The sequence below is a fragment of the Chamaea fasciata genome, unplaced genomic scaffold, assembly GCF_029207755.1.
Source record: "Chamaea fasciata isolate MVZ Bird 193981 ecotype frontalis unplaced genomic scaffold, bChaFas1.0.hap1 SCAF_11, whole genome shotgun sequence".
In the NCBI taxonomy this organism is placed as follows: Eukaryota; Metazoa; Chordata; class Aves; order Passeriformes; family Sylviidae; genus Chamaea; species Chamaea fasciata.
The window spans coordinates 15,456,676-15,598,514 of record NW_027094096.1 but is presented as its reverse complement, the minus strand read 5'-3'; the positions used below and the strand labels follow the sequence as shown (position 1 = coordinate 15,598,514).

The following is a 141,839-nucleotide window of genomic DNA, read 5'->3' as shown; positions in this document are numbered from 1 at the left end:
TGAGTTTCATGCTAGATGCATAATAAAAAATTCGGCATGAGTGTATTTTGTTAGGAGAAATGAATGAACGAGATGTTTGGGGATATTGCAATGAATTTTGTTTTGTAGAATCAAGTGTTTGCAGCACTTGAAACCCAAAAGGGTCCACCTTGCCTCTGACACCATATAGCTTTGTCAGTTCTCTTAGTTCTCTCTACACTGAGGTTTTGCATGTGGTTTAAACATCCTCTCCCAAAAGGCACCTGCCCTGATTTTGAAGTGCAGTGGAAGACAGTGTCACTGTGTGAGGGACAGTGCCATTGTGTGGGAAACTGTTCCAGTGTTTAACTGCTGGTGTTACTTGAAGTCTTTCCCTTCTTTCCATTGTCAGTAGTAGCATCCAACAATTGAATGAAAGATCCTGTATGTACCTGGAACTGGAAACATCCTCACAGGTGGCTGGTGATCTCATGTCACTCTTCTCTTTGAGTGAACAGAAAAAAGATGGTTCTCAATCCAAATGCATCACAAGTGTTGGACAAGACCAGGGAAAAGCTGGTTCCCTGTTCTGTAGTTTCATGTCTCTATCAGAAATGTACAGCTATCAGCTCTCTTTGATGAAAAAATAGCTTCAAATCCTTAAATTTTTTGTGTGAACTGAAAACAGATGAACATACAAACCAAGTTCCTGTATCCTTTGCAGTTACTTTGTCATTTCTTATTCCAAGCATATGTATAAATTTAAATTTGATGGGAGTTCCTGCTGAGGGCAATCACAGCTGAACACTGAGTCAAGGATACAAATGAAGTCCAGATTTTTAAAATGTTATTTCAGAAGTCCTGTACAATTAATGCACTAAAAGCCTAACTGGGTTTTTTTGTGTTTTTTGTTTTGGTTTTTTTTTTTTTTTTTTTTTTTTTAGTCAGGACATTTTAAACTCACAATATTTGGGGAAAATTTTAAGTCAGGGAACAGTCAGGATTTGGCTGTGTGCAGTATTCTGAATGCATCTTGGCGCAGACTTGATTTTCTCATTGGGTCTTTTTTTATTGTTTTGTGCTGCTACTGGAATGCCAAACAACGGTGTTGTAGCACTGTTGATATGCAGATCGGACTCTGGCCCTGCAGACAGTTAGGGAAGGGCAATAATGCCACCTTATGTCCTGATTTGTCACTGCCGAGCCAAGTACTTGGTTCAAGTCAAACATGTTCTGAGCAAGGAATGCTGTGTGCTGAGTCCCCCCTGCTTTCTGGAGTTATTTCCACTAGGCCAGAAAGAATCTGAGATGGATCTGAAACGACTGGTCTTTTGGTAGAGAATTGACTCCTTCTTCAGATGAGTTTGGGAGAAAAAAGACAATTTAGCCTCAAAGTGCTAACATCAAAACCTGTGAACACAATGCTGCAAGCTTTTGAACCTATAAATATTTACATGAAATGCTTCCTGAGTTATTAATTTGCTTTACTAATTAAAAAGGTTTTGAAAATAAATGACACTAAAATGGAACTTCATTGGAAATAGACATTTACAGACAGTAGGCTTCTATTTGCTTTTCACTGTTGCATTGTTTTCTACAAAAATTTGAATTTCTTAGAAAATGTAATTATCTAAAACTTAGCAGGAATGTATTTTATAAAAATAGTTCAGGTAGTAGGAGCTAATTGAGCATCAATATTGCCAGATTCAAAATTAGCAATTAATAAAGTTCTCTGATTATTGGTTTGTATTCCCAGTCATTTGGAGGGGGAAAAGCATGATTTAAGAATCAAGGAATAAAGAGTTTTCACTGAGTTTCTAGTTGAGAATGATGTGGAGGGAAATCTGCTGGAACACGATTACTATTTTTCTCACATAAAGGGGACATAGTCCTGCCAAGTGGGTGTTGCTGAAGTCATTGGAACTCAGTGAAATAAGCAGAAGTTGAATATGATGCTCTCAGAGAACAGGTGGACAGATAAAGCTCTTTCAGGTATAGGGCAAGACTATTCTTCCCACTAAAGACTTTCTGCCCTTTGGTACAAATGTTTTCTCCATGTTATTAATTTTCTATTGGGAAGTTGTTATGCTGCTTCAAACACACGGACACTCAGGGAACAAACAAGTTTAGAACATAATGCAATAAGCCAATAGAAGTACAAAGAGTCTAATGCTTAAGGGTGCCAGAAGTTTGCATGTGTGAGGCTTGCAGAAAGTATGAATTAGATAAAATTCTGTGAAAATTTTGAGAGCAGGCATGTGATCACACTGGATCATGGCAGAGGAACTTCTGCAAGGGTTAGTGACCTTCAGAAAGGAAAGATGTTTCCTGTAAGGGAGCAGGTTCAGTCTCACGAGGGGACAGCTGTGTGCTTGGTTACCTGCTGCACCTGTTGACACACATTTAGGAATTTGCCACAGTAGATCTTATTAAAAATAAGTTGGTGAACTGACAGCTTTAGTGGTCAAGTGAATGTTCTTGCATGGGTCAGCTGAATGCCTTGAATGATTCTCTGGAATCAAGAATTTATACAGGACCCTTAATTCAGCAGAACTTTAGAGCAACCAAAGCTGTGCTTCCAGTTACAGGTGCCTGCTCTTTCTTTTCTCCTCCTGTTCCCTGGGGGCTGCGTGCCCGATACCCCACAGCCCATGGGGGAAATGTGGTCCTTTTCTGCAGAAATGGGCATGCAGGGAGTATTTCATTTTTCTCAGCTGAAGGAAAAACCCCCCCAAAAACCAGCCACAACCCAGGTTTTGATCTTCCTATTACTACAGCATGGATTTGTTTTTCTTCATACGCAGATCGCATGGCAGGGGGTTGCCGTTGTCTAAGCAACTTCTTTGGGATGGAATCCTTTAGAAAGAAAGGAAAAGAATCCACTCACTCTCCTGCTTTTGTTATCTCATTCCAGGGTTTTGGCATCATCTCCCCGTGTATCTGTTGTGCAGTTTAGAGAACATTTTACTCTGTCTTTGCTATCTTTATGCCCTTCTGGGTTCCTTTGTAGGTAACACCTCCTCCTTGGATCGAGTTCATTTCATTTGCTTTCCTCCTGAACCCTTATCTTCTTGGTTAAATAGAGTGCTGAAATAGTTGGCAAACTTTGAGCATCTTTAATTATCATTAGCAAATTGTTGAGAACACAGCAGACAATTGACAGTCTGGTCTTCAGAGTGCCATTAAAAGAGATTAGAAAAGACTGTTTGTGTGCGTTGTACAAATTTGTTTGTTTTCTAGCACTGAGAGTATAATGAAAATGTTCCAGCCAGACTTATCTGTTGCCATAGTACCAGTCAAAGCCTGGGACATACGAGTGAGGCATCGTTGTTCTGGGTTACCCAGGACCTCTGAGTTACTGACCCTGGCCCTTCTGAGCAGAAGGCTTGCAGGGCAACATGAAATCCCAGTGCAGACTGAGTGCCCTGCCCCTCCTCAGCCTGCTGAGGAATGTCTGCCTGCATGGTACCTGCAAGTGGATTATGAAGACACTTGTATGTCATGACATCACTTGATTATATAAATCGGTACTGTACAGGGTGAATATCAAGTGGATAAATGTATTATGTCCAGAAAGAATCAATAAAAACACTTTAGTTAAGAAAAAACAGAAAACAGAAAAAAAAATACGGTCTCTAACATTCTCAAGGGAAGTTTGAGTTGGAGGTAATGAGTGCTCAGCATGTTCTCTGATGTACAGGACTGTTAAAGTGTTTATTTTGTCTAATACAAAAATGCATTCTCATTTTACATGTGCAAGAACTCCTTTAAACATTTGGTGTCACTAATGCCTTATGCCTGAGGAGTTTCCCAGGATAAACCTCCCCAGCACCAGAGTGTGTAGAGAGAATGTGGTAAAACAAGGGTCAGAAGGATGAGATGCTGCTGCCCATAGGGCTCCTGGCTCAGTTTAAATGACTACAGAAAGCTTTCTTGGTTATGTGTGTCCAACAGGAGAGATGCTGGAAACCGCCTTCACACTTTGCAGAAATTCATCTGGCTTTTCCCTTTGCGTTACCAATGTGTTTCTCACAATGAATTTGTCACTTCATTTTTGCAGTCACACATGAGTTTGAAATATTGAAGTGAAGCTTAACAAAATGTCTTATATTTCTCACTTTCATCAAAATTCTGAGTGGTTGTATTTCAAATCAGTGATACTTTCTCTCAGGTTTCCTTGGAAATATTCAGACCTCTAGGAAACACTTACAAATGTGCCAACTTCAAGATTCTCGAGAAATCTGGTGGGTTTGATATGATTTCTCACACTGTTTTGCTGACAGATTCACAGTTGTCATGGCTGTGTGGATATCACTGTCCAAGCTCTGCACAGGTGGATATTGTAGTGTAAGGTGGATTTCGGGGGTGTGTGGAGAGGGTTTCCAGCTGCTCTGGGGGAATATGCTCTAGGATCTCTGATGTTGAGTTTTGCTCAGCTGAGCTGCCCAGTACATGTTACCACAGCTCATCCTATGAGACAGCTTGGATATGCAGGAGAGATGGTTCTGATTTCCCCACCTGTGAAGTGTTAAACACTGCTCTTAACAGAGAAGAGCTGAGACTTTTGCAGGTCCTGCAAACCACCAAGTGATCGTGTACATCACTGCCTGGTTTTTCAAATAACTCCTGAAAGACCTTCCATGTTAGAGACTGGAGTCTCCTTGCCAAAAAATGTTGTAGGGGCTCAAGGGAAGACTGGAAAAGTTCAGAAAAGTGAAATCCAGCCAGGGTTACCAACCACTGAAAATGTTCCTCTGACTTGGGAAGTTTCTGGGCTGAAAATAGTTGGAGAGTGGAGGAATTTAAGGGAGAAGTATCACACATCTGTGTGCTTTGTCTAGCTACTGAGACCATTGTTGAGGCTGCTTACATAGGGACATGTTCACTCTGATCCAATGCAGCAAACATTGTTTTTGCATAAGACTGCTTTCTATTAACATAATTTTCTCAGAACCTTATACTCCAGTCTTAGTGAGTACTGAATTCTCAGATAATTTAGGTATGAATTGAGGTATTTCCATCCAGAGCTGAATGAACCCTTTGGAGCTCCAGACTACTGGGCACAGAAGGGAATCTAGATTTGTTGAAAAGATTTTACTTACTTGAAACTTCCTTGTACTACTGCAGAAAATACACTTTAAACTTAATGTCCCATGAATTGTGCCCTTTCCTGTGTGGCTGCTATGCTTTGGGCTCCAAGGAAAGTCCCTATGTGAATCCTACAGAAAAAGTTGACAAAGCTGCTGTCTGCAGCTCTGTGTGGTAGAAGGGTGGCAGGTAACGAATGTTGAGCGTCTCTTTTATCCACTTTGCCAGCCTAATATTAGTTAATCCATTGTTAAACCAGATTTGCATAGGATGTGGGAGTAGCTATTGCAGTGAGGGAGATGAGGACACATTTCCCCTTGGCTGACCTGCTGTACAGGCAGGAACTCCAGCTGGAGATCTGAGCAGCTGCTGGTCTGTGTGTGCTTGCTGTCCCCTGGGAAACCACACTGAGAGAGATGGTAGAGTGGCTTGATGAGACAATAACAACACAGGTGAAAATATTCTAAGTCTTCAGTCGTGTCATGGTTGAATTAGTCAGAGAAACTGTAACTGTCAAAGTAAGCTTCAGAGGTGGGAAGAAGGCTCAACCCAAACAGGTGGAGAAGTGAGTTTTTGTCCCTTCCTGCAGTCCTTAGTCCCATTGCTGCAGCATGGTTTTGCCCACACCCTGGTGGAGCAGTGTCTGCTTTCACGTGGCACTGCACGTGATGCAGTTCTTTGGTTCTTCCTCCTTTTGACCCCCTAATCAATTTTTTCCACTTTCATTTGGGAAGAGACAAAAGGTTTGGTGGGGAGAGAGAAGCAATTTCCTTTTAATTGCTTGTTTGTCCTTGTCTGTTCTCCCATCTTTTCAGATTTCTCGAAGCAGGGTTGGCAGTGTTTTGTCTCTCTTATTTTCTCTGGTACTGATGGAGAAGAATGACATTTTCTGCCTGGATAGAAACCAATCACTTCCCCAGACCTCCTTGAAAAAGCTTAATTTGCTCAACTAGTCAGTATTCCATCTTCGTTAAAAAGTCTCAGACTGGAATTTGGATTTAATCCTTGGACTCACGTTTTTCCTTCTCTCCTTTGCCACCTTCCACATTCCCACTACTTTCCAAAGTATTTTCCTCGCCACATTTTTTAATTGCTGTGCACTCAAGTTACCCTTAACTCAGGAGGGAAAAGAACAGAAAAATACCCCCAAAACAAAAGCAAATAAAAAAGCCCCTACCAAAGTAAATAAATAAGTAGACAGAGAAAACAGGCTGCTAGTTCGTTTTCTTCTGCCTTTCCCTTAAGGCATGAGGTAATGCCAAATTATTCAATGTGTGATGCAACTGCCTGATGGACATTCAGAGAATCCCAGCAGTGGCAAAAACAGTTTACCCAAGTGCAAGTTGGCAGTGAGACCAATTTCTCCAACAAGAGACTATTTAAGGCCACAATGTGATGCATTTTTAACATTTTTATTCAGCACAGGATTTAATTGCTCACTGACAAACCACCTAGACATTTGTGCCTGGGTGTTTGTGACTGGAATTGTTTGCTATCTGTGGGTTGTTTCAGAGCTGTCCAGTCGTCAGCTGCGAGACTGATGCAGGAATGAGAATTTGTTCCCTTTGCACTTGCTGCCTGAGATGGATCAGGAAGGGTTTTAACCTCTCATCATGTCTTGCCTCCTCAATTTTTCTCCAGTTATTTTTTCCTAGCAACCTTTACCCTTCTGCCAGCTTGCACACTAAGGATGGGGGTGGATGGCATAGGAAGGTGTGCTTGTCTGCATTAGCTGCACCTAGAAATGAGAACCTGTAGCATGGAGAGGTGAAATGTGTTGCTGAAGGATGTGGAGGTATCTGTGGCATGGGATGAGGAATAGCCACAGCTCCTGACTTGGAGCCACCAGGATGCCTTGGCTGTGCAGGTGAGCTTTGCACTCATTGGCTTTGCAGCAGCACAGCCACAGCACAGCTGGCCTGGCAGAGCTCTACAGCTCTCCTCAGGCTGTGCCCCTGTGGATTATGCTGTTAACACAGCCACGGTAGGCATTTCATCACAGCACCTCTTATCCATACACATTGGTTTTCCAAGCCTTGAAGGAGTGTCACTGCATACCAGAAATGCATTACACGCACTCCTCATCAATGGCAAACTGATCCTCAGTCATCTGTGCATTTCTGTCTTTAATGCTCACCTGGCTTTGGAGGTTGACTTAACCTTACCAAATAAAACCCACTAGCTCTTCAAAAATGTGTTGCAGCAAAGTCAGCTTGTTGTTACATGGGACTTACAGGATTCACAAACTCAGCTGAGTTGTGGCATTGTCTGCTGAATGTTTTGCCATCCTTGGACAAAAGTAGCTTTGTGTAAGTCAGTGAGGGATGGTGGAGTTGCACACACAGCCCAGCAGCTTTACTTTAGTAGAGCTATCCAGGCAGTTGAACCCTAGCAGTACCTTTTCAGGGATGTCAGCAGTGAGCTGGTATTTTCTAAAACTAAAGCTCCAGAGTAACCCGTCTGTTTACCCATGTGGGTTGTGGGAATCACTGTTTTCTGCAGTCTGAGTTTCCCCACCTGCTGAGAGACAGCAGCAATGGTTGTCCTCCTTTGTGAAACACTCCAAGGCTGCTGATCCTGGGCTCCCTGCAGGCAGGCACTGCCAGCTTCTAGGAGGTTACTGCAGGTACTGATCATCTGAATATATGGAAGACAGGAGGAGAGCCTAAGTAATTCCAGGAAGTTCCACTCCCTGTAGCCTCCCTCCCATCACTGCAAAACTTTGGGCACTCTTTGCTTAAGTATTAACAAATGAGCCAATGTAGAAGCACTTAAATGATTGGTTTGGTTGGATTGTCCATTTCCTTGGACCTCCTAGGCTTTTTCCTTTTTCTTTTTCTTTCTTTTTTTTCTTTCTTTTTTTTTTCCTTTTAAATCAAGGTAATGTGTTGAATGTGGTGACTGTGTTGACATTGCACAATATAGAACGACCAGCTCCTTTTGCTGCCTATGCATAGGAAGTCACTGCAGAAACACATTGCTGGGACATTGCTCTTGATGCCATCTCGTTGCATGGCAGGAGTCCAGGCCAGCACCCAGGAGCAAGTCAATGTATGAGATCAGTTTAATCCTCTCTCAGAATCCTGTGATGGGGAGGGAAAGGACAATGACCCAGTGCCAGCGTTTATTTTGTCCACAAGTTCAGCTTGAATACGGAGGAGAAGGTGGTGGTGGTGAGGAAAGGAGAGGAAAAAAAAACCTTCCTGGAGTTCATTGGGTCTGGAGTGGTGCCAAGCCTGGGGGGGTGGCTCACGAATGGGGAGTGAAGAAAAGGAGGGAAAGAAGAGTGGAATGATGATTAGAAATCACAAATGAAAGAATCTTGAAGAGGGGGGTGAAGAGAAAAACAACAAAAAAACTTCTCTGCGTCTCTGAATATGTGTAGGGAGGAAAAAAATTCCTTGCTTTTTCTAAGAGTCCTATTCATCAGTAAATGCACTTGCCCTGCTGCCAAGGGAAAAGGAGCTCCCTGAACAGCCTCCTTGGGAGGCACCTACTGGCTCAGCCTTGGTCCGAGAAAAACACTGTGTCTGAAGTTTCTCTTGTGTTCATGTTCCTCACAGGGCTCTTTGGTCTCTATCTCCTACTCCAACCTCACCCTGCATACATCTCTAGGCACCCTAGAGATCACTAAGGACAGTCCCTGCAATCTGTTTTGCAGTGTGGAATCACAGGGAATGCTTTCTGCTGCCTCACATCTGTGTATTGTGGAGCTATTGTGGAGCAATGCGGAGCTATTCCACACAGACAGGACCCCACCAAAATGTAGCATCCAAATGTAGGTGGGTCTTCACATCCTGGATGTCTGGGTGGTTTGAAAACCCCACAAGCCCATGGTGTGTACCTGGACACACTCAGCTGACTTGCCCAGTGGGAGCAGGGACAGGCTGGGCTGGGTGCCCACGGCTCTGCCTGATAGCAGATCATCTAAGCCCAGCTCTTTCTTCTTCTGCAGACACCCTGAATGTGAGCAAGCATCAAGGAAAGAGGCAGAGGTGACCCTGGGAGGAGGCAGTAGGATGTGGGTGGTATCCACAGCAGATTTTGGGGGCAGTTTAAGTGGCTGCTTTACAAGGGGGCTGCTTGTGGCTCTGCCTGTGCCACAGGAGCCTGTGTAAGGACCAGGAGACATCTGCTCCAATCTTGCCTTTTTATGAAATTATTTGATGTGCATTAGTCATATTTCTGTGCAGGACAACTGAGGTGTGTTCTGTACACAAGCCCCCATGTACACCATGTGTAGCCTTCTGGGCTTAACAGCACTTTATTTTTCCTCTTTTACATAGCCTTCCAGCTATTACTAGTCCTTTTAAAATAAAAGAGCATTATGTATATCCTGCTTCCTCCTTTATGCAAAAAGCAGCTTTTAGATGGAACTGCTTTCCCTGGCAGGCCTCGCTGCAGAACCCCAGCTGGGCAAGGCTTGCAGTTCCCCTTTGCCGAGCACCTCTTGAGTCCCGTCTGTCCCTGTCGTGGCTGGCCCAGCCAGGGGTTCTGTCTCCAGCGCTCACTGCTGGTGAACTGCTCTCCTGTGTCTAAAGTCAGATGCTGTCTTTGGTTTCCAAACGCTCCTAGGCGAGGTCCATCCTCCCGTTTTATGCTGTGACTCACACACCCCTCGGACCCCTCTGCCTGTCACCTCCTCCCAGGGATTCAGCGGGAAGGACTCAGCATCAGCTGCCAGCTCCCACTGCCTCTCGTCCTAGTTGACCTTGCCTTCCTGGTTAGGATTTCAGCAGGAAAACTGGCCCTTGCCAGCCTCCAGCGGCAGCTCTGACCCCGGGATCTTATTTCTCAGGCAGCGAAGCCGCACAGCCGTGATGCAGAACTGCGGCTGCTCTTGGCGTCCTCCGGCGGTTCGGAGGGCTCCGGGCAGCCTGGCCGTGCAGGTGGAACATGAGCCTCAGCGCTGCTACATCCTGTGGCCAGTGCCCGAGTGTCCCCTGTCCGTGCGCAGAGAGCCCCATCTCGCGGCCTCCCGACGGCATTCCCGGGAGCCAGAGGCTTCCAGCGGGACAGCCTTGTGTCTTACCTGCCCTGAGCAGGGAATGATCCAGCCCGGCAGTCCTGGGGAAAGAGCTCCCTCCTCCAGAGAGCAGCTCCGGGAGGACCGAGTCTTTTTCATAGTGTCTGAACTCTCCCCACGCTTTATCCCGTTTCCCCCAGTAAGACATACAGCATTTTCTTTGAAAACATTGGGAGTAAAGATAGAAATTAATAGGAAATATATTATCTAGGAAGACTAATGGATAAAGGTAAAATACATCCTAGCCCCTGGAGTGGAACCCCAGGAGAGTGCTGATCTCTGCATGTGTAATGTGTGTGTGTGATTATTTTCTTTTCTTTAAACCAGATGTGACATTTGGATCTGAATTCAATCTGGATCTGAATTTCCTCACAGATCGGGCTTCTTTTTGTTCTGGGACCCCATTTTAATTTGTAGACAGCTAGAGAGGTAGAAACACATGTTTCCTGGAAGCAGCCTGTGTGATGCTGGATCATGAGGTATCAACAGAAATGACTGAAATGCCACATGTGAGTGCTGAGCAGATGCAGTAACACTTGTTGAAAACCTATACTTTATTATGAGTGCCACAAAGAGTGATTGTTTAATCCAGTAGGGCAGAATAAGCGTATTTGAAAACTGGAAGTGTAATTGCTGTAGTCCCTGTTCCTGCTGTTCTCAACTCAGTGTGCCATCAGTCAAGCATGCTGCAAGCATTAATTTTTGCCTGTTCTTTAAATTACTTTTGACTGCTTTTTAACTCATCACCTGGGCTCTTTGAGGGTGTCAGAGCCGTGGAATAAGGTTTAGTGGGAGAACTGTCTGATGCGAGAGAGGAATCTCCTGTTCTTCCCAGCCCCTGCCAGTCGTCCTTGCCTCATTCCTTCTGGTGCCTACTCTTCACTGGCAGCAGAGTCCTGCGTGTTTCCAACTAAGGGGAATGAGGACTGCAGAAGCCATGTAATCCCAAAGAGGTAGTAGAGACTTTGCTGCCAGCAGACAAGTTCAGGTGCACTTCCCCATCAGAAATCAAAGCAAGAGCTGCTGGATCACCATCCCCTGGCTGATGGAACCATGTGCAGTAACACTTAACTGCAGCACATCCCAGTGTGACAACACAGGGCTCAGTTTTCCTGGGTTTTCAATTACTTCATAGGAAGTTATGAGGCTGGAGCAGCCCATCAAGTCTAGAGTTGAATTGCTCTGTATATTTTTCTGAAGTGATCTCAGATTATAACTTTTAAAAGTGGAAATCCAGGGGGTGAAATTTGCTGTGCAGTATAGAGTACGTGAAAGGGGTGAACAGAGAATTCCATTTGCCTCAGACTGCTCCACTGCATGCTGAGAGCTGCCTGAGGTAAACACAGGTTTGAATTGTGCAAGATGTCATTGGTACTCAAACCTGAATCACTGATCCTGTAACTTTCTTGTGTAGGAAACACATATTCAGGAATCCTTTTGCTTTATGTTTACATAACTGCAAGGCTGACTAATGTTAAAATATGGATCAGATTTTATCAGAGTTTTACAACCCTTCCCAAACTACGTGCTTGGCTTGTTCTCATTGAGCATCCGTATAACTGCTAAAGCAAAATTCCAGTCAATGAGGAATTGCAGGAAGTGTGAAACTGCAGGTCTGTTTTGGGGACCATTTTCAGAAGCAGCATTTATAGTGTAAAGTGTAAAATTCTGCACAAAAACCAGGCTGTAATTTAGTTCAAACATTGTTATTTTATCTATAAGAAGATGTAAAATCAATCGTGATTAGCCAGCTGACTCAAGGGAAACTGAGGCAGGAGCATACATCCATTTTGTGTTAAGGCAGAGAAACAGACCTGTGGGAAGGACACTGTGGCATTAATATACTGCAAGCAGCATTTTGCATCATTTAACTTATAAATACATCTAACTGGAGACTGGCTAAATATCCACCCCTGTTTTCCTGCTGCCTTTTTAGACAGTCTGCTCCAGAGCAGGACTGTAGCTACAGCTGTGAGTAACTTTGCCTTTTCTCTGCATGGCAATAGTCTACTGTAACCTGTGTCACCCTCTCAGATTCAGTGACCCAAAGCATAATGCTTTCTTTCTTGGCATGGTAGGCACCTGCAGACCTTCTAATCTGTCACGGTAATGAAGACTTTGCCTCCATCCAGCCTCAGTGAATGATGGGGTTTGAGTGCTGGGACTGGCTGCAGATGCTCTATTGCATGTTGAGTGATAAATGTGTAACACTATAGTGTTGCAATCAGTGCCTTCCATTGCTGTAATTATAGTCAGGTTGTTACAGTGACTTGCTCTAAACCTGATCAACTCTTGTAAATGAAAGTGCAGCCCGTTTATTGAGGAAGCTCTTCGGCTGAAGTTCTTTTGAGGTCATAAAACACAGAGAATTCTAGTTTTAGGGTTTTGGTATTATTTTAATTGTTGTTTGATGGTTGTTTTTTGTTCAGTTGGATTTTTTGAAACAGTCTTTTCTATGTGCTTAGCAAAATTCTGATGCTTGTTCAATGTTTATTTATCAAGCTGCTTTTGGTGTGATTTCTCTTACAGCTGGCATTGGACTTTGTTCAGCTCTAGAGGATGCTGCTGCTGTGGGGATGGCAACAGTGCATTTTTGTGTGTGTATGTGTACATGGGCTTTACTAGGTTCTGTCCCCTCTGATGCAGCCTCACACATACAGCAAAAGGCTGTGTCACACTGGTGAGACAGTGAACTGTCTGTTGTAGATCACTGGGTAGACCCACCTGTGGGGTTGTGAAGATTTCCTCATGTCAGAAACTCTTGTGGGTGAATCCTGGCCCGGACAAACAATAGTGGGAGTTTTGCCATTGACGTCAGCAAAGCAGTGATTCCACCCAAGGCCCCTAATGAGATGTGGTGGACACAAACCAGGACTCTCAAACGAGCTGTTCTGTGTCCCATTGCTCACCTCCCACGCCAGCCCTTCTCCCTGCACAGCCATGGCACAACCTGGGGACATTCTGCAGCCTGTGTGTACACAGAACATCCTCGCTGGGAACTGGAGATAATGGCAGCACCTTGGCTCAGTGACATCCCTTCATGTGCTGCCTCTGTCCTTGCTTAGGCTTCTGTATCTTACAGAACCCTCTGTACCATTTTGTGCTTTTCCTGGTGCTCCCTTCAGGAAGCCCAGCTGCCAGTTCAAGTTGTGGCAGTCTTTATATTCCTTCCTCTCTCACTACAACTGCTTAGATAACCAGCACAGCTCTGCATCTTCCTGGCTGAAAACCACAAGCCTTTATTTGAAAAGCAGGTCACTGAGGAGTGTTTATAAGGGCTCAGATTGATTCTGAGAGGTTATAAAGCCCTTCCTAAAACTCATTAAAAACCTGCTGCACAAAGGGAGTTGCAGCTCTCTGAGGAATCATCTCTGAACCGTCACAGAAAAGCAGCTTAATGTGAGCTGTCATGTATTATTTAGGCTCATGAGTGATAGGGGAAGAGAAGATCTGGAAATGGGGAAGGGTGTTCAGCTGAGGGAAACCATGTCCTGGCCTTTTGGCTGTTAAGGGTATTAAGTATAGGTCATTTGAAGGGTGTTAGCCTGGGATGAGCCTATAGGCTACTGAAGAATAGCAGCATCTTGGTAATTTAAGAGTTTCAGTATCAATACATGGGAAGTGATCAGAAATAGGTTGATGTAATTCCAGGAGCCTTCCACTGTGTGGCTAGACCGGCTGCAGGAGAGCAGCATTCCTAAAAACTGGAAAACACCTAGAATTAATTAACTGTGGGAAGACTTCCAGCCTGTGTTGAATCTGCACACATATGCACACACACATATTTTAGCAAATTCATTCTTCTGCTCTGTTTTCAGGTTTATGTGATTGATTTCAAATTTATTAGGCATTGAAAAGCTGTCACTGGACAAAAAAAAAGAAAAGAAGATTTCTTTGGTGCAGACAAATGACTGTCAGTTTTATTTAAAGTCTGTTGTGAGTGAGTGTTTGCTCCCTACACCTCCCATACAGGCAGACAAACATAGAATTATGTGGTAGGTATGCTAAATGTTTATTAATTTTTCAAGGCTAACCACAAAGTGGAAATTAAAACCAGAAGTGGAATAAACTCTCGTTCTTGAGGCTTTCCGCTGACTAATGAAAGGAAATGTCTCTGGGCTGGTTGGTGATTCACTGTCCACAGCAAAGGCCCCTGTGCCAGCCTGTGAGTCCTGGTCAGAATTATCTGTCGGACTGAGCAGATCTGGCACTTCCTTCTTTCCTTAGCACAGGATGCCAAAACAAAGTCATTGCTTGCCCTTGGGCTCTGAGCTCTGCTTGCAACTCCTTCCCCAGCACATGGAGATAGCAGGAATGTGCTTCAGATCCCCCAGATGTCCACCCTGTGCCACCCTGCAGAGAGCTGGGACAGCCCTGCCTGACCTCCCTCCCAGCGCTGCCACTCAGGCTGCAGAGGGTACCTTTGCTTCTGCAAAGATGCAACATCTAAACCTTTACAGGGACAGGCAGAGTCAAATGCAGGTTCTTCAGCTGCAGAAAGTGTCTGGATAGCTTGGATGTTTGTCTTTGCTGCATTGGGGTCTCTGATGTGCAGCTGCTTGCTGGGTGCCCTCTGGCAGAGGGACGTGCTGCATGTGCAGACAGGTAGAGACAGACACTGCCACTTTGCAGCTGTAGTGCTTGGTGTTGCATGCAAAAGGCTTTCCTTCCTCAAGAGGAAGAAGTTTCAGATTTCATTTCATAAAGTCAGAAAAAACCATGCCAAAAGGATCAAGAACCTAATGGAAGAATCAGCCTTGGAAAACTGTTTATGTGGAAAGGGTTAGTGTCACTCCAGAGGGCTGGCATGGCTTTGCATAGTGGTGCTTGAGAGTTATGTAGCACTTCACCAGAGCAGGCAGATTAAGGCACTGAATTTAGATTTCTCCCTTTGCTCACAGGTGAAGGGCAGAGGAAAGAAACTCTTTCAGGGGAGAGCAGCAAGCTGAGAACTTGCTGTTTGCCAGCATCACCTCTGAGAGGCATTTGAGCAAAGTGAAGGAAGACTGGCACTGGCAGATGTCGGCTTTGCATTGGAGAGAGCAGAGTTAACTACAGAGACAGAGCCAGCCTTGCAAAAATCTCATCTGTACTGCCAGCTAACCAGAAAGAGTGGGGTTTGTCTTCATAATAGTGACTTACAGGGCCAAATAACACTTCTCCAAACGTTTGGCTAACAGCCATGGACTCATCTTTGAAATTATGTCAATTTGAAAAATGATTTTTTATATACAAATTTGGAGAGATATATCTATATTAATGTTCCTAATCTGTTTTACTAAAATAAGCCCTTTTTGTTTTTGGTTTTTTTTTTTTAAATGAAAGTCTCAATGGGTCTTTGCCATCTCTGTAGTCTATTTGCCTTGACCCAATTTTCTTCCCAGATTTGACTGGTCAGGTTCCCTTCAGCCCTCAAAGCTTTTTAATGACAGCAGCATTAAAAGGAAAAATGACAGTTCTGTTGCCATTTGAACTAATATTAGACCAGAGGTATGTTTGGGGACATTTTCTCCCAACCTGCACATTTTCAGTGTTCCACATGCTAAGAGGTCTTTTCAACAGAACCACCACAGCACTTCTTTTGTTTTAGCAGCTGATAAGGTGAGCACTACCATACCTCTCTGATATGTTTTATTCTAAATTACTGGGCAGTCATTTATAAGTTTGCAGCATCATTTTGTCTACAATATATATGAGCTGTTGTGTGGGACTGGGGTGGTTCATTTGGGGTTTTTTGCCCCTCGATAAACTGAATTACTCAATTTGACTTAATTTGGTTCTTGCCTCACAAGTTTATAGTTTAAAAGAAGACAAGCCAGAAAAGAATTAAAAATAATTGGAGGCAGAAACTCTGTTGACTCTTTCTGAAGTGTTTGAAGGGAGTTCTTAGCCTTTTTCTTCTTCATAAGTAAGGATGGTTTTTGCTATTAACTACACCTGCAGTGTCTGGTGCAGGTTGCATCTACCAGCCCTTTGCATTTGCTTGTCACAAGACAGCTGAGGCACTGGAACCCTTTGTTGCTTCTTTTCCATGTGACAGTGAGCTGTGTTCTAATTGTGATACTGTGACAGAAGGTGTGTCCATGTGTCTGGTCAGCACAGAATTGCTGCTCTGTCTCCTGGGTTCTGCCAGTGATTTGCTCTGCAGCAACTGCAGCAGGGTCCCTACCCCTGGATTTCACAGGGAATGAGTACCTGGAAAAGAACAGCTCAGCAGTGTGGAGGGAGTCTTGCTGGAAGTCCAGAATGACAGCCTGTCCTGGCTTTCTTCCCGTGGAGATGATTAAAGGACATTGTTTACCAGGCACTCCCCATTCCCAGCACAGGCATTTCTGCAGAAAACAGACCCTGCCCTAGAGTTACTCCCCTGATGTGTGACTGTCACCACAGTTTTCATCTATAATTCTTTTTTTCTAAAAAACAAAATACTTTGCTTTGCTTAAAGAATCATTACATTTAAATTAAAAAGGACTTCCATTTCATATCTTAGAAGAGTTTCTTTAGTCTGTTTTCTTACTGAACTGCCACATCTGAGGCAAAAACTATCATGTAAAAGATATTTTTAAGAAAACAAACAAACCAAAAAGCAAGGTAAAGCTTTGACTTATCTAAAGCAATCACAAGCAACAGTTTCTTTGGCATCAATTCAGGAAATTGTTGTGACATGTTAGTGACTTAGAGTGAAAAAATCCAGGTCTGAGAAAGAGGGTGATGAGATAAATGTATGCTTATGATGGAAACAGACCTTGTTAACAGCGTGTGGCATTTGAGTTCCCCTTGGATCACTGGTTTAGGATCAGAAGCTCTCCAGTGGAAAACACAACTGCAGTTTTACAATGAACACCTGACAACACATAGTTTCAATGACTCTTTTCCTGGCTCTGCTGCAGGCTGTGCGTTTTATTTTGGGCATCTCACTTGGTCCATCACTGGTCCATTTCCCATAAAGCAGGGATCTCTGCCCTCTTTTATGAGCCTCTGGAAGGATCTGGTGAGGTTGGAGTGGATTCACCAGTGTGGAACAGCAACCCATATGTGCAAATTGCTGTCTCGTGTGTCTCTGCAATTCCAGCAAAGGTTTCTTATGAAAAGGCAACAAAGCTCAAGTATGAGTTGGCCAAGAGGGGTCTGGAGTCTGCAGCACTGAAAGTATCTGGATCAGGTTGACCCCCTAGGATTCCTCCTGGCCCTTGTTTAATCTTGGATTCTGTGAAACTGAGACAAATAGTGATAAACACAATGATGCCATGCCCTCTGGTTTTCCTGCCATAACCATGGAACAGTTCACAAATGGCTTGTCTTGAAATACTGGGCTTTCTTCTTGTAAACTGAATACATCACAGGTTATTTATCACCATTAGGTTTTTTTTAATGTGATTTTGAGACTACTTTTAGTCACTAGGTAAACCTATAGATTAAAGAACTCTGTACTGGCGCAAACTTGTTCATAACCTGATACTATTCATATCTTCAAGGCAATGCTTGCTTTTAATAATAGCAATGTCTGAAATCAAGGAAATGCAAACAGACATTTTAGCCATTAGAGAAGAAAATATTGATGGAAATTCATGAATCCCAAGGCTTTCATTCATGTTTTGGATAAAGATTAATCTTCTTCCCGTTTTTAGTTGTATGTATCCCCACCCTGACTGTGACAAGAAAATCAGACAGGCTCAGTGGAGAATTTTAGGTAGAGTAAATTAAGTATTGCTGTAGTATCTGATTGACCTAGAAAATAATATCGTTTGGCCTCATCACAAGATGGCCACAGTATGAGAAAGTTGTAACTCAGCTAGACCCAAGAGGACTTTCTACTAACCGTTGTCATTTTGGTTCTGACCATGGACACTCTTGTTCTTACTGTATTTTCTTATTATGATCACAGCTTTTATCTCCAAGAATTAGTTTATAGTTTCTGCTCTGCAGCTGTTGTGAAGAGCTTAATGGAGTGCGTAATAATATCTCATATTTTCTGCATCAGCGTCCCTATCTCAAGACATTCAATTACTCTTCTGTCTTGGCTTTACATTCTAAAGCCTTATCTGTCTTGATGCAAACTCTGGTAATGTGGATGAGGTCTCTGCCACACAATCCATGGAAGTAAATAAATATTCCTTTAAAAAAAAATTAAAGTTTGATCAGGAGCAAGTTCTGAAATACCATCAGTATTGTCCTGTGTTTAGTTGTGTAAGTGTCAGGGCTGTTCTTGTTCCTTTCAGCTTTGGTACAATCAGTTCCTGGATGTTATCCAACAAATTTTAGCGGATTATAGATAGTTTCAGTATCAATAGACAACATCTGGCTTTTTGACATTCATGTCTGCATGAAGTAGGATCTGTTCTGCAATTCAGGAGCATCATTATAATATTTATTTCACTATTTCACAAATATATGTCTGTTCATCCTCAGTAATTCCGCAGGGATATGCACTGTTTTCATTGTGTTTTTCAAGTTGCTGTGGTTACAAGGAGATACTCCACTTATTATTTTCCATGTGCCAGATCTGTGCCCTGGCTATTGGCCCAATTCTATGAGGTATTTAATACCTCCTGAAAGTGTCAGAGTGCTGTCAACTCATACATAAACCAAAGTTACTGAGGGCATTTAGTCAGCCTTGCTGTTTGTGTGTCTGCTGCCAAACATGGAAGATTACCAGTTTGATGCTCCTCTTTGGCTGCAAGTGATGCAAGTGTCAGCCTGAGCAGGAACATGTGGGAGAAATCAGGTGGACTGACCTCTCTAACAAGAGAAACAGAGGGAAATCATCTTCCACCTTTAATATCTAGCTGTTCTTTTTTTCTTCAGCTTTGTCCCATGATCTGTACCTGGATTTCTCTGGTAGGTAGAATATCTGAAACGGTAAATTGTGTAGGACCTCTACAGTCAGAGCACACTTGAAATCCAGAGGTAAGTTTCTCTGAGTGTGGTCTTTTTTCCTTTGGTCGTAGTATCATCTGCAGTATCTCCCCTGGGCACTCTGTGTAAATTGGAAGAGGTGCTTGGCCAAGTCACCCCATTTCCTTTTGCTGCAGTTGAACTGAAGTTGCTTATCCCCTTTCTGAAAAACTACTGTTCATGTGCTTCCCCTGCCATGGGTCCTTTCCCAGCAGTGTAGGGTTTACTGACAGCAGCTGTGGCTGGCAGAGCTTCTTGGGAGTTAAATTCTGCCATACCCAGGCACACAGAAAACTGTATGAACAGAGACATTTTCTGTAGAAAATCACACCAATTCCATTTTGTCTTGCCAGTCACTCACTGCCCACTGCTCAGGATAACAGCTGCCTGCAAGACCCTCCAGCTTTGCCTGTGGGTAAGATCAAGTCTTTAACCAAAGGAAGTTCTGCTGCTGCCTGCAGGATGTTATTCTGCCAGCATTGCTGCTCCTTCCTAGTGAAGGCTGAGACCCAAACCACTCTGCATCATACATGCATTTGCTGGGCCAGAGCAAACTGGAGAGCAAAACTGGTGCATGCTGGGCATCCTACCCCCACTCTTTTTACTTTCTAAAAGTCTGTGAAAACTTTTAGGTTCAGATTTCTGGAAAATTCAATATTGATGCCTATTCTTTTTTTCTGTGCAGTGGGGCTGGATTTCACTGGGAGCTCTTAAACACTAAGTTCTTGTAACCCCTGAGGAGTATGCATGCATAGTGAGGTGTGGCATACCATGTAGAGTGGCACCAGACAGTTAATGGCCTCATAAAGCTTTGGGATGTGATGAGAGCATCTGATTTCTGACTAATATAACTCACAGTTGTCCTAGTGCCTAACATAGAGCTTGATCTCAGGGTGTCACACTTAGATGTGTGTGTGAAACGAGCATTATAGACCCAAATGTCACCAGAAATCTCAGAATTGCTCTCTTCCCATTGATCACTTACCTGTGCAGAACAGCTTCATGCTGCGAGGTGGAATAATGATTCTCAGTTTTGTAAAACTCCACTGTATTTCCCTTTCAGAAGATTGCATAAGTGCTTTGATAACATGGCAAATACTATAACAGGGAAGTCTTGTCTTGTGCAGAAATTGCCACAGTGATTTCCCATCTAGTCCTACAGACCATAGCCTGCAATACATTTATTTCTGAAGTCCAAGAAACTCTGCAGTGGACAGCCATGGAATTAGTTATGTACAGCTGAATATGTATTTTTGGTGAGTTGTTAATTTCTAAAAGTACCCTTTCCAAAGTTTGTTATTGCAAATCTGCTATTAATCTTCATTAGTACAGATTCAGTGCTTTCGGGAGCTGTTTAAATGAATGATACTTTTAAAACTCCTATGGTAGAGCAATTAGAGAAGTACTGGTTTTCTGATAAAATGACACACCTGAATGCTATTTTTCATTATCAGGGGAGGGAGGGGAACCTGGGCTTGGTATTTGAGATTCTGGGAAACAGAGAAGCTTTTCATTCTGTTGTGCTTTGGGCTCCTTTTGTAACTATTGGGAAATCCCTTGAATTTGGATAAATGCTCACATTGCTTTGACCTGACAAATTATTGCAGATCACTGAGTCACGATCACTGTCTTGATGCAGGTGCTCAGCTCTCCCTTCGTGTACGGTCTTGTTGCTTAGTGGAGCTTCCTTTGTTGCATGCTAAGCTGGATCTGACTGCTCTGCACTTGCAGAGAGGTGAGAGCCTTGACAGGGGTGGCTCCCACAGGCTGGGTGGTGCACGGTGGCTTACTGGTGCCACTGGCCACTCGGTGTAAAAAGTGACACTAATTCCCATTTGCCTCACCCTGTGGCTGGAGCCAGATGCAGAAGGGCCAGCCCGAACATAACCCAAGGGTCTGCCCTGCATGGCTGGTGTTCCTCTCTGTGAATCAGTTGAACTTGGCATCCAGAGTGTGAGTTGTAGCTGTGCGGGTGATCACAGAGCTTGACCTTGGGCGTGAATCCACCTTTGAATTGGAAAGCTCACTTATCCCCAGCAAAGAGGTTAATTGTGAGGAAAAGTGCAGAAAATATCAAGCTCAGAAAACTGCTACTCGTACTTTAATACTGCCATGAAAAATTCATCCCATACCCATTGTTGGCTCACAGGCTAAGAAGCAAGGCAGAATAATTTCTGGAGGAATTTGAATCAAAAGTAAAGAGTTCTGGTTTGGTTGGTTTGTTGGGGGTTTTTTGCCCCCTGAGATTTCACAAAACCAAATCCCTGCTTTTCCATGGACAGTAACCAACACCAATGACTGGCACACAGTGATCATTTTATTCAGAAATTAAGGTGAGTGCTTTAAAAAGAAAGTGCCAGCTGCTCTGGAAGGGTAGAGCAGAGCCTGGATTTAAGACAGAATTGGCTGTATTTTTATCTAGTCCATTGTGTTTTATTGTCAGGCTCACTTCAAGGAAGCATTAGGTAGGGACACAGAAGTCCTGAACTGTAAGATTGAAGGCTGTTCCAGATTAGGTAGATGATCTTAGAGGAGAAACATCCCATCCCTTTGTCTCCATTTCTGGTAGGTAATTACACCCCACTGCTGTAAAGTGCAGTGAGACCTTCCAGCAAGAGGTGTTATTATTATCTTTATAACAAACATACCATGTACTGTGTTTAGCATCACAGGTGCTGCAGCCCCAAAGGCCTGGAGCTCTTCATGGATGGGACACAAATATTATCCAGTCACAGCTATCATTGCTTACCTTCCAGTTCAACCTGATTTCCTGGGTATTTGTATGGGAAAGAGTGGGCTGGGCTTAAGTGGTGCACAAGTTAGCTGAGATCATGTCTGGGGAAGGCACACGTTGAATAAAGATCACCAGTGTCACGTTTGGTTTCCATGGTGATACTACAAACAGCAAAAGCAAGCCAAAGAAGATTGCACGAGAGCATTAAAGCTGCGTCTCTCCGGTCCTGAGGATGTGAATTTGTCCAGTTTGGCATGCAGGTGTAGCTTCAGGAAAACATTAAACATGACCATGGCAGGAGAGCAGCACAGATGGTCCAGCTGCTGCTGAGTCCCCTGAGCCTGGGGCCTCTTGCTCTGGGTGTGCTCCTGTCTCCTCGAGATTCTGCAAGGCACAGAGTGGTTTGTTGTGATACTTGTATTCTACAGTCCCATCCTGTAAGAGAGAAATGGAAAAATAACATTCTTGGGAGTCCACAGTCTGGTAGGACACAGATAAAGTAGAGTGAAATTAGAAATATGCAGGAATGAAAGCACAGATAGATGATGTTGGTCTAAGTCTTCAAGAGGTTACAATACCATGATATCGGCAATTGTTATCTCAGTGCACTTTCTATCGATTTTTAAATTTTTGTTGTTGTAAACCCTGTTCAAAGGTGGTGCTCTTTACTTGAAAAATTAAGACAAGTGAGAGAGACCTTAGCCACAAAGGGAATTTGGGCCAAAACAGATCATTCCCATAAAAAAATCTAAATTAAAACACCCCCAGTGTTGGAGGATGCTGCCAAGGAGTTGATTGGGCCAGTGTGTACTATCCTGAGTACCAAGTTAGAGACCTGAGCTAGCTCTGAACAAACACCTGTATCACTCAGCACACTGTCACACAGAGCTTGGGGCTCTGCCACATTAGCCTGGCCTGGCAGCAAATGGCTTCTCCACATTTTTCAGCAGTGCTGGTTCACTGATGTGTTATTCACATTCATCTGCTGTGGGACTGTGTCAGACCCACGTGGAAGTTCCCCCAACATGAGCATTTTTCTCTCTGATGTGATGAGTTGTGGTCAGGAGAGTTTGGCCAGCAGAGATGAGTGTGGGCAGTGACAGGAGCTGGGCTTGTTTGGGTGAAAGTCAGCCTGGTGAGCTGAACTCTGTGGAGCTAAGTGGTAAAACTGTGAGGTCTTCGGGAACAAATTCTGTGCCCAGAGCCCAGAACTGGGAAAGGTCCATGATCAGGCTGGGGAATGGTCAGTAAGGTCAGATAGGAGTGAGCCTGATTGCACCCCAATTCATAACAGCACGGAGGGGGGAACAACACTGGGCAGCACCACCTGTGACCCAAGATGATCTGTCATTCACATCACACCATCTTTGTGTTCTCATGCTCCTTGTAGCTCCTCCTGCGCTTATCTTGGTGGGTGTATTAATCATCTCTTTGCTGTGAGACTAATGAACCTATTACCAGAAATTCTGACAATGATTTTGGAAAATCAATGAAATAAAGAAAGGCTGTTAGCACACTACATTGGAAGGTCACTGCTATCAGAAGGAGTTATTTTCCTCTTGCCAATGGTATGGCTGGAAGCTGCTAATGTCATGCAGCACTGTGCTGCATGAAATGACTGATGTGGAACTTGCCAAGTTTTGTTCCAAGGGCTGGTGTCTGTATCAGAAACCTTGACACTCCAGTGAACTTATGGGAAGGAGTGGAAAAAGATGGGAAAAGAATTTTTATACAATATTTATGTGTGGTTGGTGTTTTAGCAAATTCTCTGGTTTTTTATATGAACTGCAACACAAGTGGCACAGGCTTGGGTGTTCAAACATTGGCTGTTCTCTGCCAGTCTAAGTGCAATCCAGGTATATTAGGCAGGTGACCTGTGGAGATAGGGATGTTTTCATGCTGCTGTACAAGGAACTGGTGAAATATCTGGAAATGGAGCTGCAGTGCACAGTAGTAAGTCTCTGGAAAATATTTGAGTGCGGGCTGGCAGTGTTTGGGCCGTTCTGTAGGTCTGAGCAAGCAACTTGGACTGTAAGAGCAAACAGGCTCCCATGGTGTTTGTCACAAAGGGCCTGGGAAACTCTGAGCAGAGCAGCCTCTGCCGTGGCAGTGAGTGCTGCCCTGCAGCCCCACTTCACCCACGGGGCCTTTGAAGCTGCCACAGACCATTTGGCAGGAGAGCCAGGAGATACTGCAGGAATGCCCCAGGAGCTGTCCTGCCAGCCTGGGGAGACAAGGGGCAGGAGAGCCACCGAGTTCAGAGCTGGACTGAACTGCTCAGTCTTCTAAGGCTACAGTTGCAGGACAACTTCTCTGGAACCTCAGCACTGGATTTGGACAGTCTGCTGGGCTTCCTGTACACCTGTGTATTCTCACTGAGCATCATGAAAGCATTTTGGCAAGCACCACAGGTAAAAGTTCCCTTCTGTTACTAATATTCTTTTTCCTGCATTTTAATTTAATTTCCCCTGTCATTCTTTCTTTTTCCACCGCATATTTCCCCTTGAAAGCTAAGATTGCATGAACGGATGGATATTTTTTTTTCTCCCCAAGTGCATGTAGCCTTTTCTGCTTTTTGAAGAAATTAACATTTTGGTTGTAGTGTACCTGCAATTCCCATTAATGTAGCAAAGTGAAACCAATCCACTGTAGGAAGGAAAGAAGCTCTAAACTCCTTCCTCTGAGAACAGATCTTGCGAGGAAAAGAAAAAGCCCCAGAAGATGGCAAGGGAATCTGCTTTCCATGCCTGGGCAGTATGGCTGCTGATGGAGCCTGCATGCCATCAGGAGCTTTGCTCTGGACAGGAATGCAGTGCAAACGATTCTTTTAAGTATTTAACTTGTACTGGTATCACCCATAGATGTGTGACCCAGATGGATGAGCTAAAAACTTCTGCAAATGAAACTGTGTATGTGGAAGCTCTATAGGTTGGAGGAAAAGGAAAAATGAGGGGATGGGGCGAGGGGAAAGAAGTGCTCTCTTGGATTTAGTTCTGCTGCTGAGTGATAGGAGGTTGGGAAGCAACTTTTCCTGTGGTTGTTTATGTCCTGATCAGCCATGTAGGGCACTTTATATCTCACCCTACAGTTGCATTTTAGGATTTCTGTTTGGATAGAAATATGTTGCATACCAATGAGGAAGTCTAAAGCAGAGAGGAGGCACACAAAGAGGAACAGTGGCAATTTTGCTGCTTATTAGTGCAATGCTGGGGTGTAATTCTGGTCCTCCAATCCAGTAAAAAAAAGTTAAATTGTCACACAATCTGTGCATGAAGAGCAAGTGGAAAATAAAAGTTTTAAACTGTAAAAGTCCAATGTTCCAGTCAAATTATCCTTAGCAAAGTGAGTCAAGTTATTTATTAAGAATGCATTTTGTGAGGAAATAACTCCTCTGTTTTGTCTTTGTCTATCTGTTCTTTCCCAGTATACTTGTTTTTTCCAGATAATTTGGACAAGCACAGATGTAGTGTGCTTCTGCTTTTGTTCATGTAAGCTGATCCTCTTTCCATGTTTGTGGCACATCCAGATGATGGAGTATTTTCCTCCTTTCTGAGAGGAGTGACCCAAGTGCTGTGAAACTGCTGGTAAGGCTCACAGAAGAACAGTTGGATTTGTGTGAGGAATAAGACAAAGTCTCCAAATAAGACCATGGGTTCCAAGTGTTTTGCATACTGTGTCCTGTTAGTGGACCAAGTCCTGAAAAGTTACAGGAGACAGCAGGAGATGGAGGAAGGATGTCCATACTGTGCCATGCAATGTATATCTAGGCTTTGCCTTCCAGTAAGGCTTCCCCTTCCTGCTCTCTTAACACAAGACTGTGAAAACCCACCTGGTGTTTAGGTATCTTGCTGGCTCAGGTTACTAAAGATAAAACCAGTGTATAGGACAAGTTTTCTCTTATCCAAAAGGTGGATCTGTTTTGCTTCAGGTGCTGCAGGAGCTGACTCATGGGGAAAAGATGAAAGAGTTCAGAAAGGAGATGGCACCAAACTGATTACAAAGTGGCCACAGAGAGTCTTTTGCAAGAATTGCAGGAAATGGGAATCTTCAGGCTCTCCATCTACGCTATCTCATGTCTTGTTCTGAGAGCATGAAGGCTGTGTGTGTCCCTTCAGTCCCTGGCAGGGTAGCTCATGTTGATGAGATTCTGTGGAGAAGCTCATCTTCAGCCCTAGTTTGTCCCAAGCAATTGTGGGACTGATACTTATTAGGATCTGTAATGTCCTACTCTTGCTTTAGCCATTCCCCTCAGACCTCTGCTGCTGACAGTGCCTCAAGATTGTTACATAAAAGGCTTTGTTCTCACCCCTTCTCCATGGTGAGGGCCTGTGAGATCCAAAATACTCTTCCAGCTCTCCTTTCTGTGTGCAGCTGGCAGGGAGTGTTGCCTCTTTGCCAGCTGGAGCAGATCAGCATCTTTCACCTCACACCCTGTATCTTTTCCAAAGGATGGGTCTTGGTGCTTTGTCCTGGCACATCAGCTAGAGATTAAATTCAAGGTAGGATTGCACATCTCCATGGTGGACAGCAGCCTCAAAACCAGCTGCTGCAGCACTTTCCCTCTTCCGTGCAGAATTCCGGTTGTACTTGCACAATAGTCTTCACTGTGTTAGGCACCCAGAGGATTTTACTTTGATGTAGGAAGGGTGGGTAGGACAATATTGTACCAACACAGTCTTTGTGAGTGATAGATGTGATGCACATTTGTGTAGTTTGAATTTCAGCATCTCAACAGTTCATCTGAAAATAGGCAGAAGGAGCAGAGGAGGCTGCAGCATGGGAAGGAAAAAATGCAGGACGGAATTTCAGCCTGCAAGATAGCTGGATCCAAACTGTGTTTTTACTTTTCTTTTTCTTCCTTTAGAATAGGAAATGAATCCCTGATTCAAAACTATATTCCTCATATAAATCAGGAGTAGCTGTTAAAGCTGAAAGGGTGCAAACAGGAGCAAACCTGGGCCTTTAAAGTTCAATGGGAATTGTGGCTAATGAGTGCAGGCTGTTAAAGGCAGAACTCCTGGTATCTCAGATTGCTGCTCGTTGTTGTATTGTCTCTCAGTTGCAGGGATTGATGCAGCAATGCAGGCTGGGTTTGCAGTTTCTAGATCAGGGCATTTGCAGACCTCAGCAAGCCAGAATGCAGGATCTGAAAGGGGAAAAGAAAATTGAGAATGAAAAATAAATTGCATAGCCAGCTGGCAAATATTCCCAGGCCACAATTGTCTTTGGCACCCCTCCGCCCCCCAAGGTCTCCAGTGGTTCTCTGGCCTCCACCACAAGAAAAGCAAGGGTTTTAAAATACAATAATTAAAGAAAATCTTGATGTCATTAGGGTTTGGGAGTATTTGGACTTTAGTGCTGTGTGAGCGTGTTTGCACATGTACACCCTGCTTTGCTGAAGCCTGACCTTGTTCAATGGCTGAAAACTTCTACCCTGGGGGCAGAGGGAGGATGTTCCCACCTGTTCTCACTCTGAGCATTTGGGAACTGGGGGGATGATAAGGCACCTTTGGTGGAAGAACTTTTAAGGTGACAAGTCCCCCCCTTGCTTTGTGCCAACCCCACCCTGCTGACCTACAGGGCCTTGATTCCTTTGCAGGGGTGAATAAAATGTGTACCACACTCATGGCATGGTGACACAGTCAGCTTGATCCAGGTGAAGTTGCTTGTGGTTCCCTCAAATGTGTACAGGAGCAGAAAGGTGATGGGGAGGGTTCTGTTTGTATGTAACTTGTGGAGCAGACCTGTGGAAGGAGGAGACAGCCTGTCCAACAGGATCATTCATCCGCTCTATCCAAGATGGTCTCAGCTGCAGTAGGGATCCATTCCCCTTCCTGTCCTGCTGGCATCCTTTACAGACAAAGCAGTTTTGCCCCTGAATCTTTTTTTCTTATTCCAGAATGGCTGGGGCAAGCAGTTACCCTGGATTTGCCCTCACTTTGGGGTTCCAAAGTGGTGGTGGTATTCACCAGTGTATATGCTGGAATGAAGCAGCTGAGTTTTCATTAGGAAGGTGTAGAGCCTTTTGCAGCTAATCCCTGACTGATCCATCAGTGTTTCTGCACTGACAGAGTGAGGGCCTTGGAGAAGAGATGAGCTGTAGGAAATACAGGGTTTCCCTTTTTTTTTCTCCATGACAGGTGATGTATAGGTGGGACCGGATCTCCACTTCTTTTATCTTGTGCTTTTATGAGCTTTAAAACTTTCTTGCTGTGGTTGGTTTTTGTTGTGGTTTTGTTTTTTTTTTCCCCCTGAGGATATCATCTAGAGTAGTCACCTGCTGATAGTATAAAACAGTCTTAAAGCATTAATTGCTGTAAAAAGCCAAAGTAGAGCCAGAAGATGACAGAGGGGATAACTGGGTGCAGCACTGTCTCTTCCAAGGTTCAGATGGGCACCAGCCACAGTCTCCCATGACTGTGGGGAGCTGTCAGGCTGCTGGACCTCTGGGAGAACCAGTTCAGCCTCTGCTGCTGCTGCTAATGGGTGCAGGCAACTGTTCTCTCTGTGGAAGTGCTATAAATGTGGAAGAGTAATTTTACCATTAAAAATACTAAAATCTTCCATATGGAAGAAAGGGTTTCACTTTTTGGGGGGTGCTTTAATTGCTATTTATTTTTCTCATTGTGCCCTAAATATACATAGCACCATCCAGCTGGCTAATCATACAGCCGAATAAATATCTGCCTCATCCATAAAGGCACAAACCTATAAAGTGCAGATGACAGACTGAAAATTCAAATCTTTGCTCTATTCACATATATGGAAGTTTTACCATTGGCTTCGATGAGATCAGAACCAGGAACTGGCTTACATGAAAGGAGTGTTTGCCAAATGAGCACAAGCACATGAGTCAGAAGTTTTGGTTTGATTCCTGGTGTTCCACTGTTTGGCTGATTTCTTCACTGCTTTCAGCCTCAGTTTCCCCTATTTATCAGAGCATAACAGGCTGAGGATATCTCACTAATTTACTAATTTAATTAGAGTAGCAAAACTCACTTTACGTCTACTACTGGTTTGTAAAAGGCTTTTGAAACTCCACAGAAGGTGCAATTTGGTTGGCATAAAACCTGTTTGCATCATAACCATGATCACCTCTGCCATGAATTTGTTATTGCCTACAGTTGTGTCTACAAAAAGTCCATGGCATTGTTTATACTGCAGATGTTCAGATACAAAGAAACTGCAGTCGCTACTTGGAGTAAGTGTCTGATTTTCTAGAAAAGGATGAGAGCAGGGAGCTTTCCATTTCCCCCACAAATTGTAGGTTGGTTTTGAGAGGTGTCCAGCTGTAGAGGCTCTGCAGCCACAGCTCCAAGTGAGACGAGGTCACCACTGCAGGGCTGTGGTCAGCACAGACACCACTGTGACCATCTGAGGACTGAAATCCACATCCATGGCTTCCTAGAGAAAGCAGAGTGGAGGAAGCCACTCAGTGGTATAACTTGGTGTTATTGTTGGCTGATTTCAGTTTCTCTCTCAGATGCCATCTTTGTGCTTGGTGCATGGTTTATCTGAGTGTATTGCTGTGGTTAGAGTGCAATGCACAGGACAGCAGAGTTTAAGTTAATAAGGCAGTAATTTATTAATTGTTGTTCCTCGATTCAAGCACAGCATCTCTACTGCTGAGACAGAAGCAGTGTTTTTCTGGACTCCAGAGGCTTTGTGTCACACTTCAAAAGCATCATTTTCCTTTTTTTTTTTTAGCTTCATTATTCATGATCCTCAGATCTCCTGCCAGGTTTAGATTATCTTTTTATATATATATATTTATTTGGCTTTCCATTTAAACCATCCATTCATCCAGTTTCCATAAAACCCCTAATAACTATTTTAAAGTTTTTGTTCTTGGCTCTTTCCAAACCTATAAATGCTGGTTTGAAAACCCAGGCTGAGTTCTGTGCAAATAATCCTCTCTACCATCTCTTTTCCTCTGGTTACAAGAAAGTCCTTCAGTGTTTTGCCTCCCAGCACTTGTTAGCTATCAGCAGTCCGCATGCCTCTCATTTGGGGGTGAAAAAAGTAGATAAGGCATGTGATCCACCTGACAGAGGAAACATGAAACATGATGGTTGTGACAAAAAGGAAAATAGCAGCAGTTGAAGTAGTTTTAAACACAGTCGCACTCCAAAGGTGCCTTTTCTTTCTGCCTTAGTGCAAACCCACTTTTGTCATGTGCAAGCCCCTGAGTGAGGAGACAATTCTGCTTTCTAGCAGCTCTCAGCTTTCGTGTGGCAAATACCAACCAAGCCCACACCTGTGCAGTGAGTGCTGCTCATACACGGGGAGAGCCCTGAGGAACGCCTGACCTGCCCCCAAAGACCTGAATTCAGTCTTGGGGTGTGTTGGGTGGGTGTGGAGAGAGGAGACAGCACTGCCATGCCCAGGGGCTGACCTATGCTGCTGTGCAGCTGGAGACACAGCATTGAGGGAGAAGCAGTAGAGAAGTTCCAGCAGAATATCAGTGCCTTGGAGACACAGGGGAGGGGTTTTGGACGAGAAGTCAGCCGTTTTATCTTTTTCCCTGAGATTAAGATTTGGCATTGATAGCCAAGATGATGTCTGCTTATTATGGGAAAGTTTTGTTCTTGTCAAAGAGCGGAGCCTTTCCTGCAAAGCTCAACCTTGGAGATTTCTCACTACACTTGTACCAGAGATGGTATGAGCTAAATCAGGATGCTGAGAGAACTGGCATGGATTTCATGACAAGTCTGTCAGAAGGTTAGAATCAGGCTCTTCCCTTTTCTTTTTGTTGTGTTCACTCTTTGCATTGTGAAGGTGCTGGCTCCTGATGGCAATGGAATTGCCTTTACAGAATCATTTAGGCTGGAACAGACATCTGAGACCATGGAGTCCAGCCTTGGCTCAAACACCACCGTGTCAAATAAACCACAGCACTAAGTGCCATGTCCAGTCATTTCTTGAACACCTCCAGGAATGGTGACTCCACTGCCTCCCTGGGCAGCCCATTCCAATGTTTAACAACCCTTTTCATGAAGAAATTCTGCCTTTTTGTGCCGCCATGGACACTGGATTTACTGTAGCTATCAGAGGGAGCTCTTCACTCAGCAAGTGCCTGAAGTGAGGTGGATACACACATCCATTTCAGGCCCTTCACAGATGCTCAGACTAACCGGTATCACAAGCAGGAGGCCAGACCCGGAGCTATGGAGCTCAGTGGAAAGAAATCCATATGTCTTCAGATCTTTGGATCTGCACCAGACATAAAAAGAAAATCTTCCAATACACTTTTTCTGTGTAGAGACTAAGTGGGGCCTCGGGCCAACATCTCAAAAACCAGGGCCTAAAATTAGACCCCTAAAATACTAAGAGCAGTGTGTGGTTCCAACTGATACCAAGTTAGGAAAAATGTCCTGAAATAAACAGATTCCTCAGTAACCAAGTTCCTGTTTTTGAGACAAGTGTTCATTCTCACAAGTCAAAACAAGAAGAAACCAAAAAGAAAAAAAGAATGAAAACATCAAATCAAATCCCAGAAAACCAATGATATAATCAGCCAAAGCATGTCTTACTAGAATGCTTTCCAAAATTCCTCTGGGAGTACCAGTGAGGCGAGAGAGGATATTGCTTTTTTCTAAAGTATTAAACTGGGGGTCTTTTGGAACACACTGCATTTATGTGACAAATCTGTTCTTTTAGATCCTGTATCTGCTGTATGAGTTTTCTCTCTTGTGAAATTTCTTCCTTTCCGGGCCTATGCTATTGTGTATATATTTAAACCTTTTTTCTTGTAGTCTTCCTGACTTTGTGATGGTTGGTGTGCTAATTTGTCTCTTTTGGCAGGTGAAGTGAGGAAGCACTTAGCTTCAATAAATGCTTTGTCAAGAGAATAAGGTTCATGTCCAGGGACTATCTTGCTTTGAGAGGTGTGTGCAGACATTGTTCAATGCAACCCTGTTCCCTGGCTAAAGCTGCTGGGAGCACTGAAATATGAACATCAGAAAATACTGATAGGAATGACGGCAGTCCTGAAAATATCTCTGACTTCTTTAGAAATAGCTGTTGAACCTGGTTTTCAGCCCTCTTCTAAGTTGGTGGATTTGTTCCTTTCTGCATATGATGAAAGTGGCCATGGTACTGCATTTAGTATTATCCTAATGTCTCAGTTAGGAATATCTATTTCATCAGTTCAGGATAAATGACCAAGCAATAAGGTATAGGAAGCCTTACAAGATGATTAGCTCCCACCCCTTTTTATTTTTTTTATTTATTTTATACATAATTGTATATATTTAGCATATATTTATTGCTGTACTTCAATTGTTGTATTGTCCCAGAACCCTACTAGTCAGACAAGACCTCATGGTACAGTTGCACAACCAGAAGACAGCTTCTGATCCAGGAAATGAGGCTTGACTCCACCAAGGAAAAGAGGATTCACACCAGCCTCATCCATGCAGTTCCCCAGAGTGAGTGTATGGAGCGGTGCAGGCTGCTTTGTGCATCAGCCTTTTTTTGGTGTGAGTCTGGAGAGAAACTGGGAGAGTGAGTGTGATTCCTGGCTTAGCCCTCAGGTTTTTTGGGGTTTTTTGTTTGTTTGTTTGGTTTTTTTTTAATTATAGATTTATATAAGTGACATCTCTAAGAATATGTCCTATGAAATCCACATGTGAGGAAACATGTTAAGGGCACCCTGAAAAAAGAAGCAAAGAAAAAAGATGTCTCTGTGGCTGTTCAGTACCAGAAATACAAACTCTCCTCAGTTTTGCGATCTTTTGACATGGTAAGGCTGTGGCCTTTTTGGGACCACAGTGGGTGGCTTAGCTTCTCATTGGCATCTTGCTCTTCTGCAAGCAAAATTGGCTTGTCACCTCCAGCTTTCTGCACAAGAAATAAAATTTATGCTGTCCATCCAAGTCCTTGACCCTTAGTAGAGGCAGAGGGACCTGTTCTGCCTTGCAAGGAATATTCCTGTGAAGCACAGAAGCATGGGTGTGAAATACTAGGGCACCAACCAGCCCAGAGTCGGGTGTTGACCCCACACAGTGGCCACGGGTTAGGGTTTGCCTGATGAATACATGGCAAAGAAGGGACACAGTTGGAGCCATTAATTTCTCGCCTAAGGGTGGAATAGCAAACATCCCTCACTCACATCTGCTGAGCCAGCCCCTTTTCCAAAAGCCAGTGTGCTCAGGTTACACAGTGTTCAAAAGTCCCCGCTGTTCCCAGAGTATTTCCTCGGCTGGTTTGTCCAGCGAGGGGCACAAGGGAAAGCAATTACTGCCGCAAAGGTGGAAAATGGAGGTAACGGTTCAGTCTAATCACCACCCCACCGTGGAGAAAGCTACATCTCTCCTAACCACAGAGGAGGCGTTTAGCGCTCAGGCTCAAGGCAAATGTTTCCTCTTCACTCAGCAGCAGTTATACAGGATGTGCCAAAGCCAGCCAGGTCATGTGGCGTGAGGAAAATGAGCTGCATGGAACTGTCATCAGCAGCAGGAGTCCCAGAGCTCAGACTCAGCTCTCCTCATGGTGCTGAAACACGTCAGCCACATTGCACAGATGCGGAGATTAAACAGGCCTGAGTGCAGAGCTATTGGCTGGTCTTGCATTTAACTCTTTGAAATGGCAAATGACACTTGCACACTTCTAGCTAAAGTCTAAAAAACACCTACCAAGCATCCCTTCCAGGGGCAAGTGGGCTGGTGCAGAGGATCCCTTTTCCTCCAAATGCTTGCCTTTGTAAAGCATTTCCAGGTTTGAGGAGGGGCAAGAGGGGTTTCTTAGGAGATGTGCTGTAGATGTTCTAACATGATGAATGTGTGGATGGCTCCAACATGCTACAGCTGAGCTGTGATCAAATTCTTACCCAGATCCAATGGTGGGGATTTTGTGTATCGCTGGAACTAATTGATGTAATTGAGCTGGTTTTGACTAAAGTAATGTTCAGTTTCTTTGCAGCAGCTGGGGTGGGGCTGTGTTTTGGGACCTGTGATAGGAAGTTCTGAAAATTCCAGGGATGTCTTAGAACCCTATTGCTGAGCAGCACTTGCTCAGAGCCAAGGCCTTTTCTGTCTCACCTCACCCCAGCAGTGATGGGTCTGGGGGTGCACAGAAAGCTGGGAGGGGACCCAGTGGGACAGGTGACCCCAAGTGACCCAAGGGATATTCCAGACCATCTGACATCATGCTCAGCAAGAAGCAGGAGAGAAGTCAGGGTCAGGCAAGGCTGCTCAGGGACTGGCTGGGCATCTGTCTGTTGATGGTAAGCAATTGTTTACATTTGTCTTACTTGTCCTTCCTGAGGGTTATTTCTCTCATTTTGTCCATTTCCTTTTTATTAAAATTTATTATTGTTATCCCATTTCAATTATGAAATTGATCTTAGCTCATAATTTTGTTTTGCTTTTACCCTTGGAATTTACCCCCCCCTGGGGTCAGGGAGTGAGTGACTGTGGTGCTTTGTTCCTGAGTGTGTTAAACCATGACAGCAATGAGTAAAGTGAATGCACAGTACCAGTCTGGGTCCAGATCTCAGAATAAAGATACAGACCTGCATGTGTTTTAGACAAAGTATAGATTTTTCCTTTGATAATGTGAGTCTAAAGGTTAGGAAATCCTGCTTGCACTATTGTAGACTATTGCATCATTTCAGACTGGTGTCCTGCATGTTGAACTCTTTCTGCTGGCCAGCAGTAGTTAGGTTCTTTACTTTCTTTCTGGATTAAGTCCCAGAGGTGGTATTTTATTCAGGAGTAAATTGCAACTCAAGTCCAATTTATGACAGAATACTTGATGTAGAGGGTGCTGAAAGAAAGCCGTCCAAGTGAACCTTCAAGAAACTTTAGTATAAAATATTGTTTCTCTGCAGATTGGTCTACAGATTTATATAGAGTGATGCCAGACTGCGCACATATACTGACTGTTCATCAGGGAGGGATGCTGTATACCCGCTGTTGGTACCCCACATGCAATTTTTAAATTTTTTAAGTCCCTAAAAAGTTATTAAAAAGACCTCACTAATTGCAAAGGAATTGTATGAAGGGCAATTAAAAATGTCAGTTAGATATTTGGAATATCAAATGCCAAGACACATAGCTTTGTTTAATGAAATCAGTTTCCAGTGGAGTTCATAACATCATCAATGACCTAAGCAGTGCACCTGACAGTTCAGCTGCCATCTCCAGCTGTAAATCTGGGTAACTAATGGTATATCAAAGAAGAAAAGGTCAATAAATGCAGAAATGTGTGGAGAATCTAATCTCTCCCTGGCACTTGTTGTTTCTCCCGTCTCACTCTCATTCTATAATCTGTCACATTAAACTAGTCACGCTTGGCCAGAGCCTGATCAGGGCAAGTTCCTGATAAAGCTGCATCTGTTCTTGCCACGCAGCATCAGATGGACAAAGGCAATACATGACTGCAGCCCTGGAAACCTCTCTTCTGGAAATGCAGTTTAAGAAGGAGCCATAAATGTATGTAAATGAATTAAATTTGAGAAAGAGAAGGGAGAGATTACGGTGGTCACTCATCTCTTCATGAACAATTTTAAAAGTTTTTATGAGGTTGGTTTTGTTCTGAATAAAAATGCTACTGTTGAGAGCAGAAATGTCTTAGGCTTCAGAGCAGTAGAGCTGGTAGTCTTTCTGTCTGCCAGCACATTTTTCCCCGCTTCACCCAGTCCAGAAAGAAATGACTCAGTCAAAAGGACTTCCTTCCTGTCCCTTGGGTGATTATTCCACAGCCTATTAGGTCTCTCCATTAGGAAATATTTACAGCATCATTTTCCCTGCACTTACTTATAAAGCATCCTTCTATGACTAGAAATTATCCTAAACAGTGCCCTTCCATCATTAGTGTTTCCATTTCTCCTGTGCTTCTCTGTGGTTATCACATGTCCTATAGCATTTCACTGGAGTTTAGTTGGGCTGCAGATGTTTAATGTATTTAACCTTTCCCTGTATGCCAAGCACAGGACTGGCACCAAGACATTTATACACCATTAAACAGGGGAGGTGCCTGCTAAATGTAATGACTTTCTTCTGGTGTTTTCATGGTAGAGGTTTTGCTAGAGAACAACGGCAGCTTCTATTCTAAACTCCATGGAAAATGTGCAACTGCTGAAGAAGAATGACTTATAAACTGACTATGTATAGCAATACATTAATTTAGCATCCAGCCATGATTTAAGTCCACAGGGGAAGCAGTTAAATTTAATTGATATTGGCCTCTCAAACGAAGATGTTGCATGTATATGTGCACACAAGAAATTCCAGCCAAACTGAGGAATATTATTAAGTTTACTAGGATTCTGTATTTTTACTGCAAAGGATACATCTAAAACCAGCACAGTCTTTTAGACTGTGGGAAACATTGCAAATGTCACCACACTACGTCTGGATGCATAATATATATGTATTTTCGTGTGTTGGTACATTTGAGTTTCTTTAAATTTTAAAATTTTCTCCGAATTTCTTCAGCTCACTTCGTGAGCAGTTATATAAATGCTGTATTGTGCATTACCCTGAGTTGTTGATATGTGCTATCCATTTGAACTCCAAATGATAGTTTTTTTAATTAAAGGTAGAGCTAATAGCTCTGTCTCTTATTGAACTTCCCTTTCTTTGGTTGTCTATGAATTTACTAAAATTTAAGTCTTTGTGTTGAAACTTTCCATGCCAACTCTGTCTATTGAACAAAGTATGGTGTGTGTGAATGTAAAAGATCACTTCAGTGATTTATTTTTTTAGGTTTTTCTGAGAACAGGGCAACAGGAAAATGTAATATAAAAGTGCAAGAACAGTCATACCAGGTCAGCCCAGGCGTCTGACTTGCTCAGAGTCCTCACTCTGACAGTGGCCAATCCTGCAGGCATATCTGACACTTCCTTCCAATATTCTCCCAGTCTCCAACCATTTGTGGCTTAGGGATTTTAGAAACAGACACAATATTTTGTGCTTAATAGTCCTTGAGGGATTTTCCTTTGGTGACTTTGTTTTTGAATCTGTGTAAGCTTTTGGCGTCTAGAACGTAATTTGGTGAGGAGTTCCACTGTTAAAATTCACTCTGGTTGGAAAGAGGTCCTTTCTGGTTTTTAAGCATATTTCCTGTCATTTTCAATTCAAGATCCCAAGCTGTTACATTGGAACCAATCATTTTGAGAGCCAGCCTCTGCCAAACCCCCTCTTGGTCCTCATTTTGGATCAGGAACAGTCAGCTCAAAGACCTTTGCTATGCAGACAAAGTAGAAGTATTTAGGATTGTTTCTTCCTGTGTGTATCACTTCACATTTATTGACACTCAATGTCATCTGTCCATGTTCTGGGCCAGACAAACCATCTTGTCACCTTCACCTAAAATTTTCCACAATCATTCCTTCATACTTTGGAATCCCTAATTATTGGTAGCAAACTGTCTTCTAACTATTGTCTGTCTTTTCTAGATCATTGCACGAGGCTTGTTTTTCCAAGTTAAAAATGCCAAGAGTTTTTTTTGTTTGTTTTTGAGCAGCTTTAGCCACTTCATATGATAAAAAAGAGGAAGGTGGGAGTCAGGACTATGCATATTGCTATGCCCATGAGCATCCCAAAATTTCATGAGCCATGTAAAAGGAAATGTAAATTCATGAGTCATGTGAAAGATTCTTGACAGCAATGATTAAGCAAAACTGCAGATGTTCTGTTTCAGTGAATGATAAGTACCTTTTATTTATGTTACTTTAAAGGGATGACTTGAGATGCCAAAGGCAAATAGATTTTGGTTAAAAAATTAAATAGCAGACCCAGAGCTGACTGAATGAGAGTAAAACTTGCTTAGAAATCAGTAGGGTGCTCTATCAAATGTAAAAATAATGTTCCTGTTGAGAATGAATAGGAACTAGTCCAGGAAAATGTTAAATGAACCTTCAACTGTACATGCTTGAGTGAATCTTTTCAGTGGAGGGACATATTTTGAAATTGAAAACCATACCTAAATCCTTTGCTGGACTTTTTGAGGAGTTGTATAGCTGTCTGCAAATACTGAATTTATGTGAATTGTTTGAAATGTATAACCAAATTGAAAATAACTTCTTTATCAGGGGCTTCTGCCTGATCATCAGTTGTTTGTTTGCTTTTCATGGATCTCTCACAGGTTTCCTGCAAGCTGCAGACTTTGAGGATCTTCTCTGGGGTCTCCTTGGGTCCCTTTGGAAGTTAAAAAGTGGCAAAGTTCACCAAAAGAGTATCAACAGGATTTTTTTTTTTTTTCCTTCAAAAGAAAGTTTCTTAATCTTCTCCATTCCTTCCCCCTGTTCCTCTCCAGATCCATTCCACACAGACCATTGTGGAATTTTGGCCTCTGGTTTATATGCGGAAGAAAAGCAAATTTCAGAATGTTGGAACTTCCCACAGATCAGAAATTCCCTTTTCCAGACAGTTCTTCATGAAAGTGTCCTAGTGGCTTCTGTGGCACTTGGCTTCCTTATGTAGGATTGTCAGGCAGATAGAGGAATACCTGAATGGGGGAGAAGGAATTGTAAGGTTACAAACCCATCACCTGGCACTAGGTGAATCTCCCTCTGCCCCTGCAATCAAACTGGGGGCTCCCAGGCCTCCTGTTTTCCAATCCTTTGTGAAATTTGTTCCAGGCTCTGCTGAGTCAGTTTAACCTCTCCAACTCTAAAGGAAGTGAATATCTTCTTAAGAGATGGGATTCTCAGAAGTTCTGAGCAGGGCAGCTGTCACCTCTGAGTAGCTTTCACAGGAAATTTTCAGTCTTAGCCTGCCAGTAAGAGGGAATTTTGAAGTGTGCCAGTAGGCATTACTCCTTCTTCACATGATAGTTTTTCCCCAGCATGGAAGAAAAGAAATAACAATAGGAGCAGGAGATTTTAGTAGTTAGTAGAAAAGGAATTAAAATTGTTCTAGTGTCCCCCTTTACATTGTCCCTGCTGCTTATATTTTGCCTTCCAATGTATTATTTTTTGCTGTCCACTCTCCAGACTCCTCCATTAAATTTCTTGTGGGAATATAACAAACTAAAGTTCAACTGAAATGCAGTGGAAACAGAGATAAGGGGAGACTGGAAGTTCATTTTTTTGTATAAAAAAGGTAGAATTTAAATCATCTAAGAAATGTGTCTGGTGGCAAGGCATGGGCAGTGTGAGGGAGATCCTGAATGAGTTCTGCTCCTCTGCTGCCATATCCTTTCCACACCGGTTGTGACTCTGCACATGCAGTATTTGGGTGTAGGTGGGACACTGCTCCTCGTTCTCTGGAGTACATCCCCTGTAGTCATTTCCACGGGTAGGAGAATATGTCAATGCTGTGCTTTCACTGTTTCCGATTTGTCTGTTTACTTGTTTTCCATAGAAGAGGGCCATTAAAAGTTCACATTTAAACAGATGACAAAGGCACCAGAGCACATTTTAAAGCACTTTCTTTCACAAATGAAAAGGATTGGCCTTTTCTGTGGGGGAGAATAATAATCAAAGGAGGCTGAGCTGCTCTGATTTGTTTGCAACACCCTTAGTCTGTGACAAAGTCCATCATGAGATGTTCTTAAAGAAGTTGAGCAGTGAGGAAGGAATGATGAAATACTGACTAATGGAGAAAAAAAGAAATAAAATTATTTCTAATGCGTCTTAAGGAACAACAGCTGGTACCTCAAGGCTCCCTGGATTTTCTACCTTGCACTCAGGGAACATAAATATTTTGATCTTCATGAGCATCTTTGTGAAAGACTTACCACCAGTAGTTGAAGGACTTTGCACAGTTCTAGAAAGGAAAAGGAAATCAATCCCCCATAGAAGCAACTTCATAATAATTTAGTCTAACTTTAAAAATGTTAAGGGGGAGAGAGAAAGACAAAACCAAGGAAATTAGTCAGACTCCCAGAGAGAGGATATAAGGGATGGTGGGATGAAGGTATGTGCCCTTCAGAGCTTTGAAGTGGGGATCAGAAGAGATTCTTTGGACATGCCTTTCAGATCACTGCCTGGCACTGTAAACTCTGATTGTGATACCCCAAAACCTGGCTGGCTGCACTTTTAATAGAACTGCCTCAGAGCTGTCCCTGAGGACATGATGTTGGAAAGGGAGACAGAAAATGGTTGTTTCCATCTATTCTGGTGCAGATTATCCATGGAAAATACCACTGCTGTAAGGCAGAAGCTGCTTTATATGGCTCAGTTTAGGCTTCAGTCTGCTTTTATCCAGGGCTAACTCCTTGAATTTCAGAAATTTTTGTTTTTCTAATTGACACCAGTACAAAGAGAAGAAAATCAAGTGATAAAAATCTCTTCCAGTAAGTGATCCTGGAGCTGTCTTTGCCATTAAAGTCTCTCTTCAGAGCAGGATCTTAAGCAAGTTCAAGGCAGGCATGTCTGTCAATTCAGAAACAGGCAGAAGAAGTGCCTTCCTGAACCACTGCCTTAAAATAACTTCCCCAATGGCCTCTTGTGCAGCGACATTTTGGAAATGTGCACCGCCTTATTAGAAAATTTGTCTGTGAGTACCAGGCACTTCACTGAGGTTCCTGGGATGTCAGCCCAGGATCTCAGCAGCCTTCTCATCTCAGCATAGCTCAGAGGGGCAGTTTTTAAACTAAAATCTTTGTGTAAAATAATAGACATTGTGACATGGGAAGCCTCATAAATTGAAAAATGTCAGTTGGTTTTGCAGAGGTTGCTTGCTAATTTTCACCTCATAAAGATTTCAGAAGGGATTCTAGCACTCTGTTAAACTGCAGCAGTGAAGTCTTCCATGTTTATTCATACACACCTAGTAAACTCCCTGAAGTAGCCAAAGGGCCTGGTTTCATCAGCACACAGCTGGGGACTTTTCTTGTTTTCGTTGTGCTGAATTAATGTTCTCAAATGTGAGCAAAGTGTGTACATTAAATGCAGATGTTTGTTCCCAGAGGAGTTGTGAGAGCTCAGCTCACCTCTCTAGTCCAGGTGCTCTTGTCCAAAGAGGGCTGATGGTTAAATGCTCTCCTTTGTGTATCCTTCCTTTTGCAGCTGCGCCCAAATCTGTTTTCTGTTTGGAGTTATTGGCTTGATTTCAGCCCCTGTCCCCTCGGCATCTTCCCTGTCACACTCAGCACAGGTGGGTCTACATTCTGTTCAGGAGCTTAGAGGGCAGGATCCCAGCCTAACACAGGCTGGCTCAGCTCCAGCCAAGTCTATTGCCCAAAATCTCAGCTGTTGCGAAGTTCAGTTGATTTAACGTCACTGCGAAAATCTCTGCAGTGATTTGTTTCCCCTTTCAGGATACGTGCCCCATGGAAAGCTGCTTAAGCTGGTGGAGTAAAGTAGTGTTTTCTCTGTTTTCTGCCGGTGGAGTGAAGTAGCGTTTTTTCTGTTTTCAGCTGGTCTCAGAGTCCTTCAATCCTCCTGAGCCACGTTTTCATTTCAGTTACACCAAAGTAAATGCTACCGAGGACAGAGGAGCTACAACACCAAAATAATACTGTGAGATACAAGAAACTTTATACTTATTTTGCTAGTTTATTCTTCACCCTGTGCTTGTGTATTCCTCACCCTTGTCCAGCAGGATCTCCTCAGTGTTCCTGCCCCAAGCTTCCCCTGGCAGTGGTCCTTCTCAGCCAGACAGGGGTTTGCTCTGGAGTCACTCACAGGGGCACTCAGGGTTCCCCTCCTGAACAGCCCCAAATACGTTTTTAAGGTAATTTCAGCTGGTTAAAAAAGCTGGTTAAGCTTTCCCCCAGTTCAAGTAAGCAGGAGCCAGCAAAGTGAGCAGTTTGGGACCAGTGACAGGGAAAGAAGTGTCAGGGTTAAGCTGCAGTGCAGGAGGTTTTTGCATGGGTGTTAAGGGCTGTGCTCCTGGCAGACTCAGCCAGGGTAGCTTAACTGTCTGGACAACATCTCCTGCATCTGTGAGGGTTTTCTGCTTCATTTTTTTTTTTTCAGTTAAGCCACATGCCTCCCTCATCTGGAATGCCTCCACTGATTTTCGTGAATTTCTCAGGATTTTCATCCCCTCTAAAGAACATTTAGTTCATTGCTCATAGTTCTGACACTACCTCAAGCCTGCAACAACTGTGGCAGATGGGCCAAAGGCAGAGTTGGGGTAGGCAAGAATATCATCCACTGGAAATTTTGGGGCAGATTTTGCAATCCTGTTTGTGCAAATTGAACCAAATCAGTGTGTAAGCTGGCCAGAAAAAAAGTATCTAAACAAAGCTGGTATGAAGTGGGTGTGCAAAATGAGTGGGACTTCCAGTCCACTGCAGCCAAGGGGAGGTATTGTACAGGCTGAAAGGAGAAATATAATGCAGAGATGTGTGTGGGCATTTAGCTGCATGAAGAACAAGGGGGAAAAAAACCCTGTACAGAATTATGCCATTGGTGGATCTAGCTGCTGGTATTTTGGTGAATTATTGTTGCTATTACAGCCATCTGGAGCATGGAAAAGGGATGAAACTTGTCATTAAAAAAAAAGGCATTTAGGGCAATTTTTAGTTGCCAGTCTTTGGAGGGCAGTACCCAAAGCAGTTCTTGTTGTTCACTGTGGGAGGGGAAGGGACAGGTCACCTGCTGGGGGGCCACCTGGAGAATTCTGCTGGGGTCTCCTGGAGGTGCAGCACTGGCTGCACTCCTGGGCTCCCCAGAAAGCTGCAGTGCCTGCCTGGGTGCCAGTGCTCAGTGTGCTCAGGGGCTGCTACCAGCAGGACACATCAGTCCTGCCAGCCCTGAAATCCATCTCTGCCACTCAGGTTTGATGCTCGTCCTTGTGCTGTGCTGGGCACTGACTGTGTGGGGCAGCTAAGGAACATTCCCTCTCTCCTCTACCTCCAGAGTAGGTGTGACCTCTGCTGCCCTGGTGGAAGGGGAAGGGAATGTGTTAATGGCTCTGTGTGGAGAAGGATGATTTTTCCTGGCAGCACTTGTAGGTTTGCTTCCAGAATATGTACAGTTATCATTTATGTGCCTTTAAATTCTTTCCTTTACTCAGAAGAGGTCAGTGCGTAGAAAGAGAATTTGGATTATTAGGCTGCTGGCATTGACCTGCATTTTCCACTGTGTGTACTTGGAATACAGGTTGGTGCCTCTCCTCATTTGTTTCCTTTTACCCTTCCCCTCTTTCTGCTCCCCATTCAATAAGATGCTGGATCTCTCTTTTAATTATAAATATTTTAAAATTTTAAGTGATCCATTAAAGCACTTCTTTAATTTCTCTGGGAATCTTTAAGGTTGCACATTTGATCTCCTGAAATGTGAAGAACCCAGTGAAATGACTGAGGCATATTAGTGCTTCAGTCCTCGGTGTGCTCAGAAAACACCAGATTTGTGTCCTTGCTACTGGAGCAAGAGTTTTGAAAATGCAGGATCTAACCCTGTGGGGTGCCATAGCTGTCACTCTGAGCTGGTCAGTTTGCAGATGGGGAAGCTGCTGATGGGTCTCTGGGTAAGGAGAACTCCTGGCCTTGTAGTTTTGAAACACTGTTAATGTCATGATAAAGGCCACCTTGGTCTGTGTGATATTTCTGCTACTTGGAATCAATGCTTCTCAGAAAGTAGTTTTATTTAAAGGTAGGAACGTTGTTTTTTATTATGAAGATAGTTGTTGAAGATAACTAGGGAGTCTCTGTGGTGCAATCCATCAGCATGGTCAGCTCATTACTGAAAAGCTGAGATTCCAGCCCATGAATAGATAGATGGGTTTTCCCTTTCCTCTGCCCATGTCAGGAAGGTTGAAATTAGATCACCTTCAAGGCCCAGTTCAACCCAACCCATCCTATGATATTGGGCTGCAGGGGTTTGTCCACACAAGGCTGTCTGTTGTAAAGTGGGATCTGTGTTTCTGATGGCAGTTCCCAGTACAGAGGAGAAAAGGATTTGCCCCTGTACCCCCACAGTGTTCTTAGGGCTTAGGAGTGGGGAGATAGTGGATATTCTGCCATATGAAATGACCAGGGATGCCTATGATGGGATGATAATCAGTTGTGGTTCCTAGGAACCAGTCCTATTTCAGAGCACACAATGGAAATAATACTGCTTCTGCTGCTGTTTTGCTCTAAAAGAGATATTAATGTAATAAATAGAGTAATTTAGAAATAACTGTCTTCTCCCAGCTGGCTGTCATGACAGCAAAAGCCCCATAACAGAGCCATTCCCTGAGCCAAGGTTATTTCCAAACCACTTTTAGTTCGTGGAAAACAATTTGCAAAATTTTCAGTGGTTTGGGAAGAAGAAAAGTCATTTTACAAATCATTGTCTGCTGCAGGAAAAGCAATTGTCATGGACATAAAAACACAATATGGGTGTTTTTAGTGTATCAAGTCACGTGCCAAATCAGAGGGCTACCAGAGAACATAATTTCAACACTGTCAAACAGCTTCTGCTCTGCCTGTGCTGCAATTATCCTCTCAGTTTACACAGATCTTTGTACTCCTGTGACGCTTTAACAACATCACTGTAACCCCCTCACATTTGGGTAACGTGAGGAGCAGGGAATTCTCGCAGCACCTACAGTCATCAGTCACTGTCAGCCCTGGGCTGAGGTTTCTCCTCTCTAACCATGGGGCTGCATGGCTCAGATGGGTCTTCCTGACACTTGCTGCCACTGCTTCCCATGGCCCCCAAAAACAACCTGGAGAGTCTCTGGATGATGTGCCTGGCTGCCCACGTGCAGCAGGAGAAGGGAGAGGCTTCAGTTCATGAACCCTGGCTGCTCCTCAGGGTGACTGTCGCTGGTCATATCGAGTTATTTGTGTGGCAGGAGAGCGAGGGACCTTCTTGGGATGGAGAGGAGGCGGGGAAACCCCCTTTGGTCCTAGGAACTTACAGGACCAGGTGGTAAAAAGAGATGAAAGAGAAGGGTAGGATTGAGATGCTTCAGGTAGTGACTGTGTGGATAAATGGCTTGAAGAAAAGGGGACTGAGTTTTTCTCCATTCAGTCTCTGCAGCCAGGCTCTGGCCTTGTTTGTACTGGTGTCAGTTACAGTGCCTCTGCTGACCTCAGTGCAATGACAGCATCCTCTGCTATCAAGGTACTCACTTGAGAGCAGTTAGTCCACTTCTAACATGCCAAAACAGAGGCCAGTCCCTTGTCTGGGCTAGGAAGTACCAGGGATGATTAGCAGCTGGCTGTTTTTTCTGCCTATTGTTTGTTTATTTGGTCTACTGTGAACTAAATTAATCTCTCCACGAATCAGGCACTCCCTGCTCCTGAGAGCATTGGAGCTCTCTGAGCATTTTGTATGAGCAGGACTGACACCAGTGGCATTGCTGTGTGCCCAGGGATGTCTGTGTGCAGCCAGACATGGCTCCACCCAGGACAGGGCTTCTGTCCCTTGGTATGAGCAGAGATGAGTTATCTGTGGCAGTGTGCCAGGTCTGTTACTCTCTCAGTAGCAGCCTTACTAGCCCACTTCATTTTTTGTTCTTGTTTAATATGCTCCTCGTGTTCTTTATTGTGTACTTCTATTATCTGTTATTTTTTTGCAGATTTTGAAAAAAAAAAAAAAAAAAGTCAGCCACTTCTGTGTTTACCTTAAGCACATCTAATTTTCACAGCTTCCATGCTCTCCCAATGCCATTTTTTTCTCAAAGACAACTAGACTTTGCTGTGGCAAGGCTGGGCTGTGGTGAATGTAGATGCTTCAGATCCCAGAAGGATCCTCTTATGATGCAACATCCCAGCTTGTGTTACTTGATTTAGTTCAGTAGCCCAGCTCCAGATCCTCTCTGACTGGTCACTGCAGCTGTGTGCTTGGTGGCAATGTGCTTGATTTGGGGCTGTGAGACAGGGATTGGGGTGCTTAGTCAGTATTTGTCTGTTCCATCTCACTCCTCTGGTTGGTTAATTCCAAATGTAGTTTGGATAGCTAATAATTCCAGAAGAAATTTCTAGAAGAACCTCAGAAAAACAGTCCCCAGTGTATAAATTACTGTGTTAATGCGACTGAGCTCCTGTGGCTGAGATTGCAAATCATTTTCAGATGCTGTCAGCATCTTTTTTTTGTGCTTTGTCCCTGTCCTCCCGTGACCATTGCTTGGAGAGCCGTGTACACACTCAAAGGAATTGCTCTGTGGGGAGAGCTCAAATATCAAAGTGGAAAAGAAACATTCAAACCTAAAAGCTGACCATAAAGCCCAGCACATCATTTTCAGGAGCAGAACATTATTGTTACTCTGCTGACAAACTTCTTTTGAGGGCAGCAGCACGGTCCAGCACCATTTTAGATTTGTCTTGAAGCCGCACGTAACCAAAATAAATATATGGTTACATAAGAAACTATTTTATATTCTTGCTCCGTGGTTCCTAGTGTAATTGTAAAGTAAGCACAAATGCAATGTGTCTGCCCTTGTGGAGGTAGAGGGCAAACCTCCTTCCACACGCAGTTCTGTGGATTCACACCTGGCATTAATGAGCCAAGCAGTACAAGAGAGGTGGGTTTTCCCCCTCTTCTCAAGTCCTTGTATAAGATGTGGAGGCCTCCTCTGGAGGTGAAGACAAGGGACAGGTAGGGAGAGGCACCAAACAGGCTCCAGAGAGCAGCCACGTTGCAGGGAGGGCACTGTGTGGATTTTGGACATCACCCAGCTTGGTGTGAGTAACTGAAGCCCAGAGGATTACACGGCTCACATGAATCCCTGGTGATTTACGCAGCTGGTTAACATGCCAGCAGCAATGCCTGTAGTTCCAGGGACTTGCTGCTGCATGGCACGAGCCTGCTCCCCACTGTGTGTGTGCAGAGGAAGAGTTATGCTGAGGAGCTGTGGCAGACATGCACTTCTAGAGCTGGGCTTTGAAATTTGGCATGGGATCATTGTGCTTCTTTGCCCCTGAAGGTGTTGTGAAAATATACAAATCATTGTTTGTATTCAAAGGACTTGGACACTGTAACTTTGGACAGGATAGAAAAACCCATGAAGGAGCCCAGAGATCTCCATGAAAGACAAATCTTGGCCTGCAGAGAGGAAAGGTCTGTGGCTGGCACAGTGCAGAGGTGGACAAGGAAACACACAGCAAGAGTAAGCAGGCAGTGTTAAGACCTTGAGTTTTCTGAAGCTGTCAGTCTCTCTGTTTTAATCAAGCATGAATTGTTCAGTTCCATGCAGAAGGAACTGGACAATGTTCACTGCCCTGTACTCCCTTTGGGATTAAAACTGGGGTTTCTCCCTCGCTTTTTGTCTAGAATACAGCAGCCAGAGATGGGAAAAAAAGCTGGTAAGATGAAAGGGCATTTTTCATGTAATAATGTTCTGAACAGGACTTTATAGCCCTTGGCCATAGGCAATTATACAGTGCTCAGTCTTCTGTCCCAGTCTCTAGAACTGTAGTCTAGCATAAATATATGTGCATAAAACATAAATTAAATACAATCTGAGGCATCTGAGCAGCAGGACAGCGACTGCTATAAAACCCCACATGGAAGTGAATGTTGCCCATATGAGGAGGATGATCATCCTCCCACACATTAAAGGAGGATGATGAGATATTTACCTGTGAAGGACAAACAAAATAACACCTACATCAGATAAGCAAACTTTGAAATTGCTTTACAAAAGAGATCAGTGGTATCAATACTGTGGTAAGCAAGGCCCAGAGAGTTGAATCCAAGGCCAGCTAGTCAAGGCAGAAATGAAGCTGAGACTAACCACATGAACCTGTACAAGCTGAGGGCTGAATATCTGGAAAACAACTTTTCTAAAAGACCTGGGGGTCCTGGTGGATGCATTGACCACGAGCCAGCAGTGACCTTGCAGCAAAGAAGGCAAACAGCACTCTGGGCTGGATGAATGTGTGTCGCCAGTAGGGACACGTAAGAACCACACTCACTCAGGTTCAGAGGTGAGCAGAGAAAGAGAGAGTTTATTATCATTTTGTGGTTTAAACAGGATTTGGAGTTTGGTCAAGGATTGGTAGATGAGAGGAGCACCTTCCTGACCCTAGTGGTCAGTTCACCAGTTCATCACAGACTGGAATGAAAACAATCTACTTGTTTATGTTACATTTGTGAGAGACTCCACTAGAAATATGTAAACAGTCATCAGAAGGCTAAAGAATCAGGGCGACAAGTGTGTGCACACCTGGCATGCTGGGCTTCCCAGTATAGGAGAGGTGTGGGCATACTGGGAGGGCCACATCTTGGAGCTTTTGTCATATGTGAACAGAGGGTGAGAGGGCTGGGGTTGTGTAGCAGAGGTGATCTTATCAATGCATATAGACACCTCATGGGGGAGGAAAAGACAGAGCCAGAGTCTTTTCAGTGGTGTGCACTAAAAGAGGCAAAGGGCAATAACTGAGTACAAGAAATTGCATTTAAACATCAGATTTTTCTTTTTTTTTTTTTTTTACTGTGGCAGTGACTGAAGAATGAACAGGCTGCCCAGAGAGGTCGTGAAGAGCACTGGCAAAATGTAGCTTTTGTTGACCCTGCTTTGAGGAGGGCTGTTGGACTAATCAATCTCCAGAGGTCCCTGCCAAGCTCCACCACGCTGTGATTCTGTAACAGAACACAGCTCTCCTGAATCCCAGGGTAATGTTTGAAATGAAATGTTTGCTGGATCCTGGGCGTCTGCTCTGTTTTGATTAAATACTGCACACAGAAATATATGATTTGGCTGCACATGCACAGGTGGTTTTGCATGGTTGCCTGCAGAATCCCTCCATATGCAGGCAAACCAGCACATCCAGCCAGCCTGTCAGAAGAAAACGTAAAAGGTTGCTAAATTCCACCTAGACAGAATTTCCAGCTGGAAAAAAAGAGGAAGGAAGTGTCTGGGGAAACCTGGCCGTGTGCAATTCCTGCCTCTGGGATTTTGTTTTAAGTCTCTGTACAGAGCAGCTTCTCCTTAAATACTCATCTAATCAAAGAGGGCCTTTGCACACCAGGACCAGTACATTCATCACTTGATTATGTGGTGGGTTACTTTATCCATCACTCTTTGTATTCTTCTCTTTAAAACTTCCAAGCTGTTCCAGACAAGGGAAAGGAATGTGAGTGTGTAGTTGTATAGAAAGGCTTGCTGCGTTTCTCATACCAGCACACCCAGCTCATGTGGGCACAATCAATTCCTGCAGCTGTGCCACTGCTTTAGTTTATGTACGTTGCTTGAGAAAAAAAATAAGCTGGAACGAGTTTAGTCTGGCAGTTACTTTTACTGCTTTTTATTACAGTTATGTCTTACAGTTCTCTGTCATTTTATGTGTTTCATCCCTCTCTGCAGTAGCACGGCTGCAAAATGCATAGAGGCAAAATGCTGCCAGCTGAGTGAGCTCGAAGGTGGAGAGAGAAGGAATAACGCAGGAGCTGGGAGCCCTTTGTACCCATAAGCGTGCCTGGATCTATTCAAACCATCCAACACCTTCCTCCCGCTTCCTGCAGGAATGCTCGGGCTGTGGGAGGGCTGGATTGCAGCAAACCCCGCTCAGCCCCAAGCTCCTCTAGAGGGCGGTGATGGCCTGACGGACGTTCTGCTGTAGTGGGATGATGCCTGAACTATGCCGCGCTGATCCAGCTGCGGAGCCGCAGCTGTTTAGGGAATTGCAGCATCCCTGCAGAAAGGTGCAGAGTCTAGCAGAGACAGGTCTCTGTCCAGCTGAAGCGACAGAAGAGTTGAAGTGGACAAGTAATGTACCAGAATTGGCTCAAGTGTTAGGACGAATTTACAAACTGAGATGGCTCATTCTCAGAAACATCTTCATTTCTGTACACTTTCATTTCTGTAACAGCACTGGTTTGCTGTTTCCCTCGTTTTTCCACTGCTTTGGTGTTTCCCTTGTTTGTAACAACAAAGAGGGGAAAAAATCAAAACAGCCAGCACAAATTGCTCTGGACTCCTGGGTTTACACTAACAGCATGCTCTGTTTGGATTCCGGCACAGCACAGTCCTGCTGTGCAAGCCACCATCCCAGGGATGGACTTACCAGGAATGAGGGGACAGAACCTTCCTTATTAATACCATTTGGTGCAGGGATTATTTCCGCGAAGAAACAGCTTCCCAGCCCCACCTTTCACATGACTTCCTTTACCTGCATGCCAGATAGGAAATGGGTGGTGAGATTTCCTGCAGCATCCTGTGATGCTGTGAGCGGTGCACGTGGCTCTGCCCAGCTTCCACACTTCTGCAAATGATGAAAAGTTGTTTGAAATAAAGTGTGAGGTGAGGACAGTGTTTCAGGGCAGACACATCTTTTCTTCTTTGAGCATTTCTAAATTTGAGCTGCTCCTGCACATTCAGGGCTGTGCTGCATGGCCACATTTTGTGCCTGGCTCTGGAGCTGAAGTGTGTGCTCTGCAGCCAAGGTGCACACTTTGCTGTTCTGTGCTCTGTGTGCTGTGACACCAGGGTTCATGGGCCACAAAGAGTTTGTTTCAGTGGCAGGGGCCATCAGCACACAAGTCTTTGACAAGGCAGGCAGTGTGAAAACATCAACTCTCTTCCCTCCCAGAACTGAAAGATGGGGCTGGTTCCCGGTTTGTTATCTTTATACTTAGCATCGACTCCAAGGAGTGTAGTTAGAGGGGATGGAAACACAATCTACTCATTTTAATTTCTTTACTGCCAGTTGGACCAGGCTGACACTCGCCCAGAACTAACACCATTTGCTTGGTACATTGAGAAATCTGTGTGTTTTTGTTACCCCTTGTCCATTAGCTCATGGACCACTATGTCCATAGCACAAAAGGTTCTGTTGCTTTTCTTGGCCATCTTCACTCCTCACGTCCATCTTGGGCTGGGATCCAGTAGTGTGGGCACCAGAGATAAAACATCTTTTATTTCCAAACACAAACTTCTGCATCAGAGCATGCCTTGCCTGTCCTTTTTGGGACTTTGGCTTTGTTTTTTAAGAGCTTTTTATGGATTCATACATGTCATGACCCAGCACCTATCACAAGCACATAATCCCAGCACAAAGGATTTTTAAAAAGTACATATATAGAAACTGCTAGTAGGAAGCCTAACATTCCTAAAGATTGTTACTGTCTTCAGTGCTATTTTCTACCTTCACTTTGTGGGTTTTGTTTCTCCAACTCTATCTAGCTTCAAGGATTCATCTTAAATGGAAGTGACACAGCAAAACCTACTTTGATAGTTTGCAGATTTAAAAACAGCTGTCTTAACATAGGTTTTCCTTCCAAGGTAGAATGTACCTTCTATTGGAAAACAGTCAGGCACATTGGTAATATAGGGTCTCTTTTCCATAGTCTGTCTTACAGTGAGTCATCTGCTCTCTGGCTCTGTGTATCTACATGCAAATAGGTGAGAATAAGCTTGGTTTCTGAAATTCTCTCTTTTGTATTGACTGAAAATCTGGGGTGGTTATTTTTAAATGTTTCCCATCCTCCAGGCAAGATATGAATATCAAAGCAACAAAAGTAATGTTGGATGTTCTCCCTGTACCAATAATGTAGCTGTAAAATGCTGTGTTTTGATTAATCTGGTGGAATGCTATTCCTCTTTCAGACTGGTGTCAGAATCAGGCCAATTTTTTCTGAAGAGTTTATTGTCTCAAGAGGTAAAAATAAATTGAAGTCACTGTAATTTGGAATATCTCAGTTTTTTATCTCAGAGCTATAAGAATCAGTATCAGCTGAGCACCTGGCTCATGAAAATCAGCTCTTTTTTTGAAGAATATCGTTTTTAATTTGAGAAGAAAAGAGAAAGCACTTGGATTATTTCTTAAAAGTTTGGGGCAAACCTGGAAAAAATGTCCACTTTTGCTAACTTCACTGTGATGTTGTTTTCCCATGTTAAACCAAGAATTGGACTGTTCCTGATTACACATTTAGTGTTCAGTGAAAATATGTATAACCCCAGTAATCAGAATGCCTCTGGTCATAAGCCTTTACTCCATGCCAGATGAATCAAAACTTCCTGAGGAAAGTTCTTTTGCTTTGGCCATAACACCTGCTGGACCCTGCCCTGTTCATGTTGATTTGTGAGTGACAGATGTGTGATGCTGTGGGAGGAATCAGTGGTTGCTGGAAAGGGTTACACACTTGGAAGAGGCTGGAAGGTGAAGTTCCCATGGGACCACTTAGTGACAGAAGGAGGAGGGTCCTGTGGCTTGGATCACAGGGAGGTAACAGCCCTGCTGCATGTTTTAGTGGGAGAAGAGAAGGACTAAAAGTGCAAAAGTATCAAGTATGGTGTATTCATGTCCCAGTCCTAAGCCTTTACAGACAAGGTCTGACAACCCCAAATACAGTTTCCACAGGCAAGGGTGCTGAAGAGCAAGATTGCTCAGCCCTTACACAAGTGAACCCCTGCTAACTCCTGCTCTCTGAATCAGAATGTGTCTACTTAAGGAAAACAGCCAGCTCAACTGATTTGCAAACCAGGGTTGAAAGATTTATGGAAGTTCTTGTCAGACCATGAGGGCAGCAGGGAGGTTTGTCTTTCTCTTGAATGGTAGCAAAAAGAGCTTCATGTCTTGTGTCCTTACCTCCTCCATTGTTGCCCTGATTCTTTAGCCTTCTGATGACTGTTTACATATTTTTAGTGGAGTCTCTTACGAATGTAATATAAACAAGTAGATTGTTTTCATTCCAGTCTGTGATGAACTGGTGAACTGATCACTAGAGTCAGAAAGATGTTCCTCTCATCTACCAATCCTTAACCAAACTCCAAATCCTATTTAAATCGCACATGATAATAAACTTTCTCTTTCTCTGCTCACCTCTGAACCTGAGTGAGTGTGGTTCTTACGTGTCCCTACCGGCGACATTCCATTTTCCTTTTTTTTTTTTTTTTTTTTGTCTTCATAGTTGAGAAAAATCACATTATATTTGTTTATTTATTCATGGTTAAGACAATAAAGACTCCTTCCAAACTCTGGGTTGCCCTAACTTAATTATATTGTAAGTATAATTAAACCACAGTGTTGTTGAGGATATCTGTTCCTCAGATACTCTGCCAGCAGAGTAACCACCATAAAGTTTTTTCATTGTCTGGGAAGCTTCCTTGGCAGTCTTCACTAGAAGGTGTCAAAAAGGTGTCAATAAATCAAAGTCAATTTAGAGCAGGAAATTAAATGTTAACACTCTAACACACTATTCATTTTATTAGTAGTATTTTTTGGGTTTTATTTGCTTATTTATGTGCTTTTTTTGTTGGTTGGTTTGTTGGGGTTTCTTTTTACCCAGAGAGAAAACCCACATGTGTGCTGGTTCAATGTCTTATGCAAAGGTCAGAAGCAGCCCATGAAGATGACAAATTATCCAGATCTGAGTCTCTCACACCTCCTAGTCAGAGCTGATGGTACCCGTGTGTATCAGCAACCATTTCTGAAACCTTTTAGATTTTGTAGGAAGGATACAGTGATAAATTGTGAAATAGAAAATAACTTTTCATAAAGGAATAGCCTCAACCTCAGAGTACGTCCAATAAGAACAAAAGTGGCTGGAGATTTGCTATAGCATCACTGATCTACAGAGAGCATAAAAGAAAATTTTGGTGCCAGTTCTTAGACATCCTCTTGGAGCCAAAGCAGGTGACACTATGGCTGCACTTCTCCTGCTGTTTTCTCTGCAGTCCTCCCACCTCTCCCTCACTCTTGTGAGGTGCTGAGTTGTAGATGGCTGAATCTCAGCCGTTCTCCAAACTTTCCCGTGTTGTGAAACGCCAAAACACCTCTTCTGCCAGCACTCATCTCTCTGTCATCAGCTCACTTGCAGTGTCACAGTCCAGATCTCCTACCAGCCACATCAATACCTAGCATGGTGGCAGAATGGAGTTCTGCAGAGATTCTGCTTGAAGACCTCAAGATATGACCTGTAAAAACTCCCAAGAGGAGTAAATGCCTGTGAGTGCCACCTGGTGTCTTTCCAACAGAAGAAAGAAGAAACTGAGAGCCTGGAACTGCAGTAGCTGGTCAGCAGCACCTTGTGGTCTTGTCACTAAGGCACCCCATGAACTAAAAATACCTCATTGTTAGATTGTTGTTATCCTTTTTTTTCTTTCTCTTCTTCTTCTTTTTTTTTTTTTTCTTTCTCTTTTTTTTTTTTTTTTAATTTTTTTTATTTTTTTTCCCCCTGAGATCCTGCTTGCAAGTACTGCTGTGTCCTTGGACTTCCAGCAGCAAACTACCACCTAAATGCAGTAAAATGGACCTCAGTCCAGTTCTCTTTGTGCAGCAGCATTTTCAGCTGTGTTTCAGCAGTCTGGTAGTGTTTGGCTCTGCTCTTTTGATTCTCTTACTCCTCCAGTACCCAGGGAGCTCATTTGGACTTCTGCAGCTGCCATCACTGCTCTGTTACACTCTGCAGTGGGGAAGAGTCTCAACCTGCCTGACACTGATGTGATTGCTCCAGTGGACAACACATTTGTGTATTTCTGCACTATTTCTGCAGATCTGCTCTAGGCCACGTTCCCAAATCAGCCTGTACTGAAAGGTGCTGTAGAAACACAGAACCCCTTGGGTTGGAAGGGACCTTAAATATCACCTAGTGCCACCCCCCATGCCGTGGGTAGGGACACCTTCCCCCGGACCAGGTTGCTCAGAACCCCATCCAGCTTTGCCTGGAACATGTCCAGGGATGGGGCAGAAGTCCTTGCTTCGCCTCAATATGACTGAACTCCTATTTTTCTCTAATCACTTTGATCAAGACAAATGAAATCAAAGCATTTGCTTCCTGGCTGGCATTTTTTCCCCACATACTGCAAATTTCCTTTTACTGTACATAGCTTGTAGGAACAGCTTTTGGCAAGTCAGAGTAAAAACTACTGTGAAAGTACTGTGCCTATCTATTTAGGGAATAAAATTACTGTGAATTAACTCTAAAGGAGTCTGAACTGGTTGAAATTTTAAACCCCAAAACAGGTCTAAAATGCTCCGCAAATCTGTTAAAACCTGAGATTTTTAAAAAGGGGCAAAAAAGAAGATAGACTTATTCTAGGGAGGCAAACAGGGAACGAAATAAGTCCTCTGGTACTGCCTAGGAAGGAGAGGCATCTCCACAGCTCATGCTTTACAATTCAATAACTTAACATTTCAATAACAGAAATGAAGTGTCTGAAAGACTTAAGTTATTGTCACTTGCTTAAAAAAAAAAAAAAGAAAAAAAACCAAAACAGAACAAACTTCTAGACCTTTAATTATAATCTAATCATTTTGATCACAGCAATAAATATATCAAATGTGAGGCAAGTATGTGTGTGAGAGTGCAGGACAGAGAAAGGTTTAGGGCAAGGATCAGTGGAAAATCTTTAGAAATGATGTAAGAGAAAGCAAAGGCAGGGATTGGAGTTTGTAGCCTACACCAGAGACTATAAAAACTCTGAAAGAAAGCTGAACATTAAGGATAAGTTAGGAGGAAGAACATAGCAGGACCATTAAGGTTGGAATTGATTGCATCCAATGCAAGGTAAGAGGAGTGAGGGCAGAATGTGTTGGGGATGTTTTGTGTCTTCTGCTCTCTTTACAGAAGCTTTCTTCCCTTCAGTGTTTTCCTCTTTTTGATGTTTTCTTCAATTTTTTTTTTTTTTTTTTTATTAACAGACATGCAAAGGGTATAAAGATGCCCAGATCTGTTGGGAAAAGTACAACTACTTTTTCCAGTTTGGAATTAAGATAATAAGGTGCCTATCACCCAGGATTTTTGGTAGTAAAACTAAGCTAATATTCAGTGGAAACTTATTTCCTTCTGTTAATCAGCCAATATTTAAACAGAATGTGTCAGTGCATTTTACAACAGTGACAAATTACTTTTATGCCCTTGCAGTGCTTTGCAGTAAACTGCCGTCTGTGGATATTGTTATGGATTTTCCTTTTGTGTAAGTTATTGTCAATTGCATATTACTTCTTAAAATAAGCTGAAGAGCTGTGACAGAATAATACTTTTGCATTACTAAATATCTTATGTGGTAGATAAGTTTGCTACATCTAACATACTGGAAAACATGAGATAAATGATTTAGGAAAAGTCTTTAATTTATGGATCTTCAAAAGGGCTTAACTATATCCCATATTAGACAAATGATCCAGATTCTGCTGCATTCTTGCAATAGTAGAATAACTGCAAAAACATTCCTCCACTAACAGAGTAATTATCATTATCCAGTGATCTGACTAGTTCAGTTTTGTACCTCTGTAAGTGAAGGCAGATTCTGATTCTGTGATAGTCATTGTAATTTCTCCATTCTGAGCTCAAAGCTATTTCACTCTTTTTTTTTCCTCCCACACTGAAGTTGTACAAGTAAATACATGCAAATAACATTTAGTTCAGATGTCCAGAGGCTACAGTAAAGTTCAGAATCCACTAATTTTTTAAGCACTAGCATGTAGTGCCCTTAGTTTTCCTTACTTGGTTTTTCAATTTGAAATGATTGTTCTCTCATGGGGAGTGCAGAGCTGAAAGCTGAGGAGCTGAGAGGACATTTTGTGCCTCTGCCCACTGCTTAACTCAGGAAACTTATTATTGCATTTATCTGTCTCTGCTCACCTGTATTCAAAATGCAGCTCAATCTACTTTTCCTGTAAAATACTTTGAACATTATGAGGAAGAACAGGCAAAAAACCCCCAGCTCAAACCAAGCAAACCTATGGTGTAAATTATGGGAAAACTGCAAAACACAACTGACTGGACCAGGCATTCTTCATTTGTTATAAATACCTGCCAATCTGATTTCAGCAGATTAGGACTTTGTTTTCACTCTTTGAATGAATGACAAGTGCCTTTCTGGGCTTCTTGAACAGTCAATTAAAACATACAACAGTTTTAAGAGCTCTGTTGTTAGACCCTGACAAAGATTGCAATTTTCTTCTTACTTAACTCAGAGAGATGGGTTACTCTAATTTACATTTGCAATGCATTTCCCCCAAGACTTTTCTTCTTCAAGTAATATCCTTGATTAGAATGTTTAAGTGTTTATCCAGTGTATCAGTATTCGTGTTTGAATCTTGTTAAGAAATTACAATGCTATTCTTGTCTCATAAAATCTTATCTTGAGGGATATTTTTATTACACTTTAAATGGTCTGGTTTTTACTGATGACCTATTTTGCTATATACTCTTTATACCTGGTGTGAAGATCTTCTACTTGTCACTCCAATGCTGTTAATAAAGAAAATTATTTTTCTATTACAGAAAACCACAATCTATTTCTTGATTTTTCTTGATGGAAAGGTTTCTTATTTTTGCTTCAAATGCTGAAGATGGCACTCTAACAATGAAAAGTTTTTGGCTCTTGTCGTAAAGAAGAAAAAAAGCTGAATGTCAAGTTGTTAGAAATGTTAAGAGAAGTTGGCATGTTTAGTCAGTACATATATAAATAGTGTAGGGTTGAGAGCTTGTTGGCAATGAAGAATAGTCTAATAATGTTTTGTTTTCCATTGTACACACCAGGAATACTGCAGCTCACTCAATTATCTTTTGAGAAAAGGTGCAAATAGGTTTTTCCCACTGAGAGATACTTTCTTGCACTTCATAACATCCTTCTTTTTTAATAGCCCCTCAGCTTCTAGATGGGCTTCATCACTTCTGTTTCTCTGTTGCTTCATGGTCTCCTACTTTTATGGTATATATGTGAGATTGGGGTTTTTAATTTTTGAAATCTGTTGCTAAAAATGGATTTATTACACAGTGTAACAGTGTAGAAGTGTAGGCAGCTTTGCAAGACATCCAACCTGTGTCCTTCCTGGCTATTCTAAAGAAAATTGCCCTCATTTGATCTGTGTGACCATTTGGTTTCATGCCCAGTTTACAAAGGAAGAGATGAGAACCATGGCTGACAGTCTTTCACAAGTGTTCTCCCTCGTCTGTCAGTTAATTTGTTCCTGAGTCATGATTGTGTCTGTTCAGCAAAGGTGTCCTGGCAGGAGTGTGTTCATTTGTGCACTTCTTGAACTCCTCATGGGAATTAGAGGGTCACCTCTCCATCCTTTCTTCACACGATGCCAGTGCTGCTCTCATGGACATTGTGTCCCTTGGGCAGGGTCCAGCTGAGCCCTGCAGTGACTAAACCATGACATAAAAATCTGTTTTATCTGAGTATAAGTGTTAGGAACAGCTCAAGCATCTTCTGAGCCAAAGCACGGCTGCCAAAGAGGCAAAGGTGACTAACGTGGTGATATGAGAACATGCCAGGACTGAACGCTGGAAATCGTGTTACAGGGAATGCAATTATTGAAATGAAGACTTTGGAAATCAATCAACAAATCTTGACTGCCTTGAGAAACCTTGAAGGAACTTCATTTTCAGGAAGTGGGACATGCTTGGCCTTGAAATACTGTCTGACAAAAAGTTTTGTTTGGGACAAAAAATACCTAGTTATCTCAAAATAGCTAATCACAGGTCTCTTGCATAAGTCTATGAATTTAAATTTCTCTCTAGTTCCACTAGATGAAACCTGCCTGCCTCTATTTATCTATATAGTCAGGGAACAGAAAATAGGAGAAAATATACATTGTAGAAGTTGTCAGTGTCTGTACCACATATAACAAAATATATGGCATTGTTTAAAAATCTACGCCTACTCTAGAAAACACATTATTAATAACGAACAGGGCCTGACACTGGCAGCTTACATTTCATTTTGTCACAAAAGTCTCATCTTGCAGTGTGTGGCCTCAGTATGTTTTAGAAAGCAATATGTGAGAAATGCTCCATATCTCATCTGTAGGATGAGAACAAAAACACCACTCTAACCTATTCTTGAGCTCTGCTTTTTTTTTTCTGAGAGTGGGATTAATTTCGATTTTTCTCTCTTTTCCTTGACATTTACATAACTACAAGATTGCACCTGAGAAGCGCAGGGTCCTTCAGCAGCTCTGAAATCACTAGGACTGGTGATAGGGGCAGTATTTTTGGCTTTGTGGAGAAATATATGATCAGAGGACACCTTTTAAAACCGTTAAAAGTAAGTCAATTTTGTTCCATCAGGAGCAGACTTAGAGCTTCACACAAGCCATGTTTAAGTTGTTCTTCTGGTAAGATAATCATCCATAATAATTTTTTTGGCCAAGGTATATTCCCATCAGGTGTGCAATGTGAACATAGCAAGGCCAGTGTGAGTACCTGATTTGATTAATCAATTCAATTAAGATAGGTTAATAGCAGCAGTTAATATTCTGTTTTGTGGTGCTGGTGCTGGACTAACTAAATAGCTCAGTTAGTGGCTTGCAGACACATCTCTGATTTCCCCCAGCTGGCTGGAATCTGCACAGTCCCAGAGACCTTCCTGACCAACGGGTGAAGAAGGCCTCCCAGTGCCATCCCAGTGTTACAAGAAGAGCACTGGAGGCCAAAGAGGCACTGCCAGGAGCTTCCCAATGCCTGTGGGACAGCCAAGCCTTGGCATCAGGTCATTTTGGCACCCAGGGCAACCCCTCAGGGGTTTCTGGGCTTGGCCACAAGGTGCTTATTGCAAGAGCAAGGTCCTCGTTTGCAGTGACTTGGGCACGTCCCGTCCTGTGCTGGTGTCACAGCACCAAGCAGAGCACAGACATCAATACAGACTGGCAGCTGGAGTGAAGGATTGCAGGGCAAGGCATGATGTCTTGCCTCAGTTCTCTTGCTAACAGGCCAGTAAGAAAAATAAGTCCCTTGTGATTTATGCTTGCAGAGTAATCTCTGCAGTAATGTGAAATATCGTAGTTCAAATGGGTAAGAACAATGATGGCTGTTGCCATTTCTGACAGGCAATGGCTTTGGAGCTTGGTGATGAATTGCATTCTGTCTGGGGTTTGTTCAGCCCACTTATCTTCAGGATGTCATTTTGGGTTTTGTTTTTTTCTTTGTAAGAAAAACATCTTTTAAGTCCTTTGGTTTGATGTTGGAGACTTAACAGTTTCTGTTTGGTAAAGCATTTTGCTTTCTTGTGATCTTTTCTTGGAAAATGGCGCTGCACAGGTTCCCAAGTAAAAGTTCTGTATATTTATCCTCCTTTGATAAGGTAGAATACTGTTCTTTCTTTTATCTTTAATTTTATTTTAATTGGACCTGCAACAAAGATACCTAATTATATGAGGAATTTTAGTTTTGACACATTTCAAGCTAAAGTATCGAGAAGACACATAAATATGTCTGAATTTCAGACTTGCAATTACATTTAGAGAAGGGAAAACCATATTTTATGTCAGATAACACAAGACTCTGAGATACTACAGACATGGAATTATACACCAAACCCTTGACCTAGCTCTGTGAAGTTGGTGGTGGAGAATTTTCTGGAAGGGTGGAATTTCGATACATATAATGAGAGCACATCTTGAAAAGCTTGTCAGAGTTTTGCTTATTCTCCTTTGGTAACAAATACTGTCCAGCCTCTCTTAAAGCCTCTCTTGGAATGTGTCAAGGTAAAATATGGATGGGGTGAAGCAATAGCCAGTGCATGGCTGGGAAAACCTCTTTTTGGCCAGAGGGCCCTGCTTGGCCAACTGCAACAAATGAGCTCAAGGAGAAATACCAATAACTTCTTTAATAACTTAGGTCCTGTGACATAGCTGAAGGTGGTAAAATGAAGTGCCAGACTGGCAGAAGAAAGTGTCAATTTAATTATGTTTACATAGTCCTCACTGCATCATTAATTTTGCAATTGCTTTCCTAAAGCCGAAAACTGTTCCACTACAACAACCCTGCCTTTTTCTTCTGCCTTGGTCCCATTGCTGCATGAAAATCAGTACAACAGGGTCTTGCTGCACTTAAGTTTTCTCTCCCTTTTTAGTCAGTGACACCACCTCTTTAGCTGCTTATTTCTTTGGGAAGTGGAGCCAAGCTTTAAGTCCTCACAATTTCCTCCACTTCTGATTTCACTGGCATCAAATTCTGACTAGTTAGTCAAATGTCTGAAGTGTTGCAGGTGCCTTACTGTTTATTATCGTTAGTGTACCAGTTGCTATTTTTAGCTCTTTAGTCTTTGAGTTGGATGAGTACCAGTACAGATCTTAAACCATAATAAACATATGTTTTTAACCTTGCCATTTGTTTTTACATCTCTGTATCCAGATAAGCAGGATGTGGTTACCTGTGAAGGTAGTAAACTGCTACTTCAAATTTCAATGAAGACCCACATACAAAAATATACATTGTAGAGGGTTACAGCTTTAAAATCACCCCGACAGACCCCTGTGTTTATGTCAAGCAATGGCTGTTGCTGTCAGACTGAGAGGCAGTAGTGCCACCTGGCTTAGTGCTTTGACTTTGTCCTTTGATTCCAGTGAACTGTCTGCTTCGCCCCTGCAGAGTAACCAGCACCTTTCTTCCTAACTGCCCATCCCTTATGGACAATTGTAATAATAATTATATATGTATATATATATATGTATGTATATATATATATATTCAGACACTCTTTGTGGTTCTGCTTTTGCCAAGTGGAGAGTCAGCAAAGAATGGAAGAATATGACTTGGATTATACTCTCAGGAAGGACCTGGGGACAGAGAAACAGCAAATTAGCAGATGCTTTTGGCAAAAGGCCCCAGCCCAGCTCTTCCTAACATCATCTGAAACATTCCCACCTGGGGAATTGGAGGCACATCAGGTTTTAAGATCTAGATCCAAACAAGGGCTTCAACTATGTAAGTTAAACCCATGTCCAGAGGTAACCAAGCCCCTTCCCCATCCTGAGCCTCCCAAAACTCCCTGAATTATTTAAAGGCTTGGTGGGCATCCACAGTTCTGTAGCTGTGACACATGGTCAGACCACCCCCAGTCTCAGCAGCACATCCCTTTGCAAGCTTATTGTGAATAATTTTATTGCAGGATGTCATTGGAAGTTGTGGCTCCCACTAGATTGTGTTGAGAACTAGCAAAATGCAGCCTTGTCCTCAAAATCCTACTGGAGGTATATATGACTTCTGTCACATGTGGGGACGCCAAGGGCAGCCTGGGCTACAAGCTGAAGTCTCCCTGCTTACAAGTGAGCATCCAGTTCATCTGGTTTTAAGGCAAATTCGCATTCCTCACTGCTGCTGCTGCAAGGATTGCACCACTGTGCAGAAAGGAATCAAATATTGGCAGGGCTGTACAGGAAGGAGCAGAGGAGGGAGCTGATTCTGCATGCAAGGGTGAGGAGCATTCATCTGGCATGATCTGGTTGCTGGGTTTTATGCAACGACTCTGAGAGATAAAACTTATTAACAGGCATAGGGAGAGTCTCCCTTTGTTTTTACTTCTTTAGGACCTGTGGAGCAAGATTCCTCAGGGGATGCAGCTGTGACATCATTTACAGATTATTCTCCTTTGCAGATGCTGCAGTTCCAGCTGGTGGTGGTGCATTTGGCCGTTGTGATTGCCCTGCTGGGGTGGAATCCCAGCTCTGTGCTCCTTGCAGAGGCAGCTCCAGAGGTAGGTGAAGGTTTCTGGTAGCTGTCACATAACTGCTCTTCCTTGGGCTTTTTTCACCACAGAGTGAGGTAGACACTGGAGTATCCAAACACTGCTGGGAGGTGAAGGCTCAATATTGACACAGTAAGGGCCAAGGGGGAGCTTCAAGAAGAGAGACATGCAAATTGCATGGCTCTGGGGGCACAGACTGAATGAGGCCTCCCCCAAATTCTCACAGCCTCCCAAAACACCTGGGGGTTTCCTTTGTGTTAAAACATTGTCCAGTGGATAGAGAACTTCCTGAAGAGGGGCAGGAGGTGATGGCAGGGGGCAAAGTAAACTTCTCTGACACTGAAGGGAAAATTCTTCTTCTTAAAGACAAATGATAGCATGAGAAAGCTTCAGCTTTCAGAAGCCACAAGGAGATCCCTGGGAGAAGACCACCTGCACAAAAGTTACAAATTAAAGGAGATGGACTAGACCCGGAGGGGGAAGGAGCAAAGTCACTTGCCTAAGCTTGCAAAGAAAAGCAGCAGATGAAATGGATGAGTTGTCTCATGTTTCACCCAGGATGATATGCAGGGGTTGCACCTGAAAATACTTCTGCTGCATTCCCTATTTTTATTTCATCTTGACATAAGGCAGATTTGGCAGAAAAGGTATTTATGTAATTGTTTCATGCCATTAAAGAAAAAAAAAATCAAGTATCTAAAAGTTTACTCAAAGTAGCACTGTTTGCCTATAAGGTTTTTACACAGGTTTTGAGATCAACTTAAACATTAGACGGCTACTGAAGAATACTGATGGATGCTTCTACTTTGCTCTCTGTCTTCACATAAGCACGACCTGATTCTCCAAAAGTGCTATAGCAGCTGCTGTTCTGGTGCCACAGACACCTGGTATCCTGCCTCCATCAGCAATAGATTTCTGTGAAAAGAATATAGAACAGAATATCTTTGCAGACTTCTAGATCTAGAGACCTGCTCTGGATCAGGGCATGTTTTAGCTGCTGATGGGCCAGAATTTGTCTTTGAACCAGTTAAAAATCTCAGTATCCACGGCATTCTTTGGCAATGCATTCCCCTTCATCTGTGTGCTGTGTTTAAAAAGTAACTCCGTATATTTATTTTAAATCCACCATCTGGTGACTTCACTGGGTGGACTGGGAAGCTCTTTCTCTTGAGGAAAAAAATCATTAGTTTTTATTCATTTCATTGCTGTTCCTAAGTTTGCAAACCCTCCACTATACCACCTACACCCACTCTCATCTCTGCTTATCTGTGAAACTGTACTTTGTTCCGTGGTTCACCAGAAAACTGTTTTCTACTTCTGATGATCATTTTAGCTGTCACTTTACTTCTTAGAATTCCATTTTATCTTTTGAAGACAAAGTAAGTGGAGTTGCAAGGTATTCAAGAGCAGAGGCTCTTTTTGCTCTTCTAGTTTCAACTGTTATTGTAGATATTTATCCCCACTAACCAGAAGGAGGAGTTCAGTCTTTTTCAAAGGCATCATTTGGTTGTAAACTTCTATGAAAGTTTTATAACCCTAAAGGAGAACAGAAAGGACTGTTTTGTGTACTTGAGGCTCACAAAAAGCAGGGTCAGGGGACAAGGTGAGATCCTTCATACAGGTTTCAACAGTGCTGCACCATTGTGTGCGGTCATTGTAGTCGTGTGCTCCTCCTCATATAAAGGTCACAGTTTTATACACTCCATCCCTGTCTGCCACCCATCAGCACTGGGGAACACCCCCACCACAACTGGAGTAGACAAGGATACTGCATCATCCATGTGCTGCCTTCCTGCACACTTGTACTAAATCCACCATGTGTGAATAACAATGATAGTGGTGTGCTTCTAAAGACAGAATAAAACCTGTTTGATGGTGTCAGTTGTAATGTTTCTATCTAATTCTGTGAAGGTCAAGTGAACAAAAGGTGCATTTCATTCAAAGAGACAATGATTTGGGTTTTCTTTTGTAGACTAACTGTTGCCCTGTATTTTTCTGTTACACGCAAAGCAACTATTTAATTTTGACTTGTTTTACTTCTTTCTCAATAGACCCCACTATTCTCAACTATTCTTATAGCAAAGTTTGGTTTAGAAATGGTGTTAAGCCTCATGTTGTAACGAAGGTTCAAACTGCTGTGTCAATTCAACAGTGTCCTTTCCTTTTCTCCTCCCCATGTAGTGTTACTGCATAGTTTCTTTGAATGTCAGGGCTCAGCAAATTTTTTTGAGGACATTTTTTGCATAACAATTAATTAATCTGTCAGATATGGATGGAAACTTCTGTAGAAGTTTTCATTACTACTTATTAGCATTCATTTAAGAAACAAAAATCAGTTTCCTGAAAACTATCAGAATGGATATTGGAATCGGGCAATGGTGATGGCATTTTTCAGAAGGATTAAATTACTCAGCTCACGCTGTAAGTGATACTAATCCCAGTGTTGAGATAGGAATAGTGGGATGGCCTGCAGAAATAGGCTTTTTGAAGTAACAAATTTTAATATTTATTCTAATAATAATGAAAGCAAGTTCAGTTCTATTAAAAAAACCCCCAGACTTTGACAGCAAAATCCTGTCAGTGGAAAAAGGCCACATTTCAGAGAAGGAGCTTGGTTTTAAAACATTGTTCCAATTTCAGTGTCCTTGTAGTTCTGTATTTACAGGACTGCTCCTAAGAACCTGCTAGAATTTTTTTTTTTTTTTTTTTTCCCCTGGGACTTGAGCAGCCAGCGAACTGAAATTTTACGGCTTTCTTCTACAGCCTTTGGAGCCTTCTTCTGCTCTGGGCGTGGGAGACCATCCCCTTGCCAGTGAAGAGCAGTCAGCCACCAACCTGGCAGCCAAACTGTTCCTTCTTGATGACTTGGTGTCTCTGGAGAACGAGGTGACTGAGACCAAGAAGAAAAGAAGCTTCCCAGGATTTGGTTCCCCAATTGACAGAATTTCTTCATCCTCTGTGGATACTAAAGGCAAACAGAGGTAAACTCTTAAATTCTCCTGCCACTGATAAAGTTGGAGGAAGGCTGTTGCTAGGTGTTCTGGACACAGATGGGTTAGCTTTAGCCCTCAGCAGGTTTGCTGGTCAGTTGTGAGGTGCCTCTGATCAGAAACCATTCACAGTGTGTCACCCTTCAGCTGTGATGTATAACGTGTGCACTAGTTCATTTTCATTATTTATCCCTACAGTGCTGCACAGCTACCAGACAACATTCCAGTATATGTGATTTTCCAGTACGCTTCTTTCCACTGGTGTGAACCAAAATTCAGTTCAAAATTACATTTCTGACCATGAGCTTATTTAAAGCAAAAAATGTGCCTGAGGTTCACAAGCAGAGGGGCAGGGCTGGGTGCTCCTGAGACTGGGATGGAAAGAAGGTGTGGTGGAGTGGAGGTTTTGAACAGAAAGATGAAGGACACATCAAGAAAATGGGCAGGCAGACAGTGGAATGAGCTTCACGACCTCCATCAGCTTTGGATAAGTCGGGGTTTAATTAATTCAGCAATTTGTGTTTGAAGATAAACTTGTTTATAACAGGGCTAAGCAATGAATGACGCTCAATGTGGCTTGGGGGAGAGAGTGAGTTTGGGGCACAGATTTAGGGGCTGCTCCCTGTATCTTCCCTGTCTTGTTCTGCTCTTCTGGTAACTGTCTTCTCTTGGATGGAATCCCTAATGCCACGAAGTATTTAATAACATGCTTAAAGCTTAATCTGGAAATGGAAAGTATTCACAAGAGCCAGTCCATATTGCAAGTACTTTTTCCAAACAAAGTTTTGCAATATTTTCTTGTTGTTTTTCCATTTATCCATCCAGTCTGCCACCAGGACTGTCTGGCTGCAGCCAAAAGTGATAAAATACAAAATTCTTAAAACCTTAAGTCTGATTATTCTGTTCTGCCCACCTCTTCAAGATATCAAAATCATCTCACTCTTCATTTGCTTTTTAGCATGTTTTCCTTTTCCAGGCAAAGGAAAAAAAAAGGACATTTTTGAAGCTATGCTTTTTTTGTAAAGGTACATGGTACTCCAAATTTTTCTCATTTTTTGGATGGAAATCTTCCGTTCTATGTGCAGTACAAGGGAAAAACTAAGCAAAGAAGCAAACAAAAAAATCCCCCAAAACAATTACAAAAAGTGAACAAAAAACCAAAAGGAAAATAGTGGTGGAAAACAGCTTATCTCTGAATAACGGGCTGATGAAAATGAGTTACACGCTGCACAAAATTCCCCCTTTCCCAGCAGCATCAGCACGGTTTGCAGTTTTGAGTTGGGATTATCACTTTGCGGGGGCTGTTTAGCTTTTAAGTTTGGGGTTGAACCATTTATTAGAAACACCTGAGCTGCTTTGATCACTGCAGTGGTAGTCTGATACCACCACCAGCATGGAGCGCAGATCAGATGGATGCTGTGAAAGAGTAATAAGGCTTTTGATAGAAAAATACCTTTAGATAGAAAAGGGCAGAGGCTGCTGCACTAAGAGGAGTAAAACCGAGGGCTGAGCACCCTGTCACGGCCTCTCAACCCGGAGATTACAGCTCATTCCTGGACCAGCTGAGCCGGTCACCTTTGGAGTCCACGAAACTAATTTGTGAGAGCTGAAAAATAGATGGAGTCCCCCAAACCAATGCAGTGTGTACAGTGCCTGGCACAAAGCAGAAACTTTGGAAAAGAGCAGATCAAATGTTAGCCCATTTAACAGCTCGTTCTGACGCGCACCGATTACAGGAGAGCACAGATACCGGTCTGGCATCAACATCGGTTTGTAACGCTTTGAAAACCACAGGGAAATCAGGAGAGATAGAAAGATCCTCAGGCAGACAGAGAGAAAGAACCTCCAGGAATCTTAGACAAGGCTGTTTTAAGTAGTAAAAGCCACTTTGTCCTTCGTAGGCGACGATACGGGGACACCGCGGAGCGGAGGGCGCTGCCGGGTCGAGCTCAGCAGGGGACGCTCTCACGGCACCGCTGCACACCCCTCCGCATCCCTGCACATCCCTCCACACCCCTGCACACCCCTCCGCATCCCTGCACATCCCTCCGCATCCCTGCACATCCCTCCACACCCCTGCACATCCCTCCGCATCCCTGCACATCCCTCCACACCCCTGCACATCCCTCCGCACCCCTGCACATCCCTCCGCATCCCTGCACATCCCTCCGCATCCCTGCACATCCCTCCACACCCCTGCACATCCCTCCGCATCCCTGCACATCCCTCCACACCCCTGCACATCCCTCCGCACCCCTGCACATCCCTCCGCATCCCTGCACATCCCTCCGCATCCCTGCACATCCCTCCACACCCCTGCACATCCCTCCGCATCCCTGCACATCCCTCCGCATCCCTGCACATCCCTCCACACCCCTGCACATCCCTCCGCATCCCTGCACATCCCTCCACACCCCTCCTCCGCGCACAGATCATGGCAGAGCACAGCTCCTGGGACGCTAACACCGCCCCGCCCTACCCTCGCCATCCAGTTCCAGCCTGGGTAGTGAATTCCCCTTTTCTCCAGGCAGGCTCGGGATGGCTCTGACAGCCCAAGTGTCCCGCCTGTGCCACCCCACCTGCGGGGAAAGCAGCCCTTCCCTTGAGGGAATAGGCTGAGCATCCTGGCTTCCCTTCCCTCTGCCTTCCCCAGGGCTCGGTGCCTGAGGAAGGGACAGGCCGAACTGAAGGCTCCCCTTCCTATGTGATGTTGTGTAATGCTCCAGCACTGATGTGGTGCTCCCCTCGCACGGGACACACCAATTCCCATTCCCTGACCTCATCTGAAGAGCACATGGAAAAGAGTCAGCGGGGCTGTGGATGCTGAAATGATGCATCTGGACTGCAGCCCATGCCCGAGAGGTGTGAGGGAAGCAGTCCTCACAGATGAGACCGAGGGCTGCACAGTTCTGGGTGGGGTGTGCACAGCCCCAAAGCCCCAGGGGGAGGCAGCTCAACAGTGCTTGCACAAAGCTAGGCTTAAGCGCACCACAGCATTCTCTCCTGCTTGTTACTTTGCAGTCGCCAACTTACAGAACAAAATTTATTTTTATTTATGTTCCTCAGCAAGGACCGATAAAGAATTAATCTTCCAGGGCTTCTCTTGGACTTGCATTTTGCTGGCAAGTATTTCTGAGGGCAAAAGTTGAGGTTATTCTCAGCTCCAGGAATTCTTTCTATTTCCACAACTAATTAAAATAAAACTTCTGCTGGTGGAAAAAATGCTCCAAAAATGCTGAATTAAGATAGGAAAACTTATTATTTTGTATAAAAAGAACTGCAAAAAATATTGCTATGTAGAAATTCTTTCACATATTCCTCATGCCCTCATTTATCAAATTGTCAGGAGATTTACCATACATAGGGAAAAAAATCAACACTAAAATCTTCACTTTTTCAAGCTCATCAAAGGACTGCTCCTGTACAATTTTGATGAACACTACATTGACAGAGAACCTAAATAAAAACTCTACTAGAGCATCTCTGACTTGTCCCCTCTACTGCTGTGCAATACCTTCTACGTCCTTGCTTAATTTAGCCCCAGCTGGCCCTGGAGCTTTCAAAGACCCAGGTAATGGGTCACCTGCAGTATGTGATACTGTGCAGGAAACGATTCCCCTTTATAAATGCAGCGTATCACTCCTCTTTTATGAATAGCTGTTAACCTGTGAAGTTAGTTTGCTGCCAAATAAAAATAGGGATAGAGGATCAAGGTCAGCCAGTCTGTAAAACAGCTGCAACTGCAAACTTTTGGGAGACAAGTGCAGCATCTTATTTTTAAACACTCACATCTTTGGCCGCTCCTGCACACTGTTCTATCAGAACAATAAGGCGTTAGTGGGATGAATGGAGGGATCAAACATGTAGTGACATTTTGATTATTCATACATGTCTTTTCCAATTTGTTTTCCCCCCTCTCTGTTCGTTTTCCTCGTGCAGGAAAGTTCTTGAGCTGCCTAAGAGAAGGTTTGGGGTTCCTCTGGACAGGATTGGAGTGAGCCACCTCGGCAACACCAGGGGTTAGCACTTCCTGCAGGTAAGCCAAAGTATACCAGGCATGGGCAGGCTTGCGGAACCCACCTGTTCTGTTCTGTGGAGGTACTCAGTCATGTCAGCAGGCTTGAGAGGAGTGACTTGAGAATGATGGCTTCTTAAAACATGGGATGCCCTAATTTCCCACTGAATACCTCTCTACAAGCAAACAAGTATTCCTAACATATTAATCTCCTCTAGTCTACCTTACAGTGTGTTTGCCCAAGCCTTGCATTTCTGACATTGGAAAATATAATGTTTACTGTTTGTTTTTTGCCTACAGATGCTTCTATTCTGAATGAGAGATGCTGTATTGGAAACATTACAGAGCTATGGAAGATGCCTCACAGCATGTCTTGTCTTTGCCTAATGATACGGCACTCAAGGAATTGACCTCCTGCAAAATCTGTTTCAAGTTGCATTTTACAAATGTTGCATTTACAGATAATGACATATTCAGTCCATCAGGTCAGAATGCTCTCACAGCTGTGCAGTGTCGCTGGTAGGAAGGAACAGAGAATATGTATATATTTTTATTGCATGGCATTTTTCTGTTAAACTTGTAGAATTTTATTATCTTAGTCAGGACTGAGATTTTTTCGATTGAAAATAAAACTTCCAGAGATGCCAACAGCAGTCGATGACAAGTAGAGAGTTTGTTTTGCACATTTCTTTTTGGAGGGAAGCTGTTTGGTCGATGAAGGGAGGATATAACAGTTATGAGACAAGGCTAGAATACATTTGTACTGCTGTTTGGGAGGAGATGTTTTCTGCCTTCACTACGAGTTAGTCTGAATAAGAACAGTGACAGGACGTTAGTATTTGTCCTGATGTTTTGAGTAGTCTTTCTCTTATCTCTGCTCCATACTTGGACATGTTTTCATCATATGGCAGATCCTGAAATGTGGTGAGACTTCTGGTTGATGAATACATTTCACTCCTCCCTATGTGTAACATAAGATAGTGTCCAAGTAAGAGGTCATCCACTTCCAAGGTCATCTGCATCCTATGCCTTATTTTAGCCTCTTGACGTGTGCACAGGGCATGGTCAGAATCCAATTCTTAAAGTTCAAGTATTTCTCACTCTGGCAAAATGTAAACATCTCCTCTCCACTTCATTTTAGAGTAAAACAGGTTATCTTAAATCCTCTTTCATCCTTTTCACTTCTTTCCAGATTATAAAATAGAGCCGAGAAGAGCTGTCTGCTGACATCTCAATGCTCAGATTCCTAGCTGATGTTTTCTAAACTTCACATTCTCTCTCCTTCTTGGACTTGGGTCCATGTTAGCTAAATTCCTTGGATTGCTATTCTTGGGTATAAATCATCCTTAGCATTGCAAAAGAAGATCCATTGAGAAAGGAATTATGCAGGATTAAGGAAAAAAAAGTTATTCTTGCCAAACACCTTGTGTTGGGCAGGAAGTAATGCTGGAGATGGGAATTAAGTGTTAATTTCCTGATCTTATATGAGGCACAAAGCGCCTGGCCATCAGCTAGCAAAACGGGGGAAAATAGTGTCAGAAAAAAAAAAAAAGTACTTGGGAAATCAATGAGACTTAAAAGCTTTTGTGAGGGTTGGGACTTTGGGATAATCACCCTGGTTCAGCTACGGCGGGAGATGAGACTCTCACTCAGAAGGGCAGGTAACACCTAATTCATGTGCTCAGACAAAACAGGGGCCTTTCCCTTTCTCCTCCTTGCATATAGCCCTGCCCAGAGACTAAGACTGGTCCAGATATAGAAAATTTGCAAGGAACTTCACTTCTACTGATATTTCTAATATGGGCTGATGCTGCTGAGAGCAGCAGCACAAACCAGTGACTCACATCAAGAGGAGTCCTTATCTTTGCCATCTGCCAGAGCACTGCAGCTGAGTTGGGAGATCATTTCCCCTTCAGTAGGTGAGTTGTCAGTACTTGTGTGTGAGGTGAAGCACTGCAGATGCTTTCCAGACCAAGTTCTCAGAAGTTAGAGAAAAAAAGAAGGACTCTAAGTCCATATGTGATGATCTTGGGGTTTTGCTTCCCACTTTTCTCCTGGTCCCACAGCTAATTTTCTGCCTTTAAGCTTCCAGGTGAATGGTCTGTGAACTGGACTCAATGGGTGCATGTAGACTGACCAACTCAAGAGTTTCAGTCCATGCAAGAAGCAAGCCTGCAAATGCAGCTTCAGGCAGTCCTCTGAAGAGCATTGCCACCATCCATCCTGAGCCTGCCCTGCAATTTAGGGAACATTTTTCTTCTTCCTCTGAGCTCATCCAGACAGGCTGTAGATAATCTGCTTGCAGGGCAGCCATATGTATGGGGCATGGATAGATTATGGAAGTGGTGACCTGACCACTCAAACAGCGGCCAGTCAAAAGAACCATGGACAGAGTCAGTGCGTGACATATTTTTGGAGACTGAGACCAGAGAGATCTAGTGCTAACAGCAGCTTTGCAAAGACACTGCTGGATCATAGAAGTATTTAATAATTGGCAAGTATTAGCCAGGGCTTCCAAAAAAAAGCAAGGGTTTTAAAGGCTGTGTGCAGAAATGGCCTTCATCTGAAGGGAAATGTGAAAGCAAAGCAGGACAGAGGGGTCTCTGGTGGTGTTGGTAGAACTGGGAGCTGGAAGCTTCAGTCCTGCTCCCCCTGCACTGTGTGGATTACCTGGGAGAAAGCAACAGTCTTTCTGTTCTTTTGCCTTGTCAATCAATGAGCACACTGAGACTTCCTGTAGCTCAAGAAGCACTCTTTAAAATCTGTAAATTGGCAAGTGCTGTTTCAAAGAGGGTGATGTCTGAAAGGCCAAACATCACAATTTGTTTTTGTAGACAAGGTTGGATGGCTCCTGCCATTGTACACAGCATGGAGATCAGCAAATGTGAAATGAGGATAAGCTGCAGCATCCATTGCACACCAGACTTGCCCCGTGCTGCCTGAATTTGCAAATCCATTCAAATGTCTGTGAGGATTCTCTTCTAATAAATCCACATGATCTACTAGAATGTCTCAGGGAAATCCCTTTAATTATTGCCTGCGGGTCATTAACTTTAGCAAGAGTGACTGCCCAAGCATGGGTAGGGTGTGAGCAGCCACTGTGTGGAGAAGGGTTTCTGTTCTGTGTGTTTAGGAGAAAGGACAGGGCCCCCACAGTGCCATGCAGAGGGTAAGCCTGGGGGGAACACCACCACCTCTGCTTCTAATTAGTTAATAAATTGCATTCAATACTTGCTGATCTCTGCAGCACAAGCAGCTAATACAGCAGCATAGAGTGCCTGTCAGGAAATAGGGGGTAGTTTGGGTACCATAAGCCCTTAAATAACTGCACTGATAGGATGTAGCAGAAAATCACTACTAAGCAGCATGATGCATTGCACTCCAGGGAATTCCTGTCTAGGGTCAGAGCAAGCTGTTAAATATCCACAGACCCGGTATTTGTTTTCCTGACTTGCCGATGAGTTGTCACACCGGATCAGGAAGGCATGGCTACAGCAAACAGGTGACAGATGGAGCCTGCTGCTCTGGCCTTACCTTGCACTGGGATTTCCTGCAAGTTGAAATCATCTGAGCTCAACACCAGCTTGGGGCACTCAGTACAACTCTTGGAACACACCTCCCGTTCAGCTGGAGCACCAAACTTTTAAAGAAGGAGAGAGACTATTCTTGTCCACAGGGCATAATTTTTTTCCTGGATTTGATGCCAATGTGAGGGTATGTGAAAGTGTGCTCCCACATACCTTTTCACTCATACAAAAGCAACAGAAAATGGGAAATGTGTTCTGAACCACCACCAAAGAAATAACAAACAACTAATGGTAACAGGAAACTGTATTTGCATGTCACTAGACTTCACTGATACAATCAGGCAAGCTGGCTTTATTCCCTGGATGCTGGCTTTGGCCTGCAACAGGATGAATAGGTCTCCTGTTAATGAATTACATGCAAAGTACTGCTGTGGTAAGCTTGTGCTTCATGCCAGAGCCCAAGGCAATGAGTGTAGGATGGCAATTACAGCTTTGGGAGAGGCAATGTATGGAAGAATATGTAATATGCAAGCTGCAGTTAAATCACATGGCTCAACAGAGCTGGAGAGACAGTTCAGTGGTAGTCAAAATCATTCCACACATTCACAGTGGCTACCAGATCCTGCTCCCATTTACCTTGTTGGAAACTGCAAAGTTAACATCAGGACTTATTTTGAATTTACATTTTTGGGAATGAGGTCCTTTGCTTTTGCAAATAAATGTGGGTAAGGTGACTTGAGATTAATATATGTAGGGGTCACTAATGGATTGTGAGCTTTTCCTTTTGGACAGGGCCAGATATAATTCTGCAGTAGAAAAGGCCAGGCTAGCACCTGCATTGACCAGCCAGATGAACTAAAAAATCTCTGCTCAAAACATCTCTATGGGGTGAGTAGGCAGAAACCAGTGGGTCTGGTCCTGTTCAATGAGGACAGTATCCCACAAATATCTGTGAAAAAGACCCAGCTCTCATTCCTGATCCTGGCCAAAAGGAAAGGTCTGTTTCTCAGGCCCATTAAAACCCTGGGTGTTTAATGGGAGCCTTTCTTCCATTGTGAACTCCACGTGAACCATTAAGGTAACAAGAGCCGACATCAAGGGAAATGTGCTACACTTTAGGTCCCTGCAGGGGCTGAGAAAGCAAATAACACGTGCTTCTGTGCAACAGAAAATCTTTATTGGAATGGTATCCAAAGGATCCAGAGCTCTCTGCCTGCCCTCCCCTGTGCACGCTGTGGGACACGGCGAGGAGCAGCTCCGGCTCAGCAACCCAGCCCTGAGCCCTTCACCTCACACCCAGCCTGCCTTCCTGTCCCAACAGCGGCCACCAGGGCAGCTCAGACCTGCTCAGGAGGTGACAGGAGACCCAGATACCACTGAGAGACACGTCTGCAGGGGTGGGCAGAGCCCCAAGCCCGGGGAAGCTGAGTTAGTGCTCGGTGCCTCAGGGGACCTGGTGAGAAGGGGGAGAGTGTACAGTGGCAGCAGCCTGAATGGCACACACAGGACAGCACAGAAAGTTGGGAAGCATCTTCTGAGTAGAAGATCACGGTAGGTTAAACCTGGAAGAAAGGAACAGTAGAGAGTGGCAGTGGGCTGCCAGCTCCTGTCATGGCCCCTGTTAGACTTGGCTGTGGTGCAGTCGTGGAGGATGGCTTCCAAACTAGCAGCACGATGAGGGAACAGAACAAATTCTTAACATGTTAATACCCAGCAAGGCAGTGTGGGGAAGGGCTCATCTTCATCCTCCAGTCCTGACAAGCCTTCAGATGCAGTATTTCCAAAAGCAGGCTGTGGAGGGACACAAAAGAAGGATGTCAGCATACAAGGGACTTTTTCCAGCTTCCCACTCTAGCCCTGGAGTAGGTTTCAAAAGACCATGTGTTGAGAGAGCTAGAGCATGCAGCCAGCATTGTGCTTTCAGGACACATCTCAGTAACCAGCTTTGAGTTCATATAACACTTTTGGAAGGTGTTTCTTTTAGCCCCTCATACTGTAAACATGGGGTCTAAAAGTTGTCTTCATGTTGATTGATTTAATAGGTTTCCTTTTGTTCTGCTTCAGGAATGTCAGTAACCAGCTTTTTCTCTCCTGTCTACTGGTCAGCAGTTTTACTGCTTTAGAGGTGTGTGCAGGGGTTTTCACCTGTGGCTGACTGGAAGACCAGGATACTGACTTGGAGAGATTGGATCTGCTTCTTACTTTTTTTTTAAACCCACTTATTACCATTCTGCTACCAACCATCCTCCAAACAGCACTCCTGCAGAATCTTCTAAGACTAAATTAGGGAAGGATGCATATTTTGGTGCTGGAAAAAGTAACTGTATCATAACCAGCATGAATCCCATGTGAGTTTCCTGTTATCAAGTATGAGAAAGAGATTTATACCTGGTTTTGAAAGCAGGATCTTGGAAGAAAACTCCTACTGAATCAGCAGTGCTCATGCTGAGACATGAGCTCCTCCTAGACTGGGAGGACTTTAGATGAAGACAAAAGATTCCCTGCTTTCATTTCTGTCAGAATCTGATTTAAACCTGGCAACGGGAAGTAGTTTTATCTACATTAAACCTTCCAGACTGGTGAGGGCATGAATTACATTAGCCAAATTAATAACAGCCTCCAGGGGTGCTTATAAATTGCATATTGCCTAAGGATCACCTAAGCATCCAAGCCAGCCTTGCACAAAGGGATTTTCTCTTGGCTGTCTGGCAGTTGTCAGCTTCCACGTGCACAGAGCATGTGGGCTAAGGGCAGAACCAGCTCTTTTGTTTTTAGGCCAGATCTGTCATCAGTGACTTCTGGTTCACAGCTGCTACTGCTTTGTGGAGGAATCCATTGAAAGCCAGTGTGAGCAGCATTGTCCATGTGTTTGTCGGGGGCAGCTTCACAGGAGCACTGGGGCAATATTCTCCTGAGCACACAGACCGGGAAAAGCTTGGAGACCAACTGAGGGGCATACCAGATCTTAGTTCCCTGCATTCTTGGTTGATTTCCACATCCTTTTTAGCTGTTTTTCAGCAGCAGACAAGTGCTCCTTTTTTCTCTGTGGGGAGGCACTGACCTTGGCAGAGGGGAATGCCTGCAGTCCACATGCCTCATTATGCCTCCAGCAGTTGCTTTGAGGCCAGAGCAAAGCAAGGGGTGCACTGTGGGGACATGTTCATACAGAACCTCCCCCCTCCAGGGCAGGCACTCATGGCTCAAATAACCCCATGTTCCTCTGTGAAAAGCAGGATGTGACACTGCCTGCTTCCCTGAGGTCCTGGGTGGGTAGACCTGGTGTATCTGCCTCAACAGCAGACAGGGTTGGAGGACACAATCCTTTTCACCAGCTGCTAAACCAGCCAGCCATAAGAGAGAGCCAGGACTGCTAGAAAAGCTGCCAACCAGCTGTTTTTCAGCATATTTGGGGTGTGTTTACTGTGACTGTCTTTGTTGCACAAAGGAAGCCCTGGAAATGAGAGTGGACAGGATGGCTGCAAGGCTCAAATTCAAAACCTACCGCGTTTTTTGGGCTGGGATGCTGAGAGACTTTCCAAGGCATAGGCCACCTCTGACCCATCCTCAGCTGAGAGCTGATCCTTCAACTTCTCCAGCTATTTAAACAGAAAAACAGCAGTGAACAAGGGCCCCATCATAAGGAGCTCCACAGAGTGCTGGGAAATGCAGGGCAAAGGAGCTGTAGATTGGTTACAAACATGCAGATTGGCTGGCAGCATCACTTGGAAGAATAGAGTGTTCCCTGGAGCAGGACCATTCCCAAATGGTCTGCCTTTGGAGCACTCATACCTCCTCATGTCCTCCTTCATTAAGCTGCTTGTTTGGTGGCAGTGGTGTGGGCACTCCCTGCTCTTTCCCTCCACCCTGGGTGTAAGTCCCTGTGGAGAGGAGGCTGTGTAGAAGGATATTGCAGCACTAAGAGTCAGGACAGTGCTGGGGCAGAAAGTCTCCAGGCATCCAGACACTGCAGCAGAGGTCATCCATTCTCCATTGCCCTGGGTTGTCCCTTCTCTTTCTCCCCTTCACAGTCCTTGCTATCTTCCCTTGATTATAATGTGGACAGTCTGCTGCATTTCTTTATCTTTAGCTACTCTTTTCTTGTGGACTGGGAGCATCTACAGCCATCACCCTGACTTTTGCTCTGTCAGAGCTGCTTTCAAATAGTCAGAGCTCATGTCCCTCAGCATTGGAGAGAGAGGCTAGTGTAGGACCTGGCAGCCTCCTGTCTGGCATGATGCACTGGGATTTTTCAGTCTGAAATAAAAAGTGCCATGTGGAACTTTGCAGGACCTCCAGCACTCATACAAGCAGCTGGAACAGCTGGACCTGGCCTGAGAAGGAGAAAAAAGCACTTTCACTGCTTGCAGGGTTTGGGCCACAGTGGGAGCCACGCCAAGGTTGCTGCAGACCTTTCCCTGCTCCTGGGCAGTGGTGTAGGATGGGGACTCTATTTGTGAATGTATGCTCTGATCAGCCCAGCAGGGCTCTGACCTTGAGTAGGGCCACTCTCACAAGAAGAGTCCAGAAAAAAATCTGGTTTAGGCAGGCAGTGGCTTTCCCTCCAGCCTGTTGCCTGATGCAGCCAGGTCATACAATGCCTAGGAAGGCAGCATTACCTCCTCTTCCCACTCCCTTTTCTCCTGTGGAGATTTCCTTTGGCACTTAATTCTTTCCTGGCTTGGCCTTCACTGGCCTTTCATTGGTGACAGAGGCAGGAGCTGCTCAAGTTTTATTGCACCAGTCTGTAGCCCTGTTCTCTTTCCACCTTTTCCAGCTTGTGCAGCTGTTTAGCCCAGGTTTTGCTTTTCCCTTTTCTCGATCCATGCTTAAATTAGAGCAGCAGGGGAAGGGTAGCAGGGTGCAAAGATAGAAGGATAGGGCATAAAGTCAGCTTACACAATTGTTTAACTACCCATGCAAGAACGTGCATCTATGTGTCTGTGCATTTGCTCCTCTCACCTCTTCAAGCTCTTCAAATTTCTTTGCCATCTCCCAGTCTGCAAGAAGTAAGAGCGTAACATCAGTATCTGCATTGCTTCCTGAAGCTCAAATTAAAAACTATTTCTTCATTTGCCTTCTCCAGAACAACAAGCAAAGACCTAATTAACATTTAACTCCTGTTAGTGATCTTAAAATAAATGACAGAAGAAACAGACAGAAAAGTAGGTTTTCTCTGCTGAATCCTGTGGGACCTTATCCTAATTCTCCTTTATGAGGGAGACTTCTTTTCTGCTCACCAGGCCATAGGGGAATTGGCCCAATGAGGTCACTTACTGTGTGATACCAATTCAGGCGAAACTCTTTGCCGGTTTTTAATTTTTATCCCGCTAACTGCAAATCTCTGCAAAACTGCTGGCTTTTCTGTCACTGGCTTTTATATGAAATCCCATTGCTTCCTTTAAAAATTGTTTATCCTCACATCACCCATGCAGGCAGAAGTCAGAAGACACAAATTTAGCCTAGCATAACTTACTGATTTATAAGCGAGCAAAGATCCAGGCTGGCAGAGTGGAGCAACAGGAAAAGTCACATAGCAGTAAGCGCATGGATTCCACACTTCCAAACGTTAGGGGAGCATGAGAAGCTGGGGCCCAGCCTCATAAATCAGGCTTAGAGATCTCAAGGCTAATCAGTACTGTACTACTGTCAAAAAACTATGCAGGTGGATGAATGAGCTGCCCATGCAGAAAGAGGGGAGAGTTCGGTGCCTAAGAACAGGATCTGAAACATCCAGCTGAACTGAGAGGAGCCTGGAATAGCAACAGGCAAAGCTGCAGGGCTGGGGAATTTCACTTTCACTGCTCTTGAGGACTGATGTACCCTATTCCAGACCCAAACTGATGTTATAACCAGTTAATTTTTAAATAAAACAGATTAGCTCTGTCAAAGCTGAGTGACTGGCTACAGTAGTTCTCCTGGGAGGGGAGTGCAAAGTGATCAGCTGGTTTTAAGTGCTAGTTTGGGAAAAAATGCACTAAAATAAGCAGAAGAGCCAGGAAAGAGCTAAAGAATGTTTTTGCTGGGCCCCACAAGCAAACCAAAAAACAGCCCTGGAGCTGGCTCTTTTCTCTGCTCCTAACATGGCAGCAGGCATTAGTCTGGATCAACAGGGGGATTTAAGTCATAATTCCCCTTGATTTCAGATAAGACTTTAGCACACAGCACACATTGCCAGACTTGGGCTTCTTTTTTTTTTTTTTTTTTTTTTTTTTGGATGTTTGAAACTGAGCAGGAGAGTGCCAAGAAAGAGCTGACTGCCCTCTTGGTTTCTCCTTCAAGAAAGAAACAATTTTGTTGAAAAATCCTGAATATTTTCTGATATTTATCTAACAGTAAAAGCAGCAGTTCCTAAGCAAGTCCATTACATTAGTATTTGATTTGAGAAATGGGATGGGGGTGGGGGTGCGGATGAAATCAGAAGGTGTGGCCTCTGTTCCTGGCACTATCAGCAACGACCTCAGGCAGATTCCTCCTATACCCATAAGGTAGAGACAGACAGACCCTGGTATATCTATAAGTGAAAAGTGTCACTTAAGAATTAACATTATTATTATTATTATTAACATTTTTACCTCTTTCAGAGTTTCAAATGCCTGTTTTGGCTTGACTGTTTGCAAACTGTAAGTTTGGCCAATGACTGCTATGAATAGAAAATGAACAGCGGTTGAAATTTGGAACAGATTATCTCAGACAGGGAGAAAGAAGTTAATTTATGGATGAAGCCTTGAGAAACTGCCTGCTGTAAATCCTCTGTCTGTGCTCTGCTCAGAGATTCATTATATTCAATTGTCTGGCAAAAAAATGCAGCCTTTCCTCTAGGAGTAATAAGTGCAATAATCCATAAACTTATCATAAAAATGTTATTTCTTGAATGCAACCCTTTTGCAAGAAGAATACCTTTGTTAGTATAAGGGCTTGATTTATTTATGTTTATTTCTTTGTCCCAGGCTTGTTTAACCACTGCCTTGCTGCATTAACAAGGGTCTGGGGAAGAGCACTGAGTGAGTTTGATAGCTGGATTTTGATAACAAGGCTTTTGCTGGGCCCCCCTCTCAGCTGTTTTCACAGGGAAGGGCCGCTTCCTGCTCCGAGACCACAACATCCAGCCCAAATCCTGCCCTGGCTGCAGTGGCCGTGGGAAGAGCTGACCCCTGTAATCCATTTGATGCTTGTGATCTCTGTGCCTCAAGTCAGGGACAGCCCAAGTTTCTCTTCAGCAGGTCTGAGTTTAGCCACTGGCAGGTGCCTCTTAAATTTGGTGTCTGTTGACAGAGCACAGACAGAAAGAGCCTCTCCCTGGCCCGTCTTTGGTGGCTGTGTGGGAAAAGCCAGTTGTCTCAATCTCTTTCAGCAGTAGCAGGGGCTTAGGCCCAGGCAGGAGCTCCCCCTGTCCAACTACAAACCTGCCCCAAACTACACCTGACCCCAAGGGATCTCACTGGAAAATCCTGATGAAATCTCCCTGCCCCAAATGATAACAAGATTTTGCTGCGTCTCAAAAGCACACAGGGCTGTGTGGGGTGTGGGCAGAGATGTGGCTCCCAAAGCTGGTCCATGCACTGGGCAATGCACACAACATCTAAGGGATGGCAGGGCCACAGGGATTCAGCAGAAAATTTTCTTGTTTTTAACTTATGTACACACACGTGTTCCCAGCAAAATGTTGAGTGTCTGAGGGTATGTGGCTTTTCACGGCTTTACTTTGCATTGCAAAACAGGTCCCAGAGCCCCATGATAGAGAGCATCTGACATCAATCACATGTAGGCACCATACCCGGTGCTGCTTCCACTTTCTGAGCAGTCGGTATTTCTGAAGAACCTGAGCAGCAGGTTCCTTGCATCCATGCAAACACAGATTCAAAGAGCAGAGATCTCCCCTCCCCTTCACTTACCAATATTTTCTGGCCTCCGCCATGCAAATTTCTTATTAAGGAGCAGAGTCAGCAATGTGTCCTCGTGATTTGTGTCTCCTCTCTCTGGAAGCACTCGGTTCTCTGCAGCACATAAACCACATCTCTCTCAATCTCATCAAATTAAGAATCAATTAATCAATTGATGCCATTAATCTCTTAATCAAATTAAGAAGGATGAGAAGCGGAAGGAAAATGTCTCCTGCCAGCGCTCATCAGGGTGGAAGGAGCTCGGTGGAAAAGGAGGGTGTGTGAGCACAAAATAAAATGTCCAGGCAGTGAGGGCTGCGCAGGGGAAGGGTGTGGGATGGGCAGCCCTCCCTGCCAGCCCCGGGCTGCTGGCCAGTTCCACTGCAGCCTCATCAGCACGACTGGCTGCAGAGAGCTGGAGACACCACCTTGATTTACACAGACCCGAGCTCTTCTGCAGGGCGGGTGGAGTGGGCGCCTCTGCAAAGCCAGGAGCCCACAACACCCTCTCTTCTCAAAACTGCAGGAGTTCCCCCACCCACTCCATGCATCTTCCCAGGGCTGACAGAGGTGGGAAGTCCCTCCTCACTGGTCTGAGGTGTGGGTACCACAGCCGAAAAGCCCTACAGCCCCTTAGCCTTTTCTTGAGCTCGCTCGGCCGTGGGGCTGCTCTGTGTAATTGTCAGCAGTACTGAAGGATTCTTCCTGAACAGAGTTCAAGAGTGGAGGAACTTAAAGCAAGACCATGCAGATATTTTCCAGGAAAAGCCTCCCCAAGCCGCTGTCTTTAAGCAATTTGGAACTCTCTAAGAGGCCCCTTTCGGGCACTTTTTCAGTGGTTTTGCTTTAGTGGTTGTGGCTATGCCCTCAAATGAATGGTTGTGAAGGTCAAGGGTTCAGCAGAAACCAATAGACACAGGGGATGGGGCTGTTCAGTGCCCTGAAGGCTCTGAGACCCTTCCAGCTCTGCTCAACAGATTTCCAGAGTCATCTGAGACTAGAATGTTGCACTAATTTTTGAGAATGACAGAACAGGAGCCAGACTTTATAGGGAGAGCAACCATTCAAAGAAATCTTTGGTCTGAACAGCCCCACCTCACACTCAGATCCTACAAAGCCCTAGAAGATGCCTACAGAATTCCATGGAAAATACTAAGAAATTATACAGAAAGAATTTTTTTTTCTCTTCTCCCCGAATCTTTAGGACTTCTGCTCAATGCAGTCTCATATGGCTGTCAGCTCCTCTGAGGGGATGAGTGCAACTATTCTTGGTACACATGAAACAAACCGTTGTAGCAGACGAGCCTGGAGGATGCTCAAGAAGAGTACGTGGGAATCAGCTCCATTAGCTAACGTCACATAAGTCTGCAGAAGCTGAGGGACTCTGGCCAAAGGGATGCTCCAAGCATTTGGCCAGACTCAACCCTGCCTCACGCTGCGGCTGAAGCTGCTGGTCCTGATTGCGATCTCTGGAAATAAACCCAGGGGAGTGAGCAGAGCGACCTGCAGTTAGCATGGAGTGCCATAAACCTCATTCCTAACTGTGAAGGACAGCTATAATTTTAAAATAGCTACTTTTAGTTTTTTGGGGGATTTACTACAGGGGAAAAAAAACCCAACGCTATAAACACTCCAGTAAAAGCTAAACAGAAGCAGGATTTAGATAGAGTGGCCTGGGGAATGTTTTGCTTGTAATTACAAAAATAAATAGGTGATATAAGAGGAAATATCATTTGAAAAGCAATGTTATTTTCAAGCCTCTATTTAGTAGTTTTTTCTTTTTTTCCACTGCCAAGCCTTTTTCAGAAAGAGCAGTAATGATTGACATTTCCCTGCAGTATAAATTCAAGTTAAGATTAATTTAAATTATGGGACAAGTACATATAAAAAGAAGTTCTTTGAAGAAAAAAAGGTTCAGCATCACCTGAACTTAGTACTGACATTTATGAGCTGTCAAATCTCACATGGTACATACTGGAATTGCTACTCTCTGATATTTTAATTTTTTTTTTTTTTTTAATTCTCCTATGGGAAAGAAAGAGCTACCCTTACCAGATTTTACCAGATCTGGTACTGTCACTGATTAGAAGAAGGTGTACAGCCAGCTGCAGAGCAATAGGACAGCTTTAGTTCACGATAATATGAACAAGCCTCTTGCTAGCACCCATGTTAACAGATTGTTCAATATAGGTCCAGGTTCATTTTGTTTCCCTACCCAGAGAAGTGAGTGTTGCATTGGCCATGGCAAGCAGCAAACAAAAAGATAACCACCTACCTGTGTCACGTAGCCCACATTCCAGCTTACCTTGGAGTAAAAAAGGGTCTCCATGTGTGGATGGGACACACAGAGCCATGGTCAGGATGGTTAGCACTGCCAGACACAGCTGGGCAGTCCACATCTTCTCCACGTTCCCAGCACCCAAAAGCATCCTTCCTTCAGGCACGGTGGAGGACTTCAATGCAACTAGCGCCAGATGAGCTCACTTTTAAGAGGCAGTGGATGTGCTGTGATTGCAAATGGCCTTTGGAGGAGGGGAGAAAAATATCTCTTGAGATATAATTCAACCTGTCAATATGATTCACTCCGTTGGGAGTGGACAGAACAACCCAGTAACATATGTCAGATGGAACCTGTTCAATATATCTCATATCAGACTGATCTAATGAATTCTGATGTTCCCACAGGCATGCACTGTTCACGCACGTTGATATACATTCCATACATACACACATTAAAAATACTTTTTCAGGGCTGCTGCTTTAACAGAGTTCAGGCATGAGGACTCCCACGTTAGCATGGAAGATTTGTCTAATGTAAGATTTGTCAATTTGTCTAATGCTGCCATATTTTGCCAGTTTGGACAGAATCAGGTTAATGGGGTTTTGTAATTTATCATCTCACTTCCTAGTGCCTGTATTAATTAATGTGAGATATAATGAGTGCTGAAGTGGTGGGAAACAGAGGGGGAGAGCTCTTTTCATTTAACTGATTGGAGAATGTTGAGTGTGTCTTGCTCACTGTGACTTATGGCTTTGTCAACGGGAAAGGCATCACACCCTATTTTGGGATTATGTCTGAGTGGGGGAGTGTAGATTTGGCAGTAGGTATGGAATACGTCAAGGATGGGCAAGAGTCTTCAGTTTTTTTCTTGGGAAAAAAAAAAAAAAAGAAGTGGAAGGTCAGATGCTGGTTCTGGCTACACAGCCTTGTTTTATAATTTTGGAGCAAAGTACTGAGACACATTGCATATATTCCATGTCTTCTCAGGCCATGACTGCATTTTGGTTTGACTACCACTTGTTGCCTATCCATCACTATTGACCTGTTACTACTTTTCCACAACAACCTTACCAAGAGAAATATTGTAATAGTAACAGTGCTAGGCTTTGTTCTTCACTTCTCCTCTTCCTGCAGAACTGAGTCATCTGTACTTGTCGTGGTTTAAGCCCAGCCAGGAACTAAGAACCACAGAGCTGCCAGCTCACTCCCCCCGTGGTGGGACAGGGGAGAGGATCAGGGCAAGCTCTGATTTGTACATACACTCCTAGTGACTCACTGTGTGTGCTTTTTTGACACCACGTCATGCCAGATTACCCAAGATAGCTTCATCTGATGGTACCTGCACTTCATCTCAACTAAAAGACAGTATCATTTCCATGTTTGGGCTTTTGGCTTCAGGTCCCCAGCTCTCCTTACAACTTGTTCTGTGCCTTGGATAAGTATTGAATGGCAAGCCTTGTAATATTTTATTATTTGATGTATTATTAACAAAAATGGAGGAGGAGAGGCTCAGATTTTTTACTGGATATGCCTATAAAAATGAATGTGATGCTTCCATTAATGAAGAGTTCAATACTGAGAAAATATTCCAAAATTTTCCTGGAGATATAATATGTACAAATTAATCAAATTCATAGTTTCCCTCAGACTTGAGAAGTAATGAACAGCTATCTGAAGTGCTCACCTTCTTCACAAAGTTCTGTTTGGACTGAGGGACACCTGTGTCCTACTGGAACACTTTCCAACCACCACCATCTCCCTAAGGTGCCAGTTTCACACTGGTCAGAGGTGAGCAGCCCCCATGAAGCAGAGGCCATAACTTGATGAGCACCACTTTGCACAGGAGTCCAGTCTTGAAAATAGCAGCTCTGACCCAAAACTCTACCCCTAAGGGAAGGTCAAGTCTATTTTAATTTAGTGCTAAATGGCTAAATCTCAGTTCATCTTGGGATCTGCTGTGAAATCAACTTTGCCTGGATACAGAAGGCGACTTTCTCCATCTCATCTAAATTTGTGCAAAATCCACAGATCTCTGACTGTTTTTCCCTACCTTTGAATACAATATCGCATGGGCTATTGGCAGGCTCTTTCAGGAAGTTGAGCTATTCCTGGGATTTCCTCTCTCACTGCAGAGGAACTTCAGTTCTGGATCATTGCAACTGTTCAGCCCCCAAAGCAACTCATGTAGAGAGTGTGCCAGACCTTTCAAGTGATGGTTCTGGTGAAGGTGGGGAACTGCCATGCTGCATTTACATATGAGAAGGAAGATGACTGGATGCTGTGAGGAGTGAATGCTTTCAGGGGATGGGTTGGTGGAGAGAAGCCTGGCAGTTGGTACCAGGCACTAGTGGAATTTTTTTATTTTTTGAATTTAGGAGATAATTGATTTGCACTGTTGGGCTTCTCTAAGCTCTCACCTGGAAAATTCCTTTACTTTTACCCCATTAGTCCAGGTGCTGCAAACAATTTCGCATTTTACTGCTCTTATGTATTTTATTCTTCATAGTGAAACAATGCAGTCTCCACATTCTTTCTATTACTTCACTCATTGATCATGTCTGATAACTGATAATGTCATTGATAATCATCCATTTATCTGGAGTTCAAGGATAATGAGAACATGAAGATGTGAGCTCCATCTCTACCTCCCATTGTCCCAGTCTGTCCCTTAGTGTAGAAGTTTCTCTTTTCACAAAGCTATGCAGACTTCAGGTAACCCAACACAACCAAACTGGAAAATTGGCAAGGGTCAACAGCCCAGAGGGCAGGAATAGAGAAGATTTGGTTCAAGCAGTGTCACCAAATCCAGCTGCACCAGCTCTCAGTGTGAGAGAGATGGAGTGTCAGTGCCTGGAGGGAGTTAGTGGTCTTGAGCATCCTCAGGTGGGCCCTTAACACCCTGTCTGCCCATCATCTCAGGAGACCCTTTAATCTCAGCCTGGTGTCCTGTTTCTCCCAGAGCTATGCTGGAGGAATTCTGGTCAGGAGTTCAGCTATGTCTTTGCCTGACCATGGTCCCTATTGATCTGGACCCAGACCTGCAAGTGGACTTCCCTGCTTGACTATGGATATGTCCCCTCTCTGTGTACCTGTCTGGTGCTCACTGAGCTGTGTTTATCTCTGACTGCTGTCATCAGGCCTGATGCTGACCAGTGTACTGACTTCCATCTTGACCTAGGATCTGCCTCATCATCATGGGCTTGCCTGAACACTGGGGCTCTTGACTGAACCTGGCTGCAGTCTCTGATCCTGCCCTGCTTTCCCCTCTCAGGATGGATCCCTGTCCTGCTGTCAACAGCATTGCACTTGGCTCCCTGTTCCTTAGGGAACGGCTGGCCCTGACATCCTCTTCCTCAAAATGTTCATAGACTCCTCTTCCCTGCCAGGTGGATTGGTAGATCTTGCAGCAATTAAGATTTTCGGGTACGTTATATAAATCCCAGTTTCTCTGAAGTTGCTTTGGGCTTTGCAGTTGTCTCTAATGAAGGTAGGACTGCAGCCTCCAAGTAACCTAACCTGAGTTTAATGCTAAAGCAGTTACCCCTGCTGTTCCACAGCAAGCCCAAGACAGGTGGAATTCACTGGAGGGGGGAGTGAGTGACTTGATGCAGGAGGCAGTGTTGAACTTCTGAAAACAGGAGAGCATAAAAGGGCTACTTTCCAGAGCCAGCTTGGAGTGGAAGGTTTCCAGACCACTTTGAGTGCTGTATATTTGGGGTTTGGAGTAAAAAACCCACAATATTCTCTCTTTTTCAGAGTTTCCTGAGAACACATGAAACATCACATGCACCATTTATTTTAGCTGAACCTCATCAGCATCCACAGACTTTGTCATGGTCTTATGGACTCCACTTTACCATAGCTTGTTTCATCCCAAAGCAAACAACGTGGTGAGGGAGGATCTGTCAGGGAAGTGCCTTTGCTTAAGGTGCTCAAGAAAGCACATATGAACAGTGCCACAACCTCTGCACTGAGCGTGGGACTTGGCTGCAAGTAGGTAGCCTCAGCTGGTAGAGACAGGACTTCAGTCTGCATGGTACATATGGAGGGATTCATGTATCATTGTTTTCCTGCCTAGAATGATCCTAAGGATAAGGTGAGGGAGAGGAACAACGAAGAAATTTGGAAATGGGGAGTGGACATGCCTTGTAGAGGGGAAGACAGAGTGGGGGACTGACAGCGCCAGCAAATCAGTGACATAAATGCTGAGGTGAGCATTTAGCAAGCAAGAAAAGAGAGCTGCTCTTATGACAGGGGTGAAGTGAGCTTTGTACACAACGTCAGAAAGACAAGAGTCATCCTGCTCTGCATCCTGGGCAGTGGCTTAGTGTTCCCGCCTGTCCCACACATGCCTCTATCCCCTCTGTCTATTCACATGCACAACAAACTGTTTCCATCTTCTGTAGCCAAGTCCTTCTTTTCTGCCACGATGTCTGCCTTTCTTGCCTGTATCACCACTGTACACTTATTTATCTCTTCTGCCTTAATTCCTATTGCATGTCTGCTCCTCTGAGTCTCCAACTGTGCTTTATCTGGTAGGAATTAGAGGAGAAGGTACTGAAATGCACCCTGTGCTCTTCAGCCTTCATCTCTTATGCATTTAATGTCTGATTTCTCCTCTAACCAAGTCACTTCTATGCTGGAGCCAACTTGAGAGAACAAAGCCCACTCCAGAATGTTATTTAAAGCACCACTGGAAGGTGCTCAGATATCCTGCTGACGTGTGGTGCAAAGTCCCAGCCAGAGCAATTTGACTGCAGAGAAGAATTAAAATATTGTGCTCATAAGCCAGGAGACTAACTCCCCTTGAAGCTTCCTGAGAGGAGGGAGTGCATAATGGGGAGGAAGATGTAGTTATAAAATGAGATTCTCTGTTCCTTAGGGGACTGTTAAAACCAGCCAATATTTATGAAGCTTTTAGTCTGACTCACACAATTTGTTCCCCTTTCTATGTGCTTGACTTTGGGGCTCAGCTGTTGCTTGACCTGTTACTGACATAAAATCAGATGCTGTGGTTCAATTGTATCCTGGTTCAGAGAAAGAAAAGGGAAAGGCCCAAGGCAGTGAGTAGAGCAGCTCAGCTGCCACCTCACTGCAGGCAGCCAAGGATCACACAAAGAGGGAAGCATCACCAGCTCACATCCCATGGACATCATACTAAAGAGAACCAGTTCCTCGAGGTTGAGGCTGTGGAGGGAAAAGAGTGAAGCTGGGCTGCCTGTCTGGCTTTCACTCCCAGTCCAGGGTTTGCCAGGAAACCATTCAACTTCTCAGAGAGCAAGCCAGCTCCGAAGTGTTGCCCTGGAGTGAGGGGTTGAAAGAGTAAATCTGGAATCTAAAGGTGTTGGATGTGGGAGGAGGCAGCCTGTGGAGAAAACAGGGAGCAGAGACAGTCATGCCCTAGTTCTCACTTCTGCCTCTTAATCCTGAGCTGAAACACCTCCTCCAGTCTCAGCCTCCCTACTGACTGGGGTGACTTGGCTGAGGTTCCTGGTGAGGAGAGGGAGGCAATATGGAAACTTCCTCTGCTTTGAAATGTGCCATGACCTGCTGCTCTCAAAGACACTTTCAGTGATGCTCCTGAATGGTAAATATTGGTGTGCCTGTGTAGGACTAATCTGACCTCCACGCCAGGACAGTGTCCTGAAGAGGCATGATCTGGAATGACCTGGTTAAACCACCAGATTTACCCTGAGCTTGACCCCTCTCTCTTATGACTTGCCTTCTCCAAGCCCCGAGTTCATCCTGGATGATGAATGTAGCTTGTGCATGTATTACTTTGAGTAAAGACAAGGCTGGGTAATTTCCTGCTAAAAATAACAGTAAGGGCACTTTTAAGGTGGTGGAGGTCAATTGTATCTGCTGACAGTGCCAGCTTTCACTGTCATTCTCCTTTCCCTCTCTTCCTGCTCTTGGTTACCATCTGGTGTTTTGGTTTATTGAGAAATGTTGCCCATTTTTTTGGAAAACTGTCACTACAGGTCACCCAAGGGAGGGCTTGGAGCATACACAGAGCTGTAGTGTTTTGGTGAATCTTGTGCAGGTAACCATAAACTTTGCCTTTTGGAGACCCTGTCTTCTTACTTAACTTTTCATTTGCACCCTGATCTACTGAGACTCTGTGAGAGTTCTGTACATGCAAAAGGGTGTTTTGTTGAATTTACACCAATATTTTATGGCCGTAGACTTGCACATACAAAGTGACTTGAAATGAGGGCTCCAACTGAGGCTGCAGGACATATTCATGCCTTACCACCCCACAGCTTGGGAAGCAAGCTGGTACAAGTTATAACACAGGAATTTTTATTTTATATGTATATATATATATGTATATATATATATATATATATATATATATATATATATATATATATACACATATATATATATAAATCCAGAAGAATACAGGAAGCTGCAATCATATTAGGTGATTTTTTTTTAGGTAGACCTAGAAATTTTTTCTGAGTGAAATATAGAAAAGTTACTGCTAGGCAAGAACTGCACTTACTTCAGCGTCCACCAAATTCCCTCTTACAAAATCAGTGTGTTGAGGTTTTACCCAGGTGGCAGTGGCTGTTAATATCTGAGAATGACCAAGGTGCTTCATCACTAGCTGCCACATTTGTTATGCTTTTTATGTCTCGATTGACTGGGCTTGCAGGCAGCTCCCTGCAGTGCACTAAGTGAGTAACTCCTTATTCTGGTGTGTTCTGTTCTTCTGACATAAGAGTAAGGAATGACACATTTAGCTACTTTTTCCTTCCCTCATCTACTATGTAACACTAATATTATTGGAATGCGTACTTCACTTCAGATTGCACATGTTTACTCTCCAACATGACAGTCAAAAAATTCCCTTGTACTGTTGTGGCATGGGTCATGATTTTCCTAGTGCTCCTCGTTATGTTACATGTAAGCACAAGCTATGTTTCCTGTGCTCATTCTTTGCAATCACCCCATTCATTACCCCTGGTGAGCTTTATAATACCTTAATCCTTGCAGGCTTCTGCTCTCCTTGTTCTTCAGGGAGCCTGAATTCCCACAGGCACCATTCAGCTACCTACGGAAATAGCACACCTGCTTCTTGGCGCACTTTGCCAAGGCTGTAATGTTTGCTTCCTCTCATCCACCCCTTCTGGCACAGGACTTCAAACCTCTCTTGAAGTGCCTTAACTCAGAAATGCAGGGAGGTTGATGTCTGAAGTGTTATTTTTTTCCCCTGTTTTTTCCCCCTGCATCACTACATCACCTGCCTCCCTCCCTGGGAGGCCCTGCAGCATCCTTGCCTCGGGCTGGGGGCAGGTCCTGTTTGAGCCCCCAAACCTTGATTTTTATTTATCACAGGGGGAAAACAATGAGCTCACATCCTTCAGGCTTCCTGCAGATTGAATGGAGTCCCGCATTGGGTTTTATAGTTTTGTACAAGAATTTGACTTCGTAGAAAAAAAGCACAGCCCATGGGGTGGTGTTCTCTCTGAACCCCCCAGAAGGGTCAGTTCCCTGGCATCAGTCACCACCGATGTACAGGTTTTGGACATGGCCTTATGCAGCACCTGATAGCATGGGAGACCTAGAACCATTTTTTCCCATCCCTTTGCATTAACCATTAATGGATGGTTGCTGCCTGTAGGATTATTATCCTCTGTGTCTACTCGGACAGCAGCCTCATCAGTTGGAAGTGAGCTTTGCCGTCATTAAGGAGACTTTAACAAAGACTGTTCTGTCGAAAGTGAACATCTTGATGAGACTTAATTTATTTCACAGTTGTTGTTATGCTGTTGACCTAAAATGACAGCAGGAGACTTGGAGAGATGCCCAGTTTATTTAAGAAGCAAGCACAAAACAGTCTCTCCCTGCCTGGAGAAATATCTCAGCAGCATAAAGCAATCGTAGCTCCTAGTCTCAATGCTCTGTCTGGCACCTCCTGCTCATCAAAGCTCATTGTGGCTTTTCTGAGGGCCAGTCCAGATTGCGTTGCTTTTTTTTTTCCTGTTTTTAAGTATCCCAGCCTCTCATTTGTGCGTCCTCTCAGGAGTGTTTTCAGTGCTGTGAAAGCTGGGAAAGTGTTGTGTGGTGTACCAGTGTAAGAGTCTGGGTTTACTCCAGTGCATAGGGGCAGATCAGATGCCTGGATGCAGGTAGGCAAAGTGCCCAGTGCTGGAGCTCCCTGGTGTTTAATACTTGTGTGGTGGCACAGTCCAGCTGCAGTGCCATGTCTGAGCCTCTGCCCAGGTGTCTGGTGGAGCACGCCCCTCACACCCTGGTAAATGTGGTCTGCCATGGAGAGGGGCAGCTGCAAAGCAGAGCCAAACTGGGCACACAGTGCAAGGACAAGGGTGCAGATTTGCAGGCTGCAGCCAGGAGAAGTCCACAAAGAGCACAAGGAGAAAAATCACAGTGGGAGATGGTGTGATCTTTAGCCTTGGACACTTTCAAGCCTCACTTGGGGAAGGCACTGAGCAACCTCATCAGATTTTGAAGCCAGTCCTGCTTTGAGCAGGGGGTTGGACTAGGGCTGTGCAAAATCTCTTCTGAATGAAATTACTCCATGAGAGAAAAGTTAAAGTCAGATCTAATTCTGCTTTTCATGGGAAACAATATGGACTTTTCTTCCAACAGAAGGTCCTGTGAGGATAAGTACCTGATTTTATAAAAGATTGGAGTGTCATTGTCCTGTAATCTTCAATAAAAGAAAATGGGTTTTTTTCCCAGCTTTTTTTGGGATTCTTCTACCCATTGCAACATGTACTACTTATCAAGCTAGGTGCTGTACAATTTGCACAGGAAAAACTGATGACAGTTTCTCAGAACAAACACCTTTCATGCTTTTTGCCTAGAAGCTGCAGCTTGTAGACACAAGTGAGAGTTTGGAGGGTTATTTGAGATCACCACACTGAGGAGCCCTTTGGGGGAGCCTAAGATGTGATGTTGCTGCAGAGCTAGCATTACATCAGTAACTCCTGTTTAATTCCTTCTCATCCTCAGTCCTGCTGCGGTCATTTTTGGATCTTCCATAATCAAGTGATTCTTGCCACCTTCCAGTTTCAGAGACTTCATCTGAATAATCTCTCAAAACTCAAGCTAAAATGAGAGAGAAATCTGATGTCAAGAAAGCAAAGAAAATACTTTGGTGTGTAATACACTGCCTTAGGGAACAGGTCGACAGTGTTGACGGGGTTTTGCCTGTGTTACCCTTCCCAGGAGCCTGCTCCAGCCTTTCTGTGCTCTGACAACTGGAGATGTTCCCTGCATTTCCAGCAGCAAGAACAAAGTGTCACTTACTCTGTGTTCCTATAGTTTCCTTAGGTCCTAGCAGAGCTCACCATCCACTGGCTATCATTGAGCTTCAGCAGACCTTGCAAGATAAATAAACATAGCTACAGGAAGGCATGAGAAGCCCATAATTTGTGTATTAGGAACCTGAAATCAGGAACTGCTCTGCTGTGACTTTGAGCACTGGGTAGCAGATCTCACATTACTGAAGTTAAACACATCCAGGAAGATGGTTCACTCAAAATAGCAGCCAAAGCCACATCAACCCAATGGGGAACCTCTTGAACGCAGTGCAAATTTATGACTAATTTATGTTGCTGGTTTTGGCCCTAGACAGACAACTTAATATGATATAAATTCATTACTGAAGACTGGAGCAAAGAGCTGTGTGTGTAAAGTGTATGACCATTGGGATGGACAGCTTTAAACCTTTATTCATAAAAGGAGGATCATAAAGTGGGTCTGTTGCATTAAAGCTGTTGTGTAAATGTGAATGCTCCAGAATTTCAGCTTCTGCTGCTCTAACTTGAATATTTTATAATGAGAGAAGGACAGGAGAAAATCATAATCTGGGTTTGGAAATCTGTGACTTGTGTCAGAACAGTACATTCATTGCCACTTCTCCTGTATAGTCCTGGTTGCTTGGCCTCTTCTTTTGTCCTCACTTTTTTCCAACAAAAAATCTTATTAAGTGATCAAAAAGCTTGGCTATGAAGAGGGTAAAGGATGTCCAGAAGAATATACTGTGTTCAGAAAAACTCTAATTTAGGAGAAACTAGAAATGGATTTTAGACCTGTCATTAGCTTGGAGCTGGCAGAAATAATGGGGATTATTTGCAAGAAGTCCAGTTGTACTGCTTGTATGGATGGCAGAGGGATTAGGAGGAGGAGCTGGGCAGAGCTGGGACTGTGACAGGAGATAATCTGTGTGAGCTGCCCCTTGGAGGGGCAAGACCCTGTGACTAATCCCCATCTGTGTGATCATATGGAGAACCTGTGGAGTGGGGCTCAGCTGTGCACCACTCACCTCTCTGTAAGTGGGTACTACATCCCTCTAGGCAGGAGGCCTATCAGCTCTCAGAGTGTGCCAGCACACAGGAGAAGTGTACTAGGTGTGTGCAAAGTGAGAAGAGATCACAAATGCACACAATTCTGTGGCTTTTTTCTGTACAGGAGGCTAAGAAGTTGAAGGGAAGGTGAAGGCAGCCAGATTGAAGACAGTCTATGCATACCACATTGGAATTGGTGAAGTATCATTTGAAAGGGGCAGAATTCAGGACAGACAATACCTGAGTTTCAGGAAATAGGACTAGAAAATACAGGAGTAGCACAAGGCTAACCTTCTGGAAATATTTTTTGTCATTTTCTTTTAAGCACCGTTTTTGCTTTTTAATAAAATTGAAATATTGTTCCCTTTGATGTTTTTTCTGACAGCTGACATCCTACTCTACCTCCCTCTCAGCTCCCATCCCAGTCACCCACAGAGCAGGGCTTCCCAGAGCCTGTTGGAGAGGGGGAAAAGGGCTCAGCCTCTTTATCCGCTTCCTCAGCAGTGGCATGGAGGCCATAGGCCATTGGAATAGACACTGGGAGCAACTCATTTCGAATGTGGCAATATTAACTTCTTCTGCTCGCATGGTTCTCAGCATCACGTATTTATGACCAAACATAAGAGCTGACATGAGTGACTGGTTGTGCTGAGCACAGCCCAGAGAAGCTCAGGCACCCCTAAACCCCAAATCCTCTTTCTCTTATCTTCTCCCTTTTGCCCACGGAACACCATCACGTTCTGTTTCTTTGCTGCCAGCAAACCAAGGTGGGCAGCAGTTGAGTCTTCCCGTCTCCGCCGAGAGCTGGCACCAAGCCGTGCTCGGCAGAGCGCTGCTCGGGTTCAAAGGCCTCTCACAGCGCTCGGTGACCGGGAATCTCTCGCCTGCACTGCCCTCCTCGAGAGGCGCCCGTCCCAGCCCTGTCACCGCCCCCGTCCTGAGGGACAAGGTGCGGGGGCCGTGACCGCTGGGCGGTGGCTCTGAGCCTCCACCGGGACACGACTGCTTTTCCCAGCCGGCGGAACATTGCGAGCAGGGGGTGGGATGGTCTGGGGATGAAGGGGCAGAGGCAGCCGGACCCGGTACGGGAGAGCGCCGGGGGACCGGAGCTGTCCGAGCGGTCTGACAGCCGGCCCGGCGGTGGGAGAGGATCTCCGGCCGTGGCCTCAAAGCAGCCAACACAACCACCGTCCACACCAAACAATAAAACATTAATAATAATAAAAAAACCCCAAAACAAAACCCAAAACCCCAAATGTATAAATAACTAGCCTCGAAAGCTGCCCGTCCCGCCGAGCTGCTGCCCGAGCCCCGCCGGGGAAGGGGAGGGTGCAGCAGCCCGGGACGCCCCCGTCCGCCTCCCCGGAAGGGGGGCGAGGGGCGGCGAGGCGGCCCCGCTCCGCCCCGCCCGGCGCTTTCTGTCCGCTCTCCCGCGCCGTACGGCCCGGCCGCGCCGGCTCCATCCGCTCCCAACTTTGCGGTGCGGGGCGCGGGCGGCAGCGCCGCGCTGCCCTCAGCCGGGCCGCCCTCCGCGGGCCCGGCCATGGCCGGCATCGGCATCGACCACTCCAAGCTGCCCAGAGTGAAGGAAGGTGCGGCTCTCGCCGGCGCGGGGAGGAGGGGGCGCTGGACGGGACGGGGCGATGTGAGGGAAATGGGACCGGGGCAGGGGAGAAACTGTTGGTTTGGGGTGGGGTTTTTTTGTTTGTTTGTTTGTTTGTTTTTTGGGGGTTTTTTTTTAACATTATTATTTTACAGTTTCCAGGCGCTGTGGCGGTTCGCGGCGCTGGCGGGGAGCCGGGTCGGCGGGAGGGGACGGGGCGCTCCGTGCTCCGGCCCTGGCGCCGGCGCTCCCGGGGCTCCCGGGGCCGTCCCGCTGCCGGTGCGGCGTGTCCGGCGGCCGCGCGGGGGGTAGGAGGGGACGGGAGCTGGAGGCCGGCGGGGAAGCGGCATCGCCGGACGGAGAGCCCTGGCCGCTCTGCTGGCCCGGCTCCCCTCCCCGGGCGAGCGGCGGGGGACGGGCTGGCAGCGGCGCTTCTCCCCGGGAGAAGACGAGGAGCGGCGCTGGGGGAGGGTGCAGCCCTTTGTCTGCGCCGGGGCCGAGGCCGCCGCCTCCGCCGCGCTCCCCGCGCCGCGCTCGGGCAGCCGGGCTCGGGGCGCCGGCCGGGGCCGCGCTCCCGCGGGGGATGAGGTGGCCGGGGCATCCTGCGGGAGATGGACGAGCAGGGATGTCTGTCTGTCTGTCTATCTGTCCCTCGCAATTACGGCTCGGCCGGGTTCAGAGGCTCCGCTCGGGCCGTTGGAAAAATGGGAGCAGAACTGTGAATACCCACCGATCTGGCGATTGGAGGGGGTCTGGTATTTTTGAGGCCCCGGTTATAAACACTTAGGCGTACCGGTTTTTATGAAGACTGGCCTGCACTGAGCTGGGGAACGCCAAGCAGCCGCTCCCGCCCCGCAGCCCCCCGTGCCGCCCTCGCTCTCCGGGGTCCCGCTGCCTTGGCCTGTGCTCAGAGCACGGATTCACCTTCTGTTGGGCCGGGCTGGCCTCGGCTTCCCTGTTAGCACAGCGTCTGCCTCACGCGTGTGCCTTTGAGCTCAGTTAAATGTGCCCCGGAGCTGCTTTGGGTTTAGAAAGCTTTGTAGGAGATAGTTTGTTCTTTCTGACAGTGATTTGTGATATAAACCAGTAGAAGCTCTGTCATAATCGAGTTAGTGTATATTTATTCTCTAGTAATAGAGGGCAATGATTTCCTGCCTAAAAGAAACCAAACTTCCTTAAACTTGTTCCCCTTGCCACTGGTCATTTTTTTTTTCCCAAATTTCAATTCTTACAAAATAGCAGTTGTGAATTTGATTTAACCGGCCAAGAGTGGAAAACATATTTCTGTGCAGACAGCTGGGGATTCCTTTTGACCTCCTGTCATCCTTTAATGCTTCACTTGGTGTTACTGGAACAAAAGCTGAAGCTGACGTTTAAGGGGTTAATGTTCGTCCTTTTAAGTCATTAGCAAAACTGTTACTGGCCATTTTAGTGCGGTCGAGATCTCATCCTTAGACGCTGTCCACACATGGTTGGCTACTCAAGAAAATGAATCCAATTAACCTTTCCAGTGGGTTGGTTAAAGTGAATTAAATCCCTGTGTAGATGCTCATAGTCACAATTTAAGTAGGCTGGATTTGATTTGCCCTTATTAATTTTTTTTTGAATTGAACTAACTGTACTGAGCTAAGGTCGCTTACATTGTGAATGAAAGTACATTTACAGCGTTACAGTGTAACTCGACCAGTCCTTGGGAAATTTGCACCTATGGTATAGTGTGGATTAAGCTTCAGGGGTGTCCTGTTACTACGATCTGTTGTTACTTGATAGCAGTGGGATTAAAGTAGTGTCCCAGAGCAATGTGCAAAGTACATGAGGTTTGAGCCATGTTCTGCAAAGCCTCAGGCATGTGTCACACTTTTAGTTTAATGGCATCACTTGTTTTTGTGTTGGAAAGTGTTGAGACTGAGCTATGATTTGGATTAGGTCTTTTCGTGCTCTGTATCCATGCCAGCTAAGGAAAGAAATGCATTGCCTGCCATACTGAGGGAAGTATTTATTGTTCCTGATAGAGAAATCACTGTTGATCCTTCTGGAAAAAGCATTCCCTTTCTTTGTGTGGGGTAAAGGTAGGCTTAGTCATTCATTAACAATGAAGAACTGCATTTTGGTATGAGTACTTTGTTCTTCCCCAGCTCTGCTTTGGGAGAGGAGATGTTGTGTCCAGATTCTCCCTGTCTGCAGGTAGCCAGGACTGTGAGAGACAGTGTCGTCCTCCTCTTCCAGAGTGAACTCAAAAGCTCTTCTGAAAGAAGGATCATTTCAGTGCAGTAATGGCAGTGAAAATCTGATAACTGGAGCTAGGTGCTGCAGGAAGTCTTGCTTCTTGTGTTTGCTTTCCTCTTTTATCTCTAAAAGCATTTATATCAGCTGAAGGCCTGATATGGATGGCATTTTGCTGGTGAAAACCAGGTTGTCCAGTTTATTTTGTGGGCAGGGGTTTACTGGTGTAAAATAAACCCTCAAAACACATTTTTCTTAGTATAAACTACACCTTACTGCTGCAGCCTGGTGTTACAGGTTCACTTTTCCATGAGTAGTAAGTGGACCTGACCTCTGTGGTCAGTAAACCTCTTGTAAGTTACTAGCTGAAGGTTTTGGTGTTAGTTGCAATCTGTGGCCTGTGCTTCTCTGCCTGCATTTCTGTTCATCTCCCAAGTGTCTGTTGCTTTTCACAAAGCAGCCTTTGCCATTTGCTCTTTTGCCCTGCCTCAGGAGATTGCTCAGCTTTGTGTGTGTAGATCTTTTTTACTAGAGGTCTCATTTACGAGCCTTTGGTGATAATCCTAGAAACATTATTCTGATTAGCTACTTATAAATCAAATAAAACTGTCTTGGCCTCTGCTTGTTCTCTGACTGCCTCTCATCTCTTGTGACCTGATGCATTACTAGGGGCTGTGTTTGGGAAGGGCCCCACCCTCTTTTGGCCGCCTGCTGTGAGTGAGCCCTTGGACTTGAGAGGCATTTCTGGCTGCTTGCAGGCAGGCTGAGCTGCACGGGAAGTGTTTTGGTGTGCAAACCATACCCCTCTCTGGAGGATGTACCTGTGGTCCTGTCTGCTGTTGCCTTTCCAAAGGTCTGAGGAAATGTCATTGTGAAGGGAATACCTGTCTGCTCAGGCTGAGGCTCAGTCCCTTATCCACTGCAGTCTCCAAGAGCCATCAGCTGTTGGCAGCAGCAGAAAAAACCCAGGTTTGGGCATTCTCCCAGGGGCTCCTCATCTTCCTGCCAGTTTGAATCCTCTGTGAGGAGAGAGAAAAGTGAGAGGTGGGGTGGGGGACTCTAAACTCTGCCCCAGCAGTGTGCAGCTCTGGAGAACTGGAAATTTGCAGTGGGTAAAGTGTTCTTACTGAATTTTATGTTTAGTAGTGCTGTAAAGAAATGCAAGGGTGATATGTCTGGGCTGATGATTAGAACTGACCCTGCCACTGCTATCTGAAGCTCCAGCCTTGACAAAGGCTAGTTGTGGCACCTGTGCTTGGAGAGACACAACAATTCTCACACTATGCTTTCCACTCTTCGTTGAGCACCTGATTTAACTTTTGGGAGCTCCTGAGCTGTCCATTCAAATGCTGCTGGTTGTAACCTGCTGCCTGAGAGGCTGGTATCGCAAACGTGGTAATAAAAGATACAGCTCTGACTGCGACCTTGGGGAAACAGGAAGAGTTTGAGTATTTTCTGTCTTGGCAAAGCATTCTCTGGGCCAGGCAGTCTGGCTGGCTCTCTTTTGCCTTAGCATAAATTGAACAGAACTTTTCTGTTCGCATCAGTCTTCCTCTTCCTCCCAGCTACAGCCCTTTCCGCTGACCTCTGCAGCTTAACATGACCTGTGCTGAGACTCCTGCAATAAAAACCTCCTGGCTGCTGACCCTCCAAGTGACTGGGGAGGGGCATGAGCTCTGTGGTGTAATGTGTCAGGCTCCCATAGAACAGGCTGAGGTTATTGGCTTCTAACGAGGCCTTTGGTGCCTGTGTTCTCAGCAACATGACAGTGGACAAGAGAAATTTGATGTCTGTCAGAGGTGGAAGAGGATTGAGGAAGTGTGAATGGCTGGCATGGTGTCTGATGAGGAAAGATTCTGCTTAGGGGTTTTTTAGGGGAATGGTTTTGAGGGTGATCTGTCAGCTGTATTCATCTGAAGGAAGCATTGGCCTTTAACTGGATTAATATAATCAGGGCAACAATTCTGAGAGCAGCTGAGGGTCAACTGGGTCATTGTGAAGCCACCTGCCCCATGCCCTTAGGCTCCAACAGGGATTTTTCCTTGCAGCATCATGATTTTCTGCTTAGTGACTTCCTTTTTTAAGGGCTCTGAGAAATTCAGGCAAGATGGATAGCTTGAGGGCAGCGGGGAGGTGGAGAGTGATGGGACATAGACACAGGTCACTGGTTCACATCCAGCTCTTCTGGGTGATAGGCGATCTGTTTTTCCAGCATGCATGAATTCAGTAGCTGAGGCTGTGGCACTCATTTCACTTCTGGTTAAAGCTGGGTGAAAGTTTCATTATGCATTCAGTGGTTCTGGGTCTGCAGTGCTTGGCAGAGATGGGCAGGATTAGCATATTTCATGCTCTTGGCGCTGAAAGGTAACTGAGCAGGCAGGTCTGCCTCCTCCCATCCCTAAATCCTTAACACTTGTCCTCTCTGAGCTGCTGTGGAGGTTGTACTGAGGCAAAAAAAAAAATTGCTTGAGAAGCAGTCTTTGGCAGAAAAGACACTCCAAGAGTCCTGTTGATGCTTTTTGCAGAGATGTTCCCTTGGCTCCTGACAGATTTTTGGATGGGGTAAGAGGGGATACAGCCTATTTTTGCACTGATTCCTGGGGATACAGGGATAGCAGCAGGGAGGTTTTCTTCTGTTATGTCATCCATCACCCATTGCTGGTCTCCGAGAATGCTCCCGACTGAGCGGTGTGTTTACGGTCACCACGGGCCTCTGTTTAATCTTTCATTTCCTGTGGCCATGGGAAATGTCAGAGGATGCCAGGCAGGAGCTGGAGATGGCTGCTGCAAGGAGCAGGAAAGGCCAATTCTGCTCTCTCTGGTGCAAGAAAAGCCCCATTTGGAAAAACAATGAGATATGGCTTGGGGCTGTGTGAAACTTCTGTTTTGCTGGAATAGGCTTTCTTTTTCTTGCTCAGAGTCATCCAGTTCACATGAATGTGCTGATTTATAGGACAAAGCAACAAGTTCCCTGCCTGCTTCCTTCTCCCCTTTCCAGAGTGTCCCCAGCTGGTTGGCTTCCTGCTCCTTCACTGCTGCTCCTGTGTAGTGCTGGTTTAAAGGCTGAAGGACTGAGGAAGGAGGTTGGTCTGTTGGTGAAACTGCCTTAAAACTTGAGAAGCTTTAGGTCCATTTTCTGGCATAGCACTCGCTGCTGGTTTGACCTTCAGCTGTTGTCCAAGAAGGTGATAACGACAGCTGCTGTTCTGCTGCTGTTGGCTGCATTGCAGGGAGCAAAGGGCATGTTTGCTGGACATTTCCAGCGGGAAAGCTGCTGTCTCCCTGCAGGCTGATGTGTGTCAGCGATGCTGTCTGTTCTCTTCGCAGCACTGGGTTTTCCACAAAACATATATAGGACTCTGTGAAGGTCCCTTGACACTTCATTTATATTTCGTTTTTAGGAAGTAGAAATTGGAGCCTTCCTGCTGTTTTCGTTCTCAGTACTTGAAAAGATACCACACAGTTCACTGAGTGTTGTGTGGCCTTGACACTGTATGGCTGCTGGGAGAGACTTTTAGCAGGGCTGGAAAGAGAACAGGAGAGTGCAGCATCAGGCTGTCTGTGTAAGGGCTACAAGGCAGTGGTGTTGTGAACCTTGCTTTGAGCAAAGGGGATCAGTTAGGCCTCAGTGCTCATAAAATTTACCCTGTAACCCCAGGCACCCTGTGAATTAAGCTTGCCAGAAGGTGTAGATGAAAGCCTGCTCAGAGCCTAGCACAGCCCATCTACACCTGCCCAATTATTTTGTGTCAGGCTCCTGAAGCTCAACCAATGATTATTTTAATTGCACACCAACCCATGTTGTCACCAACACAATGCTCTGTCAGCCAGACTAAAATAGTGAGGTCTTTTTGTCTTCAGCATGAGTTGGTTGAGGTTTGGTTTGTGTGCTCTTGGTAGCTCTGCCCTGCATTAGGTGCTCTTCAGGACAGAAAGTCAAAGTGGGCTTGTGAGTGAGTCACTTTTCTTCACTTCTCTTTTCAAAAGAGGTGTAACAAGCCATGTGCAGTAAAACTGAGTTCCTGTGTGCATTTTTGTTCATCCTTTCCGGAGCCCTTTTGCTGAACCAGAGCTCAGTTAGAGGAGTGAACTCTAAAGGGAAGTGTTCTGTGGGCTCAGTTTGTGGTGTTCAGTAAGTGATGACAAAGGGGAAAAGGACGTAAGTGAGGAAATATTTGAAAACACTGAGACACAGACGTTCCATAAGGACACTGACAGGAGTGACATGAGAAGTAATGGGGCAAAAGGGAGCGAGGAAGTTTATGCAAGCAGGAATATTTCCTGGCAGTGAGAAGGCAGGGGTTTTAATTCCTTTCTGCATTATATGTGTAGCATTGGCTTTTTACATCCAGACAGGACAAGAAACTGGAGAGTGCTGTGGCTGGAAATGCTCTTTGCAGAGAGGGACTGTTGCCACTGACTTGGCACATGGGTTGGGGTAATGCTGCTCTGGCTCAGGGCAGACTCCCCAGGTGTGGATGGAAAGCTTCTCCACCTCTGCATAGCACAATGACTTTGCACTGCGAAAGCATCTTCTATCTATCTCTTCTGAATATAGTAAGCATTGCATGTAGCATGCTGGTGCAACAAAATGGCCTCTCCCTCTGCTCTGGCATTGGTTTTATTATTGGGGTGCTGGCTGGTGGGATGGGAAGGATTTATGTCCTAAATTCACCAGCAGTTCCTGGAGCCTTTGGCAGTGCTGCTGAGGTGAGGTGGTGGAGCACAGCACGAGAAAGGCCTGGGAATGTTCCAAGCCACCAGGGTGTTGGCTGTTTTCATGGCAGGCAGAGAGCTCTGCCATTCTCAGGGCTGTGCTCTCCTGCAGGCCATCTGGTTGGCGCCAGGTTTCCGAAGGAAGTTGATACTGGGAAGAGGCTGGGCTCTCCTGACCTTAATTGCAGTGCTGGAAGGACTGAGTCCTCGGCTGGGGCTGCACAGCCCTGTCTGAATTCCACACGTCCCCAATGCAAGGTGGAAAAAGCAGGTTTGTCCCCAGCTCAGTGCTCAGCTACCTGGTATTCCAGGCAGCTGGCATTGCCCACAGAATCAGCTCTGGCTGTGTAACAGGTGAACTTAACTTGGTCCTGATTTAACTGTGTTTTTTTGTTTTTTTTTTTTTTTAAACTTTTCCTCCTTTTAAGAAGCCATTAGTGTGCAATATCACCTGAAGGTGATACAGTTCCAAAAGCAAAAAATGTTACCTTTACTGACCTGGAGCTCATTTAGTACTCTGGGAGAGAAGAAAAGGCTGCCAGCCTGCTTCTTCTGCTTTGCAATGCATGTGGGCTCTGGGCTCAGATGCCACAAAGCAGTTTGCTTCGGAATGATGCAGGAAGCTCTGCCTCCCTGTCCATCTGGCCTCAGAAACCAGGGACTTATTCTTACCCTTCTTTGCCAGTGTTTTAAATCTGTAGTTGCACTTATGGCAGTGTGCCAACACAAGGCTGTGACAGGAAAGGGGACATGTATTGTTAGTGCTGCAGCTTTACTGATTTGTGACTTGTAGATGGATGTGGAATTTTGACTGATCTGAGGCCAGCTTTGGTACTTTGTGTTCCCCAGAGCTGACTAATAAACCTGGACAACTTAAACACAGGAAGCAAGAGGGGAGAGGGGAGAGTACCCATGAGGAGGTGGCAGAGCAAAGGAAAAGGGTTTTGAAACAAACCAACAACCTCGGTTAGTTAGGAAAGGGATAGTTGTTCTTGCACAGCAGCTTTGCAGTGCCGGCAGCAGCTGAACGGGTGGCAGACAGGAGACTTTGCTTGCATCCTAGCAGCCACCTTTCTAGGGAAAAGGAAGCTGATGGCAATCTGTGCAAGAATTGGAGCTGACTGCAGGATTGGTTCAGATACCTTCAGCTTCGAATGCAGCAGCTGGCAGGGTTTCCGTCAAGGCTGGGAGGCTGCCCAGAGGCCCATCCCGCTGGAGCTTTGCTTCTCTTGGTATCTGATCTGGAGGAATAAAACCTGGCTGGTTTGAATGTGCACTGACACTGTGGTGCGTCCTTTCAGCTGCAGCTCTAGTTTAGCTACAAGGCATGGAGCAGGCTCAGCGTTGGCTCTAGTCATCCAAAGACTGAAGAGAAAGTGGCATCTCTGGGGACTCTTTCTTCTGCTTGTTTTTTCCCTCTATACAACTGCAGGTCACTGTCATGTAAAACCACATTGTGAGGCTTAGAGAGGAACTTGAACCTTTTTTTGGCACTTGACGGCTTCTGTGTGGGTGTGAGGTTTCCAGCAGTCAGCCTTTTGTAAGCAGTCACCAAACTGAGTCAGGGCATGAAGCTGTACCAGAGGGGCATTCAAACCTCCCTTTTTGCATCCTGTCTCCCTTGTATTTTGCAACATTATCTTTCAGGATTAAGCTGGAGGAGAACCCTGTGAGAGCTGACGCTTTAGATTATCTGTGCTCCCAGATGCCTCTTTGGAGCTGCTGTGTGAGGTTGTTCACCACAGTCTGAGGGCTGAGAAATGCTGATGAAATTTCTGCAATCCAGGGTGCTGTGGCACCTGAAAGCCACCCTGAACCACAAAGTGGGCCTGCCAGCTCTCTGCAGAGAAACTGCTGAACTGGAAAAGGGATTTAGCTGTGCATTCATCAGAGAACGGAAGTTTTGCCTATCTGGGAAACTTAGTGTGTCTGTGTATCAGAGAACAGAAATTTTGCCTATCTGGGAAACTCAATGTGTCCTTCTGAAAGTTTTGTGTGGTGTAAAATTGGCTAAAATGCTGAAATAAAAGCTGAATTAAACAGATAAAACAACAGAATACAGTGATACCATTGGAGATGGGTCTGGAGTAAGGGAGTGCACATCCGGGACAGATCTCTTAAGATGCGAGCTCCATGCCCCAGCAGTTTTCTGAGTGGGTGGCTGTTTTGAGTTGCACTTGATAAGAGACTGTTTTTCTATCCCCCCTCCCTAACACCAGTTTAAATGAGCAGTGTTTGGCTTAAAGCTAAAGGTGCCATGACATTCTGTCTGCAAAAGAAACCAAAAGTCCTTCCAGAAAAGCGGTATTGTATGATCCATGGGGCACAGCTGAAGGCGTGTCTTAGAGCTACAGTGGTGCTCATGGGGCCTGTATGGGCCAGGGATTTTGACCTCTCCTGGTGAAGCCAACTCCTGCCCTGCTCTGCAGTGATGTGTATAGTAGTTTGCCTTTGGGCTAAGTGAGGGTAAAGCACAGCTGTTGGAGTCAAGTGTTATTTGTTTTGCTGTGGTCCATGTTTGGGAGGCAGTGGTTAAAACTGACTTCTAGGAAAACTTCTCCCTGCCTTTATTGTTGGTTGTTCCTTTTGCACATGTGGTATTAGCTGAGTCAACTGAAGCTGTGTCAAATGCTGGAGAGGATGAACTACACAAACAGCTTTTGTTCTTGCTGATGATTGAGATTATCTTCTTCCATACACAGAGTCAGTTACATCTCAGATGTTGTGAGGGAGGTGTTTGGCTGCCTGAGGTCTTTCTGACTGTGGTGTCAAACCAGCCAAGGCATCCCTGACAAGTATACCTACCTTGAAGTTTCTCTAGTTGTCCACCTGGTGTTAGTGGTGGGTCCACAGTGCAGTGGCTGAGCTCACTGGTAGTCATTTGGCTGTAGGCAGTTCTGGAGAGGTGGTTGGACATGGGGCCATCAAGAAACTTCTGTGGAGATGAGTGTTCTGAGCCTGGCAGTTAATGAATGACTTGCAGTCATTAACACATATCATATTATCTGTCTGCTCTCTGCTGTAAAGTGTTAATATATTCAGTGTGTTGAGCTCCTGCAATAGAAAGCAGCAGCTGGAACAGCAATGTTGGCTGTAGGACTTGGCAGTATTGGACAGTTCTTGTGACTCAGGGTACTCTGTGTCTGGGGGCCCAAGTGGACGTGGCTCAAAAGGGTGAATTTTCAAAGCGTGGGTGTCATTACTTCTTAAGGCTCAATGCCATTTTTGGGTACATCTGAGAGCCTTGGCACAGAGCAGCTGGAAAGCTGCCCAGTGGAAAAAGACCTGAGGGTGCTGGTTGGCAGCCTGCTAAATATGAACCAGTGTGTGCCCAGGTGGCCAAGAAGGCTACTGCCATCTTGGCCTGGATCAGCAGTGGTGTGGCCAGTGATGGCCAGAGAAAGGCAGTGAAGCTGGGAAGGGTCTGGAGCACAAGTCTTTGAGGAGCTGGGGGTGTTTAGTCTGGAGAAGAGGAGTCTCAAGGGAGACCTTATTGCTCTCTGCAAGTCCCTGGCAGGAGGTTGCAGCCACGTGGCCATTGGCCTCTTCTTCCAAGTACCAAGTGATGGGACAAGTGGAATTGGCCCAAGTTCTGTCAGGGGAAGTTTATGTTGGATGTTAAAAAAAAAACATCTTCAGCACAAGGATGATCAGTGATCGAAACAGGAAAATATTTGGGTCACCATTCTAGGAGATATTAAAAAGATGTGTACATGTGGCACTAATGGATATACTTTAGTGGTGAGCTTGGTAGTGCCAGGTGAGTGGTTGCACTTGATGACTTCATGTTTTTTTCAACCTAAATTATTCTAGGATTTTGTGGTTGAAATGCTCCAACTCAGCATTTTCTTCTGGAAGTCAAAGAGATGATCTTTAATATTCTCGACCTATGGGTTGTGTTTTAAGCTTTGGGAATGAGAAGACTTGCTCTTATTTGGAAACATCGCAGATGAAATCAGATAGGATGGAATTATGCAGTGATGAAAAACAGAGCAGCCTTCTCTAGAAAAGCAGAATGATAAATCTTACCAATTTTGTGTCTGGGGTTTGCTCAAAGGATAACCTTTTGAGGTGCTTTGTGGTATTTTCCCACTATCTTGAGTATCTCCAGCTTCCTGTTTACACTGCAAGCACATCACCTTCTGCTTTGAGGTGTTCAGCAGATACTCTCTCAGCTTTTGAACTGGTCTGTGGTACAGGATGCAGGCTTCTTTACAGAAGTGAGATTGCCAAACTAGTAGCCTTGGAGAAGGTATTTCATGAATGTTGATGATTTCTGTCCCAAGACAGGTTAAAAAAATATAATGAAGTTCTGCGGGTTTGATTCCAAAATGCACAGTCTTCCTTTTTGAAGCATTGTTAGGCAGGTGAGAGCCTAATATTGGAGAATGGTGCAGACAGAGCACAAAAGTCTCATGGCCTTGACCTCAAGGCATTTAGCTTAGAGCAGAGAGGATAACGTCCTCCCCAAATCCCAAGATGTTCTTAGCTTCCAGGCCAAGACTGCTAGTAAAAAAAACGTGGTGATTTGGTGATTTATATATTTTTAATTGTTATTAATTTGCATGTTTACACTTTTCAGAATTAGGCTGAGACCCCTCAGTTTGGTTCCCCAGTCTCCTTGTGCTGCCTCATAGCTCCCAGTTATGTGTGATGCTCTGGTGCTGTGGCTGAGAAGCAGAAATTGTTCCCTTTCTCAGGCTGCCCAGACCTGCCCTCTGTCTGTGATCCACCTTCTTCCCTGCATGATTTTCTGATTTCCTTGCTGTGATGGGGCCTGGTGAGCAAGGCCCTAGGAATGTCATCTGTGTAACTACAGCAGCCAGACATGCCCTAGCCAGCCTCTGTCAGCACCCACATGTGGTAGCAGGAGCTTGGGTATCTCCTGTTGTGATGGAAGAGGCAGGGCAGAAATGGGACTTGCTGGGGCTGGGCCATGTATCTCAGAGCAGATTTGCTGGGAAGAAAAGGTCCCAGTTGCATGTTTTATCTGGAAGCTGCCCTCAGGGCAGCCCCTCACCTCCAGCTGGGTGGCTGCTTGGTCAGGTTGGCTTTGTTTCAAGGACATAATTTGCAGATTTTGGAGATCTACCTGGTTTGGAGTGGCCTGACAAGTCCCTGCTGGTCAGAGTCTCTAAGAGAACCCAACTTGCTTTCTAATCTGCAGGAATTTACATAACTGAGGCATCCTTCTGAGACTGCTGGCTTGTGAAAGGCTGCATTTGCTGCTTGCCATTAATTTATCAGCTCTGTAGGCCCTAAAAATGCTCTTCTGGTGATGATACTGCTTTTTCATGTTACTTTTGTCTTTTCTCTCCCTCCTGTCCTTCAGATTAGGATTCAAGAACTGCAGATGCTCTCAACTAAGTGTGACTCAGCCCCGGTTTATTTTGTGAATTACCCAGCTCACAATGCTGACGGGAAAATGCTGAGAGTGGAGGGGGTGGGGAGCAAGAGATGGTTTTTAAGACCCAGAAGGAAATGCTTGGAACATGCATCTGTGGTCCCTGGGTCATTGAACTGGCCTGTATCCTGGACACGTTATATGGGCCACGTGAACCAAGGGGGTCCTTTGGGACCTGCAGTGGATGTCAAAACATGATCTAAGACTTCAGGCAGGAATGACGGAGGTGTTTTGCTGTGAACCTTGCATGAAAAGCCAGTGGGGGCTGTCATCTTGCTGAGACTGTGTGTTCCACACCACCCATTCTTGGGTGTTACCTACCTCTTTGTCACACACCTGAGTATCACTAACAACATCTAAGGCTGCCTTTGCTCCTCTGTTGTGGTTACCTTGATCTGTTTGAAGCAGTTTGGGGTGTTAGAAATGCTGAGCTGTGGAGCTGAGGTAATACAGGAGAAAGTCAGTGAGGTGGGTGGCAGAATAAAAATGGAAGAGGTTATTTCATGGCATTTTCCTGAGCTGTTGTACCTAGGGACTTTCTTATCTCAGCTATGAAGGTGAAGCTGCAAGCCATGCTTCCAAGAGCCAATGATGCACCTATGCACATAAAGGGCATATTTCCAGTGAGAACTACCAGAGAAGAAGACCTCTGCTTGGAGTTTGCAGAGAGGCTCTCAAGGATTCCTCAAGACAAGTGAACTCCCTCCTCCATGCATGGATTTTGGATCCTATCGCTGTTAAGGGTGATGCTTTTGCCCTCATCCTCCCCAGCTGGCACCTCTGCTGGCCATAGCAGCCAGTGGGATTCCTGGGCAGGCATTTCTTTATGGACAGCTGTGCCAGAGTGTATTCCTGGTCTGCTCCCTGCTGTGCCAAGGCATATTGGCTTAATCAGAGTATGGTAAACCTGTTGTGATTATTTCATGCATCTCTGGACTTGCCAACTGTAGCTGCTCTGATTGCACCCCTGCTGCTTGTTCGACTGCCTGGTGGCTCCCAGCCGGGGCCCGGGGATGGGAAGTCAAGTTAATTTGCAACAGTGAAGGTAATATTAATCTCACCTTTCATTTTTTAGACATAAAATTAGGGAGCAAGGAAATGGATTTCTTTTCCCTTAAATATGAAGCTTCTCAGAGAGGAGAAATTGAGTCTGTTGTTATTGGGGCCATCCTATTTCTCAGCACAAATCCAGTGTGTGTAATACCTAGTAATGACTGTGCTGTACCCTGCTGAGACTGGGCAGGGAATGAGAACTAGTGCTGATGGTACTTCATTTCAGACCGTGCCTTGCCAGTCCACATCTCCAAATATTTCATAGTTGCCTCATTGTTTGATGTGAGTCTTCAAGGATTAGTTTCCTTGGCCTCACTTGCAGCTGTTGTCATGCTTGGCTCGGTGCCATGGGTACTGGGTCTAGTTGTGAGGGAATGCTCTGCACTGCCATCAGCCCCAAATCTGCTAGGGAGGTGCAGATGTCCCCATCCTTTGCCACCTGGCTGTCTGACAGTGCTTCCTTGTGTTTGTAATAGGATGTTCTCATCTTCCTTAGCATGTTGTTCTCAGGCTGATGGGACTTGAGAATAATGTGCTCAGATGAGCTGGAGGCAGCCAGCCCAGCCAAGTTTCTGACAGTGACGAAAGGTCTTGTGCTGCCTGCCCTGCCAGCAGCCGCAGCAGCACAAAGAGAGAGCTGTGTGCTCGAGCTGTCTGTTTGGGTTTCTAACAGGGGTGTGTGTGCAGCCAAATGGCTTCTTCAGCAATGCTCAGATAATTCCAAATGTGTGAACAAACCCAAGGCTTGCTGCTGCCCCACCAGTTTGCTGCATGTTGTGTCCCCTATGAGATGGGAGCACCAGGGAACCCAGACACTGAGGAGCTTCCAATGTTCGTATCACTGGTAATTGTCCAGCTTCCCTCTGTCTGTACTGGACCTTGGTGGGTTACTATCCCTGGTTTAAGACTCAGCCCCTTTATTCATGTCTAAGCCCTGCGACTTGGTGGCTCATCCCAGGGCAGTGTCCCCACTTGCTTTGTCAGTGTTGTGGGGATGTGGGACAGGTGGTGACAGGGCATAGACTCAGGTCTGGGTGCTGTGGCCTTGTTAGGGATGGCACTGTACCTAGGGGGCTTTGGGTCAGGAGCTGGAAGCTGCACCAGGGAAGGTGGTACTCTGGCCTAGATGTGCTTCTTGGCCCAGGCACTGAGCTTCAAAACAGCCTAAACAGGAGCCTTTGTCCCTGTTTTACATCAGTGACATCCAACAGCTTTCAGCTGTAGTCTGTAAGAACTGAGAATTTGAGGAGTTTGTTTGGAGAGCCACGGACAACTTCCAACACTTCTCTGGAGGAGCAGCTAGAAGAAGCAGTCCTCTCTATGCAACACAAGTCTCTATGAACTTTGCCTTTTTATTTTGAGCCCATGCTTTCTTTAGGAAGTCTTTAGTGGCCTGTCAGTCCAAAAGGGTTAAACAATCATTGCTGCATTGTAGGAATAAAGCTCAGTGATGGAGATGAGACTTCTCTGGGGTTGGTGCGAGATTGTCAAAAGACAAGGAGCAGCATCCTACCATGGCCATCCCACTTTCTTGCTCATGTGCCAAGCATGTTTCTGTAATGTGCATCTTTCCAAACAGAGAAGTCTGTTGGGGTGTGGGTAAAATGAAGTAAAATAGAAACGAAGCTAAAGTCCTTGTATGCTCATGTGCCTCTCTGGAGAGGATGGAGCAAAGGTCTGCCAGCACCGTCAGTGCCATGACTGACTGACAAGACAGGGCTTGAATACCACAGGGATCAGGGCAGTGTGTGATCCTGTGCAGGATCAGTTTGAGAAGGGCTATGATGTACTTCTATAAGCATTTCTTGTGGCAGTGATCCTTATGCAAAAAAAAATGTGCAGCTCTGAAATGTTCATCCTTGCTCCTGTGCTGCCTGCCTGGTCTTGCTGGTACAGCTGTTCAGGCAGCTGTGCTGTGGGCTTGCTCAGAAACCTATTACAGTTTAAAATAACACTTCCCTATTCTCCCATTCTCTATTTTTTGTTTGTTTATTTGGTTTTTTGTTTGGTTGGTTTTTAAATAGTCAAGGGCAAGTGCTGCTTCTTAAATACATGGCAGTAATAAGAGCCCTAGATTTGGGCAGGCTGGCTCTGTGCTGAAGTGTCTCTGATTAGCTCTGGACTCATGGTAAGGCTCAAACCTCCCTGTTGGATGTGTCCTTTGAGCAAGCCAGATGATGCTTTTTGTGAGCAGAAGGTGATTGTTCCACTACTGTTCTAGGAAGCTGAAGTAGTATTAGGGATCACAGAATCAGCGTCTAGGGCAAGATTCCCTTGCCCTATGCTGTAAAAAGCATGTGTTGGTGACCATCTAGCACTCTGGGTTTGTCACCTGTGAATAGCACTGCTGCCCATGACTCAGCTGTGGCTTTTCCAGATCTGTGGCTCAAGGCAATGTTTCTTTCTTTGTACAGAAATGACCACTGGAAGCATTTCAATGCTATTGAGTTTCATAGCATTTTTCCTTTTTTAAAAGAAGTTGCACTGAAAAAAAGCAACAACAAAACCTTAATTACACCATCCAGATTTGTTCATGCTTAAAGTGGGCCACTGTGGGATCCTGTAACCTTGGTCCTCATCTCCACCCTGCTGCGTGTCACTGTCCTTCCCTGAAGTGTTTCTCTAGCTGTTAGGAGCTTTTGGCATCTTAAAACACCCTTCAATGCAGACTGAACCAAAAATTCCGTTGAATATGGTGAAGCATTATCTGATCTCTTGGAACAGACAACTAGAAACTCTTCCAGATGTTTTGTGAGGATACCTGGGTGTGGAGTAATGTCGTGATGCTTCTCTAGTGGGACATGTGCATCTGTGAGAAAAGGGAAGGCTTGTGGGATTGTGTCTCAGGAAAATGCATCTGCTGTCTCATTTCCTTTGTGATGATGGAAATTTTTATCTTTTTTTGGCTCTTCTGTGAGTCCTTTCACAAACAGAATCCTCATAAATTCCCCTTGTACTTTTGATGCATTCTAGGGGTTTTGGGGTTATTTTCAGTTTATCTTTTAGGTTGTGCCTGTGCTCTGCTAAAGAGAAATCTTGGTCTTCCCAGAGGTTTTTCCAGTGAAGTACAGGAGGAGGAGTTTATACTTCCCTCTGTGGCTTCAGAAGAACCTTGTAGTTCTTTGCTTTGTGATGTGTTTCAGGTGGGAAATATTCCCTTCTGTGCATGCTGTTAAGCTTTTTAGCTTGTCACATTGAGGGGAGAAATAAGTGACCTCTCTAGTGTAAACTTTTTGGTGCCACTGCCTTAAACTCCCCTTGAAGCAGGCAGAAACCTCAGGTCTGGCAGATGTGTGAAATTTGGCCCCATCCTGAAGTCTGAGGGGATGGGTCATTGTCTGTCTTTGGTTCACAGAGAAGCTGATGTGAACCTGCCACCAAAAGACTGAGCCTGATGCTGTGTGTCTGTCCCTGTCCCAGTATGTATGTGGCTTGCATTTTGTTGACCTACTGCCTATCACAACAAGTTAAAAATACACTCTGGTGTTTTTCTACAGTGTAGGTAGAGCATTCCTTTGAAAGTTCAAGTGGGAAAGTGATAGGTATTGGCAAAAATCTGCTGCTTTTCATCTGGTGCCAAAGGGAGTTTGTTTCCCATTTCACTTGTCTCAAGGTCATTTTCAGCATCTTTTGAAGAAGCTGTACTTATCCCTGCCCATAATGCTGTGGTTGATCCCATATCTGTGTTCTAGGTGCAAATCCAGGATCTGCACTTCAAATATTCAGTGAAGCTTACAAGAAACAGCTGAAAATGATACCTGAGCTGGTAGAAATGCCTTGCAGTAAGAGCCATGAAGCTCAATCTGCTCAGCTTTGGAGAGGTGCCAGTGTGCACATACCCTTTGTGCCATGAAAATACTGTTCTCAGACTCTTTAACCTGGCACAGAAAGTCACAGTAAACACAAATGCTTGCCCTTGGTTTTAGCTGAATGCAGTCAGTGTGGGCATTGGTATAAATATATAATATATATTCTGTTTGAATGGAAGGCAGAGTTTTGTACATAAGGTTTGATCCAGTGGTAGCATGGACAGTTCTGTTCCTGAAGTGAAGGTCAAGGGAAGAGTAGAGAAGGCATTTTATGCCAACAAAGACAAAGAAATAAATGAGCACAAAAATAGCCATGATGGCAGGAGTGGGGGAAAACACAAGTCCAGACCTTGGCTGGTAGGAAGTGTTTCAGAAGTCCATATGTCTCTATGCTCCCCTGACTCCTGTAGCTCATCTGATGCTTTTTTGTTCGGGTTTTTTTTTTTTTCTGATGCTAATTCTCTTTACTTTGTTTCCCTGTTCAGTATGTCGAGACTTCGCTATTCTGGAAGATCATACCTTGGCCCATAATTTACAGGAACAAGAGAGTAAGTAGCAATGTTCTTCAGAGCAAACTGAAGCAAGCTTGTCCCAACAGATATCTGCCTTTATTTGATTTTGCTAAGAAAAATGCTTCCTGCTTTTATTTAATTTTTTTCCTTTTAATAGAATACAGTTTATTACTGCTGTCTTCACTATCCTGTAACCCTACACTTTGCTCTGCTCCAGCTCACATTGTACCCCAGAGATAGTTGTATTTCATATTTCAATTTTGTGCTCTCCTTTAGAGTTGAGTTTGTTTATGCCATTTATGATAAAATTGCATGTGGGAGTGCACTTGGGGTTTTGTTGCTGTGCAAGGTTTTTAGAAATGACTAACAATTTTGGAAGCTTCCAGTTTTATAGTCTCACCTGAAGTACAGCCAGAAGAGGTCTGTTTGTTTACTTATTTCAGAATTGCCAGTGTCTGCCTTTTGAAAGGAGCCTTCCTTTTCAGACATTTTGAGGTAGGGCAGCTGTACACTAGGAGGGTTTATAAAGGAGAAAAAAAAAAGTACAACCAGGAACTTCAAAGTGACTGGTGGTTTTTTTAATGATTTTTTTTTTTTACATAGTTATCTGTTACTTTGGGTATGTTTACATTGCAATTTCAGGTGTGGTGGCCTCTCTAGTTAGCCTCTCACCAATTTGATATCTGACAGTACCAGGTGCTAGTGCCATTCCTGCTGCTCCACCAAGGGTGCAGCTGCTTGTGCCCTTGGTGCTGGAACCTGAGACCACTGAGTTAAAGACTACTCTGGGCTGCAGCTCATGTAGCCATTTTTTCTGGCAGGCAATACCCATGTATGGTAAAGGACTCACTGGAGTACTAAGTTGCTCTGTTGCTAAATATAAAGGTAGGGAGATTTTTGGAACCAATTCTGCTGAGAGTGAGACGAGTTTTCTTCTGTAGAGGTTCTTGAGAACAAATTAGAGAAGTATCCATAACAAGTGGTTTAGGTTCAGCTCATCCTCACTGGCCTCTGATGGTCTCTCCCAGACCCACTTCATTCATCTGGGGTGATTTTTCTGTGGTCAGAAAATGAAATTCAAAGCCTAAAAACTATTCCCTATAAACCTGGATGTGTTAAGATATGCAGAACTTGTTTTGGTAACAGACACCTATACAGCCCCCTCAGTGCTGAAAAGAGGCAATCTCAAGCTGCTAGCATAATTTCAGTTCAGGACTTCCCACCTTTAGAGAGATTTCTTGGTGTTTCCCTGCCAAGATCTGTCTTCCTTTCTGGGCTGGAATCTCCCTCCCACTTGGTTTATCTTGTTCACACAGTAAAGTTCTGCAGCCTGATTTGAAGGTTCTTGCCTGTGTTTATTTCCAGTTGAGCATCACTTGGCCACGAATGTTCAGCGTAATCGTCTGGTGCAACATGACTTGCAGATGGCCAAGCAACTGCAAGAAGAGGAGGATAAGAAAGCCCGTGCTCAAATCCAGAAACACCAAAAAGACTTGTGAGTTTGTGCTGGGGATCTTGGGATGGAAATGCTAGTCCCATTTGGTCAGAGCACTGATAGCAGCTGCTTTGAGTTGACAGTCTGTGGGGTTCATCAGCCTTCTGCTTTTGTTTCTTTTTTTACTTTGGCTGCCCATTGCTGTAAAAGTATTGATACCAGGCACAGAGGAATGAGAGCAGGGTGGGAGCAGGTGTTCCTGGAGCCCATCCTGCCTTCCATACTGTTGCCTGTCAATCAGAAGGAGCCTTCCCATTGTACTGCTTGTTGCCAAAATGGGGTAACTTGGCCTCTTGTGTTGACCCTGTCCCTGGCTGAAGTTTGAGAGTGTTTTCCTTGCCACAGAAATACCCAGTGCTACAGGGGAATCTCCATTATGTGGAAATTGCAGATATTGGTGTGTTTGCCCTATGCCTGATGAATGCTTTTGAGGAGCTGGGTGTGATGCTTTTTGGTGTCCTGCTGTGCTGGCAGCTGAAAGCCCCTGCTTGTGCTTGCAGCTATTCCATGTGAAATGACCTGGGAAGGGGAATTGCTGCTCCAGGGTGGCTCGATGGGGATGGGTGTTGGGGAACAGGCCTTCTCTTGCAGTCATTGACTTCTGCAGCAACTGTGGGAGAGTGTTTAATGAGCGATCCAGTTTGCTCTGCAGGTTTGCTCAGTCCCAACTCACCACATCTTAACCCTGTGGTCTGTGGTTTGGCTCTCTGTGTGCCACGGCTCTCAGCTGCGCAGATGGTGTAGAAGTAAAACATGGCAGCACAGGGCAAAACAAATTGTGCATTCCAATCCAGAGTGGACTTGCAGAGCACTGGATATAAAAGATGGTTTGTGTGACAGGGCTCAGCCAGATCCCACTCCTGAGAGGTGGCTGGATGGGGATCCCTGCAAATACAAGGTTTGCAAGTAAGAAGCATCTCCCAGCAGCTGTGCTGCCTCCTGGGTTTTTTTGGGCTCTGGGATGACACCCACCAGATGCAGTTGGTGATGGATCACAGAGCCTGGGTGGCTCATCTGACAGGACCAGTGACAGAGCAGAAGAGCTCTGCGTTGCAGATGTGGGAGATACAAGATTGGCTTCAAAGCAGCAGCTCATGAAAGCTTTGAAGCTGGGGCGTGACAGATCAGCCACTGTTTTCAATGTTCCCAGCACACTGGGGCAGACCTTATGTACATATGTCTCTCTCAAGTCTGCTTTTTTTAGTTTTGTCTTTATTACCAATTAGAGATGTGAGTGAGTAAATGACAACATAAAAATTGATTTTGTATGGCAGACATGATTCCTCTTGCTGGGAGCTGCAAACAATTTTCTTGTTGTAGGACTCTGTAAAATGGGATTTACGAACTTTGTCAGCCAAAGCACAGGCAGAACTACTGATGTAAAATGTTGTGTCAGCAGCAGTTCTGCATCTGAGGGCAAGAGCTCTTCTGCAAGAATAGTAAGAGGAGTTGGAGGCATCCTTTTGTAATTGGATCTTTTTCTTCCTTAATTCTTTGTACATTCCCACTGTCTCTTCCTTGTCCAAGCGTAGCATGCTCTGGCAACAAAATAATCCCTGTTGTTGCTTTCTGTGTCATCTAGGACAGTTTGACACTACAAGGTGATGGGAGCAGTAAGAGGGCAGAGCTAAGGGGTCTTTAGAAACAGGAAACAAAAAAAGCTCTTCAAATTTGTTTGCTTTCTTCTCTCTTTCAAATCCTAACTTCTCTCAGAAAGACTTAGTAAGGGTAAATGAAAGAATAGAAGCATTTCTTTTTAAGAATTCAGGGAAGTATCAAACCTGATTTTTGTGCTTCTTTAAAAGCATCTCTCACATCTAGCTGAGCAGCCTGCACACTGCTAAGCATAGTAGCAAGATTACTAAAATAAAATAGTGTGAAAATATGTTCTTTCCCTGTTTTGCTCCCAGTGCTGCGATAGTTCTTTGCACTGATGTGAACAGTTCCCTTAAACATTCCCTTTATTTCTCCTCATCTGACAACAACTAGTAGCTGCAGTCACTGTGAATGGGAGGGAGCTTTCTGATCTCAGAAACTTTGAGTTTTTTTCTCTTTTTATAAACCGATGTCGAGTTTTCCCAACATTGTTAACAATCCTGGCTGCCCAGGAGTGAAGGACACATGAGGGGGATGTTTAGGAATGGTGATGTTTATGTTGCTCTGGCTGATTTCTGGAGTCTGATGAGCACTGAAGCTCACACTAAGGAAACTGAAGGATATGAAGAGCTGTCAAAGCTCTTGAATGTATTTTCTTATGCCCACACAAGTTAATGCATTAGTTTATGTTGACTAACGAATCAAGTCTCAGTATTTAATTACTGCTGAGCAATAAACCCCTAAATGTAATCCTTTGTGGCTCTTCAGTTCTTAGGAATTGATGTGGGGTATTCCAAGATGCGTCATCAGAAACAAGAAAATGCTTTTCTCTTTGCAGTACTTCTGGTGTTCATTTCTGCTAACAGAGAGGCAATGACCTTGTTGCCTTGGCTGTGAAAGATGATTAGTTGTTTTCCTGTCCTGTTTGTCTGCAATAGGATGTATTTTAAGCATTTAGCAAGTCAGTTTGTGCTGGTGAACTTGGCACATTAGGTCTGCTCACAGGTGCCAGGGGAACTGGAGACGTGCAATGCCTCAATGTGTCTGACCTTTCTGACTTATTTTCTACCTGGTTTCGTGTCCTTAGAGCCTGGGGTTGTAAAAGATCCACTACCAGGCTCACTGACAGCCTTCTCCCTAGAATTTGCTTATTCAGCCATTGTTTTGCTGGAAGCTGTGGTTCTCTGCTGGTGCCAGCTTTGCCAAGGTCCCTTTTTAAAAAGCAGGCTCAAGAACTACATATGCTGCTGTGTGAACTCCGGTGGCTTTGAACATGTCCCCAGAGTCAAATGAAACACACATAGGCACATGCAAAAACTCCCACCAGGTAGTAGTACCTGGTTTTATTACTTGGATGAAAGAAACTGATGTCATAAGATGTTTAACCTATTGATAACTCCAGCCCGATTGCAGGTCTACTTCCAAGGGTCTTTTCACAGAAATCATCTTCTTTTCCTTCCTTCTGTGTGTGCCTTTTTGTTGCCTGTGACAAATGAGATGTTTTCTAGTGACATCTGTTCCCTAAACCCTCTTGTTGCAATGTTCTTCCTCTCCACCCTTGCCACATATCCACCCTTTCTGCTTCTTTCCTTCTTCGCTTTGTGTAAAAGAGGGCTTTGTTGTGCCACTGGCTGCTCCAGCAATACAACAAAAAGTGCTTATCTGCACTTAAGTGTTCTGACTTCCTCTTCTCATGTCCTAGATTCTCTCCTAGTCCTTTGTCTCCAGATTCACTAGGTCATTTATGCCCAGATTCTTGCTCAAACCTAGAACTATTTTTTTCTCCAGCCCACATAGCACAGCTTTGACATAGCTCAGTCTGCTTCAGTTATTTGCTTGTCTTCCACTCCTGGTAGTCTTGTCATCACCCATCTGATCATTGTCAGTGTCTTCTTCAAAAGACTGTATTCTAATAAGGCAGGCTCTGCTTGTTGCTGCTCCCAGTTCTCCTCCTGTGCCTTGCCTTTCAGTTGTTTTGATTTTGGGGTTGACTTTTCTGACCTGTTTAGAGCTGCTCTTTAGCTCAGTCTCAACAGTGCTGAAAAGGAGAGCTTTTAGTTTTTGTTTCCAAATCCCCCAGCCTGTTTCTTAATTGCCCTGAGGAATCCTTGGCCATTGTTCCAGCCTGTTTGCTGGACATAAGAGCATGCTGCTGAGTGTGGCACTGTTCTTGCAGATGCTTTTCAGCTTTCCTGGTCTGTCTGCACAGCCAAACCTCTCATGTCTCAGTTGCTCTGACCTCTCCCTATTCCCAGTTAATGCAATCTTGTGTCCCTGCATCCTTCCTGGCACTGTGGCAGTGGCTCTTTCCCCCATGTTTGGAATCATGTTACTCTCTTGCCTCTTGGCACTGGTCCTGCTTTTGTGTCTTGTCCTGCCTCAGTGGCATTTCTCATTCATTACTGAACTGCCACCTCCAGCCTCCACTTGGCCTATGTACCATATTCCTGCACTTCCTTCTCCTTGGCTTACACGTGAAAGCCACTTCCCAGAAATGCCTGGGACATGCCCCTGAACCCCTCCTTTGATACCACCTGTGCAAAAACTCAGCAGAATTAGGTTGTTTGCAGACTCCTGAGCACTAACTTGGCCTGCCCTATTTTGTGGTACTTATCTCCTTTCTTAGCAATCTCCCCATAAATCTCTTTTACTTTGTGCTCCGTGGATGTTTTGGGAAGTATGTTCTAAATTTGGCCACCAGTAAGTACAGGGAGTCCTGGTCTCTGGTGAGGATTCATAGATCCTCACTAACACTGAGTAACAATTCTTTTATGTAAATCAGGTGGATTTTTTTTTAGCTCTTTTATCCCTTTCTCCAGGCTGACTGGTGCCTGTGACTTCAGCTGCCTATAATCTCTGTCTTCTTGCCTTCTAGGGAACGACAGGACTGTGAGATTGCTCAGGAAATCCAAGTGAAGCTTGCCTTTGAAGCGGAGGAGCGCCGCAGGCAAGAGGAAAAAGACGAGGTAACCTTTAAAGCTGCAGGGATGGCAGGGCTATTTGTAGCAGCCCTTTCAGGGCAGACATTTCTTAGCCAGTAGCTACATGAGTTGGCTTGCATGGTGGCAGTCCTTGTCTTGACATATCTCTGTTTGCACAGAGATTTTGGGGAGTCCTGTTACAGGAATAAGAGGCAGTCATAGTCCTCACACTTCAAGGGTCATGTAAGTTGTTGATACCAGTGGCCTTGCTAATGAAGAGGAGAAGTAATAGGTAGGTCTTGCTGAGGTGTTTATTGCCCTGCTGTAGGAAGTTGTAATTGTTTATACACTCTGAGACCTGCTTGCTTCCTCAAATGCAAGAAGACAGGTACTGCTCTTGGGAGAATCCTGGGCCATGATTTCTTTGTCTTTGATGCAAAGATTTCAACAGGACTCTCAGCCCAGCCATCTGTTTCTGGTTTCTCCATTCTTCAGTTTAGTCTTTCACAGCCTGAGCACCCTGTTACCGTTTCTAGCTAGCAGATTCCTGTTGTGACTTCAGAATGTTTCTCTGCTGCTTTTGCTTGAGAGTGGGTGGTGTGGTTTGTTCATAGTGTACAAAGGATTTCGCTTGTTGGTCACCTCAGTGGATCAGCCTGTCAGATTGAGTTTTCAAGAAACCCACAGAATAGAGGACCATATGTGAGAGCCTGGAGTGTGTCCCCATTTTTGATTTCAGATGGTTTCCTATGAAGCCTGAGTTGTCTCAAGATGTTCAAGAGGCACCTGGTGGCATTCTCAGTATAGGAAGAGCTTGAACACAAGGCTGTATTTTCTGGAAGAGCCTGAAATAAGAATCTGCCCTTGCCTGACAGATGCATTGGGTTTTTTTGCAAGACTTCATTTTCTTCTTCCACCATTAATTCCAAGCAAGTACTGAAGGGCTGCCCAGACAGATGGGAAGGGTTTGGCTTCCAAGTGGAGCTTGTGGTAACAGGGTGGGAGGAAGACTCTGGCTACAGGACTTGTGCTTAAGAGGTAGCAATATGTCATATTTTTATCAGGAAGGTGAAGGGGATGCAAATTGTGGACTTGCACCTTTCCTTCCTGCTTTATATAGAGAACTTCAGGGATGTCAGCAGTTTGACAGCAGGTCCTTGCAGCCTGTCAAACCTGCATGCTGACCATCTTGTGCAGTTGGGAAGAGGCTTCAGCTGACTGTGACTTAAAGTAAGGAGAAGTCATAAATATTCTATCTCTTCCTGCTGGTACGTAGGAAGTTCCCAAATGTGGCTGAAATGTAGCTGAGGACTGAGGCAGATCCTTTCTGGAGTGCAGGGTTTTTAAGTGAAGCACTAAGCCTGCCTGCCCTGCCTGCTTATGAATCCTGTTTGTAAGAAGTGGTTTGTGTGGATTTGCAAGTCCTGAGCTGTCTCAGTCCTAGAGATAATGTGCTTTAGCTCATATATTTATAGACTTACTGTACTTGCTAGAAAGGTTAACCTTGTCAGGGGAAGGAGTTTGTAGAGGTTTGTAACGTTTTGTTTTGTTGTTGTTTTGTTTAGGGGCTTTTTTTTTTTTTTTTTTTTTTTTTTAATGGAAGGAGCCTATGGCATCCCCAGATATTCCACAAAGCTGATTTCAGAGGAGATCTTACCTGAATCCTGAAATAATAGTTTGTACTTCAGCAGCCATCCAATGTCTTCCAGTGCTGGCTTGGCTCTGGAGGGTGTTGACTCTTAGTTTGCATTTCAGCCATGCCTTTCCTGCCTGCAGTGTCCACTTTGCATGCATGGCTCTGTAAAGGTCCTGAGGATTAGGAAGGCTTAAATGAATAGCATCCAAAGGGACACCATGCCCTGCTGGTATCTCCCAGCTTTGCTCCCTAGCTCCAGACTGGCTTCACTGACTCACAAGCTCCTGGGCCTCAGGAGCAAGCCCCAGGGAGCTGTTTGCAGTTCCTGGGTCTTGTTGATCCATTAGTCATCTCGAAGGAAAACCAATTAGGAAAATGGAGTGCTCTTCTCTTTGGCATATCTACCAAAACTGTGACAGAAGACAAATGGCTGCAGTCCCCCCTGTGCTCCTGCCTTGTGCCTAGTTTGCTCTTCCTAATGTCCTTTCGATTTTCTTTTGCTTCAAGTCTCTGTCTGTCAAACTGATGCATTTCTCTGCCTGGCATCCTGTAGTCCCTGAAAATTACAGCCGGTGTGAAGTGAGTTCACGGTTTGCTCTGGGAGCTCTTTCCAGTCAGAAGTGCCTTTAGCTGGACAGTCTTTACCTCTCTGTTTTTCTTTCTCTGGCAGAGTGCAGGGGGGAGATCCAGCCCACTTCTGTGAGTGGGTGGGCACTGCTGTGTCTTTCAAATCCTTGCTGAAAGCCTGAGGTTGCACACGCAGCCCTGTCTGCCCTGCTTTGGCCATTAGGGCTTAGCAGGCTTGTGTACAGGAGGAGCAGGGACCTGTGAGTTTGCCATGTGTTGGAATCTCAGCACTGGGCCTGGGTGAGGTTGAATACTTGGTGCTGACATGGTCCCTTGCGTCACCCATTAATTTGAAAGCCTCATCCAGCCCAGGGGTTGAATTTGAGTAACTGTTATTGCCGTGTCTGAAAAATTAAACTTTTTTTGTAAGGATTGTAATAATTGAACTAAGAATTTGACTAAAAGAATCTGTAGATACTTTTTAGTGGTGATTTAATGTCTGTTTTCTTCCATCTCTGCAGGATATTGCCCGTCTCCTTCAACAGAAAGAACTACAGGAAGAAAAAAAGCGCAAGAAGCACTACCCAGAGTCCCAGGGACACACAGGCTATGAAGAGAGCTATTATGCAGAGAATGGAGGTATGTTTTTGCTAGATGAAAGGTCAGGGTCATGGCAGTGTAGGTGAACCTGGGATCTGACAACTGTTTAGGAAACTCCCTTTATCCAACAGTCCTGCATTTAGCACTGTAGCATTACATCAGTTTCCAGGTTCAGAATCAGGAAGTATTCAGTTAAAAAAAAAAAAAAAACCAAACCAAAACAAAACAAAAAATACCCAGAGAAGACAATTTAATAGTTTTTATTGTCCTTGAAGGTGGCCTAAATGACAGGGATAGGGATTTTGGTGTGTGCATGTGCAAGTACAGCCACACATGGATGTTTTAAAAGTGCTTATGGAAGAAGACAGTGGCTGGTGAGGCAGTTACTGCTGTGTGACACCAAGGGTGTGGGGGAGAAATGCTGGTGAAATTCCATGCTTGCATTTGAAGAGAGACGGTTCCATGTGCTCATTTGTGATGCTGGCACGGCTACACGAAGGAATAAATGCTGGTTCATGGAGATGTTTCAAAAATAGCTCCTTGCAGGTATGTACCCAAGCTGTAAAATTAGCACAACTGCCTTGAATGACTTACTGAAGAACAAGGTCATCTCTACAGAATGTCTCTGCTGTGATTATCATCTGGGACTGTACAGCGTGGAAATGATTTGATTCACAGTGCTCTATTGCTTCCTTTTGGTCAGCTTCTGTGATTGAATCCAGACCTTCTTTAAACTGGGAGAGAATCAGGGTGTGTTTAATTATGGAGCAATCTGGGGATGGCTTTGCTGTGCACTGGTGGTGGTTCCTGTGTTCTTTCTTCAAAAATGTGGTGAGGAAGATGGGTTGCTTTTGATTAACAGATTGTGAAGATGAAGATCAAACCTCATTTCTCAACATTAATGCCATTAGCAGTTTTAAAGTCTTTTTATTTGAACTTACACGAAGTATTTTAGTTTCAATTTGGAAGAAGTTCAAAGATAGCCAAGAAAGCACAAAGTTCAAAAGTGCAAAACAGTAACCAAGTGGAAACTTCATGATTACAAATCCTGCTACATGCACAGAGCTGGGAAAAAATGATCTTGGAGTCTTATGTCCAACCAACACTTCAGGTTTTCAGAGTTAAATGGGAGAAGTCTGAAAAAATGCAGCATAGGTAGCAGTGTGCTTGCAGATGTGGTAGGACAGGATGGATTTTTGTAACAAATCAGCTGACAAAGCCTGTGACGTCCTGAAGTAAGACTGTGATGTGGATTTGGAGAGCAGGATATCTTATGGGTCTGAGTTTTCTTACTGCAATAATCAGTAGTTTTGCAGGTGAGGTAGGAGGTGTTTGCTTGACCACTCATAGGAGTGCTGCTCTTGATCTGTGCTCCTTAAAAGCTGTAAAGGGCTGGAGTGGATTTTATGCCTGGATCATCTAGCTTGTTGTTCTGGGAACTCTTAATTACTTGAGCACCATTTGATTAGGCTTCAGCAGCCTTGGTGTGTATTGTCCTCATTAGTTGTGAATTGAAACAAATAAAAAGCCCTTGCTTTGTTTAGGCTTCTTGCATTTTGGTGGGGTTGGGGTGTGGTTTTGGGGCTTTTTTTTGTTGTTGTTTGAGGCTGAGGTAACATTTATCCACATGCAGGAGGAATGTGGATTAGGCCTATTGCTCCAAAGCAATCTGAGCTCTTTAAAAGTGGAAAAATAAACATGGGAAAAGGCAGAGTTCCTCCCAGAAGTGTCTGTGCCATGAAAAATATTTTTGTATACACTAAGTCACTTGCTGCCTCAGAGAGTAACACCAGGGTGTGTGGAGTGTTTAGGTGGCCCCAGTGGAAGGTGCCACAGGAACCAGCACCTGCTGATGAGTTAAATCACCCTGAGATACCCCAAAAACAAATCTGCTTGGGTTGTCTGGCATGATTGTGTTACCTGCAGCAATCCTTTACCAGCACAGCCAGGCTTTGCTCTTTCGTGTTCTCCTGCTCTCTGCTGCTCTTGTATTTATTGAGCTTTCCTCAATGACAAAATGGAATTAATTTTTAGACCCTTGTGAGTATTGTTCAAAAACTGACTCTTGCTTCCAGGCTCTGGTCTCTGTTGTTCAGTAAGTCACTTGGAGTGTTTGATTGGGTATTTGTTTTCTGTAATTCATATGAACGGTCTAAAGCTGAACAGAAAAAATCCAAACAGTTAAAGAGCAAGCACAGCAGTTTTCCTGATACAGTTCTTGGACTTTTAAAAATACACCTGTTCTGGATAAGTCACACAGACTTGTTTTGAAGGTGAATTTTCTGTAGGCTCTATTTTTGCTGGCTCTGAAAAAGTTTTTCCTGAATAGAATGACTCGAAGGGAACGTTCAGTTTTGGTGTGAGGTTTGTTTTTCTCCCTCTGAAATCTAGATAGACTGTAAGTGAGACAGAGCTATTCATTAAAACAGAATGAGGTTCATGTGCAGTGAAATCTATTTTAAATATTTTGAGATACTATAAAACAAACTCTGGACAGTTGAGAGAAAAGTCTACTGCTGCAGGGTTTTTTTTGGTGGGGGGTTGTGTGTGTAGTTCTGTTTCAAATCAATCTCTGCTTCAAGGCATTTTTTTTCATTTTGAAAAGCTGCTGTAGAGAGATAATAGTTCACTCAGTGCAATGATTTTTCTTTGCAAATAAGTTAGTTGTAAAAATAAATCAATTAGTAGATTGTATGCAGGCAGACTGCTGCAACCTCCTAGCTGTTTCAGGCTTGTTACTGCAACTAAAAGCAGAGAAAATTTCTACCTGCTTTCTGGAAAGCATGGAGGAAACAACCCCACTAAAATGCCAAGTAAGCAACTTTTCTAGCTACAATGCTGAGGTCAGGAGCCTGAGTTTTGTGAAGTCTTATTTTGACCTAAAATTTCTATCCATAACCATCTTTGCATTCAGAGTTGAAACTTCTTTTTAGACAGCGATTAAGTGCAGGCCCTGGAACTTGCAGGTCTGCCAAAGATATGTGACAGTCTGTGGTGGAGGATGTTTGGGCACTGCAGCTGTCCTGTTCTTGCATTTAAAGAAGAAAAGAAGTCCTATCCTACCTCTTTACTTCTTTTCTGCTTTATGTGGGTCTTTCCCCCAGTTAGGTGAGGCTGTTTTTTCTGGTGCAAAACCTTGTGCCTGAAGCCAGAGCAAGGCACCCTTGCTTATAAACCAGGATCCAACCTGACCACTCTGCTTGGCCCCTTCCTGGCCTTATGCCCCTCGATGTCTCCCAACCTTTCCTGCATCTTGTGCCCTTCTTTGCAAACCTTTCCCAGTTGATTTCAGGATCCTGCAGCAGTGATGTGTCATCAGAAGATGAGCTGCTCTCTTGGCTGTTTTTCAGCCCCAGTGGCTTCATTAAAAGGCATTTGTCTCCATATTGACTTGTCCTTGTCTAGGAAGTGCTCAGACACTTTTGGGTTGGACCTATGCTTCCTGCTCCAACCATGTTGCCTCCTGTGCTGCCCTGCCAGCCAGGCTGCCTTTTCACTTTGTCCCCTCTTGTATCTTACCTTACCTGTCCCTGTTATTATTCTTTCTTTCATCATGCTTTGTCTGCATTTTCAGCACCTTGTATCAAGCTCCTGCATCTCCCTGCTGTCAGTCTGGCCTCGAACCCCCATTAACCCCAGCACCACTAACCTCCTCCTTGTTTGTCCCCCCATTGCTCAGAGCAGCCCTGGGGTGATCCCAGAGAGCAGATTTCTGAACCTCCCAGAGCACAGAGTCATGGCAGGTGCAGGCACCAGCAGAGAGAGCACCGAGGACCCCCCTCACCTTTGCCCGGCGGTGCCCCCAAACACAGGCACCCCACCTCACAGGGCCGTCAGAGGTCTCCTCAGCTGAGGGAGCCCAGCCATGGCCATCAGCAGGAGCAGAAGACAGCCAGCCAGGGAAGGTCCAGGAGACATCCCAGCCTTGACCTGGAAAGAGAGACTGAGCACCGTGCCTATGATCACAGCAATAGCTGGGAGCTGCGGGAGAGGAGGACAGCTAGCAGGGAAAAGGAGAGGAGACCTCTCAGCCTTGATCTGGAGTCGGAGCATGGATTCACAGAAGCACAGCACAGCAGAAAGCCACCAAGGCAAGAAAAGCCACCAAGAGAAAAGCCCCTTCCCCTCCTTGAGATGGAACTGGAGGCAGAGCAGGAGAGCTGGCATCGGCGTGGCAGACAGCACCCTGAAAAACACAGATCTCACCATCAGGGCCACTCGTCACACAGGATGGCACGTGACGAGAAGCTCTATGATGCTGAATCTAGAGATGACCATAGGAGGGGTGAGGCCAGAGCCTACAAAAGGGCAGGACTCAGGAGACACTCTCCCTCCCCTCAAGCTGTGAGCCAGGGAAAGGTTGGAGACTGCCAGCGAGACCCAGGTAACCAAGTGATGGGGAAGGTGTGCGTTAGTGTGGGGATGGACCTTTGCCTGCCCCATACTGGTGTTTGAGACATGTTTGGCGTCCTTGAAGATGCTTCTCTCCAGTATCTACCTGCAGTGTGTACACAGGGAATCTTGCCTAGGTTTCTCCCTGATTTAGTAGGATTCTTCTTATCCATTAATGTTCTTGCTCTATTTCCTGATGTTCCATGGCATTGGAGAGGATGATTAAGAAGGTATTGTTGGAAGTGGTGCCCTTGGTATCCTTTTCTTTAAGAAAACAATTTTCTCTCTCCTCCCCCAAGAAAACCAGCACACCATCCCCAAAGAAAGACTTCAAAGAAACTCCAGCCAACACCCAGCTTTTGTTTTTGTGATACATTTTGTGTGGTGGCCTCCTTGTACAGGAGAAAAAAAGTAACAAAACCCTGAATCTTAGGTTATGGTTGTATTTTGTGGAGTTGGGATGCAACTGTAAGTGAGGACGCTTTGCTTAAGCACTAAAAAACCCAGCAATTTTCATCTACTTATTGAATACCCTGCTGGCAACTTAATTAGTTCACTTTGGGCAAAGTTCACTAGTGGCATTTGGCATCCAGCTGGGTTCTATTTCTAAGATTCTTACCAAATTCTGTGCAAGTGGAATTTTCTGGGAAATGTGTACCTGTGTCATTCTTGCTGAATAAGCACTTGGGGATTGGAGGCTTTAAAGATCCAGATCCATCTTTCTACTTTTAAAGCCACAGTGGAAGTAGGGATGACCTAGGGGAAGTAGGAGTTGAAAGACTTGGATCTATGTCTGTCAAAGTGTGGGGCAGCTTATGCTTTAAGCCATCTCACTGATCTTCACATGAATAAGGTGAGGAAGATAATGTGTGTCTGGAAATAGTGGGACAATTATTCTTCTTCCTCATGATATGAACACTTTCCTTAGGGAAATAGGAAGTGTTAATTAGGTTTAGCTTTAAAATAACAGAACTCTATACTCAAAACAAGAACTGAACATTATATGAACTTCAAAAGTGCTTGCTTGTCTGTTTTCTCATTGAAGTGTAAAATTCATGGGTCATCCCAAGGAAGAAATTTGTCTGAAAACTCATGTGAGCCTGTCCCAGGTAACCCTTGCAGCCCATGCTGCTTCAGCGGTGTGTTCAGACTCTGCTGTGCTCATATCAAATGTTGGGCTGCTCTCTGCTGCCCAGTTTTGCCACTGTATCTATGCAGAGAGTGACAAATTACATTTCCTTTGCTAGCATTGCTGTCACCAAAGGCTGCTTCAAGGGACATGGCCTGTTCTGCAGTGGAGTTGAATTTGTTATCTAAGACAGGGTGTGTCAGATACTGCTGTGTGCATAGAGAAACCTCAGCTAAAGGTGCTCTCACACAGCGGTGTGGCAGGTACACTGTGGTGATCTCTGGTTCTCTTGAGTGGGGGGTTTGCAGGTGGCTGAGGAGATGGTGGGGATCTCCTTACCAAAAAATTTGGAGAATGGTTAAGTTGATTGTTTTCTCTCAATTCTGTAGGCACTAATTTGAGGGGGATGAAACAAGCCATGTACGATGGGCCCCGAATGGAACAGGAGTTGTCTGATGCAGAGATTGCTCGGAAGCTGCAGGAAGAAGAGCTCCTGGTGAGTAGAGAGGATGCATTGGTCAACTGCAAGGAACTAAGGCAACCAGCACGGACCACTTTTAACTTGTAAATCTTTAATTATAATGTGAGAGTGACTGCAAGACCTAAGGTCTTGCTCCTGTGCATTCCGCTAATTACCTTTGTCTTCCACATACACGAATATGGAGTGATAGCTGGCTTCCAAAAAACAAGCCCTATTTTTTGAAATAAACACCCCAAAATTAAAGTAGTGAAGTAGAGTGATATTAAATGGATGTTTCCAGGCAGGTGGACATGGCATGTAGACAGTGTGAACAGCTCACAAGTGAGACAGGCCATTTCCCATCTTTGAGAGAGAAGGCATCAGAGTGGGAAATGTATTGTGGTGTGGCCTGGCAGATACGTGAGGGCAAAATTCAGCGGTAAAGCTGAAATGGCAGATTGGAGTTGGCTTGTGAGGGAGGTATTGGGGTAGCTCAGTATATTTGGAGAGGATTATGGGGTATTTGTATGGGCACTTACTTGCCCTGCCCAGTAGGTTAATGAGTATGATTAATTCAGAGATGTTAATTTTTTACTCTGTTTTTCCTTCCTCACTTTTTTTTTTTTTTCCCCCCCAGGCTAATGAAGCAGATCAGAAGGCAGCTCAAGTAGCCCAAGACGAGGTGAGGAGCAAGTCAAATACTTGTGGAATTCCTTTACTTGCAGAAGCTGCTAAACAGCCCTTGTTTCCTCCGAGCCTCTAGTTGTTAATTTCTATCCTTGTAGGGGAAGCTTGGGGCTCCTGTGGGATTTTCTCCCAGATGGGTTTCGTGTATATGCTCATCCTGGCCAAGCAGGGAGTTGCACTGCCTGTTGTAACCATGACAAGGGCAGGAAATTCATGGTTCTGTAAGAGCATTTTTTGTAACTGAGCCCCATGGGAGACTATCCAAGATGCTGTGAGATCTACCCCTTTAAGGAGAAGGGATAGAGGGCAGAAAGGCGTCTGCAAATGGAGAACCTTTCTGGTAGATCAGGGAGTTACTGGACATGCTGCATGTCACCAGTCTTAATTTTGCCCTGTCCCTTGATTTCTGATCACAGATGGATGAAATCCTGGATTTGCACCCTTCCCGTTCATCAGCTGTCCATGGGAAAGGGTTTGAATAACTCAAACCCACAAGAGCAGTAGAACTGTCTGACAGTCTGTGTTTCCCTTCTAGGAAATTGCTCGGCTCTTGATGGCTGAGGAGAAAAAGGCTTTAAGAAAAGAGAGAGAAAAGTCTTCCTTTGAAAAGAGGAGGCATGATCAAGATTGGAAGGTATGCCAGGCTTCAGGAGGCACCACAGATAAGGTGCTATAACGTTATTCCCATTTCCAGAGGGAGGTGAGTGTGTATGGTGAGAGCAAAAGGTGGTGATGCATCTAAAGGGTCTTGCTGTCTGTTATTCAGCTGCTTCCCGAGCCTTTTGGAGCCACCTCCTTGGTTAGATGCTTTTGGCTTCAGCCTCAAGCAGAGTAATCCTTGGGCTCTGGCCTTGGAGGATGGCATTGGTTGTCACAGCACCTTGTGGCTTCCCTGAAGCAATGTCAGTTCCTTGCTGAAGGACCTTCCCTTTGCTGAAACCCTGACTGCAGCAGTAACAGCAGTAGCTGGTTCTGTTTGTGTAAGGGCAATGCAACTGCTTCAGTTGTCACTCTGCCTCATAACTGGCTGTGCAATGAAAGTCCCAAGTCTGTCGTGCCTGGTTTTTGTAGGAATAACACCAGAGAGGCTTGGCTGGCCAGCATGGAAAGGGGTAGGAAACAGATTTTATGGTCAGCAATGCTAAAGTGCTAAAGGGGATGTGGTGTTAATCTTGGGGCCATATGATGGCAGCTCTGGTATTTTCAGCCTCCTTACTGAGTTTCAGTGCTTGCAGGAGCACACCTGCCTGCAGCTGGTCCTTCCTGCTCAGCCCAGCTTCGTGCACAGTCATTACACCCAGATTGTGTTCAACCCCAGCTTCAGAACAGTCCCTTACTGTCACATTTTAGCTTAAAAATTGAGTTTGGCTCAGTAAGGCTGGGTTTTGTTTACTGAAAATGAGTCCTGATGCTGCCATTTGCATGTCTGGCTGTAGTTAATTTTGTGTGTAAACAAAGCACAAAGGGACTGTGTGGAATTGTGGCAGTCCCAGTGTACTGGCTGGTGTCTTGCAAGGCACACACACGAGCTGATTTCCCTTCTTCCATCAGCCTGATGCAGGCGAGTCCACACGCTCAAGGTCGAGAGAAGGGCCCGAAACTCAGCGACACAGAAGTGACAGGCCTTCAAGGTGAGCTTGGACTGGCTGGCAGGAATGGGGAATGCAGTTGGGAAGCTGCTGAGAAGCTGAGTCTTTGGGAGGAGGTGTGGGATGAGCAGTCTGACCCTCCCAAAAGGGACTCAGTGGAGAGGAGGGCGATGGGGGCATGGAGCTCATGAGGTGTTTGGTGACGTGCATCACTCACTGTGCTCGTGGCACTTGTCCATCTTGGTCCCCGTGCCCGATGCGGACAGAGATTGATGAGCTTGTGCAGTGACATTTGTTAAATGCCAGAGAAACATTGAGAGGGTTAAACAGCTTCTGGGGATGTGAAACCAAATGTCATCCCTGGGCAGGAAGGAGTAATCACTGTGGCATTTGCACAGCTGCTCCTTTGGTCCTCGCTCCCAGTTAAGCCCTGTACACAGCTCCCAGTGCTGCATGTGAACACCACCCTGCAAGCAAGAGCATTGTTCTTTGGGGTGTCTCATATCAAACTGGGAACATGCTGTAGCCCAGTGCTGCTGCTGCTGAATCCCTTGATACTCTGGCTCAATGCTCTTCATGAGGTACTAAACCCTGGAAGTAACTCCAGTGGCTTTGATTTCCATTCCAGAAAGGAATCTAGAAATTTTTGTTGAACTTGCAAAAGAAACAACAAATGAAGAGTGCAGGTGGAGACTGAGAGAGATCATATTAAAATACTCTGGGGGTAAAACTGTGCAAGCATTAACCACTTTAAACCACTGCCCTTTTGAGTGAAGTTTGCAGCAAACTTCACAATGAAAATTCTTCATTTCCTGACAACTTAAACCATTATTAAATGAAAGAGGTCTATGACAAACAGTAAATACTCTGCTTTTCTCACTGCAGAAACAGTACTGGGCTGTGCTCAGAGGAGCTGTTCTGCAGGCAGAAGGTCTGGGCCAGGCAGGGTTTGCATCAAACTGACAGTAACAGACCAGACAGCTGAGATGTCACTCCTGCTACACTGTTGCGCCTTTGAGTTATTCCCCAACACTCCTTTTACATTGTGCTTGGCAGGTCACAGCCTCTCCTCGATGACTTTGACCGCTCTCGGTATTACACGAGCCAGCCCAGCCCCCTGCGTCAGCTCCCCAAACCTGAGCACTCTCCTAAAGGTAGGATCAACCCAGGGCTGCCCAGCACTTGAGTTATTGGCAGCTGTTTTCCTCACACGAGGAGCCTGCAGGGGACAGAGTGATTGAAAGTGATGCAAATAGAGAAGGGGAATAGAAATTAATCCCCCAGCAGGCAGATGATGCTGGACAGTGTTTGGGTTGGACTTGTTGAGCATGTTGCAGGCTGAGAGACTAAAAAACTGAATTGATTTGCCTGGAATTTGTCAAGGTGCTGTCTGCACGTCCTCTATGATCTCTTAATGATGAATGACTGTAAATCCAGGTAGCTAATGACAAAGGAATGACATGAAGACAACATTATGATGGATTTTGGGTGACTCACTACTCTCAAACAATCCAATACAAGACAGAACCTCACCTGTCTGATGAGCAGATGGGATGATCAGACAGAAACTTGTCCTGAGAGCAGGCTGGTTTTGTTCCTGTAGCATCGCAGCACTGCTTAGGTAGTTTGTTTCCTGAAACCACTTGGCACAGAGCAGTGTGGGTAGGGTTGCCCCTGCAGTTGTTTTAAATCTGAATGCCCATGGTCTGAGTTATCTGTAGAACCTCTGGGAAAGGAAGGGGTCCATCTGAGTTTAACTCAGTCTCAGATTTCCTCCAACTTCACTAGTGAGATTTAAATGTGGACACTTCCCTTTCCAAAATTTAGTCTGGTAAACATATGTTCTGTCTTCATCAAGCAAGCAGGAAAGTTGATGGCACTTTATGGGGTCTGTTTGCTTTAGTGAGACTGTGCAATGATACTGCAGCACCATTCATACCCTGGAAGAAATGCACGTCTGCCTGTCTTGTGGATTTATTCTTCCTTTTGCTTGAGTCATGTAACATACAGTTCCCATTTTGCCCTTTGACTTTACCAGTACCCTACAAGTCAGACAGACAAGAAGGCAGGACAGGTAAAATATGACTGCAGGTAGTAATTTTTTCACCAGGATCTAGCCTCACAGACTGTTTCCTTTCTGTTTTGTTTTCCAGGTTCCCATAGGAAGCAGTAAACTGTGCTAGCCTTTGCTTCGGTACTGACTCTTCTGTAGCAAACATTACTGGAATTGCCAGGCAACTTTCTCGATTTCTGACCTGATGGAAGGCCCACCCTCCACTCCCAGGATCATCTCTTTAAGTGTCATCATATTAAGGAAAATTGTTTGTCTCAATTTCTTACTCATCTATGATGACTTGAGCAGTGCAGTATAATCTAGCTGCCACTGAGCTGTGCAAGTCAACCAGCTGGCTCAACAGCTCCCTCATACATTGTTTTGAGGCTTTCTTTTTGTTTTTAAGTTTGGCTGGAACTTTGACAAATAGAACAAATTGAGATGCATGTACAGTGGAGGAAAATTGAAGAAGTGAGTTGGGTTATGGCAATGCAGGAGAACATCAGGATTACAAGTCCTTTCTGCATTAGGATAACTTAGCAAAGAGAGCTGTAAGAGGAATTGTGTTTCTTCCTGTGTTGGATAGGACAGCTGAGCCAACCTGACAGTCCTATGAGCTTGCAGGAAGGAGCGTGCATTGTCAAACATATACTAGCAAAAGCCAAACCCTGAGACTGGTGAGGCAGAAATTGCCTATGAAATAGAATTTTTTAACTGCTGTATTTCTTTCTGTGGTTTCCAACAATCCAAATAGAGTGTGTATCGGCATTTAGCTCCAGGATATAGGATAGAACAGTTAAAAGGAAAGACAATTTCAACTGAAATTATACCTTGTGTGCATGACTTTTAAGAGTTGCCAGGGAGTTCATGAAGCTGGGGATTGTGCTTTGGGAAGACTCATACAAACAGATCTGTGTGTCTGAAGGGACCTCTGGTTACCTGCTTTGAGCTTCAGTGTGGTAGAAGGCAAGGAATTTCACTGAAGCCAAGTAGGATCTCCTGTAGCTCCCAGCTCAGTTGTTTATGCACTTGAGTAACTTGTTTCTGAACTTGGATATGTCTTGTAAACATGGGACTGATGGAGGATGGGCTGTATGGGCATTGAGCATCAAATTCAAAATCTACAGTTACAGGCAACCTGAACCAGACGTGGAATGCTGAACAGTCCACATGATGTCTGTGCTGACTCCTTTTCCTCTCCACTGCTCTATCCAGCACCCCAGGCAAGCTCCAGTCAGGAATAAATCATTGCCCTCTAGGGCACATTAGGGTTTGCAGGTTTGTTGTCTATATAGATTTTCCCATGCAGTAATTCCCTCCTGGCTTTTTTTCCCCCTTCACTCTTTGAAAATAATTTTTCTCTTACACAAAAAAGTAGCCTTTTCCCTTGGCCTCCTCTCATTTCAATTCTTTTGTCTTTTTAAGAATTTTTTTGTCATTATTTTCAGGTTTGTTTTTAAACTACAAAGCTGAACATCTGAACACTGTCTTGGAGTCTGTTCAGCCAGGGTAGGCTGGTTATTCAGGGGCCAGCCCAGTTCATGGCAGAGGGCTTGGCTGCCTTGCCCCTGCAGGCAGCACTAACTTCAATGCCAGCACTGAGTCTGTCTCACCACTCTCTGTTGTCTCTGGCAGCTGTAGTTCTGTCTCTGGCTCTGCAGAGGAGGGGAGACACCTTTGCCTGGGGCATGGAAACATGGACTTGTCCTCACCACTGATTTGCCTGGGAAAGGGGCCTTCGCAGCTCTCTGGAGCTTCGTGGGGAGGGAGCACCTCTAGGAATTAGGAAGAGAGCATGGCTGTCTGCTGTTCCTCTAGTGCACGGCTCAAACCCCCAGGTTAAAGCAAGGCTTTAACCTTGGCTGTTGTCCTTGGTCAGAATAGTTACTGGGCCAAATCACTGGGAAGGCAGTGCAGCTCCTTTTTCACAGAAGTTGCAGGGGCACAGCTCATGCCTTGCCTTGATCAACAGCTCAAGAGACTTCGATCTCCTACCCCCACTGGCCCGTTGGAAGTAGTTCAGTACCTGTGAAGAGCCACATAACCCCAATAGATCTCTGCTCCAGGGATACCCTAACCAAAAACCTTGCCATGTAGGACTTTGTGTATGGGCAGAATCCTGCTACCTGCATACCCTTGCTTCCAGACTGGCTTACCTGCCTGCATGGGCTCCTAAGTGACTTGCAAGGTCTTGCTTGCTGCTGCTTCTCAGGAAATATCCCAGTCAGCCACTAGATTTTACTGTCCTTGCTTTGTACCCTCTTCTCATTCTGTCTCTGTCCATTCAGAAGTGTTCATGTTTAAAAGGATTCAGAAAAAAACCAACATAGATGCTGTCTTTTTCTTTCTTATATGGTCACTTGGCCCACTGTGGCAACCTCATCCACCAAGGTTTTATTTTGTAAGGATTTATTTTTGTATTTCACGTAACAGTCAAAATTTCTACTGCTGAAAATGCTTTTTTTTTTTTTTTTCTGGACTTTTTCCTTCCATTGCCATCAGAGTAATTACTGATGTGAAATGGATGTCTGGTGAGTATGTAAGAATTAATACTTCCTACAAACACCGTAGTCCAGGCACTGCTTCTTGTGCCACCTGGTGCACTTGTGAAAACGGGATGGAGAAAAGGCCTGCCAAATCAGAAGGAGGTTGAGCTTTGTACTGGCTGTGCTTGCCAAAAACTGGTGACTCTCTGCAAAAGGCAAGGGGAAATCACCAGCTAGGAACTAGGCCCCCCATGGGCCTTTGTATCTGGCTGTGATGGACTTTCTTGCACTGCAGTTGGCTGGTGTAGTTTTTTTCTTAACCTAGTCAGAGAAGTCATGAAAACCCTGAGCCCTCTGACAGTTGAAGAACCGATTAATTCAGGAAGGATGCTTGGGGGTATCCAAGTTGTTGGTTTCAATGGTAGTTAGTAGAAATGTGAGGGAAAACTCTGGTAGATTGAGTTTGGAAGCTGGGTAGAGTCTGAAGAACACCTCAGTGCCTCCTCTGTGGAGCTGTAGGATCTCATTAGTGGCCAGTCAAGTTCTCCAGCCAAGACACCGAAACAAGAGCCTGAGAGAAGGATCCCAGGAGCAGTTCCTGCTTCCCTGGATGCCTTTGGGGGTGCTGAATGCTTTATGGGCTGTTTTGCTCTGTATTCTCCCTTAGTCTTCATCCTTTTTTTTTTTTCTCCCTGCCTTTATTAATTTGCCGTCCCTTGTGTTTCTCCTGTTTTATTACTGCATAGTCCTTGTGAAAAGGGGGTTCCTAAGGTTTTGCTAGAAGGGGAAGAGAAATGCTAGGAATGGCAGCTGAGGAAAGCAGGTGGTAAATGGGATAAGAACAGGGTGATTGTTCATCTTCTACGTGTTGGGGTCTTCATGCAGCCATACAGGTTAGAGACCTCCTGAGGCAGAGATTGCAGCTGGACTTGCATATTTAGTGACTGCTTTTGAAAAGGGTTTCCATGGTCCCGCTGAAGTCAACAAGAGTTAAGATTATGGATGAACAAGGAGCAACTTTCCTTGGGGCCCAACAGTCACAGTTCTGCTGAGACTCAAGAAGATGCAGCTTGTGTAGGTGAGATGCAAATCAGCGCCTTGTTACATGTGTTCCTGTAAAGAGGCACGATGAAGCTGATCTTTTTTAAAAACACTCAGAGCAATATTTCTTTCCTATGACAGGAAAATGTTTAAGTATCTTGATTTTTTTTTTACTTGTTTACTCTTGCCAAGTTTCAGTAGCTTTGCCAATGGGCTTGCTCTGCATTTAGTAGCATTTAGTTGGAGCCCTTCCTGGGACCCCTGCCCAAGTTGTTTGGGTCCTGCATCCCTTTCTGACTCTGTGCATTAACAAGGCATCCAGCACCACATGGAAAATTCATCTCCTTGAAATCCTGGCACTTCCTGACCTTCCTAGTAGGCTCATCTCAGAAACAAGAGCTGTCACCACCTCCTCACCTCCGTCCAAAGCACAATGGTCTGCAGAAGAGAGGTCGGGTGACCTGGAGGGATTGTGCCTTACACGCAGGGAAACTCGATGTCTTCAGCAGGCTGACCTGAGTCACCTTGCTATCAAACACTGTCTTAATGTGGACTGTACAGCTTCCTGCAGTAAAAAGCAGTTGTTGTCACAGGGATAGATCCAACAGGTTGATTTCATCTTTTTTTAAAAAAAAACTTCATGGGTTTGAACTTGGTGGGGTGAGGAAATATCAGCTGTTATGGGATAGATGAATGCTCATCATTGAATTTCTCTTGGGGAAGAAGGATGGAAGTTACAGATGCTGCAGTCTGCCTCTCTCTCTATAAAAGGGATCTTGTATGTACAGTATTTTTATATCTCTGCATTCCCACCTATCAGGATTTGAATCAGGATTGATAACATTCTCTACTTACGGAAAAAAAAATAGGTTATTTTTACAGTGCTAGACCTCTGTGTGTTTATTTTGTGCCAAATTACAGCCACTGTTACATTCTAGCATTTTCATTCAGTTTATTGCTGTTCATCAATATGTATATTATATATTTTTATTACCAAGGTTTTAATTTTAATTCATATTATCCTGTATGCAAACTAACTGTGGATTGCTAATTTATATATATATATAAAGGGGAGCACTTGGAGACAGTGTGAGGATTCCCCTACTTAGTTTACACTCTTGTAATTGAGCACAGCCAGTCCATGAAACCCCCTGCTTCCTTCACAGAGCAATCTGCTGTGTGTTTGTCCCCTGAGCAGATGGCTCCTGCTGTCCCCTCCGGCAGCAGTGACACTGCAGGACTGTGTGGGATGCAATAGGAACAGGAGCACAACTCCCAGCACAGCCTGATGGGTGCCTGAGCTCGGTGCTGCCCTGTGCCAGGGCGGGTGCTGCAGCAGGAATGCCCAGCAGGGTGGTCCTGTCTGAGGTTTGCTCTTTACCCGTCCCCAGCCACTGGACAGTTGGTTTTGCCCCACTTTCCCAAGGTGTTCAGGGCTTAGTTTTGCAGTTGTTTTGGGAGGTGGGTGTGGGACACAGTCCCTCACATGGAGCACACCATGGGCTGCTTGTCTTCTTTTTGTTGCAGAGGACAGACATAAATAAACCTGCCGAGATCCCAGTTTGCTGCACTCCTGCACGTTTGTGTCTGTGCAGCACTGCTGGGGAGGTACTGGCTGTGCTCACACAGGTGCCACTTGGACTGCCCTGCCCAGGACAGGCAGTTTCATGTTCAGGGGCTGCCCAAGCCTCAGCTTCTGGGCTGGAGATAGTATCAGTCACCTCCTCCCCATCATTAGCACAGGGCAAGCCTTAGCTGGGCAGTTTGGGCTCTTCAGGAGAGTCCCAGAGAGGACAGTGGCACACACAAATGAGTATTTTCTACTTCATGGTAAACAAGTTCCACTGTATCAGTGTTCACTCTAAGTAGACGCCGTGGTCTGTCTCCAGCTGCATCTGTGCACTGCAATATAGTTAATTGCCTCAGATAAATAACTGCAGTTGTCTCATTTGGCTCTTCAGGGTAAACTTTCAGCCTGTTGAATCTAAATATTAGCCATGCAGTGAGGTGGATTAGTCAGAAGGCTTAAATTCCTCAGAGCTGCAAGTGTATCCTGCATTGTAACAGCTAATCCTTAAATATGAATTGCACACTGACAATAATCTGTCTATGCAAGCCTATTCTTGGTTTTATTTTGACTGTTCACTCTATAATTTTACCAGGTTTGGCATAGAACTTCTGAATGACATTTAACCAAAGTATCATGTCTGTGTGTGTGTGTAGCATGTTTTGCTTCATACTCATCGAATGTAAAGGGAACATTGCCTTGCCCCATTTTGTTAAATAAACAGCTGTATTTTGTTATTCACCACTTCCTTCTGTCCCTCCGTGTGCTTTTCTGGAAACCTAAGTGGATTACACAAAAGCAGGGGAAAATAAGACTTTGTTCCACCCTTTGTTCCTGAAACTTAGCTGCTTCTACCAACTATTATGTTCTTCCACTGTAATAGATGTAGCAAACAAACAAATTTGTATTTAATTTGATTATTTTGTTGACAGACAGATGGAAAAAAGGCTATGTAATGTCTTGGAAAAGATCTGGACTGTTTCGTTTCCTGAGACTGTGATACTGAAAAATAAAGCAGTATGATTATTTGCAAGGATAGGATGCTCTTTCTTATTTCATTAACATGGCTTTTAAGTTTGCAAAAAGCCTGCTTGAATATTCCCTTAAACAACATGTACCTGCAGCGGTGGGACTGAATGCAGGAAGGAAAAATGGCAAATGCCCTGGGACTGACTGCTGTCTTCAAAGGCATCAGTTGAGGATGCGGCCGCATGCAGCTCAAACATGAGCAGACCTGATCCCACTGTCATGTCACAAACTCAGTTTGTGACTGAACATGCTGAAATAAAGAATAGGTTACAAAATATAAATTCCAGATCTTGCATCCAGACTCTAGACCTTTCTTAAATGCTATTTACTCATTTCTCTCTGCTTGCCAAGAATAAGCATTGCACAGGGGAGCAGAGAGCCCTTTGGCACCCCAGCACCGGGTGCACCAGGCTTTCCCTCCATGGGCCAGAGGCTTGGGCTGCACAAGTGAGTGCTCTGACTCCAACAGAGTTCACTTCTGGGCTAGATTAGGGTCTGTGTCACACCACTACTCCAATGCTTCCAAGTGCCTTGATGTCATCTTTACCTTCCACCAGCTGCATCTCAAGAGTCCCTTGGGCATTAGCGGTGAGTGGAAATAGGAGTCAGCAAAACACACATGGCTGGCAGGGGAAGAGCCTAGTTGTAAAAACAGAGCTCTTGGGGCTGCCAGGAGCTCTGCCACCTTACAGCCTTTTGCAGCCTCTTGTCTGGAGTGTCTGGGTCAGTCTGTTCTCTCTGAAAGGCTTCTTTCGTGCCAGCCTTGGCACTTGTTGAAGCACTAGGCTGTGGTAGGAGCAGGGCCAGCTGGAGCCCTGAGAAATATCTGGTGCAGTGATGTGCACACAGAACTGGGTGTGGGGACCACAAAAAGCCCCAGGAGACTTTCTTCTGTACCAGAAAACTTTGGTCTCTGAGTTTCCAAGTTGCATGCATCTCTCAGGCTGTGAGTGTGCCCTGGTGGGTGGATCCATTGTGCCACTGGATGGATCAAGGTTTCCCATGTCACCTCCATCTGAAAAAAGTTAAGCCAGTGGAGATTGCTAAAAGTCACCATAGCTGGATGCCCAGCAGCCTGACTGCCCCTTTGGCTGCTTCATACTGCCCTGCAAGGTGGGAGGTGCAGGTGCCAGCTGCACTGTCCTGCCTGTGTGCATGTCCAGATCCTCATCTCCCATCAGCTCTATGCTGGCAGGGGTTCCCTACCTAGAACTGATGCTCCTTTTGTTCAGAAGGCAAATCATGGCTGCAGACACCCAGAACCTAAACCAAGTGAGGTATCTGAGGCACAAATGACCCACTGTAGGACATAGGGGTAGGTATGTAGCATTCCCAATTCATTTTCCAGAGACCTAGTGGGTTACAACATGGCTGGAGGTGGAGAACATCCCCTCTGCCATGCGCAACCCTGGCTCACTCATGAAACTATTCCTTCTCAATTTCGGTTGAGTAAAGCTAGTCCCTACAGTCTTTGCACCATCCTTCTAGCAAACAAATGAACCTCCTGGCACCAGTCAGTTATCTCAGGCCTGAAGTACACGTGTCCATCACCCTGATTTCTTCTTTCCGAGACAGTGATCCTTGAAGAGTGCCCTGAGTCGATCCTGAATCACTCTGGCCAGAATTCCTGTCACAGTTAATGACAAAAATTAGACTCACTAAGTGAGACCTGGATCAGGCTGCAAACCAAGTTTAAAACAAGCACAGAACTTGAGTCTGGCAGCTGGGGTATTTGTTGAATGTCAAGTGCTTCCCTGACCCCAGAGAGCCCCAGACAAGCACCCAAGCAGCTCTGCCAAAACCTGCTCCTGTTTCATGTTGTTGCTGGTGAGCAGCAGCTCTGAGTACTGACACCAGTTTTCACAAGGTCTCCTTTCCCCTGGCACTACTTTTGCTTAGTAATAGCTCCCATGCTGCTCTTTCCCCCCCAAACAGATCCTGACTCCCCCTTGGTGACTCACCTTGTGGCCTTTCGAGGCCAGGCTTCAAACACAGGCACAGAGAGCCCCTGGCTGGCACTGAGGGCTCCAAGTCATGCTACACAGGATTTCTATTTCTGTGTAAATGGCGTCAGGCCACGTCACAGGACAAGTTTTTCCTGGCTGTTTTAGATTTGAATGGTTTCTCATTTTACTGAAAGTGTGGTGGACATAATGCAGGGCTTAATTGTGAGCCAGAGGAACTCGTGTGTGTCTCACAGGTGGGGTTTGTACCCAGGTGAGCAGAAATGCACCAGCATCTCCTGCCCTGGGCTGAGCTTGGAGCTGCAACAGGTTCTGACCCAAGAGTGCTCTACACTGCTGCCTTCCTTCCCTCTTCACCCTCCCCAGGTGCAGGCAGTGTCCAGAGAATGCCGACATGGCCATGCATGTGCATGACACCACAGGGTGCTTGGGGAGTGTGAACTTTGTCCAAGCAGAACTGAAAAGGAGCTTTTTAACAAGTGCTGGCACAGCAGTTGGAGGTTTACTAAGGGGAGGTGGAGTCTGGGGAGAAGATGAGATGCCCACATACTCAAGGTTTACTCCCACCACTGGCACTGGCTGCCAGCTGCCGCATAGCACATTATCCCAAAAAGTTCTCTCAGCCTGCCAAAGGACAAGTAAAACCCCTCTCAAACACTTCACTTGTGTATTTACATTTACTTGTTAACTGCTTACAAGTGATGAAACACTGAAGGCCAACCTGAAGGTGCCTGTTAATGTCCAGGAACACCCTGCCCATCAAGCGTGAAGGCAGGTCTGGAGGAAGGAAGGTATTCCTTGCAAACCCCTCTCCTCCAAAGACAAAGGAGGGCACCAAGAACAAGGATTTCTCAGTGACTTGTCCGGGCTGCTGGCAAACCTGGACACACTGTCCTACTGGAAAAGTCCCCAACCTTAGGCAGTGAGTCCTGTGCACAGACAGGACTGTCACTGTTGCCACAGGGAATCTGGAAGAGTCACTGCAGAGCATCCCACAGGAGCAGAGGGAGCATTGCTGCCAGACCTGAGGCAGAGAGGACCCACAGCTGCTCCAGTGTGGCCACGGCTGCGGATCTGACGGAGCTGTGTCCTGTTAACATCCCCAGGGGATAACAGGGACCAGGAGCAGCAGTGCAGGCCTCTGGGGTGGGCAGGTCTTTGCTGAAGAAAACTGGAATGGCCTAACAGCAACAGAAAACTAGGTTCTTCTGGTACTTCCTCCACCTGGAAGTTAAACCAGCTCTCCTGATGTCAGGAGTTAAACCCACTGTGCAAAGGTGCACATCAAGGTGCAAACCAGCTTGTCTCATCCACAAGGATGCTGAAACAGCCAGCCAAAGCTGACCCCTCCTGGCCCTGCTGGTCTCTGTTTTCTGCCTTTAGTTGCAAAAATACCAGAGCCCTTGTGGGTCCAGGCTGACAGTGGTGGCTCCTGTTGGAAGCACGAAGCAGGTAAACCAAGAAGGGGTGGTTTTCTTTTCTATGGGACACAGTGGTAGCTGGTCTTGGGAAGGTGTCTGCTTGAAGTCAGGATGTCCTGCTTGACAGGACCCCAGCACCAGCTGTAATTTAGGAGTCACTTTGTGAGTCAGTCCCAAAATGGGAGCTGTGTGAGCAGAGCTCAGAGCTGCAGCATTCCAACCCAGCCTGGCAGCAAGGCAAGCATTAAAATACTGAGTGGCACTAAAGTGCTTTTTCCTTCAGATAAAACTCCACCTAAAACTCCCTAACTCCCATGGAAATGCTTTGATACCTCTACCCCACACTTACTGGGTGTATTAACAACCTTTGCATTTCTCACACGAGTGAACTTTACTCAGTTTTAGCGCCAGGCATGGTGTGCAGTCCAGTCCTTCCTAGTAAGAATTCTTCTCCCAAATATCCTTAACAAGGAGTGGGAGAAAACCATGGCAGTTTGCCTACCAATCCAGATCTCCCTTGAGAAATGAAGAGCTAATTAAAAACAAAGTCTGAAAATTAACTTGGATTAATAAAGATAAAATTCAACTATTTTAGGGAGGGGGAAAAAAGGGGGGGGGGAATCACGAAGGTGGAAAAATGCCTTATTCGGAGATTCTTAAAAAGAATTATTTAGGAAAATAATTTTTTAAGAAAAATTCTTTAGTCTTAAAAGCTTTTTTTGTCGATTTTAAGTGATTATTTTTGCCGCAGGCCCGGGAATGCTCCAGCAGCATGCAGTTTTATCCCAGGGCTCTCTCTAGTGGCCAGAAAGGAAAGGCTGAGCTGGCGCTCAGCGGAGGCAGCGCTGCCCCTGCCCCGAGGGACACGCACCTGCACCCAGGGACACACCTGTCTGTGGGTCTAGGGACACACACCTCACCCAGGGGTTGCCATTTCGGGTGCTGACAGCCCCCGGCAGCCGGCAGAGAAG

General features: G+C 44.9%; 3 protein-coding genes across 6 annotated transcripts; 2 read left to right on the top strand and 1 right to left on the bottom strand.

Annotated features, from left to right (window-relative positions):
- The first annotated feature begins 33,880 nt into the window (after positions 1 to 33,880).
- On the top strand, positions 33,881 to 69,728 carry OSTN (osteocrin). Of its 3 annotated transcripts, none has more exons than XM_066193844.1 (5): positions 33,881 to 33,927; positions 61,811 to 61,909; positions 64,664 to 64,881; positions 68,830 to 68,926; positions 69,206 to 69,728. In XM_066193844.1, the coding sequence occupies exons 1-4, from the start codon at positions 33,925 to 33,927 to the stop codon at positions 68,912 to 68,914; spliced, it is 405 nt and encodes a 134-aa protein (XP_066049941.1). In that variant the 5' UTR covers positions 33,881 to 33,924; the 3' UTR covers positions 68,915 to 68,926; positions 69,206 to 69,728. The 3 variants fall into 3 exon arrangements, with proteins under 3 accessions (XP_066049941.1, XP_066049942.1, XP_066049943.1); XM_066193845.1 differs by lacking the exon at positions 33,881 to 33,927 and adding an exon at positions 54,901 to 54,987; XM_066193846.1 differs by lacking the exon at positions 33,881 to 33,927 and adding an exon at positions 61,504 to 61,629.
- Positions 69,729 to 73,642: 3,914 nt separating this feature from the next.
- UTS2B (urotensin 2B) lies at positions 73,643 to 94,232 on the bottom strand. 2 transcript variants are annotated; one of them, XR_010722644.1, is made up of 7 exons: positions 94,188 to 94,232; positions 82,618 to 82,834; positions 80,325 to 80,426; positions 77,392 to 77,429; positions 75,935 to 76,028; positions 74,143 to 74,223; positions 73,643 to 73,994 (listed from the first exon to the last, which is right to left on the bottom strand). XR_010722644.1 is itself a non-coding variant. In XM_066193843.1 (6 exons), the coding sequence occupies exons 2-6, from the start codon at positions 82,739 to 82,741 to the stop codon at positions 74,198 to 74,200; spliced, it is 384 nt and encodes a 127-aa protein (XP_066049940.1). In that variant the 5' UTR covers positions 82,742 to 82,834; positions 94,188 to 94,232; the 3' UTR covers positions 73,643 to 74,197. The 2 variants fall into 2 exon arrangements, 1 of the variants encoding a protein (XP_066049940.1); XM_066193843.1 differs by having other exon boundaries at positions 73,643 to 74,223.
- Positions 94,233 to 94,343: 111 nt separating this feature from the next.
- CCDC50 (coiled-coil domain containing 50) lies at positions 94,344 to 137,490 on the top strand. The gene is made up of 11 exons (XM_066193341.1): positions 94,344 to 94,507; positions 112,209 to 112,271; positions 113,601 to 113,730; positions 118,202 to 118,292; positions 120,972 to 121,089; positions 126,961 to 127,067; positions 127,669 to 127,713; positions 128,254 to 128,352; positions 129,270 to 129,349; positions 130,364 to 130,461; positions 131,461 to 137,490. The coding sequence occupies exons 1-11, from the start codon at positions 94,459 to 94,461 to the stop codon at positions 131,478 to 131,480; spliced, it is 900 nt and encodes a 299-aa protein (XP_066049438.1). The 5' UTR covers positions 94,344 to 94,458; the 3' UTR covers positions 131,481 to 137,490.
- The last annotated feature ends 4,349 nt before the right edge of the window (positions 137,491 to 141,839 follow it).

Excerpts from the sequence above, each read along its gene's own strand:
- OSTN (XM_066193844.1), top strand. Across the intron at positions 61,910-64,663 it reads TTGCAGAGGCAGCTCCAGAG|CCTTTGGAGCCTTCTTCTGC; the intron begins GTAGGTGAAGGT and ends TTTCTTCTACAG. Across the intron at positions 64,882-68,829 it reads GATACTAAAGGCAAACAGAG|GAAAGTTCTTGAGCTGCCTA; the intron begins GTAAACTCTTAA and ends TTCCTCGTGCAG.
- UTS2B (XM_066193843.1), bottom strand. The coding sequence starts at position 82,741 with ATGCTTTTGGGTGCTGGGAACGTGGAGAAGATGTGGACTGCCCAGCTG. Across the intron at positions 80,427-82,617 it reads AGACCCTTTTTTACTCCAAG|AGAACCGAGTGCTTCCAGAG; the intron begins GTAAGCTGGAAT and ends TATGTGCTGCAG. Across the intron at positions 76,029-77,391 it reads AATTTGAAGAGCTTGAAGAG|CTGGAGAAGTTGAAGGATCA; the intron begins GTGAGAGGAGCA and ends CTGTTTAAATAG.
- CCDC50 (XM_066193341.1), top strand. The coding sequence starts at position 94,459 with ATGGCCGGCATCGGCATCGACCACTCCAAGCTGCCCAGAGTGAAGGAA. Across the intron at positions 121,090-126,960 it reads CTATTATGCAGAGAATGGAG|GCACTAATTTGAGGGGGATG; the intron begins GTATGTTTTTGC and ends TCAATTCTGTAG. Across the intron at positions 127,068-127,668 it reads TGCAGGAAGAAGAGCTCCTG|GCTAATGAAGCAGATCAGAA; the intron begins GTGAGTAGAGAG and ends TTTCCCCCCCAG.